The 120205-nt window shown below is 51.9% G+C and overlaps 9 protein-coding genes and 1 long non-coding RNA gene across 17 annotated transcripts; 2 read left to right on the forward strand and 8 right to left on the reverse strand.

The window, feature by feature from the left end:
* Positions 1-258: 258 nt before the first annotated feature.
* On the reverse strand, positions 259-6953 carry wdr3 (WD repeat domain 3). The gene is given in 28 exon segments (XM_057038911.1): positions 259-522; positions 592-685; positions 758-886; positions 973-1016; positions 1094-1144; positions 1246-1338; positions 1466-1531; positions 1602-1652; positions 1721-1855; positions 2125-2236; positions 2304-2404; positions 2840-2896; positions 2983-3121; positions 3267-3349; positions 3428-3529; positions 3601-3694; positions 3767-3997; positions 4069-4173; positions 4337-4437; positions 4550-4651; positions 4889-4993; positions 5083-5141; positions 5144-5177; positions 5255-5333; positions 5416-5534; positions 5624-5833; positions 5910-6105; positions 6795-6953. Coding segments are annotated over 27 exon segments (2826 nt in total). The 5' UTR covers positions 6084-6105; positions 6795-6953; the 3' UTR covers positions 259-366.
* A 719-nt stretch (positions 6954-7672) lies between these two features.
* gdap2 (ganglioside induced differentiation associated protein 2) lies at positions 7673-15231 on the forward strand. 3 transcript variants are annotated; one of them, XM_057038923.1, is made up of 14 exons: positions 7673-7891; positions 8423-8616; positions 9474-9613; positions 9721-9874; positions 10111-10199; positions 10347-10423; positions 10514-10673; positions 11244-11394; positions 11499-11575; positions 11800-11876; positions 11959-12098; positions 13727-13781; positions 13892-14035; positions 14282-15231. In XM_057038923.1, the coding sequence occupies exons 2-14, from the start codon at positions 8447-8449 to the stop codon at positions 14321-14323; spliced, it is 1476 nt and encodes a 491-aa protein (XP_056894903.1). In that variant the 5' UTR covers positions 7673-7891; positions 8423-8446; the 3' UTR covers positions 14324-15231. The 3 variants fall into 3 exon arrangements, with proteins under 3 accessions (XP_056894903.1, XP_056894912.1, XP_056894921.1); XM_057038932.1 differs by having other exon boundaries at positions 7676-7891; positions 8395-8616; XM_057038941.1 differs by having other exon boundaries at positions 7676-7891; positions 8436-8616.
* A 2631-nt stretch (positions 15232-17862) lies between these two features.
* On the reverse strand, positions 17863-23056 carry tent5c (terminal nucleotidyltransferase 5C). Its single transcript, XM_057047998.1, has 2 exons — positions 22894-23056; positions 17863-21810 (listed from the first exon to the last, which is right to left on the reverse strand). Exons 1-2 carry the CDS (start codon positions 22918-22920, stop codon positions 20641-20643), a joined length of 1197 nt encoding a protein of 398 aa, XP_056903978.1. The 5' UTR covers positions 22921-23056; the 3' UTR covers positions 17863-20640.
* Positions 23057-25777: 2721 nt separating this feature from the next.
* Positions 25778-56395, reverse strand: man1a2 (mannosidase, alpha, class 1A, member 2). Of its 2 annotated transcripts, none has more exons than XM_057047968.1 (14): positions 56119-56395; positions 54346-54885; positions 49506-49767; positions 45580-45676; positions 41466-41704; positions 38489-38569; positions 35254-35348; positions 34482-34605; positions 34287-34380; positions 31438-31553; positions 30903-31122; positions 30387-30559; positions 28273-28388; positions 25778-27682 (listed from the first exon to the last, which is right to left on the reverse strand). In XM_057047968.1, exons 2-14 carry the CDS (start codon positions 54657-54659, stop codon positions 27547-27549), a joined length of 2067 nt encoding a protein of 688 aa, XP_056903948.1. In that variant the 5' UTR covers positions 54660-54885; positions 56119-56395; the 3' UTR covers positions 25778-27546. The 2 variants fall into 2 exon arrangements, with proteins under 2 accessions (XP_056903948.1, XP_056903957.1); XM_057047977.1 differs by having other exon boundaries at positions 41586-41704; positions 56119-56386.
* Positions 56396-59413: 3018 nt separating this feature from the next.
* Positions 59414-63884, reverse strand: trim45 (tripartite motif containing 45). Its single transcript, XM_057047989.1, is given in 9 exon segments — positions 59414-60082; positions 60150-60276; positions 60352-60466; positions 60546-60675; positions 62263-62579; positions 62652-62797; positions 62855-63042; positions 63045-63142; positions 63300-63884. Coding segments are annotated over 9 exon segments (1698 nt in total). The 5' UTR covers positions 63722-63884; the 3' UTR covers positions 59414-59927.
* Positions 63885-64393: 509 nt separating this feature from the next.
* Positions 64394-66768, reverse strand: vtcn1 (V-set domain containing T cell activation inhibitor 1). Of its 3 annotated transcripts, none has more exons than XM_057048010.1 (5): positions 66515-66768; positions 66325-66389; positions 65276-65632; positions 64800-65051; positions 64394-64729 (listed from the first exon to the last, which is right to left on the reverse strand). In XM_057048010.1, the coding sequence occupies exons 1-5, from the start codon at positions 66544-66546 to the stop codon at positions 64617-64619; spliced, it is 819 nt and encodes a 272-aa protein (XP_056903990.1). In that variant the 5' UTR covers positions 66547-66768; the 3' UTR covers positions 64394-64616. The 3 variants fall into 3 exon arrangements, with proteins under 3 accessions (XP_056903990.1, XP_056904007.1, XP_056903999.1); XM_057048027.1 differs by lacking the exon at positions 66515-66768 and adding an exon at positions 65743-65894 and having other exon boundaries at positions 66325-66373; XM_057048019.1 differs by lacking the exons at positions 66325-66389; positions 66515-66768 and adding an exon at positions 65743-66179.
* Positions 66769-67237: 469 nt separating this feature from the next.
* On the reverse strand, positions 67238-75114 carry LOC130534126 (CD209 antigen-like protein E). Its single transcript, XM_057048039.1, has 6 exons — positions 74897-75114; positions 74727-74828; positions 69393-69602; positions 68439-68581; positions 68241-68344; positions 67238-68117 (listed from the first exon to the last, which is right to left on the reverse strand). The coding sequence occupies exons 1-6, from the start codon at positions 74964-74966 to the stop codon at positions 67955-67957; spliced, it is 792 nt and encodes a 263-aa protein (XP_056904019.1). The 5' UTR covers positions 74967-75114; the 3' UTR covers positions 67238-67954.
* On the forward strand, positions 68577-69822 carry LOC130534144 (uncharacterized). 2 transcript variants are annotated; one of them, XR_008952816.1, is made up of 3 exons: positions 68577-68819; positions 69277-69501; positions 69532-69822. It is a non-coding gene; the product is annotated as an uncharacterized LOC130534144 (long non-coding RNA). The 2 variants fall into 2 exon arrangements; XR_008952815.1 differs by having other exon boundaries at positions 68577-69501.
* Positions 75115-75151: 37 nt separating the features above from the next.
* On the reverse strand, positions 75152-95787 carry LOC130534074 (protein mono-ADP-ribosyltransferase PARP4-like). Of its 2 annotated transcripts, XR_008952792.1 has the most exons (34): positions 95722-95787; positions 95173-95300; positions 94885-95062; positions 94543-94654; positions 94341-94419; positions 94172-94276; positions 93888-94046; positions 93667-93804; positions 93435-93599; positions 93189-93340; positions 92979-93110; positions 92813-92911; positions 92556-92739; positions 92343-92484; positions 92092-92228; positions 91859-91990; positions 91705-91791; positions 91462-91626; positions 91277-91323; positions 91126-91207; positions 90910-91047; positions 90145-90334; positions 89905-89975; positions 89403-89590; positions 89209-89308; positions 88956-89126; positions 88719-88799; positions 88563-88643; positions 88389-88484; positions 87119-88320; positions 76433-76493; positions 76237-76337; positions 76009-76141; positions 75152-75926 (listed from the first exon to the last, which is right to left on the reverse strand). XR_008952792.1 is itself a non-coding variant. In XM_057047952.1 (33 exons), exons 2-33 carry the CDS (start codon positions 95296-95298, stop codon positions 86330-86332), a joined length of 5259 nt encoding a protein of 1752 aa, XP_056903932.1. In that variant the 5' UTR covers positions 95299-95300; positions 95722-95787; the 3' UTR covers positions 85389-86329. The 2 variants fall into 2 exon arrangements, 1 of the variants encoding a protein (XP_056903932.1); XM_057047952.1 differs by lacking the exons at positions 75152-75926; positions 76009-76141; positions 76237-76337; positions 76433-76493 and adding exons at positions 85389-86537; positions 86617-86749; positions 86845-86947 and having other exon boundaries at positions 87043-88320.
* Positions 81593-82228, reverse strand: LOC130534141 (protein mono-ADP-ribosyltransferase PARP4-like). The gene is made up of 3 exons (XM_057048072.1): positions 82096-82228; positions 81881-82017; positions 81593-81728 (listed from the first exon to the last, which is right to left on the reverse strand). The coding sequence occupies exons 1-3, from the start codon at positions 82147-82149 to the stop codon at positions 81647-81649; spliced, it is 273 nt and encodes a 90-aa protein (XP_056904052.1). The 5' UTR covers positions 82150-82228; the 3' UTR covers positions 81593-81646.
* Positions 95788-120205: the final 24418 nt, after the last annotated feature.

A 120205-nucleotide genomic window follows, 5' to 3' on the forward strand; every position in this document is an offset into this window, starting at 1 on the left:
GCAGCTCAGGTGATTGAGAGGATACCTGAACCCCCCCCCCCCCCCCCCCCCCCCACGTAAAACATACCGACCACACGTACGAGCAGAACTGGACGATAAATTCAGCCGGGTAACGAGACCAGAGGAGCTGCGCGTTCGCGGGTCCACCCAGGTGGTCTGGAGCTCCGGTAACAACCACCTGTGCCCCCCACCCCCCCGGCCCTGACCCCCTAAATCATTAACGGGTCTCGGTGTGTTGGGACGATGGAGGAGCTCAGGCTGTTTCTCTCCAGGTTTATTTCAGCAGACGGGACTGCTGCGTACACAGATCGGACTCAGAACCTACAAAAACGAGTGAACTCGGGGCCCAAAAACGTCCGCAGCCACTCAAGCGATGGTCAGCACGACCCGCTCCCTCTTCGTCCTCCTCCTCTTCCTCTCCTTCAGTTTCCCCGTGGCCTCCGCGAAGAACGTGACCTCCTCTCTGCTCTCGATCTCCCGCTGGAGGAACTGCAGCGCCGCGCTGTTGAAGCCCATCACGTCCTAGCGGGAAGCGGAGGAGGCGATGAGGAGGAGCCACGAAGAGGAGGAAGTGATGTCACCGATACTCACTCTGATCTGGCGCACTTGGGCCACGGTGTTGGTGCGCAGCTGGTCCATGACCGTCAGCAGCATCTGGTTACTGGAGATCTGACCAAAATGGATCCTGGAAGGAGCCCAAGTCCCCGTTAAAGGGTGAACCGCCTTGACGGAGCTTGGCGGGCACGGCGCCACCTACCTGAGGAGGAAGAACAGGCAGCGGCAGACCAGCTCCACCTCCAGGCCCTGCTGGATGTAGCCGTTGAAGAGCTTCAGCAGCTCGGGGACGTAGGAGAACGGGAGGACCAGCAGGGAGACCTCCAGCTCGCTGACGGAGACACACAGATGTTAACACACACACACACACACACACACACACCAGGATGAGCGTCTGAGCGCAGGTGAAGGTCTTACCTGGATCTGACCTTCCTGATGACGTCCAGAACGTAGCGCGACGGCTGCAACAAAAACAGGTTACAACTGTCAGAGGTGCTGATTGAGACGGAGGTTTTTTGAGGTGAGCTTCTCGTCTTACGCTGATGTTTCCAAAGGCTACGAGGATCGGGTTGGGATTGGGCGGCGGAAGCTGCGGAAACAGAATGTCTTTTAGAACTGGGAAGAGGATTCTGCTCATTTGGCCCCACAGTCAGACACCAAAGCATCAGGACTTGGCTTCTGGGTCGCTACCTGTTTGCCTGCAGCCTCGCAGACGTACTTGTGTTCTTCCATCTTCCTGTTTTCGTCCTTGAACAGCTCCAGAGCCTCCATGATTCTCTCCGCCTGCACAGAAAAAGCGCATGGTCAGCAAAAAGGGACCTGAACTCTAAAGGTTCACCCCCCCTAACGAAGCTAATTTGGCTTCCTGTGCATCCAAACGCCATCAGGCGATCCAGCACTCTGGACTCACAGCTTTGACCGTCTCGATGGTCTTCTTGCCGGCTGGGGCAGCTTCTCCTGGAGCCTCTCCGGGTACCTACGGACAGAAACCGATGTGTCAGAGATCAGCCTGACGTACGCGAGCGGTCGGACCTCTGAGTGCTCACCACTGGGATGTCGCCTTTGGACATGCTCTCCTCAAACTCCGCCTCTCGCTCCTGACAGGAAGGAAGAACAGTCAGTAGGAGCAGGAAGCTGCGAGCTGCCCCGGACCCGCCCTCCTCACCATCTCTCGCTCCTCCTCCAGGATGACGGGCTCCCTGGTTCTCTCCCACAGGCGCAGCGACTTGTCGTGAGACGCCGACACCAGGTGGTCGCCGCTGGGGCTGACGGCCAGACACCAAACCTCCCGATGATGACCCTGAGAGGACGATTTAGCCTCGTTAGCGAGGGGCGAGGGGGAAAAAACTAGTTTCTCCCTGGATTTTCATTTATTTATTTTTTAAATCTCCTGTTTCATCGTGTGGATCTTTCAACTCTAATCTAAGTTTCAACTCTAACTTTGTCTTGATGTCGCCAAACTTCCTGCTTTGGCAGAAAATGCTTCTAATTAAGGCCGCAGCATAAATGTGCCGAGTATTTCACTAAGCTCCTTGACCCCAAATATGAGCGAGCGAGGCAGGACGTCACCTCCAGCGTCTGGATGTGCTCAAACTTGTCGGCGTCCCACTGTTTGATCTTCTTGTCCTTCCCGGCCGTGAAGAACAGATGAGTCTTGGGGAGGAACTGGAGGAACATGACACTGCAGGGAGAGAGCGGTGAGGTCAGAGCTGGAGGCTCGGAGGCTGCGCTTCCGTGTTGGGAGTCACCTGTCGTCGTGAGCGAACATGGAGCGGTGACAGTCGCCGAAGTCCAAACCCCAGATCTTCACGTTTCTGTCAGCAGAGCCGGTGGCGATTAGCGTGCTGTCCTGGTCGACACAAGAGGAGGCCAGACGCAGCGACGTTGGTCATTTCTTTACATTTTCATTGAAAAGGCCACAGCAGCTGGGATCACATCAATTACTGAAAGTCTCTGATCAAAACTGAGAGATGATGAAAACTGATGGTCCAGAAGCTCTAAAATATGACCCTCATCAGTTCCAGCTGCTTCTATTTTAGTTTGTGTTCTGATTATGGACCCTAAAGAGTCATTTTCTGGGCCAAGAGAATATTCTAGAGGCTAGAATTCTTTTACATTATCAATCAAATTAAATATGGTTGTGAAGCAGCTGCATCCTAAAGCTCCTTCACGTCACTTCCGACGCCTTCCGGTCGTTGTGACTCTGGCCACCAGGTGGCAGCAGAGCAGGACGTTTGTAAAGCCATAAATCGTTTCTGAATTATTTGTGTCTCTGATTACTTACATGACAGATGTCCAGACAAAGGACGGGCAGCTTGTGTCCATACAGAGACAAGAAGAACTGGAGCAGAGAGGAGAATTTGGTTCAGACGTAAATGTGAGAGCGTGCGGCTGGATCAGGTTATGGATCAGGTTATGGATCGTTACCTTCAGCGTGTCTGTGTAGAAGAGTTTGACGGTGCAGTCCAACAGAGAGACAGCCAAAAGTCTGTGGTCGGGGGAGAATTTCACACACAGGACGTCTTCTTCCAGCTGAAGAGTGCGCTTGTGTTTCACCGTCAGACGCCTGTGTGACAAAGCATCAAGTGCTGCTTCAGCTGAATTCAGTCTGACAGGATACAATTTCACGAACGGGCCAGATCTGGCTTCTACAGACAAGTGATTGGGTTTAATGTATACGGATGTTCACTTTAAGAGGCAATCAGACTTACTTATGGCTCATCTCTCCATCCTTTATCAGCTCAAACTCCCAGAACTTCACCGTCTTGTCCGCACTTCCTGTTACAAGCCCCCTCTACGGAAAATTATTTTGAAATCCCGTCAGAGTAGATGTAGCGTAGACTCTCTGAACGCTGCAGGAGGTCAGAAGTACCTGGTCAGGGGCGAGGCACAGCGACCACAGGGCGCCGTCGTGAGCGTCCACGGTCTCCAAGAGGCTTCCTGAGGCCAGCTCGAAGATCTGCAGCTTCCCGCTCTGAGGAGAGAAACGCTCAGCGTGCAGCCTGACGGAGAACTCGCGGGACGAAGCGGCGCGGGTTCGCTAACCTTTGTTCCGAGGATGATCTGTCTGTCTCCAGGCACGAAGAGCGAGCAGAGTGCGTATTCGCACGCCATGGTACGGATCACCTGCAGCGTCGCCCTGTAACCGGAGGAGATCCGCCCGTCAGACCACCGCCGCCGTGAGGGCAACGCTCCCGCCGAGGAGCCTCACCTGTTCCAGACTTTGATGGTGTCTCCGGAGGCGGACAGGACGGCCAGGTTGTCCGAGCTGAAGGCCAGCGTCCGCACATCCGTCCGATGGCCGCCGAGCGTCAAGCGGGCCGTCTTGTTGCTGGTGGGCGTCGTGCTGGCGGCCTTCAGGCTGTAGGTCTCGATGGTGTTGTTCTGCAGCAGCAGCGCCACCTTCAGCTCGCCGCCAGGACACGACAGGCACTCCGCCCATCTGAGAGGGGGGAGCAGAGGGACTTTTGACTCAGTCCCAGAAATAGACGCCTGGTTCGGCGTCAGACTGACCTGATCTTCGCGGAGGCCTTGATGTGGGTCAATCTGGTGATCTCGTCCTTCAGCGTCCTCTTCACCGTCAACTCTCCTGCGTCCTCGCCCGTTTCTTCCTGAGCTCTACAGCAGGGGGCAGCAGAACCTTCAGCACACTGTCCCCCCCCCCACTGTGGACTGGCTACAGCTTTGAGTACTAAACAACACTAAACCTTCTAGATTGATCAACTTGTCTTTGGTTCATAAATCTTCACCATCATCATCATTTTTACACCCCTGAACCTACCGGGCCGCCTTCTTTCGGGCTCTCTTCTCCTTCTTTTTCATTTTCTGCTGCACTTCTGCTTCTGGCAGCACTCTGAAGACCTCCAGGATGGAATCGTTCCCCTGATGACACGAAAACCTGATGATTTTTCTCAGGCGTGACTCGGGTGCGTGTCACCGTTTCTGATGGCCGAGTTGCGTTTCCTGAACTGGAAAATACGTCGGCGTCACTCACGTGACAGGCGATGACGCCGGTCCTGGCGTCCGCGGCGAGCGAGACGACTCGGTCTCTGGCCTCTCTCAGGATGGAGCCGACCTTCTTACAACTCAGGATGCGCTGAAAGAAGGAAAAAGACAGAAGACAAGAAAAGATTGATGTTGGTGGAAACACCCCCCCTCAACTGAGCGTGGTCCTGCTGGAGGTTTCTTCCTGTTAAAGGGCAGTTTTCCTTTCCACTGTCTGGCCTTGTTGAGTGGAACCTTTGTGTAAAAACATTCCCAGCAGCCCAGATTGATCTTCCTTGAAGTCCCCTTGTGCTTCATACACCATTAACCAAATATTGGTCGCCTGTACCTCTTCGGGACCTTCATCAGCTTCACCTTCCTGGTCGCCTTCGTCTTCATCTTCCACCAGCTCAATTTTCCCCCTTTTCTCCTCCGGCTCCCCCTCGGCTTTCACCTGAGCAGGAGGCAACGAGACGGGAAGAAAGAGCGACAAACGGAATGTTTAAAACACCATAAATCGCGGTTCATGTTGTTCACGCTCACCTCCTGCAGGTAGGTGATGTCCCAGGCTCGGAGTTCGCTGTCTGCCGAGCCGGTCAACAGCGGCTCTCCCGGTCCAGCAGCACCATCCCCCACACCTGCCACACACAGAGGACACCCCCGTCTCACAGACACCCACACAGGAAGGTGCCACTAAATGTCTCCAGAACTGCACCTCGCTACGATGTCCCACTATGGTCTTGAAGCAGTGCTGTGTGTCCAGGTCCCACCACTTCACAAAACTGTCCTTGGAGCTGTGGACAAGACAGAACCCCGCTGCTACAACCCAGCTGACAGCTTCTGAACAAGGGAGGTATGAGTTTGAAGACCAGTTACCTCGTGACCAGGAGGTTCTTGTCTTTGAGGAACAGGGCCTGTGTGATGAGGCCTTTGTGGCCTCTCAGCCTGTACAGTCCACATTCGTTGATGATGTCCCACACGATAACGTCGGTGTCCTAAAACGTAGACGTAGATTTTCATATGAATGCGATCAAATCTGTCACAAAAAAAACCAAGTGAAAACCCGGAAATCTTCCCGACTCACCTTGGAGCCTGTGACCAGCCGAGCGCCAAGCTCATCGTAGCATATGATGCTGACGGCAGACTTGTGGCCATTGAAGGAAACGTTGCTCTCGCCGTTCAAGAGGCTGAATATCCGCACCGCGCCGTCCTCGTAACCTACCGCAATACTGACGCCATCGGGTGAGGGTCGGAGAAAGGTCACCTCGTGTTTCTGACCCTCCAGGATCATCACCTACACATGGGTGAGGAAGGTTAGTTAACATCTGAAAAGGTGACTGATGATGTGACCACAAAGCTTGTAATCTAACCTTCTCTCCCTTTCGCACGTCCCAGATAAACACGTGTTCACACGCCGCCGCAGCAATGTAGCGACCCTTCTCTCCCCCCCGCAGGGTCACGTAGGCAATGTTGGCCTTTTGGCTACCGATGACTCCAAACACCGCGCTGGCAACATAGCGCAGGTACTGCTTGGTCAACCCCATGACCAGCAGGTTGTGATGAATTCTGTTTCAAAAGAACAAATTGGAGACAGTAAAGCTTATTTTAACAGGAATGACACCACTGTTAATGTTGGACCCAAACTGCGTGTAGTAATTACAGAGCAAATAACCAGTTGGTGGTATTTTTCCATAAGTATACTGTTAACACTAACGTGGTGTTATTAACTTTATTTCATGTTATTCTGAGTCATACATTTCAACTGTTGATGATTTTTAGCTTCAGTTTTGCTGTAGCATGTACAGATTCACAACACACAAGCTGGCTCTACTTCCGTTTCACCTCTAAGATTAACTTTACTACAAGAGAATTAACAGTGTCAATGAATTCTAATTACAACATGTAATGAGCCGTAATGCACTTTTACTTGCATTTTTTAGCACGGTGTAGCACATTTTGTGATGTGGGGAAATGGTACGTTTGTTTTGTTTACAGGCATTGCCCAAATAGTCAGCTATAGTTACAGGCCTCTCAATACTCCGTAAGCTCCGTCCGGCCAGTAGCGACTGCACAACGAAACAAACATACCCGGTCAAGACGTTTCAATCTATGAACCCACGTGGGGACGTTTGTGAAAGAACGCAGCTTTTAACAACATTTCTGATGGAGATTCGTATCTGTGCATGTTGTACAGCAAATCTACAACGATTCTGCTAGCTGGACATTTGATGAATTAGCTCTAGTCGTCTCCTTACCTCTGAAATGCGGCTCTTAGCTAACGCTTGTGTTGTGCTAGGTACTACACTTATCAGACTATATCAATCGATCACTCGTCGATACATACAGGAAAATAAATAAAACATGTACTCGAACATTCATAGTTCCTACAATAATATTCGTCATGTTGTGATGTGTAAGTATCCAAAAATGGCGTTCAAATAGCGTTTTGTTGCGAAATCAATTACGTCTCATCGAACGCTTTTGTAATCGTTTGCTTTTGCCTGTCGGCGGAAGGTTGTTGTGCAACTACGTTCCTTTATTTAATTCTGTCAGATTTTAGATTTGTTGTCGGTGTTAGCTCTAAATATCGAGTGCTATGTGTAACTGCTACTTTATCAGCGGTCAGAGTTTGTTCTGAACCACTGATGTGGCAGTTTTGGAAAGTGCAGTGACTTAATGAACCATAGCGGAAGTAGATCCTTAGTCAGCTGATGAGGAATTCAAGTTTGGGAACATAACCGGATATGCCCGATGTTACATATACAAAATAAGATACCATTATAAATATGCTGTCATGTCGACGTCATTCCAATTTTAAGCGCCTAGACAACCGCTGATATCAAACGTAATGATTGGTCAAATGAGGCTTTATTGTAGACACTATTGTAGAAGTACATAAAATATCAGTAACCATCGTTACATGTATGTTCATTCGTTTGGGCTTCACAAGTCGAACAATAAATTTAAATGTATTATTTTTCTAATGCGAGTGGGTCAATAATGATTCAAATTATTATAGATGATAAACAATTTTTTTTTAAAAAAAAGGGAAAAAAAAGAAAACCGGGATTTGACAGTGTGGGTTTTTTTGTCACGTAATTGGAATTATACTTTGAAATTCTTAGGCGGAAGTTGCTGCTCCCGTTTGTCAGCCTTGACACTTCAGGCACCTAGCATACTGGCTAAAACCTGTGTAACTTCATTTCATTATCCGCTCTTTGCTTTATTTTGAGGACACAAAAGAACGACATTTATCTCCCAATGTTTGGGCCTGTCCTGCCAGGGTTAATTAATCGTCGTTAGTCTTCTTTGCTGAAGATTACCTCTGGCTGGAGGAAACTGAAGCTGCTTGGTGAGGAAATGCTGATTTCTGCTTAGCAGCTGCAGACTGGCCAAAGTGCATTTTCTTTTGATTTATAAGGTTTCTCCTGGGAAACATTTCTATACATTTCTTTAGGAAGGTATGAGCCGAATCATGACGAGCGGGTGTTTTGGTCATATTTACAACTACAACGGACTCATTACTCTAATTGGTTATAATTAATGTTATAAACTGCAGCTGTTTGTGGCGATTTAACAAGATCACTGTATAAACCACAGTTATTTTGGTTTTCATGCTTTTTTCCGTGAACATTTTTCTATAAAATCCCCAAATATCTGTTAACAACGGTCGAAAAAGGAAACTATATGAAAGGAAATAATAATCATAATAATAATCTGCAGACCAGTGTTCTAGTTTATGTTTGGAACTATCACTTGTGAATTAAAATATCCATTTTTTACTGCTCCATACAAATACTTTCTTACTGTGAGTTTATCAACGAGGATTTGTGGCATTAAGTTTTAAATCTATAGATTTCTCTCCCTGTGCCTGTGCGTCCAGGGTCGCTCTGCAGTGTCGGGGGGGATGGATCCTCTGGGTGCTCGCTCCCAGTTCGTGGACATCCAGACTCTCCCCACGTGGCCTCAGCAGCTGGAGGAGGATGGCGAGGCCACCTCCCTGGAGCAGGGCGACGGCCTGGACGTCCCCTCTCCCTTCCCCTTCAGGCCAGACATCAACTCAAAGATCATCCTCTTGTGAGTCCCACACTTGGCTCTTCACACCACAGCTGCTGCTGGCTGATGTTTGTGGATGTTCTGGGTCTTTATTTATTAAATCCCAAGGGTTTTGGGGGTTGTTTTGTTCAGGAAATCCTGACTTCTCTCCCGTTCATATTTAATTTATGGGTGAAATTTTAGATTTGTGGGTTTAAACTGGATCGTTTGACGCCACAGCTTCGTCCTCTGTATGGGTGTGAATGTGGTTGGGGTTGGTTCACTTTCAGAGGGTTGGCATTTTTAAACTGTTGGAGGTTTTAGCAGCTGTGCGTGTGTGTGTGTGTGTGTGTGCGTGTATGCGTGTGTGCGTGTGTCATGAAGGCTTCCTAGAACATTTCGGAGTCCAAAGCGGATCTTAAATCCTCTTTGTGGAGAAACACATGACCATTTACATCTCTTTATAAAAGCAGCCTTGTTGTAATTACGCTGCCATCATTTTGCCTTCAGGGCACACGTGCACGTGCACACGCACGCATTCCTGATGCACCAACATGGCCAAAGTCCTAGGAGAAAATGGCCTTCACACGTGGGAAACGTTTAACTGTATGTGTGTGTGTTAAATCTGTGTATGTGTGTTTCCACTCCTCCTCGCTCCTGGAGGCTAATCTTGTCATGTGACCAGCTTCTCAAACATTGTTCCTGGTTTCTTTAAAGCCTCCGTAAGAGACAGAGAATCTGTTTATGTTTGGGTGAGTGGTGTTTGCCAGGACGCTGCGGTTAAAAGGTGACCTGATCCTGTGTAAAGACGTGGTAGTTCTGTCTGCGGTGGACTTGCAGCGCGTTCGCTTCCTCTCCACTCTAATAAATGAGCGCTCGCCTCTTTTTTTTCACGACAGCAAAGGCGACGTCGCCCTGCTGAACTGCACCTCCATCGTGAACACCAGCAGTGAGTCGCTCAACGACAAGAACCCGGTTTCTGACAGCATCCACCAGCTGGCGGGTCCAGAACTGAGAGACGAGCTGCTCAAACTCAAAGGTAGAAAAAGACCCAGGAAACACACGCGGCAGTGTCATACCAGGAGTGGCCACTGGGGGCAGCATTACCGCAGAACACCAGTGATCACCTGGGGTGTGTGCGTGCAGGATGCCGGACAGGAGAGGCCAAGCTGACCAAAGGTTTTGGGCTGGCAGCGAGGTTCATCATCCACACCGTGGGGCCAAAATTCAAGACCAAGTACAGAACGGCGGCGGAGAGCTCGCTGTACAGCTGCTACAGGAACATCATGCAGCTGGTTGTGTAAGTGCCGGGTCAGCTGGACTTAAACCAGGCGGAACTTTAGAAACGGGAAATGACGTTTCCCCCCTCGCACCCTTCCTCCTCCCTCTGCTGGCTGATTTCACAGCCTGTTCCAACCCGACGGCGTCCGTATTTGTCGTATCTGGGCCGTTTCTGACCTCAGAGGTGTTTAGTGAGGAGTGTGTAGAGCACGTGAGGCTGACATGAGTTCATATTGGTGGGTTGTCCCTCCCCAGGGAGCAGTCCATGGCGTCTGTCGGCCTGTGCGTAGTGACCACCAGCAAAAGAGGGTACCCGCTGGAGGACTCCACACACATGGCCCTCAGTGAGTCCCACACACTTCGGTTCGGGTCAACTTCCACCCAATAATCCCTCGCTTCTGCTTTTGTCTGGGGTTTTTCTGATGTCACTTCCTGAACTAGCCCGATGGCCCCTTTGTTCCTGTTAACCTGTATGTGTGTGTGGTTTTCAGGGACGGTGCGCAGGTTCTTGGAGAAACATGGGAACAGCATCGAGGCCGTGGTGTTCGCCGCGTCAGACACAGAAGAGGTTCATATCAGCGCCCCCCCCCCCCCCCCCCATGCTGCCCATGTCCCAGCGATTCCATTTAACCCAGGTGTGCACGTGCTTCCCCTCCAGCCCGTCTATAAGAAGCTGCTGCCTCTGTACTTCCCTCGCTCCGAGGAAGAGGAGCGGGCCTGCAGACCTCTGATCCCAGCTGACATCGGCAACTCGGAGGGCGAACCCATCGTCCCAGAGAGGCAGATCCGCATCTCGGAGAAACCGGGCGTCCTGGAAGGTGAGAAGCCACATCTGGGTCCGTGCGAGCGCCGCCGCCATCGGAGGCGGCAGCTGCTCCGCGTTCTAACGATCTGCTTCATCACGTGGGACATAAAAACACTGATAGAAATAAATGGAAGACAAACTGGAGGCTTCCCAGTCAAAGTAGCACGTGGCCCTGAACGCATCACATGTTTGTGTTAATGCTCTGATTTCCCAGAATCCTTTGAGAGCGTAGCGGCGTCGTGGTCGTTCTCTGCCTGAAAACATTTCCAGGAACTGAGAGTCTATTTTCAGCAGCACTGAAGCTTCTCTGGAGATTCGGAGCTCCAGAGAAACGGCGTCGAACAAATTTCCCGTATTTTACGGGTCGAACGTGGCCAAGAAGCACAGAAGGGCTCATTTATTTGGATTTCACGTGTTCTGGAACGTGGAGCCCGCTTCAAAAGGGGGCTGGGATGTGGCTCCAGGGTGCAGCCCAAGATCAACAGCACCAGCACGTCTGGATGCACATGAGATGCGCGGCCGATGGTTCTGTTCTGGTTCCGTCTGCCAAGGTGATCACGCTTCGCTCTGTGTTGTGATGCAGACGCCTCCGAGGAGGAGAACCTGGAGTCCGACCTGGGCCAGGTGGGGACCCACGCCTTCGCCCGCATGGAGGGCGACGTGGACAAGCAGAGGAAGCAGATCCTGCAGGGCCAGATGTCCGAGGCAACCGTGCAGAAGCAGCATCAGAGAAAGTACCCCTCATCTTCATCATCTTCATCATCATCATCATCATCGCAGCATTTCCAACATGGAGGCTTCTGCAACGTTCTCTCTTCTTCTCTGATCTGTCCCACAGCTACAGTCGCTGGCTGTGTCGAGCGCGAGCAGAGGATCTGTCGGACATCGCCGCGCTCAAAGCTTTGTATCAAACTGGTACGTGCGCGCGCTCTCGCGGGGTGCGTCATCTGACGGCATTTCTTCCGTTCGCCGCTAGGTGGCAGCGTCGCCCCGCTGGATCCATGCTCTAGTTTTGTGTGTTTGAACTCGGTTTGGATGATATACGTCAGGTTTAAGCCAAGAATCGGTGTTTATCCGTCGGTGTCGGGGATTTAACAGGTAAAACCGGCGTGTTTTAAGTTTGCGTTACGTGTCTGCAGGCGTGGACATGTGTGGGAGGACGGTGATGGTGGTGGTCGGGCGAAACATCCCAGTCACTCTCCTGGACCTTGAAAAGGTAACCTGCGAACGGCCCATTTGAGAAGCTGCGGGTTTTATTGGCCTGTTGTAACGGGGCGGTGTGACGTTGGCCCACGCAGGCGCTGCTCTACTTCATCCACGTGATGGACCACATCACGGCGAAGGAGTACGTGATGGTTTACTTCCACACCCTGACCGCCGAGCACAACCACCTGGACTCCGAGTTCCTGAAAAACCTGCACGACATCGTCGATTACAAGTCAGTCCGACTTCTCGCGGCGACACTAACTCTTCGTGCTATGCTAACATCTGGGGTGCTTTGATCCAGAAGGAAATTCCTTTGAAGTGACGCTAAACGGATTAGACGATAGCTCAGTCTGACTGTTCCTGATGATGGATCAACCACCAACTTTAGCGGTTTTTCACCTTGCTCTGACCTCCTGCTGGCGCTGCGGCGCCGTTCTGACGTCTGCAGCGGCGTTCTTCACGCTCCGGCGCCGCTGGCCCGGGTGGCCTGCGTTGAGTTTTGGAAGAGCGTAAGAGCCGTTCAGCGTTCTTGTTTCACTGTTGGTTTTGGAGCGGCGAGTTGCCGTATTAGGAACAGAACGCTAAACTTGGAGTGTGTTCTGGTGCTGACGGACTCGATTGAAAGGTTTGGCAGCAGCGTCCTGGTCAGAACCGGCCGAGAACATTGTCTTGGCTTCATTAATTGTTGCCTATTCCATCTAATTGTCCACTAACGAAGCTGTGAAGTACAGCGGCATCCCATTTAATCAGGGTCGGACGTAGAACCAGAACCTGCTCACGTCGGCCTTTCTGACCCATCCGGTGGAGCCACACAGAGGACGTTGGGTCCAAACCTCCCGACCCACCAACCGACCTCTGAGCTTTGATCAGACAGAATGTCCTCACTTTGATAGTTCATCCTTTCGATCTTCATGGCTGTGGCTCAGAGGGACCTTCAGCCCTCTTCCTCCTCGTCTTCCTCTCTTCAACACTCATAGAAGCTGGCGATCCTCCTGGAGACCATCTGGGTTTGCTCACCGACCCAGAACCTTCAGTCCTCTTTGGGTCCGCGAGCTTTAGTCCCCACGGTTTTGACTTTGATCCGTCCGTCTTCGCGCTGCCAGATCTTCAGCCAGATCTCAGATGTTTTCCCTGGTCCCACATCAATTTGACGGAACCGCCGGCCCTGCTCCAGGCTCGGTTCGTTTCCTGGAAGCCAGACGCCCCCTCTGAGGTTTCCAAAAGCATCTGGCAAAGGAGGAAGACGTTGACTAGTTTGTCCAGAAGCCCGACGGTCCCGAGACGTTCCCCATTAGCTCGGTAGCCTCAGGCTCCAGCGCTGGCCCGGATCAGCACCATCATCCTCCCGCGTCCTCAGACTGGATCAGGCCGCAACAGAAACGGGAAACGTCTGCAGGCTTCCGCCACCACTCAGAGGTCGGAAGGTCTTTGACATCAGGAGGACCGAGATCTCGTCGGCGTCTGAGGATTCCGACAGTTTAGGTGGAGCCTGAACGCCCCGATTAAAGTTAAATGCCTCCAATGAGGTCTGTGGCTTTTGAAGGCTGTTTCTGAGGTTCCGACGTAGCAGGTGAATTATGAGCGCTTATCTGCCGCCGCACCTCCCAGCGCAAACGTCCTCCCTCCCATTAAACGCTGCCCTAAAGAGCCTCATCAGATCACAGCCGCGTCCTTTGATCTCTGCCTTGATCTCGGTGTCGTGTTGTAATCTGTTGTCTTCTTTAAAGTCTTCCCCAACCCAAAGCGATAATTGCATGGTATTTATGCTAAAGATGCAGCATTTGGCTAATGGCGCACGGCGGTTATGCATCCTTGGGTTTGTTGTTGATTTAGCTAACGAGCCGTTATCGCTGTGTTCAGGTTTAAGAAGAATCTAAAGGCCTTTTACTTTGTGCATCCGAACTTTCGCTCCAAGGTGAGACTAAAGCGCCGCCGCTAAGCACCGACACTTTAGCTAATTGGGTCCGCCACGCAGGATAAGGTGTTCCGTCCTCAGATGTGTCTCGGTTGTCGTCCTCGTTGAAGGTGTCCACGTGGTTCTTCACCACCTTCAGCGTGTCGGGGATGAAGGAGAAGGTCCACTACCTGGACAGCCTGCAGCAGCTCTTCACCTGCATCAGGCCGGAGCAGATCGACATCCCTCCGTTTGTGCTGGAGTACGACGCCCGAGTAAGTGGTTAAACCTGGGGGGGGGATGTGGGTGGGTGGGGGGGGGGGGGGCGTGCGTCACAGCCTCCAGCTGTTGTGTTTTAATGGAAACCTGATCGGAGCTGTCGCGTGTAGGTTCTAAAGCGTTCTCACCTGCCTGTGAGGGTCAGGAAAGGACCAGTTAGCCTGTAGAACGTTTGATACAGCAGCAGTACCGCCCCCCCCCCCCGCCCCATTCTGACCTCTACGACTCTGACTCTCCTCCAGGTGAACGGGCCGTACCGACCCCCCGACTCCTCCAGTCTGTGAGGGGACGACGCCGGGACCTCTGACCCTCCCCGTCAGAACAAGAACCAACGCTGGAGCCCCCCCTCCCTCGGGAGCTAACCCGCGTTTGGCTGCGCGCGGCCTGGGCGGCGCCGTTATCACCGGCCCCAGACTGATCCTGGATCTGGGTTTGTCGGACACCACCCTGGACGTGAAGCCTCGTCCTCACCTCCCCCCTTCCTCACTGTGGACTTGTTCGAGAGACTTTGGGAGACTTTCAAAATAAAAGTCAGCGCTGGAACTTGTCACATGGTCTGGTCCACCCTCTGGACCCCCCCCCCCCCACATGTCACTTTAGAACCATGCACATCAAAGACAAATGAACTATAGATTTAAACAGCAGAAATGCCACCTGCACAGGTTCTCCCAGTACAAATTCATCCAGGCAGAACCCAGCTAGAGATGGACCAACACCAGAACCAGAACCAGAACCGGACCAGAGTCCGGACACGGAAACGCAAACTCCAACATTCCACCCTGACCCACGCCGGCGTGCGTGTGGAGAACGTGGCTGCTCGTCCAGAGTTCCAGTGGCTCCGTGACCTTTGACCTGGGGGTTGAAACCCCTTTGATTGGGGGAATCAACCTTTTTCTGTCTGCAGTTGCTTCAATCTGCCGACCGCGATTTCTTTCGCAAAACATGATGGGAGTCTGGGACCTGGGAGGATTCCACGAGGTTTAAAGCCGAGAATAAACGTGGGAGCGGATCTTCCGACTGTCGGGATGTTTTCGGGGGGGGGGGGTTTATAAACTGAAATAAACTCTTGGCTGTCAAAGCTGTGATTATGTAGAAATCAGCCACATTCTGAGTCTTTCCTTACGCTGGTCAACACTTGACAGACTTTGATAGTTTTGTTTTTCCAAGCGATTAAAATGATTTTCCTCTCAAATTCTTCTTTTTTCGGACGGAAACGGAAAAAGTGACCTGTGAATGTTAGAAACCTGCGCTAACTTTACGCTCCAGGGCGCCCAAATATTCACACTTTATTGAAAGTTCCTGTTTCTCGAAGCAGGGTTGGATGGAGCGCCACACCTGTGAATGGTGGACGTTGTAGAGTCCCCGAGGCTAATTGGCCCTTTGGAGACCAATAACGCAGAGAAAAGCATTAGCGTAGCATTAGCATAGCCGGATATTTACATGGAAACACGTGGAAGCTGGGAAGTGCTGAAGTGGTTGATGAAGGACCTTCGTCCTCCTCGCAACACCTGCCCACATCCTGCATAAAGCCTCTCACCTAATCTCCTGGTTGGTTCTGGGGGGGGGGGGTTCTGTCTGCTGAGTAGGTGAAAGGAGCGGAGCAGCAAATCCATCTTCCACAGACCTCCCTGTGTGAAAGGTGGAGATTAGCGACTGCAAACACCCACCAGGACGACAGCTGGTCGCCGTGGTGACCGTGAGAAACTTCCAGGTCTTTTACACAGTTCAGGAGATCATTTACAGTTTTGCGTATTTAATTATAAAACCATTGGCAAACCTTTGGATTTGAAGGTGAATTAAGGGGAGAAAATGTGATATTTGGAGGACATTGACCAGGTCATCGGATTAAACTGCAACTGGAGCCGTGCGTGCGTGCGTGCGTGTGTGAGAGAGAGAACTGGATAGACTCCAGTAACAACCCTGGTTAGCAACTAATTAAGGTGCTCATTAACGTAAACGAACCGTTTCAGAGAGACTCTTTAACGGGCAGAAACCCCGAGCAGGACCACGCTGTACGCTACTGTACGTTAATGTACGTTAATTACTCGGTAAAGCGTGACCACGCCGTGCGCGAGCGTGTTGGATCGCCTGAGTCCGAGCTCGGCACGAGCGGGACAGGTGAAGGGGCGTGGCCACGCAGCGACACAGGAGTCCGATCAACTTGCTGTCAAGCACGTGGTTTTTTTGGTTACCGGAAGAAACCAAATTCAGGGTCCTCGGACGCGCTTCCTGCGTGCGTACGTGCGCGTGAGTGTGTTTGCACATGTTTCTGGGAACCAACCCACCGGTGCATGAACGGGTACACGAGAATATACCGGTTCTCTGTTTCAGCCACACATCTCCCTCCCAGGACACGCACGCGCATCACCTGTTTCTCGGGACCAGTGTCTAAACGGTCCACAGCAGGGGCCCGGGGGTGGTGGTGGTGGGGGGGGGGGGGGGGGCGGTTTGCTCAGCTTGTTCACCCTCTGAGTCGCGCGGCCTTTTCTCACGAGCTGCTCAAACTCACACGTTTTTTCACGCCTGTATTTAATAATTAAACACACGCGACGCTTCCCGCCAAAAGCGGAACTTTTCCTGAAAAACCTGCGATCGAACCGACAACCTCAGCGGCCCGGTACCAGGTCCCCGCGGATCCAGAGCCATACTGGATCACGTTAGCGCTGCTCAAAGGTTCATGGACTCAAACGATCCAGTGAGTCATCGCACCCACACCCACGCACAAACACGTGGGCGAGCCGCGCGTTTCTCAGATCACACCTCTACGGCCGGAAGGTTCCGATAACAAGTGGGCTCGACCATAAGACCACAAAAGAACTTAGATGTGAATCTTCAGTAGTCAATTCTCTGGTTGCTATTAGCAACCAGCGACCACGCCCCCGTGCGTGCGACGTTCACGGACTATTGTCTCCGTTTCCAGAAAACACGAGAATCAGTATTTTTCCCAGAAATCCACCGTTCTGCGTTCAGGCCCATCTCTGCTGGCCGTGTGTGTGCGCGCGCGCGCGTGCGTGCGTGTGTAAATAAATCTGACAACTTTCCGGGTAATCAACCATCATATGGGGACACAGAAAAGTCTAATGATTGATTATGAGGTTAAAATAGGTCACGGCTGTAGTGGGTTAGTTCGCAGGAAGCGTGAGCGTGCGCGCGCGCGCGTCAGTCACCTGCGGTGGCGCGGGGTGAGGATGTGCTGGTCGGGGGCTGAGAACCTAGTCAGCTTCTGTGAAAGCGTGGTGCGTTCAAGGACATAACCTGCCAACGTCAGTCAGGATGTCGGGAGTGACAGAAACCGGAAGTTGTAGGTTTTAACCATGAGGCGCGATGGAGAAAGAGCTCGACTTTCCTTCTCCGAGCTCCGATTCTGCAGAAACGTTGCCTCACTTCCTGCCGTGAAGCAAATCTTGGTTTCACAGAGAACCTCAGGGCCAGCAGGGGGGCCCAGGTGCTGCTTTGCAACTCTTAAAACGACCCAAAGGACTTTCGGGTGAGGCGCCGCTCAGACTCCATCGGGAGGTGGCCGCCCCGGATCTGAAGCCTTTAGATGATGAGTGTTGCTCACAGACCCGCTCAGCCCCGAGGATACAGGTTAGTTCCCCTCCAGGAGCCGTTTTCATGGGTTTATGTCCCGTTAAACTGGAGATGCCGTAATCCAGCCGGGTTTTCTGACCTACCCGGTAGAACCAAACCCTTGTCTGCCGGCTGGATCGTGACCCTCGAGGGCTGGATCCAGAAGAACTTGTAGATGCTAATAAAGATTAGCCTCAAACATGCTAGAATTTAGTTTAAAAGCGTACAAAAGCTCCACACACATGGCAAAAGATGCATTTAATAATCTTTATTTCATATTTCCTCGTCAAACATTCTCCCGATGTACGTGTACACGTTTCCATTCAAAGGAAAAACTCAAGTAAGGTAAAAGTGCCGAAAATAAATGAAATAGCATCGCGGTCGTAACCAAACTCATCGTCACAAAGCCGACAAAAGCGCTCTTCCTCTATTCCACAAAAACATATAGTGCCACAAAGTTCATGGGTTTTTTTTCCCCTCACTTATTCGCGGCGACCTCGCACGCACACGTGCGCGCGCACGCCTCCACGTAAACACAAATCTGCTGCGCAACATTCGCAGCTCTTCACATAGAAACCGGACGAGCGCCTCCACGGGGGTCCGAGGCAAGCGGCCCCTCGACGGCTCTGCACCCCCTCCAGGCGACGCTGCGCCGGTACACAAGATACACGAGCTCCAGGACCCAGGAGCTGAGGCTAAGGGGGGGGGGGGGGGCATAACCGTTAACAGGAAGACAGAGGGGGAAGCGGGGGCTACATTCAAGGGTGGGTCCATCATCGAGTTGAGTCAGAGAGAAGCCGCCAGAGGAGACCCGTCCTCTCACGGCTTTACCGGGTTCAGACCTGCGGACTCAGATCAGCTGACTGTCAGGAGGGGAGGGGGGGGGGAGGGGGGGCTCAGACGGCAGGAAGTCACTGCTTGAAATTGAAAACAAAGCCCACCAAAAAAAAAAAAGAAAGGGGGGGGGGGGGGGGGAAACGACATCACAGGAAGTGCTCCTGGGCTGCAACCACACACTTCCCAAATAAGATGTCCCTGAGAACCAGCTCCAGTCCCTCCAGCACCCGGCCACCCCGGCTCACCCCCCCCCCACCCCACAGACCCTCTCTGGGGGCTGGAGGTCCCAGCAGGGCCACCTCCAGCTACTGGGCCTCGGACTGGGAAAGCTGGGCCAGAGCTGTCTGCTCAAGCCACGCTAGGCAGGTTGTTAGCGTTAGCATTCCAAATCAGGCAGAAAAAGTCCTCGACAGAGAGGGAAGCAACGTTAAATTAGACGAGAATAAACTGAAACTTAAATAAAAAGAAAGAAAGCCAAGTTAAAGATAAACAAAATACCCAAAAATTCAAACCAAAACGTCTTTGCTCTTCAACCCAAAAAACGAATATATTCTCCCAAAGGTGTGCTTGGATCACAGACGACAGCTGCTGTGTGACAGGACTGAAGGGGGGGGGAGGGGGGGGGGGGTGAAAGCGGCAAACTCTCCTCCAGGTCGGCGTTAAAAACCCTTAAAAAGCTAAATCACTCTCCAAAAAGGCACACGGAGGCTCCAGTTGCTGGTGCTCAAGTTCTTTGGTCCAGAGCGAAAACAGAGTGTTTTTTTTTTAATTTAAAAAGTGACTTTGGGGGTTCCTGTCGCCAAGCTCGGCAGCTGAGCCAGCAGGAGGTGCCCTGACCTCCAGGGTGTGACCTGCGGGGGTGGGGGGGGGGGGGGGGGGCGACCTTCCTCTAGATAAGAAGCTTCCTGGTTATCTGCTGCAAACAGGAGCTGGTGTGAGGAGAGGAGGAAGGGTTTCCAGAGGGGGCAGCTGCCATTTCAGAGGTTTACAAGTCCCCCCCTCAGACTGGGCGAGGTGGGGGGGTGGGGGGGTCGCGTAGCCAGAGCTCAGTACGAGGAGCCCAGTATAGCCCTGACTGGAAATAGACCGGACCGTCCCGGTTACAACTGGTGCGGAGGTCAGGGAGAGTGGAAACCTGCTGGCTCTGTCCTCCCATGACCACAAAAGGGGCTGGAACAGCCGGAGGACCGAAGCGGGACAGGAAGTGACTCAGCCCCCCCACACATGGAGGGCTGCAGGGGGACACACCCAGCTCTGGGGTCTGGTTCTGAAGGAGGGACCAAGACGAGGGAGGATAATTATAGACGACCTGCAGCTTCAGAGCCTGGATCCATTTCAGGAGCGGCGGCTGAAGGGGAGCGCCCCGGCGTCCCACAACGTGCTGCTCCTTTTAAGGGAGGGGGGGAACCGGCTGGCCCGCCGCCCCGGGACACGCCCCTGCACGGCCCGCAGGAGCAGGTCCGTCCGGAGCCGCTTCACTGGGAAGCGCACGGCTGAGTAAACTGGGAGGGCGGGGAGGGGGGGAGAGCTCGTCTGACATTGAGATTCACAGTGGAAAATAAGACAAATACACAGGTGTTCGGCAATATTTACAGGTCAAAATCCAAACTAATCCAGCCCACTCTTGAGTGACCACCCGCCTTCCCTCCCCAGTGAATTAAACTTAACGGTGCTCAGCTTCTTTTTTTTGGGGGGGGTAGGTCTTCATCTTTTCTCCCCACCTTTATCATATTTTAGTCTTTTTTTCCTGCCTTTGCACTCTTTTTTTCCTCTTTTTAATCATAAAACAAAATCAGGGCTGTAACATTTTCCTCTTCCCCTTCTTCAAACACCCCCCTCCCCTCATTATTTTAACCCTGGATATTAAGGCACTGTACACAACTCCATTCAGAATAAAGTTGAGGAAGAGGAACAACAACAACAGAAAATAATTAATCTACACTTAAAAAGTCGCTTTGTATGAAATGACCCAGACGATTCTGCAGATTAGGAATGAGAGGATTCCAAAAACAAAGCTAAATACTCGTCCACTTAAATACAACTGTGCCTCCGGAGGGTCGAGGCGCTCGTCGCCTCAGTACTTTTTTTTTTTTTTTTTTTAAATTTTGTTTGTTTTGGGAGATTTTTTTTTTTTTTTTCCTTAACTCCGTCTCGTCAGGAGCAGCCCCGCTTCCGCCTCCAGCGCCGCCGTTTGTCAGTTACACGGCAGCCACGTTGGAATGTTCTGGTTGGCCACGTAGTAGTTGCTGAAGTTGTGGTCTCGGACGTACGGCGCCGGCTGGTAGTAGCAGGTGACGCAGGAGGCGTCGGGAATGGCGTTCTGCTCCGCCAGCACCCGGAAGGCCATGAGGGAGATGAGGTGGAGGGTCTGGCGCCGCTCGTGGCCCATGAGGCACACCGTGCTCTCGTTGACCACTCGGCGGAGGATCATGAGGTAGTCGTACTTGCTCTTCTCTTCGCCGATGAAGTGGCTCTGCAGGTAGGCTTCCACCTTGCGCTGCTGCTCGCCGATGTCGGGGAAGTCGATGAAGAAGCGCGAGCACATGTACCGCTCCAGGGCCTTGAACTCCTCCTCGTCGGCGGGTCGAAAGTCTCGCACCAGCAGGTTGCAGTACTTCAGCAGGCCCCCCCCTCGGATCTCTTCGGGTCTCTTGGTGGCGATCAGCTTGTCCCGCAGGTGGCCCAGCGCCATGTCGAAGTCCCCGTACACGCTCTCGCCGCAGACGGCCGGGTGGGAAGCCTGCGTCATGGGCGCCTGCGGCGGCTCGTAGTGGGCCAGCATGGAGTCCAGCACGATCTGAAACGAGTCCACGCTGAACTCGAACTGCCGGCGGATGGAGTCCACGAACTTCAGCTCCACGTTGCGGCCGTTGTTGTTGGAGAGGGAGATGAGACTCCAGCGGTCCTGCTCCGTGTTGACCTTCACCAGCTTCTGCACGTAAACCTCCTTCAGTGTCATGGGCGTGATTTTCTCTTTGTTCACACCTTCGGGCAGAAAGTCCAGCAGAGTGCCCAGCACCACGTCCTTGCTGACCCGGAAAACTTCCTCACACGGCAGGTCCACCCTGAAGATGACGTCCAGGTCCTTGTAGCTCCAGCCAATGTCCTGCACCAGGACGTGGCTGGCTGTGGACCCGTTGAGTCTCACGTCCTTCACTTTGATGCCGCTCAGCTCCAGGCGTGAGCGCACGCGTGCCACAATGTCTTTCAGACGCACCTCCAAGGTGGGGAAGTTCCCCCTTCCGTGGACAGGAACAACCTCGGTCAGGACCTCGTCCAGACGGCTGACCTGCTCCCAGGACAGGGCGCTGACGGAACCGCTCATCGATTCTTCCAAATGATCCATCTTCGGCTGTCTGATTAACTGCGATATCGGGTTGTAAAAAAACAAACAAAAAAAAAGATACGTTGGCAATACGTTCAAAACAACGTAGAAATACAACACACACATTGATTGTAACGCGTTAGGTTAGGTTAGGTTCACCTTTAAAAATACGCAAATGAGGCAAAAACGCACACATTCCGGGTTTCGAAATATGAAAACAAAATTATTCCCGTCTGTTAGCGCCGACATTTCATCTTGAAAGTCTCAATTACGCCACGGTTTTTAGCATAAATGTTGACGGTTCTCGGCTAGCTCTAAGCTGTATTTATGTTTGCGCAAGGTCAACAGCTTCAAACACTGGCAGAAAAGGAGCCCTTACTGGTCTTTGGAGAACATCAACCTGGCTCTGGATCACCTCCAAAACTGGCAAAAACGCACAAATTAGTCGATCCCAGCAGGAATTTAAATCAGAGTAACAATTAAAAATTTACAATTTTGTAAATGTCGAACTGGTCCTGAACCGATTTCAAACTTTACAATCGGAGTTCGGTTTCAGGCGGACTGTCCCTTTAAATGGTCGAGCACCCACTCAGCACGAGCGGGGCAGAAAGCGAGCACGAGACGAGCCGCAGCTCCACGCAGCGCGTGAGGCTTCTAGAACGATTCGCGAGCCTGTTTTATTCCAGAAGGGCTGAGAGACAAACAGCGAGCCGAGTCGCCAGGGACCAGCGTCGAACAAAACGTCCGACATTTAAAGTCACCGTCACGCAAAGTTCACCCGCGATTAACTGCGGTGGTGGAGTTCAGTGGAAGCCAACAAACTCCCGTAAAACTACCAGGAGGCGACTCTCTAAAGGTTAAAGTTGTTAACGTGGTCAGCGCCGCTGCACATTAATGCTAGCACAGGTGAATCACAACGACGACTCCTGTAAAACTAATAACCTGTTAGTTAGTTAGTTAGTTAGTTCGCAGCCTGGTGGGCTGCGATAAACCCCGTTAAACGGGCTGACAGCGCATTTTCAATCATCTAACCAGCTGCAAAGCTTTCGTGGTCTTCACAATCAGCAACTTTTCCCGTGGCGGACACGAACGAAAGGTTGGAAAATATACATTTATACATACATTCACAAATCCGTGCGTTGGAAGCATTCGAGTCAGATGTTAGTTTGAACTTCGTACAGACAGCTCAACATAATCCTCCCGACAGAGACACTCACGCAGCAGCTCCGCAGATATTTCCAACATTCCCCGCACGGAGGACACGCCTGCTTTATAAAGCCGAACTACCACCTCCGGAACCTGATAACCCGCCGTACTAAAATACAGTCCCTCTACGGAGCACTACTTTTTCCAATCTTTTAAATACGATTTCACGGATGCTGAATCCATCATTTACTCACACCAGCGATTTCCTTAATAATTCAGCACCAAGCTACTACTTTTATGATCAGTAGTAGATCGCTTAGTCCGGTGAGTTGGATTGTATCAATGCGCCGAGCTCGGGCTGTGATTGGCCCAGAGGTTTTTGTGTTGCTCGGTAACCGAGCTCGCGGATCCACTGCGTGCTGTGATTCGATTTTATTCATAATTCGGTTTCCCCGATACTGTAAATAAACCGATTTAGGTAGCGGTTTAAAGATATTTTTGTGTAAAGTAATTTAAAAACCCATGTTTGTCTAGAGTCTTGCTCATTTGTCCCACGTCATTCGTCGTAAAAACTCACGTACAGTTAATGTGATCACACTTTTTTGTGGCTGTACAATTTCTTCTGAAAGTCATGGGGAATTTATAGTTATAATAATTCCAAGCTAGTGTTTAATGACAGAACAGAAAACGCCTCAGGTGTCAGAGCAGGGGGCAAAAAAGTCACACTTCCTGTGTAATTCACTCCTTTTCCACCCATCACAGGGATTGTTTCTTGCGTTTCTATTTTGGTGACGTCACACACTGATAAAACCAAAGGTGAATAATGGACAATGATGTCAAGAAACTACATGACACATCTGTCATGTTTTCCCTTTTACAGTACCTATGACTGTTGTTCTTCATTAAAGTGCTTTTTTAAAATTATTTCGAAAAAGGAAGTCCGACAACTATCAAAGAACAGAAGCTAATTAATCATTTTAATTTGGAGGTAAAATTAAAATCATGGGGAAATAGTAGCTGTACTTTATAAAACAGAATGTAACGTTAATAGTAGCTGTACTTTATAAAACAGAATGTAACGTTAATATTAAAAGTGACTTTAATATTAAAGTAGTATTGTTCTGACTTTCAGCTGGAGGTTGTGGTTGCATGTGCGTTGCTGGGCAAACCCCAACAGCGTTTAGGTCACCTAACTCGGAAAACCATTTAGAATCAGGTAGACCAAAGGGGGTTTCCCCGTCTTTCTTCTTCTTTGGTGTCATTCTGACATCAAAGAAAGCAGCTGGTTCCCGAAGATCCGGCTTTATTACAGAAAACACACAGGTCGATATTCCAAAAATGGAAAAAAAAAAATGCTTCCAGTGCGACTTAAGACAGCCAGAACCGAACCCTGTCTGTCTAAAACCCAATTAAGAACCAATAAAGTCGGAACTGTTGCACGTAAAAGAGAAGGGGACTCTGAACCCTCAGTAAATTCACAGGAACCATTAAAAAAAAATCCCAAAACACCTTCAAACTTTAATTAAAACCTGGGTGTTTCTTTGCTCCCAGCGCCTCATTTCCCCTGCTTTTATTTGGTGAGAGGAATTTATAAGGATGACCAACACCCAGCAGGTCTAGAAGCCCTGCGTGTAATCAAGGCTCTGAAGTTTGACAGAGGGAAGAAGGTCTCAGCGGTTTGCTGAGCTCTAGCGCAGCACAGTGAGCAGACGTGACAATTTCAGCCAAATTAGAGACGCGTCCTGCTTTTCCTCTGCTATAATGTCGCCACGCAGGTAAAATGTTGACAGGAAAACACCTACAGAGATTACAGTGTGGACAGGACGGCTGCGAGGAAAATGGGCGCCTCTCGAGTTATTATGGACTGTATGGAGGTGATGCTTCCTCTACCAAAGGTCCTGTGGCTCTTTAGCCCAAACAATGTGCAACTTTGAGCATAATTCTACAGCCAGGCAAGTTTAACGGATAACCAGACGTGTGAGCTCAAGTCCCCTGAGCTAACTATGCTAATCGTTAGCTTCCAAAACTAAGACTGTCAGTCAGCAGCACACAGCTGGTTGGTGGTCTGTCCTAGTTCTTATCTCGCCACCGACGTCTCTCCGTCTCCAAATAGCCACATTGTCCTCCACACCCTGGGGGGTGGGGCTGTCCCCGTGACAGGGTAAGTTTTGGGGCAACATTTGCACACTAATAAGTGAAACTGTGATGTAAGAAGAGAGGCCAATGCACAGATAACAGCTGAGGAAAAACCACTCCTGAAACTGAGACTCGGCCTTGTAGTTGCCTTTGAGGCCTCGGAGAGCCACTGTGGCGGCGCCGTTCAAAGGCAACGGCGCCAGCGCCGCCTTCCGCTGTGAAAAATGTCTGATGGAAATCAAACCGATCGGGGAGATTAACATTTAAGTGACGCCAGGGGGGAAATCAAAGACGGGGACCGAGGGTGTTCTTATTTCTGCGTGTACGACAACAGATTAATGTGGTTCAGGACATTGCTCAACCGTGTGTGTGTGTGTGTGTGTGTGTGTGTGTGTGTGTGTGTGCCACCTGCTTCTCTTAGTGCCATCTGAGGAGTGAGTCAGTGTGTCCAGGACATGGATGGGTAAACAGCCATGCCATTAACACATTAAACACACACACACACACACACACACACACACACACAGAGGAGGACATCATTAAAAGGTTCCACTACGTTTGCTGATGAAAATGCATAAATCGTTTCAGAATGACTGGGTGGAACAGGAAGGGGGCGGGGCTAACTCTGGAGGTCACCACAATAGATGTGCGAGCAGATAAATGTGTTTAATGACAAACATCCTCGACCTCGCGTCCGTCATCTTTAAGGAAACTCGTCCAGTGGTCTCTTTCAGTAACATCTTTATTGAATTTGTGTCCATTTTAAACATATTTACATATAATTTGTCTCTTTTTTTTTTTGTTAAGTTCAGAAAAAATACAAATACAGAACACTCCATTTGCAAAGTGAACGTCGCCCCCAGCGACTGGATGGTCGCCATTGGTTTCCAATCAGAAACAGGCAGCGATGATGTCGGCTTCATATCGGAGACGGGGAACAGAAACTCAGAACCGGGTCGGATGATTAAAGAGAGGAGGAGGAGGAGGCATTTGGATGGAGGGAGGAAATAAATATGTTGATGGGAGGTGGAGAAAACAAATATTCAAACGTTGGTGACACGGCTGAGTCATGTGACTAAACATCAATTGAGGTTAAATAAACTTGAGCGGAACCATTAACTAAAGCAATCGTCCCTCGGTGTTTGTTTAGTCAAAACCTGGGTGGCACCGATGAATAAAAACTTCGGCCTCGAAAAGGCGACGAGAGAATTTCCCGGCAGAGCCTCGAAACGCGCCGAGCTCAACCTTTAACAAAGAGCTCTGGGAGGTCAAAGGTCGCTTGGGGCGAGGGGCACAGCATGTGAGATGTGGCGACACCTAGTGGAGAGAGCTCAACCTCCTCTAAGTGCTGCTGATTCTACGGTTCCCCTCTGAGCTCCTTTGATCTGTTCATACCGGATGTCCTCAGACATCAAAGCCGGGGCGTCACGGTGAGAAACGAGAGGACGCCGGTGTCCATGGCGAGCGTGGGGAGACGTGGACGCGCCTCCACGTCCACACAAGTGGCGGAGTGGGATTAGAAATGGACAGATTGCAAACGTCATAGAAAACAGCCACAAACTCTTCATATATCAATTTAATTTCTGATCAGGTTCTTTACAGATATTTTATGATTCCAAAGGAACTTAAATATTTCATCAACTCAGAAAAACAAACCAAAAACCTTCTGACCAAAATTACATCTCTGAGGCAACAAAAACCTGTTTTCAGACTTTATACAGTGGACATGAGACGTGAAAGAAGGGGGAACACACGTGCGTGCGTGCGTGTGCACGTACACACACACACACAGAGAGTTTCAGTTCAGGCCAGAAACGTTTGATTCGTGAACAAAAAAGAAAGTGGAGACGTGAAAAGAGGTGAATATAAAAGTAGCAGGATGGTTAAAAAACCGCTCGTTGAGACGGAGACGTCGGGTCGCCGCCCTCACGATGAAAAAGGCGGAGTCGAGGGGACCCCCGGCGCCCCCGGCAACCATCCCGCCGCCCGCCGCCAAGTTCAACTGATGAAGACTGAAGTGGGTGAGGATGAGGAGGGCTGATTCAACCATGTCTCTGTTTAGAAAATAACCCCCCCCCCCCCCCCCCCCAAAAAAAAAGAAAAGCCCGTCTGACTTCCTACGGAGTCGACGCGACGGATCCTTCACAAATCGGCGCCAACGCTCCGAGCGCTCCGCGCGAGTCTGTCCGGGAGCAAAGTTTGGTCACATATCAAAGAAACACAGGAAGGTATCAACAAAAATCACCCCCGCGACGTTCGGAGCTCGGCCCGTCGGGGAAAAAGCGTCAGTCTGAGCCGCTCGTGAGGGCGAGCGGGGGGAGCTCGCCGCCACCGACGCAAGCAGAGGTGTTCAGTCAAGTGTCTCGCCCCCCCCCCTCTGTCTTATCTGGTTTGGCATCCGCAGTCCTGAAGCCGTCCAACCCGTGAAGCTTAATCCACATTTGTCCGGTGTGGGCGGGCAGGTGGCGCCCCCTGGTGGCCCCGCCCCCCCGTCTACCGCCGCGCCGGCTCGCTGCCGGGGAGGGTGATGTTGCCCAGGTGGAGGACGGGAAGCGGGTGAGCTTCCGTGTTGAAGACCCAGCTCTCAAATGGCATCAGGTCGTCGCTGGAGAACAGCAGGTAGAGATACCTGTGGTGGGGGAGGGGCGGCGGCGGCGGGGTGGGGGTGGGGGTGGGGGGGTAAAGAAGCAGGTTTGAGTAGATGTGATAAGGAACGCGCCGCTCAGAGGTGCACAGACAACGGCTCAGTTACGACCCCGAACGTGCAGGTTTGAGACCACATTCCGGATCCACGGTGCAGAACATCAGGACCCGGAACGCTGCAGGTCCGACACGGAGCCACATGTGGGTAATAAAGCTTTGTGGCCCGGAGACGCTCAAATGTCAGAGTCTCAGGAAGTTAGAGGCGCGGGGTGGCGAGTGACCTTTAACGGGGGCTCTCGGCCGGGCTCAGACATTAAGGATTCAAGCTTGGGATGAATATAGATGAAGGGAGGCGGCTGGATGCTAACAAAGCAGCTAAAACCCTCTTTTACCTGTTCTGTTTACAATAAATGAATCAGAGTGCGGAGACACGGGCCACCGGCAGGGGGAGCCAGAGAGCCGCATGCGCCTCAGTCATCAGCGCCGATGAACCGATGTTCCTGACATTAATCTGGGGCTTTTCCATCATCCATCTGCATCTAAACCGACACCTACAGCAGCAAACGGTGGACTTACTTAAGCGTCTCGGCCAGGAAGAAGCTCTGCTGCACGTCGTCGTAGGTGGGGTTGGAGGAGTAGACGTCCTTCACCCCCGAGAAGCCTCCACTCACCCGGCAGTACTTGTCAATGGCCTGGAGGGGGCGGAAGAGAGGGGGGAGGAGAGGAAGGGGGCGGATTAAGACCAAAAATAAGAGGAATAACAGGAGAAAGGGTGATGAATGGGAAGGACAAAGAGTGGGAGACATTTTAATAGGCTTTTAACAGCGTGGTGTAATTAATTTCTTCGCCTGTGACAGATTAGACCTTAAGAGTCCTGCAGAGACACAAACAGCAAAGAGCAGCTGTGGAGAATCGGAGGAAAAGACGATTAGCACAAACACGTCGCCCCGCTCCCCCCACATTTACATCGGAGGCTCCGACGCTCTCGTCAGGCAGCAACGGCTCCCTAACGAGGGAGGAAAGCGCCGCTTTGTTTTGTTGCTCCTGGGGGGGGTAAACATGTTTATCCTGCTGCATTCAGGTGCCGCCTGCTTCTCCAAATTCGCTCCCAAACAGAAGGAACCCCGACACGTGAAGTTACGGGCGGCTTCATCCGGTGTCAGGCTACGCTGTCACCTCTGTTGCTATGACGACAGACACTGCAGTACAGAGACGCAACGGGGCGACGAAGCCCATCCGACGGCTCCGTTGGCAGAGCGGTTTAGCACAGCTGGCTGCAGGTTCGACCCCCCGGACTCCCAGTGACGACCCACGGTCCCGTTCAAGCCGCCGCCAGAATTCCGGCCGCGTTCCGGCTTTATGCTCGGAACCTTGTCGATGTTGGGAGTTGATGCGTGGAATTGAGAGCATGATCTCCGTCCTCGTGTCCCCGTCCATCCTGTCCCGCAGTGACCAATTATCTGCCCTCGGCAGTTTGGGCCACAACTCCTCTGTGTTTTACAACACACCGATACCTCCGGTTCACCTGTGATGCCCCCCCCCCCCCCCCAATGGGTTCAAATAGGTTAAAGTCCCCCCCCAGGAGGCCCGTTATCGTTAATCAAAGACGGGCGCGATTTAACTCACAGTAGAGATCAGGTGCACGTTAATAATACAGAGGCGCAACACTCAGACGAGGCCGCTGGTGCCGCTCTGCAGCTCAGGAGCCAAAAGGTGACAGAAAGGGAGGCACGAAAAGAGAGGGGGGGAGGGAGAGAGGGGGGGAGGGAGGGAGAGAGGGAGAGAGAGAGAGGGAGGGATGGAGAGAGAGAGAGGGGGGGGGGGGAGAGAGAGGGAGGGAGAGAGGGGGGAGAGGGGGGGGGGCTGAGGTGTAACAGAGGAGCATCTTAATCCTCCATCAGAGGAGCAGCAGAATAAAACAGGACAGAGGCTTTTCTCTTTAACTCCCGGATTGTTTCTTTGTCATTTCAAAACACAGAAGGAATAAATAGATAACAACATCTGAAAGGCTTGTTTTTGTGCACACACACACGCACACGCACACACGCACACACACACACACAGAATCACCATTTCCAACACCCAGGAGGCCACAGAAACATGACATCATGCAAAAATCTCCATTTCCTGTTCATCGTGCGGTCGAGACGCGGGGAAACGCTGGCGGCGCTCTGAGTCACAGACACAATAACGTGAAGGAGGCGTCAGAGGGCGACGAACGGAGACGATGGCTCAATCGTTCTGCTCATCAATGGGATGTTCTCATTTCTGTAAGTGCGGCCGAGCTCAGAGCCAAAGACTGTGGGAGCGTCCAAGAGTTCATCTATTTACCAAACATCTGCTGCGCCCTGAACATCAGGCAACACACACACACACACACGCACACACACAAACACGCACACACACACACACACACACACACACGATGTGTGGCTCCAGTTTAAAACATAAATCATTCAACTACGTCATGGAAAGGCGTAAATTGGAACGCTCAGAGGAGCAGGAACCCTTTCCATCAGGCTTCCTCCTGCTGTCACGTCGTGTCTATAAAAATACCGGCAGATCTGAGAGCGTTTGCTCCCGTTAATGAGGAGAAATGTGCTTGTTTGGCGCTGCGGCGCACCTCCAGATCACACCGCGGCGTTCACAACCACCTCCAGTCACACCTGCCCCGCCCACAGAGCGTTTACCTGCGCCGCCTCCCAGCCCCACCGACGGTACTTGGGGTCGTGCGTGAACCTCCACATGTACCAGTAGGTCTCGATGACCTCGGGCCGCAGGATGTAGTACTTCTCGTTCTGCCGCACGGCCACGGCCTCCAGGCCGCTGTCGAACTTGAAGGCCTCGGGGCCGAGCTTCAGCACTGGAGGGGGGGGGGGGAGAAGCCATTTTTAGAGGAAAACAAGCAATGAAACAAACAAACAAACATCAACAGTGGAACAACTGTCTGAAGGGAGTCACACACACACACACACACACACACACACACACACACACACACATACACGCTCAGCAAGCTAACGTCAGACAGCTCAATGGTTGCCAACACCAAAGCTACGACCAGCTAACCCTTCCCTTCTGCCCATGGCCATACGTTGCCAAGGCAACCACTCTTTGCCAGCATCATCCTGCTGCCTGCAAACACGCACAGTCGCTCATGTTTGGACGCAACACCGGGGTTTTATGCCCCGCCCCCGGGTCCTCACCTGTCCTGTCGTAGGACTCGTGGCAGGTGTGAGCGATCTCGGCCCCCAGCTGGAGGTAGTGTCCGGCCTTGTCGTCGGGGGAACCGTCGGCGCCCAGGGCGAACATGCCGCCGGCGAAACACGCTAGGTGGCCCATCTTCCTCTCCAGGTGCCCGTTCTTCCACTCGCCGATGAACGTTAGACCGCCGTTGGATTTGCGGATCAGGTGGCGCTCGATAGCCTGGGGAAGAGGGGGGAGGGCACAGCGACTTAGCTGTCGTGTTCGCTGGGTTTGAGACGCAGCAGTTGCTGGGTCACATCTGTTCACTGACAAGAACAGATCGTCAGCAGCTGCTTCCTGCTCCAGCCCCACTCCCAGAGAGACTCCATCCACCCAGCCCCCGTTTTTATCGTCGCCCTTAAATCATTTAACATAAAAGCAGCAACAACCTCCGGGTCTGAAAGGTGGCGCTACCACACGTGCGTGGGCTTTATCAGAGGCCTGTTCAGCTGCTGCCTGACGCCATGCGCGGCGAGGCTGATCGAGGGGCCGTACCTCGATGGCGTCGTCGTACGTCTTGCGCGCCTCTGCGTCCGTCTTGTCTGACATGAGCCACGCCTTCAGCAGGTACTCGTAGAAGCTGTCCCCGAGTCCTCCGACCGAGGTGTGATCTGCAGAGACGGGAGGACAAGAGGTGGTGAGACGGACGGGCGACCTCCGCGGGTGGCGGCACCAGAGGTCCTGAGTGGGCGGGTCATTGTCCCCCAGCAACCGCGGCGGCGTGCTCTTCCCTCTCGGTCCCCCGTCTGTTTACTAGACGTGTCCCCAGTCGGGGATGTTTGCACAGCTTTCATGGCTGTGCTAATCTGCAGGCCACCGCAGAGAGGATGGGGGGGGGGGCAGATCCTCTCTGAGAGGAACTTTCCAGCCAACTGATCCGGAGTCCACTGATGCTTTCAGGGACCATCAAATATTATTGGGTATTTACGTTGGAGATGTTGGAGGAAAGTTTTTTCCTTAACGGCCTCGTTAGGGAACTTGGGTGAGAATCAAGCGTGAAAGGTCAGAGTGGCCCGAGATGAAGATGGTCCTCATCATCATCGGGACTCTTTTTACGGCTTTATTCCCTTTGTGAAGAGAAAACTCAGCCTTCCCAGCTCTGACTACAGTTCTACACATAAACACGATACGGCACTCTCAGCAGGTCGCGTCCCACCCTTCATTCTCTGAACCTTTTTCCCTATTTTCCCTCTCTGGCTGATCCATTTCCTTCCTGTCAATCAGGAGCAGCATCCAGGAGACGCGCTGAGGCAGGACATGGGTCGCTCTTACGTGCAGAACCCCCCCTGCATGATAAGGAGCAGACGAGTGCGCTCACACTGCAGTGTTCTTCCTGCCAGGGACTAAAACAGAGATCTGACATGATCGCTTCCTCGCTCGCTACATTATGCTGTGTTTATGTAGCGCAGCGTTCACCCCGCCTGACAATAAATCGTTATTTACAAGTCGAGCGGGGCGGCGCACGCGTCAGCTCAGCATCCATTTCCCTCTATGATCAACAGCCGATTCAAATTCGCCGGAGCACAGAGAAGATCTTAAACCATCTGGACGAGGGAAGAGCAGGAAAAGCAAACACACACAGAGAAGATCCGCTAAGCTCAAAAGCCCGAGCCGTCACGGAACCAGTGCCTGCAAGTTTGGGCTTTTTAAGTGTGTGTGTGTGTGTGTGTGTGTGTGTGTTAATAAGGCTGTCAGTCACAGCAGGGTCTCATTAAGAGCGAGGGTGGTGCAGCCTCACCCCTCATCACTGTGGCCTAACACTGTCTGCACACCTACACCGGGAACATCAGGAAACATCTGCACAGCCTCCTGCCACAACACAAACACCCCCAGCGTCACGCGCCGTTGCCCCCTCCAGTGGTGGGGGATCATTATTGGGGGTGAAACGTCTCCAACGCGTGGTGAGAGATCCATATTTTAGATTAATTAGACAGCTTAAGAGGACAACACATGTTCATTGGTGGCTGCTGACCTGGACATGACATGGACCTGGACATGACATGGACCTGGACATGACATGGACCTGGACATGACATGGACCTGGACATGACATGGACCTGGACATGTCATGGACCTGGACATGACATGGACCTGGACATGACATGGACCTGGACATGACATGGACCTGGACATGACATGGACCTGGACATGTCAGCTGTGAGTCTGGCCGGGGGCCCCCGCGCTCGTGCACACGTACCAGCGCACGTCAATCTAACGGGAGGCAGTCGAGTCCAGGGAGCGTCTCAGTGGTCCTGCAATCAATCTGAATTGATGCTACCTGTTCATCTTTGACTCCACGGCAGTGCATCCATCACACGCTGACACCCCCCCCACATATGCAAAACAGGCTATTGTCATAACCTGAGAAGCCTCCACAAAACTGTGCTGGACGAGGGGGGAGGTCTCTGCCCACGCCACACCACCCAGTAAAAGCAGCAATAAAGCCTGGAAACAGACAGGAAGGAGTTGGGCTTCCAACACACATTGGGGGGGGTGATGTCCCCCCCTCCTCATAGTTCTGCCTCGAGATTCGACAGCTTCTATATATGCAGCTTATTCCTGACTTATCTGGCAGCTGACACATAAAAACAACACTTTCTCAAGAGATTCCCTCTCTTCATTTCCTTTTTTGGTTGCAATAACAACAAAAAAAAGTTAGCCTAGCGCGTACGCGAGCGCGGGATTTATTTTAGCACCTGCAATATTCCAAAATCCTACTGGGAAGCTGCCGCGGCTCCTCCATAAACCCGTCATGCAGCATTTTAATTTCTCCTCTGCAGTCACGTGACCGCCTGCTGAAGTGATGAAGAAAATCCGGATGTTTTGTCCCTCCTATATTTTCTAAACCCGGACAGACGGGAGACGTGAGGGTAATTAACATTCCTCAAACAATCCCTCTGTAAACAGGTTTCCAGAGCAAACACAGCATTTGTGTGTGTTTGCTCAGCTTGGCCTCATTCAGAGGTGGATTTATTTTAGGAATAAACCACTAAAATTCTCCTTCCGCCCGTTTCCGATGTCATCCCGGCAGCTTTTAACGATATATTTGTTGAGACTGAACCAAGGAGAAACGATGTTCCCGAGCCGGAAGTGTGTGTGACTTCACATCCAGCTGCAGTGAGGGAGCTGTTAATTTCCCCGGGCACACACTCAAACACTAATCAATGTCCCGGGAATACGGCGTTCCCCGACTTCCGTCTTCCTCCTCTCGCTTCAATTTGTACTCATTAGAGATGATCCATTCTCCTTCACTTAGCTCGGATTGCTTCTGTTTCTCCTTTTCACACCTCTGGTACAAACATCTCCTCAAGCCCACTGGAGGGTTCTGACAAGGAAGTACTTACGCTGGCCCCAGCGGCCCGTGCGCGGGTTCAGGTAGTTCGGGTACAGCCCGTTGGGTCTGTCCATCTTAGCTAGCAGCTTCCGGATGTGCATCACCTGCGATTATCAGGAGACACGGAAAAGGGGTTTGCTATTCCCAACAGGCTGCATAACCAGACACCAATGACTCGCTAGCTGTTAGCTGTTAGCATATCTACCTTCTGGTAGTAAGCAGGGTTTCCAGTCAGGTAGGTCAGGTGAACAAACTCCATGTGCAGAGTCCCGAACTCAGCCAGGATGCTGCTTCCAGCCGAGGCCCAACCCCAGTTACGACCGACACCACTGGAGGGGGAGGGGGGGGGGGGTGAGGGGATGGAGACACAGAAGAAGAAGAGAGGTGAGGTGTCAAAACAAAACTGGAGAAAAAGGTGATTTTAAACCAACATCAGACTGCTGCCTGTGGTGTGTTTTTGTGTTTCTGACCCCGTACAAGGCTTCAGTGACCCCCCCCCAACTAGAAGCCGGTGGGCGTGAATGACATTTCCGTTTAACACGCAGGTGCCCTTTACACAGAATTTACCTGATGACATTTGCACGCCATCGCCAGGTCTCACCTTGGGATGACGAAACGTTTGAAACGACGTTGAGGGCAACGCAAAGTGGCTGGATTCCGTTACCGTGGGGACCGTGAAAGTCATGCACAGAACCCCGTGTGGGAGGACTGTGCGTGTGTGGGAGATCCAGGGTTACATCAGATCACCGCAGCTTCGAGAACAACAAAAGACGCAGCTGAAATTTGACATTTCGCTGCATCAAAAGCCCAAACTGGGCGAGTTGGAGGGGTCCTAGTTAACGCGGCGGATGTCTCTGTTGCACGTGCACGCTGAATGCGAACGCCAGACTCAGAGAGATCCAGTAGCAGTGACCGATCTGAAGGTCTCGCTTTAATTCCCTCCCGGATTAAACCAGATTAAAGGCGGCTTCCCTGACCTCTTCAGGTTGACGATGGCCCAGGGGATCCCTGTGGGGGTGTTGAAGGCGGGGAGCAGCTTCTCAGCCAGCTGGACGGCCTTCATCTTGAATACCTGGAGGAAGAAGAGGAGCAAATCAGATTCTACTTTTATGCCATCTTTAAATAATCTGGAAACCAACGATTCCCCGATCAGGCCTAATCTCTGAATGTTTGAGGGGCCGGGAGCGCCGCCGCTGAGGCCGTTCGTCAGTGCTGCGTCTGTAAAAGGCTCCAATCTCACCGTGAAGTGATTCAGAGGAGGTCGAAGGTCGGAGCGAGCAGAGAACCTGATGCTTATCCTGCCTAAAATCCAGCCAGGCCCAAACGAGCGTGTGTTTGGGAGATTACACAGGTTCTCCCTCCCTGTCTGGCAGATTAAAAAAGGCTTTGTTTTTAATCTCAAGGTGCCAACCTGAGCGATAAAAGCAGGTTATTGTGCGGCTGAACTGTCAGAGCGCAGCCTGAAGGATGGAAATGTGAAGGGAGCGGAGCTCCTGGGGGAGAGAACAGCCGGAAATCAGCAGAGCAACAAAGTTAAAGAGGCTGAAAGTGCTGCAGACAAGCGTGATTAGCATCAGCGCCAGCAGAAAGGCTCGATTCTTTACCTTTGAGCTTTTCCTCCGCTCTGAAATACGACTTATTAAAAAAAGAACACGTTGAATCGCGCGTTCGTGCTGATCGGGATCGCACGGAAAAATCTTGATCCGAACTGAAAGGAGGCAAACAGTTGGCGCCGTTTCATCAGGAAGCGCCGTTCACCAACAGGAAGCTGCGCGTCACCGGGCGGCAGGAGCGGCTCCGCCGAGACGACGCCGGAATCCAAAGCAGATGCTGATTCATGACAGAAGCTGGCAGAGCTCCTGTCACGGACCGGAGCCATAAAAATCCTGCCGTCTCTGGCAGGTGGAGGGAGGACGAGGTGGCGCCGGGGTTGGTGGACAGATAGGGAGGAAGAGCCGCGGCTGAGGGTCATTTAAGGAGGCGGAGCTGGACTCCTCGGTACGGACCGCGCTATGACATCATCCTGGGCAGCAGTAGCGGGTGAACCTGGCCAATGTGCACTGGTCTCTAAATAAGCGGTTAACGGGTCACGTGCACTAAAGGCCGGGGGTGTTGCCGGGTCTGAACCGTGTTAAAGAGAGTGGCGTTGCTCCGTCACAGGTTCTAGAGGAGACGGGCGGAGCTGTGATCCACAAACCCACAGATCGGCCACAGATTGTGTTATTACACGTGGGGATTTGTGACGTGTGACAGACTCAAGCCGCTAAATTCACCCAACACTAGAAAAGGGAGGATTTAACTCCACTCTGAGAGGCGTCGGCAACGGAAAACGCTCAATGCCGCCTTCCTCCGAGGAAATAGAGCATAAAGTATCGTTAGGCGTCCTCGGGAAATTTCCCTCTGCTAAATGAACAATTTCTTACAAAATACTCTAAAATAAACACTATTAAATAAAGCAAGACTAATCTTAAGTGCTCATTACTCAGTAAACTCAGCATTTTACACTATAATGGAAAATATTGTGAATGTGAGATTCTGCCCCCCCCCCCACACACACACACACACACACTGTTGACATGTAATGGAGGCTGCTAAAGGGATTAAGGAGCAGACTGTGAAATGTGCTGAATGAGTCTGCTCGGTAAGAATGGCCCTGAAGGCGAGGAGAGAAACGGGATTAAGTCACCCGTAATGTGTTCCCGTTACTGGGTGTCGTTTCTGTGCTTCCACGCGCCACAAAGGCGAGCTGCCACAGCGAGAGTCATCAAATTAGCATTACGTCTGCTGCATGCGTTGTGCTCTGAAAGGAGCCCGCCGCCGTGCGCGTCTGGCTGCTACGGGCCCACCTGATGGGCCCTCAATGCTACATTCAGCATTAATCTTCACCACTATCGTTGCTTATTTGTTATAATTATCCCCCGGACGACAGATGAAAATAGAACAGCTGCCTGAAAGCCTTATAAAAATGTGGAACACGCACAAAAAGGAGAGGAGAACATCTGCACTGGTTCTCAGTCCTGTTGGCACGGCAGCAGCTCGTTACCGGGCGCATCTTCAGGAGGAGGCAACAGGAAGATAAATGACCTGCTGATCTCTTACTGGCAACGGCGTCGGCGTGAGCTGGTGGCCCCGCTCAGTTCAGCCAGAAAACCGTCTCTGAGCCATCGATTCATCTTTTCGTGTTCTCCAGGCGTCCTGACACGAGATGCTCAGGCAGCAGAGCCCACAAACAGAACCAGGGGATAACGGAACCAGAGCCGACGCTACAGGCGATCGGGTTACGCCAGGCGGAGAGAGGCGACCAGAAGAGGGAAGAGCAGAGCGACAGGGAAACGCAGCTGAAGGAGGAGGGAAAACTAACGCTCAGGCAACACGATCCATCACTGCTGGACTATCTAAAGGCTCCTGGTCCTCTTGAAAACGGATCAGAAACATCCCATGCGACGCCAAAGCGCCGTTTCTGCCGTCATTCTCAGCAGCTGCCACAATCGTCCTCAGGATAAAATCACAGAGCTGCTAATAAGCAGTGAAAGCATGACCCATCACCTCCAGATCAGCCCAGCTCCTGTCATTATATTCACACCATTACAGCCAGGCTCCCCGGGGGAGGGGACCAGTAGCAACCATTTAGGCAGGCAAATGAGGGGTCGTGCCTTGCTCAAGGGCACGTCCAACAAGAGTGAGGAATGAGTCCGATTTGCTCTTCTCCCCCTCGGCCATTCATCACGCTCGCTCTCCACTCCTATCTCTTCATCTGTGACCATCACCTTCACACGCTGTCCTCCCCCGTCACAGGTACCCTCCCCCCGTCAACCCATCCACATCACCCCCCCCCCCAGCTAGATCTACCAACAGATCTACCCGACTCCTGCTTCTCTAGGATAATCCACAGTTTGCTGCAGAAGGACATCAAATATTAAACGTCTTTATTCTCCAGCTCTACAGTAACAGCCGAGCGAACGTGGCGCTGCGATGCGTTCGCTCCCGGTGGGAAAAACCGCTCGGCTCGGAATGAAGACCAGAGTCAAACAGAACGGACAGAGAAAAAGTGTAAAGGCCAAGCAAAGGCGTATTACCGGACTCTCTAAAAGACAACAACCAAAACCTGCCTCCTGGTGTGAAGCCAGAAGAACAGATAAACATGGATGAGGAGCCTTCTTTCCGTTCAGCGCTCCCTTTTCCCACGTGCGACTGCCATTCCGGAGCACTTACTTCCTGTCCGGAGAGGTAGTAGGCGGCCAGCAGTCCTCCGATAAAACGGATGTTGACCTCGAACACGGACACCTCAGCGTTCTGGAGAAAACAGACAAAAGCAGCATTATTTATGTTTGTCAAGGACACCCGGGCTCTCTTCTTCATCATCATTCTTCATCAATATCCAGCAGATGAGAACAGGAAGAGCGACGTCGGAATAAGACAAAGTAGAAATGAGGTTCTGTGACAAGACGCTGATCAGATCTATTGAGGCTAAAATGAAACAAACGATGCGACGTTTATGTAAAATATGTGCTGGGACCATAAACAAGCTGGCAGGTGTGTTCAAAAAAAATACCCCAACTGGTCATGATTTATTCATGGAGCAGTGGCTTTACCCCTCCACACACACCTGCAACACACAACGCGACCCTGCTCGGGAGTTGTTCATGAAGGGAATTAACCACTGCGTGGCAACGCTGGCAGGACGCCGTCAGAGTTTTAGAAAACTCCTCCCTCTCCCCCTCCAGCTGCTGCAGCAGCACAACACCGAGCGAGTGTCTCTGAGAAGTGAGAAGAGCAGGAGTTTCTCATCGGATCTTCAGATCTCCGGTCACCACTCAGGGTCGGGGGCCCCCACAGCAGCGGTTCTGTGGCTCCCACACACCCAGTCAGGTCTCTTCACCTCTTCCTGTGTGCATCACACTCCTCTCTGCACCATTCAGCCTCTGCCACTGGCTCCTGCACTAATAAATGATTAAATAGCTGCCAAGTCGGTGGGGGGGGGGGGGTGAGCGGCAGTGAGTCACCGCTGGAGGAGCCCCGCGCTCACCCCCCCGATGATGGATGTGCCAGCCCGAGGCGGCGGGAGCCAACGCTTTAATGGACTTAGTTAAACGACGCGCCGATGTCTCCGATTAATTGAAACTCTGATCAGAGGTATTGATGGAAAAGTGGAATGTTAATGGCTAATACTGTTAATGCCGGGCTGGATTTAATCATTAATGACAGTCAAATATTTCACTCTACCTGACAGCCACTATTGTAAAGCTGCAAAGGCCCGTTCAGGCCCGCGTTAGGCCCCCGTTAGATGGTTCCACACTTTGGTGTTTGGATAAGGAAGTGTGGCCTTTCAGCGTGATGATTAATGTGCTGCCTTGACCAGCAGAGACAGTTCTCCTTGACCTCCGCTCACTCCACTGTTTTCAGAAACTCCATTAAGTTGCTTTACAGCACAGGCGAAGCTCCTCTGCACCCCCAACTTTCTCTCCCTCCTTGTCTGATTTGAGGGACCGGCTCTTTCCATCCTGCTGTCCAGCACGTTCCCGTCATTTGTTCCTCGCCCAGCTGTGACTCGACGATGCAGGAACATTCACACTAATTAAGGGAACGACTCCAGAGCTCACGGAGAGGGTGAAAGATGTGCACATTAGGTGGAGTCGGTACTGCGAGGTGGAAAATACTGGACGGAAGCGTGAAACTGGGCTCTTTGCAACACTCTCCCCCCCACCATCTTAAAGGACCGAGGATTTAGCCGTGTCTGCAAAGGCCAAAGCTGAAACTCGGACTCTCCCGGGACCGTTGGGGAACTCTGCAGCAGCCGGCAGCTATTTCCTCTCATTTGCCTAATGCATGCAGGTGTGAGAGCAGCAAGCAGGTTGTTCAGGAAAACACGGCCGACAGCGTCTCACCGCTGGGGCCCCGAGCTCCAGGCTTCTTCCCTTATCGTCATCCAGCTTTTGGGGTATTTTTACACCAGTAAATGCTGCAAATCCATATTCTGGATATCACTGCGATTACAAAAAAAAACATCTCCTTTGACGAGGCTTTATCTTTAATTTACTTTTCTTTTAATACTACACTCAGCTGTCGTTCATCGGACCGATTCCAAAGAAACACGAGTCCAGCCCCTATAATTAAACCCAGGTGGATATTTTTAAAGTTTCGACGCCCGTATCCAGATATATGAAAGATATGCTGGTAGAAAAACAGCATCGCGGGTCAACCATCAGCACAACTCTTCAGGTGCAAGTCTAATTTTATCCTGAAGAGGATGCGTAGATGCAGTAGGAAACACGGCATACGTATAATAACGTTCCATACGTTTGTTTTCCTCTTCTGGTTCTCCATCCTTCATTAAACCAAGCCCCCCTCCTGTTCTCCACCATTCCCGCCTTTATAACCCCTCCGATGTTTGGCCAGTGATTCAGAGGTTAATTAGCCCTCCGAGTGTCAGACTGTTAAGGTTCCCTCTGACCTCCTGCTAGTTGCCCTCTGATTGTCTCAGTGTGTGGGGACTAACAAGCTCGCGTCGGGCATTTCAACACGCGGAAAAGTGAGGGAAAAAGGTGCAGCCGGAATAATGATTCAGAGGGAGAAGAGCAGAAGGGTCGACGGATCTGAGGAGAGAAAAGGTGGTGACAGCTGAGACGTTATGGAAAAAGGGAGATAAGAGAGATCAAAAGATAGAGGTATGCAAGTATCCTTTAGCAGGTGAGATGTGGGGGTGGATTGATGAAAGAAAAGGTATAAATAAAGGACAAACCATTGAGAGAGACAGAAGAAAAGATAATTAAAGAGCAGCGAGAGGGCAGGGAACAGAATGGAAAATGATTCAGGCTTAAATGAGGGGAAAAAGACTGAAGGCAAGACTGTGATGTGAAAGGAGAGGCCTGCCACTTCTGAGTTATATCAAACAAAAACTGATGTGGACGGAGTCATAGGGAAAATGGAAATAAAAACTACACTACAGGCAACTGTCAAATGCAGTAATGAAGGGTACGAGAGCCCGATTCCAGAGAATAAGAGACAATAGAACACAGAAAACATCGTATCAGCTGAAAAAGAGGTGGCTAACAGGGAAACTGGAGGAGAGGAGGCCGTTAATGGCAACGATAAATGAAAAGCTGCACTTCTGATGGAAAATGGAGGAAGTGAGCGCGCAGGTGATAGTGGCTAAAGAACGGTTTTGTATTCTGAGATGATCAAATCATGCTTGAGCTGAAAGCAGGCGGTGGAGGATGATACCGAGCCTGGAGACAGCGGCTCCGCCACTTAGATTAAACAATGAATTCTCTGGGTTGGGTTTTTCTGAGCACAGAAGGTTAGAACGCACCACACCAAAGTCCAGGTTCTGTTCAATCCACTCCTGGCCGTCCCTGAACTCCTCGTGCAGACCCATGATGTAGAGGGTGTCCAGTGCATCCACGATGGTGGCCCCTAGTTGGGAATTACCTGCAAAACAAAGACCAAGGATTCTGAATGAACAAGTGATAATGGACCACCTGTGAGCTACACGCGAGGACGCAAAAGCTCTTCTTCTTCTGTGGTTTTTGCTCTCCTTCTGTCCACGCTGGTGCGTTCACATGCATCGGTAATTCACAGAAGCCGACTTCTCTGTGTTCTGCTCACGGCTGCCGCTGCTGTCTGAGCCCCGACAGAACCCTGATGTCCTTCCGAGTCACTCACCCAGGCTGCACGTGCACGGATCGCTGCGACCTGCTGCACATTTATGGGGTCCGGCTTGATGTGCAGCCTGTTGTGACGCTGTTGTCAGACTGTCCTCCCCCTTTGAGGGGGGGGTTACCACGACATTCACGCCCCACGGCTGCTGATGAACTGCAGGTGCTCAACACGCAGCCACAACCTCGTCAGAGCTCCTCATTACGCAACCTTCCCCACAACTCTTGAGTTTGCTCCACCTTTATTGGGGTACAAATGTGGAACATGTTTGCCTTGCTCTCCCCCTCTCTTAAAGAATGAGCTGTTCATCTCGTAACGTAGCTCAGCAGTGAGGAGGAACGAAGAGGTAAAACTGATCCTAATGACCCCGATTAGTGACACAGGTGACGTTCTGCACCAGCGCCTCTGCAGGATGTCCCGACAGCGAGAGCAGCCTCATTTAAACGACTGGTTCATGCATCGGCCACGGCGGCGGACGCGGCCCTTTAAATCCTCTCATCTCGTATCGACTACGCTGCACGCCCCTGGAATTCTTGAGCCTCCTCCTTATCTCCGAGTCCGTTCAAAAAGAAGAGGGCATCTGGCATCACGCAGGAGCTGCAGCGTTATTATCACTCTAAACAGGAAGTGCTAAATCACTCGAAAAATACACTCCAGTCAGGCAGGCACGGCTGATAGCGAGGCGCTCCGGCTGCGTGCCGGATCTTGACAGATTGGCCCCTATTGTTGGTAGAGCAGAGCCCCTCTGCTGCGCTACGCCCTCCCTGACCCCCTCCCTTCACCTACAGGTATGCCAGTCATGGCAATGCCACACCGGGGAGGCCAAGATGAAGGCTGCTAAAGTTCTCCTTCGGTGCCGTTATGGCTAACAGAGCAGGAGGCAGCCTCCCTGCATAATCACAATACTCAACATTTAAGCCCCTTATACATGTGTCGTTGGAGACAGGCCAGTTAGTTGGGAGGTGTAAACACGGATTTAAGTTGTTCCAGCACAATCAGGGTGGCAACATCCTTAAATCAATAGCCTCTCCGTCAGGATAATCCAGCATTAGCAACACGCTGAGAAATCTGCCCCTGCTGATAATCTGCCCACCTTTGATTGTTTTACTGCCATTATTATGGCCACAACAATACTCCACCTTCCTCCATTCATCCAAAAGCTTCTCTTTCAGTGCCAACTTCATCCTCCGAGGCCACCGAAAGGCGGATGCTGCCAGGCGGCGCTTATCTGAGACAACCTGGTTCAACCTGTTCTGGTTCCTCACCACCACCTCAGTCAGATTAAAGATGCGTGTCCAACTTTATGTTCTGAGTTCACCGACAACACGCTCCCCTCAGTCACTGGCACAGATTCACAGGGACAGAAACGCATCGTCGTCTTTCATTTTCCATCCCATTCGCCCTCTTGGCTTCTTCCGAGTGGCCTCTCCACCACAAATAAATTCGAATGGCTTTAAATTTGCTGTTGTCTTATTCACATTTTCAACAAATATCTTTTTAGTGTTCCACCGTTCGAATGAAAACAGGCGACGTGTGATGTTCTGGGATTTATTTTTTTGTGAATCTTCCCCCGAAAGAATCCTCGTTTCTGCACATTTCTGAGAAATCTTTCCTATTCGTGCAGACAAATTTAGCACCGGCAGCTGTACTAAAAGTTTAATCTGAAAGAGGGGAGCAAGGGAGGATGGAGACAAGTTCTGAAGGAACTCTGACATCTTGTTGGGAGAATTCAATTCTCCCCTCGATTGTACTTCGAGCTGCGAATGTGCCCGGCGAACGGCTTGGCCGGGGAGCTGGAAACAGCGCATAGCTGGAGATATTACCACTAAAGGGGCACAATAACCTGGTGGAGGCAAATACAGGCATCAGAACTGGATTTTCAGAAAGAGAAACCATCATTAGCGGAGCAAATGGAAGCTTTTAGCTAAACACACATCCTGAGGTCCATATTAATCAGCTCCCCAGCTACCTGAGCCTTGCTAAATGTTGCCTGGGGATTCAGTCAGGTAAATATTACGCTGGTTGCTGCCTGATGATTTATCCAGTTATCTCTGTATCCGCAGTGTTGCAAAAAAAAAGAGCGAGTGGCTGATATCTAAGTCCATATTTAGCATCGCCTCCAAATTTGATAAACACGATTATGAACCGCGCCGTCTGCAGCAACAACAAGGCAGCAGCAGTCGCACGGTTGAGCGAACCAAGCAGACCTCGCACATCCCAGGCGAGATTAAATCCACACCGTGTCTTCAATAAGGTCACACAGCCACCAACACGACCCAATCAGGGGAAACAGCCAGCGACCCGACAACAAAACAGCCTGGAAACACCTCACAGGGCTGAAATCATCACACCGCTGACGCCCAAGATGTTAAACGCCGTTAAAACAGAAGCAAAATGAACCTTTGTGTCCAAGGCTGGAAGATTTGGCTCCAGCTGTCCACGAAGCTCAGCCTCATCTGCTGACAGCGTAAATAACAACAGCATGAACAACCTGTTTTCCTCCGACCTTGAACCTCTCATTTCAAGTTAGAGTTTTCTGATTTTAATGACTTGTTTGGTTACAGAAGACGGTGTCAAAAGGTTTAAAGCTTTTCTAGTAATTAAAAGAACTTTATTGTGCTTTAAAAGTTCTGCACAGGAAGCCTGTGTAAAGAGATAGAAAATTATTGAACTGTAGGTATTTACTAGTTTGCTTTGCAGTCTAATATAATTACATTTCACAGTTATTTAAATTAACACATGACTGAAGTGTTTGCAGTGCTGATAAAAGCATGTTTGTACAAGCAAACATGAAGAATGGAGCGATGCCTGAAGGGAGGATTGTGGCATTGTGTTGATTCTGGGGAACAAAGCTCTAATTTACTCCATTTTTTGTGCTGCCGTTACAGCAAACGCAGCATAAATGCTGATGATGTGGAGCGAGCGTTCACCTCTCCAGCCTTCTGAGATGACACCCTGCCAAATTCTGTTGAAATGACGGAATAAAAACGGAATCGTCTGGATGAAAAACACTCCCAGCGCGATTAGATGAAGCACTTGAGTTTGTTGTTCGGGATAAAAATTCTCCCACAACAACATTTGCATTTCAAGCCGTGGCGGCATTATCATACACGGCAGCCGTGCACGGGAAAACGGGCAAAACGCAAATCACACATGAGAGGTTGGATTGAAATGACCTCTTTGCGGGGGAAAGAAAATAATCACTGCCAAGGACACGGCTGGTTAAAGCGGGAATTATGCACGGAGGCTGGGAAATATCCCGAGTACAGCTGTCAAACACGCCGCCCAGCCTTCACGTTCAGAGTGACGAGCCCGAGCGCTGCGGCGCGCACGTGACCGGCGTCGCAAACACGAGGAATCGGTGTGTGTTTGCTGCGACGATTTAATTAAGAGCACCTCACAGCGCCTGCAAAAAAAAAAAAAAGGGTCGACTCGGCTGCGCAGCGCCGAGAAATTCACAGCGTTTGAGCTTGGATCTCATTTCATCTTCCATTTCAGGGCCGCCGTTGTCAGTAACATAATGCCACTGTTTGAAAACACTCAGAATCAGATAACCTCGCCCTCCACGCAGGAATCTGAGTGTGTGTGTGTGTGTGTGTGTGTGTGATTAGCTGTGCCAGTGGCGGTGAGCGACTTGTTTGGCCTACCGAAGATATTTGTGGAATGTCCTTTCTTGGCGAGGGGCTTCAGCTCGTTGTGACCCCAGCCGTACTGTCTGTAGCTGTCCCAGGCGTGCTTCATCATCTGAAAGAGAAGATGGCAACATGGCGCGTCAGCGTGCGCGCGCGTGCGTGTGAACTCTCGCTACCAAAGATGAAAGCACAGGTGTGGAATACGAATGCACACATGCAACAAAATGGAGACACGGCAAAACCGGCCGCTCATTTCCACCAAGCTGGAATCAATATCTGCAGACACAGAACAATTAGGCAATCAATTAATCACTCAACCTTCTGCCTCACATTTCACACGCGTTATTATATAGGACGAAACATCGATTAACCTCCGAATTGAAACCGCTAAACACAGACTGGCGGGATTTCAGCGCCGTCGCCGCCGTTTTTCCTCTCTGAAAAACAGCGTTTTCACGCGTGACCTTCGGAGTGAGGCTGAAAGGGAACAAAGCAGATGAAGACAAAGATCAGGAGGTGGCGAGATGGGTCCAGACATGGAGTCTGAGGCTGAGCAGAGCTGCAGCCGTGCGCAGACTGATGACACAGCTGAAAGGGAGAAAAATGCCAACTCTCCCTTTCGGCGTGGAACCGGTGTCATCCTGCACGGCTGGTTCTCGAGAGGCATCATCCACTTCAGAAGAAGACATGTCCTGACTGTGTGGCTGCCGTCACTGACACCGTCTGACACCCTGTGATCGCTGAATAGTCCCGCTACGCCTGGCAGCTTTCTTATCCGTCCATCTGCCAGGCTGCGTCGCACGTCTTGTGTTTTTGTCACGTGCACGATGACCGAATTGATAACAAAACTATGCCACGCTAGACAAAATCACTCTAAAATGCACCGTTATTCAGATTAAATCACCACTTTCACTGCTCTTGTGCCCTGCTTGACCTGAAAATAGATCCCTGACATTATCCGTCTGTCAGACTGACGTTATTTATGTCATTTAATAATAACGACGCGCTGTGCTGACAAGAGAAACACACGAGAAACCATCCTCGCGCTAACCCACATTAGCTGCTGGAGGAAGTAGATGATGTCACCAACAACAACGGTCCCTGTTGTCGACCGTGGTGATGTCCCCGACTGGTGATGTCCCAGTTTTGGGAGTTTAGTTATGACAGCACGGACAAGATGAGCGCAGTCTGAAGACTAAATCATAGTCTGCGCTTTTCCTGTCCTGCCTCCTCAGAAAGAGCCGACAGCTAAGCTAAAAGGGGACCAGGAGTTCCTCCCTGTTCTCTCCGTGATCCATCCCAAGACCAGACTGAGGGAATATTTATTAAATTAATGCAGGCTGTCGCACGGAGGCACCAATGCTATGCTGGCTGTGACCTGGGGGGAGGGTTGATTCGCCATCAGCTCGACCTACACGCCAAGGACGGGCACAACGGAGCGAGAGGATCGACGGCATTGTCAAGCTGCTTTTTTAAAGGACCTCGGAATACAGACTGGAAATGAATGTGCAGGAGTCTGTGATTGAGAGCTTTCCCTCTGCATCACAGCATCTCCGGAGCAATATGGGACGAGCCTGGCGCCTCGAGAACCCTCTAACAAGAGGGAAATGGCCGCAGAGGTGGCGCAGAAGTCCAAATCACTGATGGAATCTAGGATACAAACAGGAGCCACAACTTGTGAAGTTGGGAAAGCCGATATCTGCCGACATCTGGGATCTGGGACGAGCCGAAATCTGTTCTGCAGGCTGAAGTCAATCCATTCCAATTAAGGCTGCAACAGCAAAATGCCCAATTTCATGCTTTCAAATCTGGGCCCAAGTACTCTTCTCGCTCTGGGCTCCGTTTTAAGTTACCGAGCTGAAAAGGAGATTTTATCTAATAATAATAATAATAATAATAAAAAAATGACCTCAATCCATTTCCTATTTGACTAAAAAGCTTGTGACAAAGCTACCACCCCTGGTTTATCTAAAACTAGACTGAAAGGAGGCCAAAACAGTGATATCGACGTTATTACCTTTACCCGAGAAGAGCGTCACTAGAGACGCAACTTCTCGTTACCATGGTGACCCTGCCTCCCTCTGCAGTATTTCTTGACTGTAAATTTATTAAGAATGCCACATTTGATGCTCGGGCTTGCTCTGAATGAACTGGCAGCACGGAGGCGGCAGCGTGTTATTAAAGTCGGTCCCCGGGAGATTAAAAATTGCTCTTGCCTCCCCTCTTTTCCTCCATCAGCGGATGAAGTGGAAGCCGAGCGGAAAGTAAAGGTGCCGCGTTTGAAGAGAAAGGCTGCAGCCCTGCAGCGTTTGATGAATTTACGGCCGGACAGAGCGAGGGAATACATTTACTGCCCGTTTGCACCCAGGATGGATGCTTCATGTCAAACATGGTACAGACGGCCCGACCAGATCCTTTAGTCTAATCATTACTGCTGCTCAGAGTTTATTAGGTTACTTTTTAAAACATCCACATGAATTTAATCGGTGCATCAGGAGCGGTGACCTTGAACGGGGAGTGAAGGGCAGCTGCACGGGCCGGCGTTCTAGCACGCGCTCTCCAGACGTGCTCCCATCTCTCCCGCTGCCTCCCTCTCAAGGCAGTGAAAGATTAATGCGAGTCAGCGGATGAGGCGAAGGCCATCGCTTCGCCCGAGAGACGGAAAACAAAAACCAGCTTGACTCCAGCGAGAGGGGAAAAGAAACAAGCTTTTGGACATCTGGGGAGCTGGATGGTGGAGCTCCTCGCTGCTGTGAGTGACCTCCAGAGTCACTTTGACTGATTTAAAACACTGCCTGCCCTCATCTTTCTCATCTCCATCCAATCCGCCCCGTGGAGCCTCCCTATCTGGCTTATCGGAGTCTTTCAGACGGCGAGGGCTGTGGAGCGAGCGCTACTTTGGCTGTAAATACATTCGTGGTGCTTATGTGCGGGGAGGCAATAACTCCTCGCTCAAATCAAGGCAGAGCTTTTCCAAATCAAATGGGCCTCAGTGAAAGTTTCACCTGCAGTGACGCCTTGAAGACGGAAACTCACAGTTGGCAGAAACCCCCTGTTGGATCTGAGTGAAGGATACAGTTGCAGATGTGTAAAATGGACGCTGCCAAAAGTGTCTCATCGTGTGTGATTGTGATTTCTCTCCGGAGTCACAAGGAGGTGCAGCCGTTTCCTGCTGCAGCGCACATCACTCCTACTGTAGCCCTCTCATTTAGGAGTGTATGGCATTCCCTCTGAATGGCAATTATGAGGAGAACAAAAGAGGCATTTAGGGGAAAAGGCGATTCTGGAGAGAATGGGACAGCTCCCCGGCACAGACAGCGTTCTAAGTCCAAGTGCTGTTTCAGGAGAAACGATATGAGGTAATTATGCAGGAGAAGAGGAGCGGAGACGGAGTTTACGGAGAGTGGGAGCAGATAACGCCATCTGCATTCTGCACAGACGCTCTCTGTCTGGCTCAATAAAAGCTGGCCCTGCAAAAACATCAGAGGAAAAAAAGAAAGGGAGAGGTAGAATCAGGAAACTCTTTCCCCCCGAAACAAACGGCAGGATTTTCACTTCAGCAACCTCCAATCTTAGGGTTGAAGCCCAAAGCGAGATAATTCCTGAAACGGGAGCCTGGCTTTCATCCCCGTCAGGGGCCTCATGTGCCAACGGCTGCTGAACTGTTCCAGACGCAGCATTTGACTTTTAGCGCGCGGTCGTAGGAGATTGGAGACCGGGTGAAAAGGTGCGAAGACCTTTCTGGAGCGTTTCCACGGCAACAGATGACTGTACGCGACAGCCCCCGACCTGACCGGGCCGGTGAAAATGAGGTGAACAAGACACCTCCGGGTCGCACCAAACACACAAGCAGCGCCAGTCGGCTCAGGTTTCCAGGTGGACCCGATAGAAACGTGCACCATTTCGAGGCGGAGGAGAACCATCCCTCACCACCGACTTACCTCTCTTATTTTGTCACGCTTCTCTTTGACGTCAGGCTCTAGAGGCTCGCCATCGCTGACACCCACCACTTTGGGCATGGGGACAGGCGGTAAGGGTTTGGGCCCCGAGTCCTTCTTTTTCAGGTCCTCCACGACCTTGTTCTTCTCCGTCTGAATCTCGGCCTGCAGCTCCTCTCGTGACTTTCTCAGCTTCTCCTTCGCCTCCTGCAGCGCTCGCTCGTGGTCCGCTCGGATCTTGTCCCGCAAGCTCTCCTCCTCCTCCCTGCCAGGGGGTAAGAAACCGAAATCAGCCAAGTTTGTGATCTAATTAAGTCCTCACGTGGCCCTCCATTAATTTCTAAAAGAAAAAAGTGCTAGTTTTCCTTGGGTTATTTAACAAAGTGTGACCCGAAGAATTACGGAAATGTTTGGCTGCGTAAAGAGCACAGATGGGTTTCTTTTTAAACTAATTAAAGTTCAACTCTGCCAACACGCACCAAAGCTCTGGGGAGCGCGTGTACACGAGGGGACTCTGCAACCTAAATAGCACATCTCCTCAATTTTGCCTTGAGGTCGCCAGGTTTTATTTAATGGAGGAATATAACACGTTGGGAAACCTTCAGAATACAAGCAGGGTTTGATTCCATCAACCCACTGGGGGTAAATTAGGGTGGACCAAACAGCCCCACGCTGATCATGTGACGTCCTTCCCCAGGTTATCTACAGGGTCCAGGATGCTGTGGCCGCAGCTCCCACTGTTCCCGGATCAGATCAGGGAACACGACCGTGAGACACGGCTCGTCTGATCGGCGGCGACACGAGAACGACGAACGGGACAAACAGGAAACACGTGCTGCTGATTATCCTCCGCACAACCGTGAAACCGTTTAACCCCGCGGCGAGGAGCCCACGGAACACGTTCCGAGTTGTGCAACATCACCTGGGAATTGGATTCAGGACACAGCCTGAAGGAAACCGAAGGAAAACATGCAAATACGCGACTGCAATCACTGCCAACGTAAGAGCGAGCACCGTGAGAAGGTTAGAGGAACGCTCATTATACCAACCGCCAGTTTAATGTACGCCACGCCTCTCGGATCAAGCTCGACGCCGGCTGGTCCTCGCTCCTTCAGGGTGCCTTTAAAATCCCAAGTGACTGACCTCCACGGCTGAGAAGTCCTGACATCGCCAATCCACACCCATTTGAAATGAGCCACAAAGGTCGCACGTACCCTGAACATCTGAGCGCGGCGGAGAAACGCGATGTGCCGCTGCTAATTGATGCCATTAATATTCATAAATGAATTAAAATGCATCAAGAAGAGCGAGAACTCTTCAACTGTTCCGAAAAGCTAAAGTCCACTTTAGCATTTTGTTGACAAGGAGAAGCTAAATGAGCTCATTTGGTGACCTGCTGTCCCATCCGGACATCTGAGAGGAGCAGCAGTCGTCCAGCTACCTGATGGGATATCTGAGAGATGGAAGTAGCTGAAACCATGGAAACACGCGGCTCTGAAGAGAGCCGTATAGGCAAGGTGCCACGTAACCAGGGGAACACACACTCTCACACACACCCAGTCACTTATGCAGGGAAAGAGGAGCACTGGTAGTTCAGTCACAGAGCAAAGATGCCACTTGCAAGAATCTGAGCATATAAAAAACCCCCAAAACTTGTGGAGTTCCCCAAGGGTCCGTCCTTGGCCTCTTTAATTTAAAATCTCTGGCTCAGCTTATTCCTCCCATCATAATCAGGGGCCGGGGACACGCAGCGCTGTACATCAGACCTGAGCTTTAACAACCACATGAGCACAATAACAAGATCAGCTTCCTACCGGGAACAAGACTCAGGAGAACTTTGTTCATTTGCGTGTTTTGCGGGATTATCGTAACGTACAGGCCGCTGCTGCTCACCCCCACAGAGGTCGGGACACATCACAACTGCGCTCAAGTCTCTGCACTGGCTGACTATCAAAGAACCAACATCAAAGACTCACTGCTTGCCGAGACAGCACCGACTGGTCTTGGGTCTAACTACATTTCAGATTTAGCGCTACGATACGAAGCATCCAGAGCCCTCAGGCCCTCGGGAGGTTGTTTACTCAGGAGCAACAAACAAACAAGGTGAAGCAGCTTTTATTTACCCCTCACCCGTGGGACCGACCGAACACACGAGGACCGTCGTCGCGCTCAATCATTTTCGTATCCGACCGAAAAACACCATCGCTCTCTAGGAGGCGTTCCTCTTGTTTTCTGCCGTCCAAGGTGGATAAACCGTAACCGGGGGACGGGGAGCCATGCTGGAGGTTGGTAGGTCAGCAGTGATGTTGGTTATGGGCAGACGCGGCTCCCAGGGTCCCCATCAACGTGATCCACGAGACAGCCTCCGTGCCCCGCTTTCTCTCCGTGACCTATTTGCCGTCTGCGTGCGTCTCCCGGGCGGGCCGCCGCTCCCTCCTCGATTATTCTTTTCTTCTCCGCCGTAACATCTTCTCCGCGGGGCTTTTAACCTTATTGTGTCAGACGCACACGCTCCTGTTAAATATATTCACCTGCATCGCCCGTGAGCTCGTCTTCCGCTCCCATCGCTCTCACGCAGATATTCCGGGGGCGGGTGTGATGAACACCTGAGCCTGGAGTCCCGGCCCTTCTGACCTACATCAGGCCTGGCTGGCTGACCTCTTGGCCCCCCTCCAGGGGCAGCCACAAACAGCCCTGGAGCCTGAGTGGCTGAGGGAGGGATCCAACAATGGAGGTTCGGTTTAACAACGTCCTGAACTAAACCTTCAGATCATTACAGGTGTCCAAACGTGTGCATGTGCGTGTGCATGTGCGTGAGGCCACTGGCTCTGGGGGGGCCCAGGTGGTCTCGCTGGTGGATCCCATTGCATTAGGAGTGACGTCGTCATGGAGTTCTGGTAGAGCAGCTCAGGCGACAGTGAATGTTGCTCTCTCATGTTCTCAGAGACACTCGGGTCAGCAGAGTCTGCAGCTGAGTCCACACGGAGGACAGCGGGTCCCCACGGAGGACGGCGGGTCCCCACGGAGGACGGCGGGTCCCCACGGAGGACAGCGGGTCCACACGGAGGACAGCGGGTCCCCACGGAGGACGGCGGGTCCCCACGGAGGACAGAGGGTCCCCACGTCTGCTGACAGAACACTCCGCCGAGGACGCTCGTACTGTACTGCACCCTTTCAATGACAGCCTCACTGATCTCATCCATCCGGCCATGCATCCATCCAGCCATGTATGCATCCATCCATGCATCCATCCATCCAGCCATGTATGCATCCATCCATCCACCCATCCATCCAGCCATGTATGCATCCATCCATCAATGCATCCATCCACCCATCCATCCGGCCATGCATGCATGCATCCATCCATCCATCCATTTTTCCAGCATCGGTGCGTCTGGTGGAACTTTCACTCATCAGAAAATGCAATACTGGATTCCAGTCAATAAAAACTAAGATGTGAGAAAAGTGGAAGAAAATACCAATAAAAAGGGGACTGGTCTGGACATTGGTTACCATGGCAACAGCCAAACTGCACAACTGTAAAAGCTGCATAGCTGATTTTAAAGGAGTGAAATTATAAAGGGGGTGTGTCCTAGTTTCTATAGAAAATCAGTGTTTACACACACGCACTCACACACTCAGTGGAGCTGATGCTGAATCATGACCATGGTCATAAACCAGGTTAGCTGCCCTCACACTGGTGGAGCTGATTATGGGATGGATCAGCGCTGGGTGGGTCGAGCTGATATGATCAGGATCAGAGGTGTGGTTGCTCTAGAACACACACACGGCTCGTTCTGGGGAACATTTAAAGACGGTGCAGCCACGGACGCTGTTTTCATAACCTACAATTAATGAACCAACCCAAACATCCTGCATGAAGATGCTTATCTGGCATTAATTACACAAGAGCCTTTTAGAGCCGCACAAAACTAATTTCCCAGGGATCTCAGAGGGATTATTCCCATCCCTACAACATTTAAGCATCGTCGCAGCAACAGCTTCAATTCCTCTCAAATTAACGCGTCCCTGCGGACTCCATCTCACACACACACAATCACACGCACACACACACACGCACGCACACACACACACTCACACACTTTATTCTGGAGCAAATCACAAAAACACACATGCGGTCTCAACACGCTGAAGAGAGGCGGCGATCCGAGCGAGGACGCCATGCTTCAAATCTGTGACACACGATCCATGTTGCAGTCAGACCTGCTTCTCAATCATTCTCTCTCACACACACACACACACACACACACACAACACACACACACACACACACACACACACACACACACACACACACACACACACACAGAGAAAATAAACTGCCTAAAGCAAACGCACCTCATCGTGACGGGTCATTACACGGCGGAAAGCGAGGGCATGAAAACACATACGAGCCGACTAATGCGGTGAGAACATTCCCAGGATCTGCAAACAACACAGCAAATGTGGCACTGACGGGCTGCGACCACAGACGGGCTGCGACCACAGACGGGCTGTGACCACAGATAATTGATGTAGATAACATGAACCCGGAGGCAGCAGGGACGCCACGTCAGTCGGTGTCATGTTCCCCCACCTGAGAGGACCGTGACTGTGTGTGTGTGTGTGTGTGTGTGTGTGTGTGTGTGTGTGTGTGTGTGTGTGTGTGTGTGTGTGTGTGTGTGTGTGCAGCCGCGACCATACAGAGATTTATGGATCAGCCAAATCAGTTACGTCTCTAAAGTCTTTGGCCGATATCACGCGAGTAGAAATGCTGGACCCGGTTGACGTCCGCAGCAGATATGGGTCAGAACCTCTCAGCAGAACCGGGTTGGGTCCTTACCTGTGCCTGTGCTCGTCGTGCCCGCCCTGTCCATGTATGACCACCTGTCCGGAGGAGTGCTTCCCTTCTTTGGGCGGGTCGATGTGGGGGATGAGCACGTCCTCCAGGCCCAGGTCGAAGCGCTTGTGCTTGGAGTTGTCCGGGAGGAAGAAAAAGGCCCCGAAGCACAAGGTGACGAAGGCACTGAGGATGAGGAGGAGGATGAACTTCTCCGAGAGCCTCAGCGTGGCTCTGTGGTGAGGAAAAGAGGAGGCGCCCGGGGACAGCGTGGGGATCCTTCGGCCCGACAGGGGCAGCAGCGCCGGTGTCGTCATGGTCGGAAACGGTTGGGGTCGAACTTGTCTTTGGGGAGGTCCTAGAGGGCGGGGGGCGGGGTGGGTGGGCGGGGGTGGGGTTCACAAACGCCACATGTGTCGTAGCAGCGCAGAGTCCAAGCGGGTTTATTATCTCATCCCTGCGTCCGAGCGTCCCGGAACCAAAGAGCGGCGAAGATCCTCAGCGGAGGAGCGACGGGTCGGCAGCAGAACGCTCGTCATCCTTCTGGAAAAGGGACAGAACAAGAGCCGTTCAGTCAGTCGCCGTTCCCCCCCCAGCAGCCGCGTTACGACCTCCCATTTACCCCCCCCCCAAAGTCCCTGTTGGGTTTGTACTGCTCACACCTGCCACCAAAACAGCCCCCCCCCAGGCAGCCCATTTCCCCGCCTGCTGGGTCTTAAACCCAAAAGAACCTGGTGCGTGTTCTCGTAGAGGGAGCAGGTGATCCAGTGTCCGCTCTTCCTTTATGGGAGTTTTTGGACTTAAAAGTGGCATCGTAGGTTGGTTTAAGACCCGAGCCCCTTGGGTTTGACCTTTGGTCTTTTGAAGGTCAAAGGTCAAGGTCCCCGTGGACACGCTCGAGGTTAATCAGCTCTTCCTTGGCCCATTGGCAAGGTTCCATGAACAAGATATCAAGATTCCATGATAACTTTTCCAGTTGTTCGGCCAGCAGACAGACAGTCAGGCAGGCAGACAGACAGGCAGGCAGGCAGACAGACAGACAGACAGACAGACAGGCAACTGTCTCACCCTCGTCCCTCGGCGGACATCAGGGGACTCCACGCACGTCCAGCCCGACCGTCCGTCACACGAATGCCAATTGAGCCGTGAATTGAGCGGCAGGTGGTGCAGTTGGGACGTCGTGTTGCATCGAATCCGAACTTTAATCGGTCGTTTAAGGACGTGACTGCGTTTCCGAACGTTTCCACCCCCCCACCCGCCCCGGTGCGTGTCCAACCCGCGGAAAACACCGCGATCCCCGTTAGCTACCGCTCCAACAACTCATTTCCATTAACCGCTCGCATTGATAACGGATGGATCCGGCTCGCAAATGTCGGCCCGAATGAGAAATCGAGCTTTTTCTTTTAATATTCACCCCGTCGGTCCACCCGGTCCGCACATAGATACGACGCGTCCTCCCGGAATACTAAGTTCTTTCTCTGACAGTACCAGCCTGTGTGATTAGCGGTGCAGATGCTAGCTAGCTACAGCGGCTAACTCGCGCCGCTAACCGGGGGTAGCATCAAAAAAAAGGAGGCCGAAAAGGCCGCATCGGAGGGGAAAAACATGGGTGAGGGAATTAAAATATTCCGAAACACGCCAAAGGACCGGTTGGTGCTTTAGCTATGGTGGCCGGAGTGTGGGCTGTGGGAGCCGGAGCCTGCTCGGGGGTTAGCTCCGAGGCTCGGCTGCTCACGCTAGCTAATGACAGCCAGGCTGCTGCGCTGCACCACCAACCTTCCTCAGTTCCTCCATGAAGATCGATGCCAGTCGGGATCGGCGGTGCGACTCTGGGGAGAAGCCGCCGGGGCAGGTGTCCTCATGTCCACGGGTGCCGCGGTGCTCTCGCCGTCGGCTCGCAGCCACCTCTCGCTGACGGCTCCGCGGAGGGTGTCGACGCCTGGCCGCTCTCTCGGGCTGCAGCGACGGACTGACTCACTGACGGAGCCGCCGCGGCTCGGAGAGCCAACATCAGGTCCGCCTGCCAACTTAGAGACCGTCTGACAATTCCAGCGCACGCAGCCGGTCTGGAACGTTGGGAAAACTGTTCCCTACGTTTGCTCATCTTTTATCGCCCCATTTATTATGTAAAACCCCCGTTGCATCTGCTGGAATTACAGTTTTATTTCCACATTGATCCCCCCCCTCCCTGCCCTAAAAATGTTTTTTTTTTGTTAGTGGCTCAATAGTTGGCTGGTATCCTGCACCATTGGTTGCTTTTCCTGATTTATCGGCATATTCACCGTTCTGCCCTTCCGGTGCAGCTGGAACTTACCTGCTCTGTCGTCATCGGACTTTAACTTTAGAACCCACAGCACGTATCCGTGGGCCTTATCCATATTTCAAGTCAGCACTAATTGATTAGTCTACAATACATACCCCTCCAAAAAAGCTAGATTTAATTAATTATCGATTATTCCCTTGGAAGTCATGCAAAGTTCAAAGGTGGATGATGCACGATGCAAGAAAATCAACGCTAAACTACAGATGATCGTGTTTTCTGTGTCAATAACCCTTTAACAGGAATCAGCTTAAGTTTATGGCTCTTTTGCTGAAGGCAAAGGTTGCGGGGTTTCTGCAGCGGGGGTCCCAGAAGTTGCGGGGTCCACGCGTCACCTAGCGGCGTGTTTGGGTACTACACGACCTCGTTGAAAACCACGCATGTTTTCGATGGTTTTAGAGAAGATGATTTACATTTTCCCGCAGCAGCCTCACAGATAATTGCAATTTGTCCTGTGCAGAGAAAACACACGAACCACTGCATCATTAGCCCACAAGCATATCTCTGCAAATGCGCACATCAGAAAGACGGATGTGTTTACCAGACGGTGGGGTTCTAATGAAAAGATGCCAGCTAGAATTATGGGCTGTACACGATCCACCGTGTTACAATAGTTAGAGAAACTAAATTTAGGCCAGAGAGGGAGCGCTGTGCAGCGATCTACTACCTCACGGAGGCAGAAGGAATAAGAGGGCGCTAATTAAAGGAGGACGACTGTCAAAAGCTTATTGAGGTGACACATTTCCTAAAGCTGCAGGTGACAAACAAGTGATGTGCACAACTGAATCATCCTGCTAACACCCCCCCCGACAATCAGATCCAGGCCAGGAAGGGCGCAGTCCATCACGTCACATTCAATTTGCGTCGACGTCTCAGGACCTCCAGAAATCCCCCGAAAACCTGGAGGCGGCAGATAAAACAAAGCAAACTCTGGAGTGAGGGAAGCCGCTAAGGTGCTGGGATAAGCAACGGGAGGATTTATGAGAAAAGTCGCATAAATACGGGATCAAGGGGGGAACCGACCGGCGTCCCAGCTGGGAATGTCGGGCTGTTCCACCTAAAGGAGCCCATCTGTTGTGGCAGGTTCTGGAGGACCCCAGCGTGCAGGAGCATCTGTACGCTCTGTCGGTTGCTGTGCCGGTTTTGATGCTACACATTAATGCTAATTTATTTTTGGGCGGGGTTCACACCAAACCTGGAATCACACCTCCCCACAGTGAGTCGTTCACCTGTATAATAAATGAGGTTTGTGAGGCCGCGAGTTCACCTTGAACGTTGTGGCGTCGTGACTTTTATATATTTTTCTTGCCAATGTTGCACTTGTTTCTATAAAATAACTATTTTCCTGCACGAGGTGATCCTTTGATCTCGTCCACAGGAAGTTAATAAAAGTCTGGAGCTTCGGATCAGCCCCGCTCGGCTGCTGAGTTGGGCCTTTCGGAAGGTTTGACTATGAGTTCTGTTTCATTTTCAGGTTTCTCTTCCTTCGCCAGACCTGCGGACGTCCAGCGCGAGCTCGGCGTTCCTCCGACCGCTCCATCGGCCCCCTGCATCCGAAATCGAGTCCAAACAAAGTGGCTTTTAACGACTGGTCTTCCCTCGCGTGGGAGACGGTTACGCTCCATTTAGAGTCCAGTAACTCCATTACTGTCAGGACCACAGCCTGACCCGCGGCTCTGTAATCAGATCACGCGGCGTCCAGCCTGATCCTCTCTGCCCTGATCTGTTTCTCAGACGGGAAATGATTCCCACAGCAGGATTTCATTACCTACACAATAACCAACCATCAAACAACAGCCCGGCAGCCTGACAAGTGTCTTTGATTGTCCGAATAGCCTTTAAAATTTACAAATTTTGCTTTATTTAGTTGACACTGTGAGGCAAAATGGCCACTGTAAAAAGAAAAAGCTGCTAGGCACCATTGTTTCTATAAATATTGGAGCGGGTCCCCCTCCACAGGTGCTAGCATGTAGCGCTGATTTATCCAGTAGTCCAGAACAACAAACTTAATAAAGAACTTATTGGATTTGCCTACAGTCAACAAACCTCTGGACTGGACGTGCATGTGGACGCGGTGACGGACGGGTCCATTTTGCTCCACTGAATCAATTTTAAACACACACCTGGAATAAACGGCGTCACCCTGATGATGCATTCAGGTGCTTCCCGTGAATCTGTGCATGAGGGGAAAAAAGGAAAATAAAGAGGCACATCTAAAAGATTAAACGTCGGGAAAGAGGTCGTGCGGCTGTGAGACAATATTGTGTCATGATCGCTATTGTGTCGATTACACGCTACATTAGCCGAGAGCCCAGTGGCGGGTGAAGGAGGTTTATGAGCTCTGGGCTTCAGCGCCCCGGTGAGCATCCTGCCATTTGGACTGGCTGTCATTGCTCAATCGTGTGTGTGTGTGTGTGTGTGTGCAGTCTCCCCGCTGCCCCGACTCCACTGAAAGGACAGAGGAAATGATGGGAGTGAGAAATCAATAGCGGACGCAGGATTCTGAAGCGCTCCATCATCTTTAACCTGCACCTGCTCTCCTATAATGGGAGTGTTTAAGCGTGCATCTTTCCCACAATGCACCGCTGGTTCCCTGGTGCAACCCTTCCTTCCGGCCCATCACTTAATCCCTCATTTCCCATTTGCTGCCGTCAGCAGCCTCTGTAGGTTGTGTAGAAGAAGCGCTCTGGTGGTTCTCTACCGCCCCCTGGCGGTATGGAGAGGTCAGACATGACGCAATCACAGTGGTAAGAGTTGGTGGGGAATGAAAGTGTTTATTGGGATTGTGCAGGTTTCAATGTGTCCGTTAAAAAAGTGTGGCCAGATTATGATGTAAATACATTTGTTTCTCTGGGTTATTTGCAAAGAATCATCCTCCAACAGGATTTTAAGGACAGGCACGACACGGGCACCTCGGTGGACGCATCATCTTGTCGTGTAATCAGTAACATTAAAATTTCACTGGCTCATTTAAAAATAAATTCATTTCAGCAGATTCTTTGCCTGACCCGAGATTATGGTTAACAGCACTTTTTAACTCCGCACGCGTCAACAGTCACATGATTTAATGAGATTTAGCTGAATAAACAGGTGCCATTATGAACCCGATTCACAGGAAAACCGCCAACTTCCTACTTTAACGCAGTTTTGCTGATCAGTCTGAAACAGCAGTGGGTCAACAGCAGATTTCCTCACAGGAAAATCCCTTCAAACTACAAAAACCAGACCTGTGCCGGCTCCTCTGGACGGTCCCTAAAACGTCCCCTCACAGCTCCACGGTTCGCAGGTGGCCACGGGCGGAGACGGCGTCCAGCACGCTCTGCGGCAAACAGTCGGAGTTCTTCACCGTGCAGCCGCAGCAGGACCAGTGCAGCTTCCCGGGGTGTCCTTTATGCCCGTGGCCGCAACCTTGGAAGCCCCCTAGAGACGGACCCAGAGAGATCAGCGGATGTCTGATTAGCACGGACCGTCCCGCCGACCGGGGTACCTGGCATGGTTCCTGGGCAGCCGCAGCGGGCCTCTTTGGACCCTCCGCTGGAGCAGAAGCAGCAGCAGTGAAAGGTTCCGCTGTGGTGCCTCCACTTCCTGGACACAGTCAGCGCCAACGGAGACCCCTGAGGGACGCGAGACGCAGCGGGGGGGGGTGAGAGCACCATCCAGAGGATGCTGAAAGTCTTCAGACGACGTACCTGGACGTGCTGGGCTCTGACGCACACCCACACCGAGTACGCTCCCGCTTCCTGGGGCGTGTACGAAACGGCGTAGGTTCCGTCGCCGTTGTCCACCACCGCCGACTCCGCCTTGCTGAGGGAGCGAAGCAAACGGCCCGTTAGCGGCACCAGTCAGCGGGAGGAGCGTCCGGGGGCAGCGTGACAACACTCACCAGTCCTTCTTCCCCTTGTGCACGATGCTCACCATGACGTGTTCGCCGCCTCGAGTCATCCGCTCCCCGGCCGAGTCCCGACACACCACGAGGAAGTGAGCCCGCTCACCCTCTCTGGATGTGTGCAGGTCTGAAAGGAGACGCGGTGAGGTTGGAGGCGGGAATAAACCCCGGACAGGCCCCCCTCCATCAGAGCTCTGATTGGAAGCAAACCTGCTAAAGCCTTAAGTTTAATAGATAGATGGTCAATTACAAGCTTATTAACACAGTTTATGGGGAGCAGCCTTTTCACTAACCAGCTATTAGTGGCAATTTCATGTAAATATGTAAAAAGACTCCGTCAGATAAAGAGCTGGAACGTGTCCCCACACGATGGAGACATTTACACGGTTTGTCTGCATAAAGCAGCACAATAACAGGAGACCCCCCCCCCCTCCCCCGCTGCTGCTGACTGGACCTTTCCAGAACCTCCCGTCATTATTCAACATTCCATTAACTTGTTCTGCTGATACTGGTCAGATATTCATCCATCACCGGGACATCGTTGGCGCCCGCACCCGTGATTAATGCTGCCTAGCATTCCTTTGTCAGGCTCCATTAGCTGGATGATAACTAACGATCCAACGCCGCCTTCATCTGTTGCGGCCGGCTGCTGCGGACGTTGATGCTCCGAATGAGACTGGTGGTGTTGCAAACACACCAGGAAGCTGAGGACACGATTAGCTTCCATTAGCTTTAGCTCTGTTAACTTTACGGTGGTCCTAAATTCTCTCAGACGTCCTCAAAGGGCCGTGCGTGGTTGTTCACACACGGACGCTGGCTGGGTGGTAAAGAGCGTGTTTGCTAACACAGGGCAAACAGTGCAGCTCCGCAAACAGTCAGGTAGTTGTCAAAACGAGAGCTGCTGTGAGTCCCAAAAGGCCTGCAGCCTCGCCACCAGAGGGCGACACCATTACTCAACACAGATGCGGCCCCCCCCCCCCCCCCTACGATCGCGCTCATACAGCCCCTCGGTTCAGCTCAACGGACGTGGCGTCCCAGTCCAAAGCTAACGGCGCCGACTGGAGCTAATTTGGGAAGCGTGTTGGCCGTGTTTGCACAAGCCGATCCGCACGCCACTGAGCAAATACGACGGAGAGCTGCGGCTCAGTCGGTATTTTACGCTCTTCACCTCCTGTTCGCAGCGAGTGCCGCGCGCTAATTTGTCTCTCCTAATTAGCTTCTGCGCGTATTTAAATCCAGTGTTTGTGCAGAAGCTTTTGAATTTGACCCAGCAGGACAGTTGCTCTCTCTCTCTCTAACACACGGCGTGCACAGCCACGTGCACACAATTCAGACCAACCGCAGAACGACAGCTTGTACATTTAAGCTGACACTTGGAAAGAGTCAGCAAACATGTCCTCGCTTGTGGTTTTCCCACAGAGGTAAACACGAGTGCGTCCAGGCAGGCGGGTCTGAGCACCTGGGTCTGACACGTCTGAGCCGCCCTGAGGAGCTTCTGAGGGGGGACAAGCAAAGCAGCTCCTGTCGGATCCTCCCAGGCTGTCACGGAACTCTCCTGCCTCCTTTCTCTATTATTTAACAGGCATGTAAACAGCCCTTCTGCCCCCCCTCGGGGCCCAACTCTAGATCTTGAAGTCCTCCCACAAATGTAAACAGAACTGAACAAACCCTTCAGAGGTGTGGATGTGGTGAAGGAAGCCGCCCGTTTCCCTACCTTCTCCTTCGATGGTGCACTTGCTGACCTCCACCGTCTTTGAAACAATCGCCCCCACCACCGGGAAGCCCCCCACCTGCCCCGCCGGCTCACTGGCCGCAAAGCTGATGCCGCTGCCGTCGTCGGGGGCGACGGCCGCCGGGCGGCCGCTGCGGCTGCCCTCTGCCAGGCTGCCCAGACGTTTCAGGGTCACGGCCTTGGCGCTGAGGATCTCCGCGTCCGAGCCGCAGGTCAGCAGCCTCTCCGCGAAGTCCACGCCGCCCTGGACGTCCACCAGTTCCTGCTGCAGCTGCGCCCTCTGCAGGTGGAGCTGGTTCCTGCAGCGGAGCAAACGCGCACCGCCGCCCCTCAGCTACCGTTTCATTCTCCTCTACGAAGGGTCTTCCTACCTGCGCTGGACGTGAAGTTCCTCCAGGCGGTGCAGCAGAGACAGGCAGTGGGCCTCCACGGCACTGGCGTAGCCTCGCGCAAACCCTCTCACCTCACTGGCTGTTGCATCCACCCGCGCCTGCAAAGCATCCTGGGATTTTTCCACCTGCACAAGGAGACGCGTCAGACGTGTCCTCCGGTGCTGTGGAGCCAAGGCTCTCACCTTCTGCAGCGAGGCCTTCAGGTGCCCCAGGTGGGGCCTCAGGTGCCCGCTGACCAGCTCCCGGATGCGGTCTCCATGGCGATGGACGACGTCGCGCGTGGGACTGCAGTGGTGGTCGCGGTGTAGCGTGGCGGCGCACTCCAGGCAGACGGGCCGGTCACAGGGTTGGCAGAAGAGCCGGAGCTCCTGGCCGGGTGGAGGGAGCAGAGGACGGGCCGGCTGAGGCGACCGGCGGACTTCAGCTCCTTGAGGCAGCGAACGGAGTGAGACGCCGTCCGCTTCTGCCTCCTGGAGCGAGAGAAAAGGCATTAGAACAGACTCAGGACCCGATGGCCACCAGACCTGAGATCAGGCCCCGACGTTCCCGCACCCACATCCACCTTCCCCGCATTCTGCTCCCTGCGTGCGCGTTCTTAATAAAGCGGGGTTCTCTTGGCGCCTGTACCTGTGCGCCTGGCAGCAGAACCCGCACAGGTTCACGCAGCACACCTCGCAGCGGCTCTCCGCGCCTCCCTCCCCGCACAGGTCGCACCCCAGAGGGCCGTCCGCCACCAGGGTCTCCAGGAAAACCTCGTCCAGGGCCAGGTGGTCCGTGCTGAGCGCGCCGGGTCCGGACGGGGGGATGTCCACCTCGGAGTCGCAGGTGGGACAGAGCACCGTGACGACGGGCCGCTCCCCCCGCGGCGGCCCCCCCATCGAGAACGGCTCCAACTGGCCGATGCATTCGGAGCAGAAGGTATGCAGGCAGGGGAGGATTCTGGGGTCCCGGTAGAGGCGTTTACACGCGTTACACACCGCCCGGGGGTTCGCGGGGGGGCCGTTCCGCTCCAGTTCCGCCTCGTTTTCTATCCGGTCCGGCTGCGACATTTGGCTCTTTTTAGTGATTTCCCCGAACAAAGCCGTCAATAACACAACCCCCCCAGTGAAGCGGTCACAGGTGACACCCCCGCTGCGCTCTCCTGCGCGCCGACACCCGAAACTCAAGCGCCCGAGTCCCAAACTTTCTCGCTGAACTATGCGGCGTTCACGAGTCGGTGGGAAATTTGACACCTCACTCTCCAATGGGAGGTCTCTGGAGCTTTATGGGTGGACCAAATACCAGTGTGGGGCTCCAGTGGCTCCCAGGCTGCTGCAAAGACCTCGCAGCACACAAATAGTCGCTTCAGAGCTTAAAACTCTTTAAACGCAGGAATCACCGGTTGTACCTGAACATAACCTTTGAGAATTTCTATTATCGTGATTTAGTGGTTGGCTTTTACATTTTAGTGCAAAATATTTAAACAGTTTGGGTTTTTTAAAAAGTAAATATGCTCGGTGCGCCCCTACAGGACGGAGGCCGCTACTGCATGACAACTGTGGGACGTTCGGTCCACCAGAACTCTGGAGGAAAAACAAACTCCTGGTTAAACAGACGGTGCTCACTCGGGAGGTGTTAATTATTGGCTGTAGCACAACACGAAGACACCCGCCAGCCCCACCCAGGGGCCCCTCCATGCCCAGAAACCACCAGGTTAATAAAAAAGAGTCCTAAACAGTCTGTGGACTTTATTTCACGGTGATCTCATCTGTTCTTTTGACAAAAAAGGCCGTTTATTAACATTTAATGGCACCACAGAACAGAGAAAATACACAAAAAGATTAAAATGCTGTTACAGCAACAACGGAACGTCCAGAAATATAAATATTCATGACATGAACTTCAGCGGTGATGACGGAGACGGTCACAGCCAGGGGACGAGTGTGTGTGAGTGTGTGTGTGTGATTAAATCAGAAGGTAGACGCAGGCCACGGCCGCCACGATGCTGGGCACCACGGACGCCAGCGTGGGCGGCGCCCTGCTGAAGCTGAAATATGAAGACGTGGAGACGTTCAGGTCTGGAAAAGAGGAATTTAAAGGGTGAGACGCTGTTGTGTCTCCTGACGTGGCGCTCGTCCCTCAGCGTACCTGTCAGTTGGACCCTGGAGATGGACGTCACCAGCTTGTTCTGTATCTCGAGGGTGTAGGTTTCGCGGTCAGTGACCTGCGGCAGGTTACTCACGACGCTGAATATACCGACGGAGTTCTCCTGGATGCTGGTGGTCGCCTGTAGAACCTTCCTGTTGTGGTCCATCCAGGTCACGTTGGGTCTGGGGAACCATCGGTCCGCCACTGCGGTCATGGTGCCTTTAGAGAAGGTGAAGGTGGGAGCCGTGTAGGCTGGAATTCACACAAATAAAATCAGGTTTTGAAATGCTAACCCTTTTAAAAATGCTAGTTAGCAAGACGGCTAAGCATTTCTAATGAATTTAATCAGATTTAAGCACGTTTAAGATCACAGTTAAAGCTAGCGTGAGTATCAGCGACAGCTAGCACGTTTTGAGGACGATCAAGACGATTGAGCTTGATGATAACCGTCTAAACTAGCCCCTCCCACTCCGTACCTGCTGTTCTGAGCCGAATGTTGACCTTTCCTCCCCCTGTGGGGGAGTCGATGGTGCAGGTGTACACCCCCTCGTCCTCGGCACTCACGCTCCTCAGCAGCAGCGAGGCGTTCCCCCTCAGCAAAGCGTCCGGGAAGACCTCGGTCCTCTCTTCAAATTGTGGGTTCTGGTCCTCCAGGTACGGCCCCCCGTACAAATATCGGTAAACAAACCCCTTCATGCCCGTCTTCTCCCACGTGACCGACACCCTGGTGTAGGTGGTTTCCTCTGTGTCCACGATCTGGCAGCTGAGCAGATGATCCTGCCCGAGGTTGGCGACCGGAAACGTGTTCTGGGTCACGACAGAGGGGGCGTTGTCTGCACAGGAGGAGACCGACTTTGATTATCCGGTTATACAGTATGTCTACTTATTCCACTTCATGATAATTCAGCTGTTCTTTGAGCTCTTTGTAAACAGGAAGTATTACCTTGAGTGTGTGTGGCTGTTTGCCTCTGTGGGCCTGCCCTGCGAGCCAAATTATTAGGAATACGAGACCAGTTCGTAAACCAGATTGTCATCCTTCATTTTCTTAGATTACATCACCTCTGGTCCAGACGTGGTCCTACTGAGGGTTTCTGCCTGTTGTAAGGATGTTTTTCCTCACCAGTACCACCTTAAACCAACACGAGCTACCAAAAAAGTTCTTTCAAATAAAGATTTCTACTTTTTTCCCCTCAAGCTATCAAAGCTAGCGCGTGTAGCGTGTTGTCTGCTAACATTTAAGGGCAACATTGCGACACGTTCTTAACCTGCTAACCTTAAGTAAAACCAGCTCTCCTCAAGACAATATGGCGCTAGCCCAAATCATGATTGGTGAAGGTTTGAGTCCCAGCAGAGCTACCTAGCTGTTGGGCGTGGCACTTTGGACCAATATTTAGGAGAACCGAGGAACCTCCTGCAACTCTAAAGTCTGAAAATTTAAAAGACTACAAAGTGACCGGTCACAAGTGTTGACCGCTCATTAGTCTATGCAGCATGGCGTTTAATGCTAATGCTAAAGAGGGCTTACGTGAGAACGTCAAGCTCAGAATGAGGATGATGATGGTCGAGAACAAGATGATGATGGTGATCATGCTGCGGGGAGAGAAGACAGACACACGGACACATGGGCTGGGCTACATTCGTCATATCTCCAGTAGCATCAAGTTGCAGACAGCTGATAAAAGAACCCCTCCAGATGTTAGCGAGAAGGTCCAAACCTGCAGAAGATTATTTGCCCCAGCGACGCCATGTCTGCAGACCAAACCCCTGGATGCGGCGGTCCTCCGGTCGAGGTCCAGAAGGTCCAGTCAGGCCTCTCCCGCCACCGTTGCACCAACCTGCTTTACAGGCATGCTGCTGCACAGACGTTCTCCCTCTCCTGTTTGGAGAACACCATGTGTAAATATTACCTTTGAGGCGTGTTCTTCGGAACTGTCGAGGCGGCGTCACCGGAGCAGCTTTGTCGCCTGCAAATTTTGATTTAGGACACAAAGTCTTGGCCAGACAGGACATAGAGCCTAAATAATCGGTCCACTATCACCTAAAGCAGCTCTGGGGCCACCTGGAACCACGAGAAGAAGTTCCTATTTTACATATTGTTTAAGAAGCAGCTGGTGCTTCCTGTTGTAGCAACAGCAGAAACGCTGCAGGTCACAGAACAACGACCGACAGTTTACTGAAGGAGTGGAGCTGCCTCAGACGCTTCACAGACGCAACAGACGGTTCCTTCTTTGGACCTCAGCAGGTTCTGCTGTTTCAGAGCTGTGATCAACTGCAGCAGGTCGCCTGCAGGGGGCAGAGGTCAAGCCTGCAACCCTGGTATCGAAAGGCCTGCTTTGATCTCCTGGCCACACCCTCCCCCTCACGACAGGAAGATCAAAGGATACTGGTGCTGCCATCTACTGGTGAGTCGAGGTACTGAGTGATAACAGACACTTGAATGTAGCTAAAAGCGCTTTATATGTCAACCCCCCACCCCCATGACACAGAAGAAACAGGAAGTATAAAAAACTAAAGAAATAAAACAATATTTGAGAAAAACTCCGGCAAAAATAAACATGAACAAGCATAAAAGAGCAGTTAGTTCAAAGCCGAGGTAAAAGTCTCGGGAAGTCTGACGGGAACATCGATTAAATGTGACGGGTTGGATAAATAATAAAATAAATAAAAAGTAGGTTAAGAACACGAGATAAAAAGACAAATTAAATAGGCGGGAGCTTGTTTTCGGAAATGTCAGCGTTCCCGGCGGTCCCTGAGCTCCTCTGGCAGGCTGTTCCCCATTTGGGGGCCATCAAAGGGAAGAGATGAAAGGCCGTGTGGGAGGATCAGAGGGTCCAGGGGGGGTCCGAAGGGTCCAGGAGGGCTCTCTGGGCCTCAGCACCGACGACCCAAACGGGCATCCAGGGGGCCCGTGTCACCGTCTCCACCGGACTCGACGTTTGACCTTGTATGACCCCGTCCTCCAGAGCTGGAGAAGGTGGAAGCGGAGACGTCATGCCTGAAGACGGCTGAACTTTATTGGAGGAAACAGCTGCGGAACCACCAACATTTGAAAATAACACTTGTTTCTTGAGAAACTTCCTCATATGGGTCATCACACCTCAGCTAAAGAGCAGCAGCACTTCCCTCTGCACCTTAAAATACTCCGCTTGGCTCTTCTAACCTAATTTCTTCTCACAAACCCACTGAAGAGGTTTGTTACATGAGATATCGTTCCAGTTTGCTTCCCAGGTTGTGTCAGCGATGTACAAGTGTGCACAGTCCTCTTCGCCCAATGTTGGGTCGTTGTTCCCATTGTCCGGCTGATTTTTATACCAGTACCTGTAGAGCAGGAGGAAAATGACGTTTCAAGGTTTCATCTCTCATTTTATAGGAAATACTGATGTGGGTCTCCCTCTGTGGGTGCTAGCATGTTTTCCACACCAGCCAGGAACTGACAGATACCCTTTGGTCAGCGGGTTGCCGTCGGTCCATTTCCAGGTTCCCTCCGTTTCCATGTCGTTCAGGCCGATCCACGTGTCTTTCTTGACGTTTTTGGAGAGGAATTTCTGTTTAAGGTAACAGAAAACCATCAGGATTCTCTGCACACTCGCTAAGAAACGCACCCTGACACGCCGGCGAGGGGGAACAAACGCCACCGACCTGCTCTTCAGAAGTGTCAACGACCACCAGATCCGCTCCGACCCGTCGGCAGTTCTGCCTCGAAGCCTCCCAGGACGTGAGCTCGCAGGAGAAGAAGTAGCAGAAGTTGTTGAACAACGTCCAGCCGATCCGGCAGCTTTTCTCTGCGAGACAGATGAAAGAAACCCAGATGTGACTCCAGATGTTCGTTAGCAGAAAACCCGCTTTTATTGAGATTTAATGCTACTGTGGTAAATTTCTTCTGATGGTCGTCGAGAGGTGCTGATGAGGAAGGAATCTTCGCAGACACCGAGCTGTGGCTGCAGTTTGCCCGAGGGAGGTTTCGTGGTCCAAATGGTGAAGACCTCCGAAGTGCTCACTTCGATAGCCCCTTCTTACATGGTTAAGTAAACACATTCTTCTCTGATGACCTCATAACACAGTATAGCAAAACAAATGGCCTAGAGTCCAGTTATTTACAAAGAGGAAAGTAGGAGTTTAGCCTCATGGAGCACGTTAGAAGAACAATCGGGAGCCGGAGCACATCCTCGTTAGATGTTGCTTATACAGGAAAAAACAGGACATCTATCACAAGCTGATGACAAGACAAAAGAGCAGGAAACATATGGAACAGGTGTGAGATGGCGCTAAGCTAGCTGAAGAATAAGTTGAGGTCTTACAGAAGTCCAGGCCTGCAGAGAATAGATACACAGGCTTCAGATACTACAGCACGTAAATAACAAAAGCTTCCTTCAGTGAAAGGAGGGGAAGGACTGAAGCTAAAGAGTGCTCAGATGACTAAAGCTGAAGGTTTTACTCGTAAATCAACACTTTTTTTCCCTCCTCTCTCCCTTCTCAGGAGCGGTCCTCCCCATCTCGAGGTTTCTCTGTATAAAACCCTCGTCATACAGGAGCTCGGGAAGCTTCTCCACAGGTTGTGGCGACTGTGCAGACGGACAGAGGACACACACTCACGCAGCCTGTCCAGCTCCTCCGTCCTGTTGGCCAGGCTGGCGTTCAGCAGGGCTCTCTCCTCGGACACCTGAAGAAGTTCGCCAGCACAGGTGAGGAGGCGCTCAGACAGGTTGGCTCTGGTGGCGGCGAGTTCAGACAGGTTGGTTCTGATGGCGGCGAGTTCAGACAGGTTGGTTCTGGTGGCGGCGAGTTCGGTAGTCGAGAGGTGAACTGAGAACAGAGAGCAGAGCGCACACACACACACACACACTTATGGAAGGTGCTGTAACAGGGCGGGAACGTTGTTAAACCACAGCTTCACAACAGCCAGGACACTACAAGAACAGCAAAACCACCATTTTACAGAAAAAGACGTTGGACTGAAACAGAATTCTAGCTGAAGTGACCTTTTGGTTTCATTAAAACGACTTTGACCTGTGTCATCCGTGAACTTTCCTTTCCTTTTTTTAAATAATTATCCGTTCAGCAGTAAAGAAGCACCTCGATGCCTCCTGCTGGCTGGTTGCAGCATGTGAGAAGAATTATTGTTGTTATTACTATTATCGTTTCAATGCTATAGTAAGTATAGTAAGTAGATTTAGAATGTTTAATCAAAAAGAATGTATGAGTGTTTGAATCAAGTATTGTAGCTGTTATGTACCCAGCACTGGGAGGTATCACGTTCAAGGACACGAGGAAGTCGTAGAGATAGGAGGAGAAGGAATCATGAGGTCAGATTGATACAAATTTTGTGTGCACCAAATAAAAGAGGAGAGCGAGCAGCAGACGGACGGAGTTGAGAGAGGAAGCTTGAACTGCTCGTCAGCTCTCCCTTGCAAGGCCTCCTGTTGTTTGTGTGGTTGATCTGAGTCTAGTGAACGAACAGCGCGGGTGACCAAACATCACCCTCACAAAAATTGGTCCTTCGAGCCGGATCCCAAGACCTGGAGAGGAGCGCCGTGGGACGACCGAACGCCGAAGTCTGTGCACAGCCGGAGTCAAAAGACGTCCGAAGTGAAAGACCTTTCATCACGAGTTGACGGAAGGCCGGTCTTCGTCCCTCCCAGGGCGACCATCTCCAGTGACGGGAAGAAGGCACTAAAACAACTCAGAGAGAAACCATAGCGACAACGGAGTGAGTATAAGACACAAAAAGCGCTACACAGAAAATACCGCGGTATTGCCTGCCTGGTCATCAGGAGAGAAGCAGAGGCAAGATACACCCGCCTCCTCGGAGGTAGAAGCCTGGTGTATACTCTCCTGATCGAGAACGATTGACTATGAGGCCACGGCAGAGGGACTGAACTAGATATCCTGTAGGGATTGAGGGTTGTTCAGTCGGGAGATCAGGCGTCTCCACTCAAATACATAAAAACTGATAAATAAAGTGCAAACATGGGCAACCAACATTCCACAAAAGGTGCTGAATTCGAAATCCCAGCATCATGTAAACACATGGAAGACAAATATCGAGGTTCATGCTCATATGTTCAGCTGTGGATGACTAAGTTCGATTGGGATGGTAACTTAGACAGGCCAGGCAATATTACAAAATTAAAAGAAGTTACTATACTAACGGTACTGAAACACAGCAAGTCCTCATGTGCGTTAATGGCAAGAAATGGGGCACTGTTAGAGGAGATTGGGTCCCAGTGGATCCAGCCACTCAACAACCATGGCAGCCTGGCAGCCAAGAACTAAATGACAGACTTGACAGACTGTACGAGCGCATGCGAACTGCTTTTACCAGACGAGCTGACTACAGCGCCATTACGGCCACGAGACAAAAGACTGACGAAAGTTTTGAAGACTATAGCATGAGAATGAAAGATGTGTTCCGAAAAAATAGTGGAATTCCGTATGCGGAAGAACCAGAAGGTCCCTACCAACAGCAGTTAAAGCAAGCTATACATGGGGGATCAAAATCAGAGATAAAAACCTGGGTAGAGAGACAATTAGTTGATTTCGGAACTTGTAACCTAAACCGCTATGAACAACATGCTATGCATGCTGAAAGACAATGCCAAAAAAGTAAGAACCAATCAACAGGCATGTTTTTCAATGCCAACCCTCTCCCAAGCCGAGGCCGCGGACATGGGCGAGGCCGAGGCGGAAGGGGAGGAGGAGGCAATTTGAGTGAAAAAGATCGGTGTCATTATTGTAAAAATTATGGACACTGGGAACGTGATTGCAAAAAGAAACAACGTGACCAGAGATATAATAGAGCAGCAAGGTTCTAATACACCTCAACAATGACTAGAACCGGAAAAAGATGTCACAAAAATTAAAACAAATCAGGGCACAAAATTTGACCAATTTGAAAAAGAAGACTTAGAAGATGTTTTAGACTTAGAAACCATCTTCCTGTTTGCTGAAGGCAAACCAGAAATACAACTGACCATGTTAGGTAATTCTTTAACATTCTTAGTAGACACGGGTGCAGGTAAATCAGTAATTAGAGATCCAATAGCCCTGACACCAACTTCTACACAGATTTTTGTGAGATCAGCAAATGGTCTCGTAACTAAAGAAAGAATGTCAGTTCCTGTAGATGTTTGTGACCCTGTAAGTGGAATCACACTTAAAGCTCCTTTCGTGATCTCCACCACATGTCCCGTAAACCTGTTAGGAAGAGATCTTATCTCTCAGCTTCAGTTGATGATTCGTACCACAGCCGAAGGGATGTGGTCTGTAGATAGAATGGTTAATCTGTGGGTAAGAGAAGGAGAGATGTGCAGTAAATATTGGTCACTCAACATCCTGAAAAGCAGCCCCCTCCATTTTCTGACCCAATCACTATGTTATATGGTAAAGCTCTGTCATACTTACAGCCCGAAGCCCAGCTCCACAATCAAACTGACCTGCATGTAACCATGCACGTGGAGCGCATTGGTGAGATCTGTAAATCAGACCCACACGGCACATCAAGCTATGCAGAGCAGTTTGCTAAACTCAAAGATCCACAAATGATTGTAATTATGCACCTATATGTGTGTGGTCAGACAGCTGTCTGCACGGCAGGAAGCCTTTCCACCGAAGCAGCAGCGCTATTCAAAGTGTCAGGTTCTGTACCACATGTTTCTATTGCTAAACCGCTTAAGAAAAGATGGCAAGACTTGGGATGTGACGTAAAACACTGGAGCAGCCTGCCCTATAGGCCTAAGGGTGAGGTTGATTTTAATGATCAGTTCCAGGTGTGGCGTATTCCCCTTAAAACATTGTTGCTGACACATCCAGCAACGCACCTCACAGACCAGAGTTCATGAGAAGAAAACATCTTCCTCACGCAGGAGGAAGAGGAGAAGCTGAAAGAGCTTCCCCCTCAATTATGGTCGGAAGGACCTGCAGATGTAGGTCTTATAAAAGGAGCAGAACCTGTAAAAATAATCCCTAAATCAGATTATAGACCATTTCAGAGGCAATATCCCCTTAAGACTGATGCACAGGAGGGTATTGTTCCGATATTTAACTCACTGCTTAAAGCAGGAGTCACCAGAGAGTGTCCTGAGTCTCCTGTAAATACACCCCTATTTCCAGTAAGGAAGGCACCACCATCTACCGGCTGGCGGATGGTGCAGAACCTGCAAGCTGTGAACGCTGCAGTGGTCCCTAGGTCTCCCTTAGTCGCAGATCCATACACTCTGCTGAATGACTTAAACCCTGAACATCAGTGGTACACGGTGATCGATGTATCCAATGCATTTTTCTCTGTACCAGTACATCCAGACAGCCAGTTTTGGTTTGCATTTACGTTTCAAGGACGGAGGTACACCTGGACAAGGTTACCTCAGGGCTACTGTGAGAGTCCCACAATCTTCTCTCAAGTAATGATGTCATCATTAGCTAAGTTTAAACCTCCGTGTGGAAGTCAAATCCTCGTCTACGTGGATGACATCCTCATGGCGTCAAAAACAGAGGCAGATTGTTGGTCAGACACGCTAGCATTGCTACACTGGCTAGCCGCTCAAGGCCATAGATTAAGCAAAAGCAAACTGCAACTGGTGAAGCAGGAAGTGGTTTATCTGGGCCATGTTTTGACACATAATGGAAGAGCTATTCTCGAGTCGAGGAAAACAGCAGGGCTTAAAGCCCCAAAACCAAAAACAAAGAAGCAGATGATGTCATTCTTAGGACTTGTGAATTTTTGCAGATCATGGATCTTAGATTATGCGAAAATAACTGCCCCTTTACAAGCATTGATGTATGATAATCCCTTAGCAATGACTGATGTGTTAACTTGGACCCCTGAAGCTGAAGAAGCATTTACACACACAAAGCAGGCCCTTGTAGGTGCTGGAGTGTTAAAGCTGCCAGACTATCAGAAGCCTTTTGAGCAGGTCGTAGATTGCAAAGGTGATTTTATGACTTCAGTTTTGTTGCAGAAGCACGGAGATAAGAGGCAGCCAGTGGCCTACTACTCCCACAAGCTAGATCCCGTAGTTTGTGCACTCCCACCATGCGTTAAAGCAGTGGTGGCAGCATCTGAGGCAGTAAAAGCCTCCGCAGGAGTGGTGCTATATCATGAGCTAACTTTGCTAGTTCCACATGCAGTGTCAATACTGCTGCTACAAAGTAAGATAGCATTCCTGTCGCCAGCACGTCATCTTTCCTGCATGGCAGTGTTGCTGTCTCAGCCGAATCTGACGATTCGTCGCTGCACGACCTTAAACCCAGCAACGCTGCTACCCACCGCAGAAGAGGGACACCAGCACAACTGCCTGGATGAGGTCTCCACCAAGGTCCTGCCGCGACCAGATCTCAGTGATGTCGCGTTGACTACAGGACAGACACTCTTTGTGGATGGATCATCGAGAAAGGATGACTGTGGACGCACTAGAACCGCCTATGCAGTAGTCACAGCAACTGAGGTGGTGGAGGCGAAATCACTTCCCTCCTCCTATTCTGCTCAAGCTGCAGAACTCGTCGCACTCACACGTGCCTGTGAACTAAGCAAAGGACAAGATGAGTGTTTGAATCAAGTGTTGATGCTGTTAGGTACCCAGCACTGAGAGGTATCACGTTCAAGGACACGAGGAAGTCGTAGAGATAGGAGGAGAAGGAATCATGAGGTCAGATTGATACAAATTTTGTGTGCACCAAATAAAAGAGGAGAGCGAGCAGCAGACGGACGGAGTTGAGAGAGGAAGCTTGAACTGCTCGTCAGCTCTCCCTTGCAAGGCCTCCTGTTGTTTGTGTGGTTGATCTGAGTCTAGTAAACGAACAGCGCGGGTGACCAAACATCACCCTCACAAGCGCCACACTGAGAACCTCCCCCAAGAACTGTTCTGCCAAAAAGTTTGCTGAATTTAGTTTTTAAGGTAAAAGCCTGTGAAAGCGGACGGGAACCAGACTCACGGAGGACGCCGACGACCACCAGTCCGGTCAGCAGAGCCAGACTCAGCAGGCCCAGACAGGGAAGAAGGTACCAGCTCAGGCTGCTCTCGGAGCTCCGGGAGCCTGAAGGCAGACAAGATCAGAGGAAAGACAACAGTGGTTCAGGCCTCCGTCAGGCTGCCCCGGCTCACCTTGGCGGGGCGCAGGAGGGTCCGGCTGCACCGATTTGAGATCGTCGATGTTGCCGTAAATCTCTTCCATGGCTGAGCGGCCGCTTCACCTCTGAACAGCTGCACGACAGCATCTGAGGAAGTCGTCAACTTGAAATACCACAGAAACACCGACCGTCGACCACCCACGTGAAGCTGTGAAGGAGGCGCTGCAGCCTCTCTCACAGTCTAAAAACTCAGTGGTCAAATGTTCAGGAAGAGACGTGAGAACCAGTGTTGGAGAACATGGCCGCTTTAATCAAGCCAGAATGAAGCTTCGCAGAGATGAACAATCCCAGAGGAGAAAACAACAACGCTCACAGAAATATTTTCAACTTATTCTTTAGGCGCAGCGACAAAAATGATGATAAATGAAGAGCTGGGTAATAAAACACGTGAGGAGGCTAAAAAAACATCCTTGGATACAAGCTGAGTCATTATTTTAAAAGATTTGCCAAAGCTGCTTATAAACCATGTGTAAAATAAGGTTAAAAAAGTAAAACAGGTGGGATAAAAGTGTTGATGCTTTACTGGGAACGACGCCATGGACCTCGGAACTCTGCAAACTTGTGGATTTAGATGGAAAGAATGCTTTTTAAATCTTATAATGCCAGGATTTAAAATTCACGCCGATATATTTAAAAACCAAACGGTGCCATGTTGCTCTGGACCACCAGGGGGCGGCAGAGATACTTTGGCTCCAGATATTTGGAGTAGTAGATGATTACCAAGAAATAACGCAAGCGAGGGTTTTATGTTTAAAGAGTCGATCAGAACCATGACTCTGGTGTACTGGTGTCCTCCTGCTGCCTCAGGAGGCCAGTAAAGGGACTGGGCTCAGACGCAGTTTCAGCTGGTTGAGAGGGGAGAAATGGTGGGTGACGCCAGCAGCTGACGGGTGGACGACTCGCAGCTCCGACCAAACTCCAGGCGGCTGCAGATGCAGAGATACTGCCGGTCAGCCCAGCAAACCCAGTCCACCGCTCTCTTCACCTGCTTCCAGCGCGCGCTCCTGCAACAACAAGTCACATGGTACAAAGGGGCGTTAGCTCCGAAGGCTCACGGCGCCGCTGTGTTCCAGTTTTCATTCTGACCTGTGCCGAGAGGACTCGACCAGGGAGAAGAGGGTCCGGAGCAGCGTGCCCTCTTCCAGCTTCTCCACCCTCATCATCTGCAGAACCAGGAGAGTCGCCACGAGCCTCAGGATGTCAGCACGGGCCCTCGACCCTGCAGGACACACAGCACACGGGGGCGGTTTCAACACCACTGGGCGGAACCAAAGTACCACCATCAAAGTACCAGCAGAGTCCAGCGGTTCTCACCCAGGGAATCGATGCCTTTGCTCTTCAGGAAAACGACCAAAAAGGTCAGTGTTGAAATTTAGGAGTGTTCCCAGTTCGGGGGTTAATTCCCAGTAGCCATCCTGCAGCCCAGAGAGCGTGGAGGCGTCAGGAACAACGAAGGAAAGAAACAGCCGGCTTTTGCTTTTAAAGTGGATACTACTTGGGTTTTTCATACCAAATGCTGCATCTGGAAGATCTTTACCCAGTCCACCACCCCCTCAGACACCCCCCCAGACCTGAAATGACGGCGTCTGTCAATGTCAGCTTTTCTTACACTTATAAACACGAGCGGCTGTTTGGGAACTCACCGAATGGCTCCATCACATGGGAACGGCTGAGCTCTCAACCTTTTCTTGGCAGCGTAGAGCGCGTGTCGGGTAGCAGAGGAACCTTCAAGTCTGTGATCTCGTAAAGGCTCACCAGGGCATTTATGCTTGAGCAGAGGTGCTGCAGAAGAATCCTCAGAGGTCATACGTTCATAAGAATAGAACATGGCCTGTTGTTGTTCCATCCTTATTAGTGATTCTCTTTTCCTCCTCCCAAATGGTTGACCTCCAGATCTCAGCAGAGGAGGAGGAGGAGGAGAGGAAACTGCACATGCTCTCAAACTGCCTAGTATGACATCAACATCAGCAACAGGAGGAAGGAGGAGCACCACGGAATGGAGCAGCAGCAGCAGGAGGGGGAGGTGGAGGGATGCAAAATTAAAAGAGCACCGGGAACAGGAGGAAGAGGAGCATCAACAGGAGGAAGAGCACCAGCATGAGGAGGAAGAGGAGGAGCACGGAATGGAGGAGAAGCAGGAGGGGGAGGAGGAGCACCACGGAATGAGGAGGAGCAGCAGGAGGAGGGGGAGGAGGAGCAACAGGAGGAAGAGCACCAGTAAGTAACCCAGTAAACATCGTCACGCACAGCGGTTTTTACCGCGGTGGCGCGACGAGGTCTGAAAGGACCCGTGCAGACCTGAGACCGCAGGCGAAGAGGCGGCGGTGCTGCACGCCGTCCCTGAGCAGCTGCAGGGTCAGAAAGGACAGTTGCTTAGAGTGTTCAGATTTAAAATCGCCAGGAAGGCACTGGTGGCGATGGCTCCATGCAAAATCCTCCATTGGAGGTCACCAGTCCTCTTCTTGAGAGGAGGCTTGTAGAGAGTCCTCCACTGAGGACTCTGTCCCCCCAGCCTGTCCTTCCATACTGTCACCTCTCTGTTTTTCAGTTTGTCTTTGTTGAGTGCCTTCACAATGTTGGCGTATGAAATCCTCCTGTCCATGCTGTGAAGGGATCCTGAGCCACAGCCATCCAGGAGAGGACTCCCGAGGTCCAGGAGGTCCGGGTGCAGGTGGAGTTCAGGAGGGAAATCGTCCATGGGGTCAGTCTCAGCCTCTCCTCTCCCGTGAAGGAGGAGGAGACCCTTCTCCTTTGTCGACAGTCTGTGTTTCCAGAGGCCCAAGCTCCTCTGGATCAGTCGGACCGACCGGACCCCCAGCGCCGAGCTCACAGCCTGGGCATCGGTTAGCTCTGGTCCCGCTGCCGCCACCAGCTGCTCCAGTGTCACCATCCTCATTCGGATCAGGGCCTCCTTCAGCCCAGGGGTGGCACTGCTGCAGACGTCCAGTCTGCCACCACAGACTAACGGCTCCTTTAAAAGCCAGTGCAGAGAGTCACCCCCACCCCAGTTGCCGACAGCAAGGGCTTCGCTCTTTCCCCAGTTTACCCTCGCCGCCGACACCATGGAAAACCTGTCCGTTATGCGATTTAAAATGTTGATGTCCTGCTGATCTCTAGTAAAAACAATGACATCGTCAGCATAAGCAGATAAAACCAAGTTTCCAGTAAAACCCGATAAAACCAAACCCTGAACATTTGCACGTATTTTGATCAGGAGGGGTTCCAGGGAGAGCGCATAGAGCATCCCCGACAGGGCGCAGCCCTGACGGACACCTCTATTCACCCTAAAAGGAGCACACAAGCCACCGTTGAACTTCAGGACACTCTCAATGTCACGATACAAGACCTTGATCATGGCTATCAGAACAGCGCTGAACCCAAACCTCTCCATGGTTCTCCACAGAAAGCTGTGTTCAACACGGTCGAAGGCCTTTTCTTGGTCTAAGGAAAGGAGACCAACCTGCGTTCCCAATGAACTGGAGACTTCCAAAATGTCCCGAATGAGGTGGATGCTATCCACCATTGACCTGCCGGGCACACAGTACGTCTGGTCCCGGTGGATGACGTGTTCCATGGCCTCCCTCAGCCGGGTGGCCAAGGCTTGGAGAGGATTTTGTAGTCCGAGCAGAGCAGGGAAACAGCGCCAGTTCTCGATGTCCTGCAGGTTCCCCTTCTTTGGTAGGAGGGCAATTACTGCCGTCCTGCAGGACAGCGGCAGGGAGCCAGAGTGAAGACTTTCATTGAGGACGTCCAGGAGGTCTTGCCCCACGATGCTCCAGAATGCCTTGTAGAAGTCCACCCCCAGTCCGTCGATGCCCGGAGCCTTCAGGCTCTGCATGCTCTGAAGAGCAGCATACACCTCCGGGACAGACAGGGGGCGTTCCAGCTGACCATTGGCCTCTTCTGGCACCTGGGGCAGTCCAGAGCAGTATTCCTCGAACAGTTCATTGTTCTCCTTATACTCACTCCTGAACAATGAGGAGTAAAAGTCCACCGCCCTCCTCCGGATCTGCTCCGGCTCCATCAGCTCCAGTCCTTCCTCCGATAGTAGGGAGTGGATGACCCTGCTCTGCCCACGCTTCCTCTCCAGGCCAAAGAAGAATGTCGAGGGGGTATCCATCTCTGCGATGTCTTGGATCCGGGACCGCACTAGCGCACCTTGTACCTTAGTGTCTAGCAGGTTGGCCAAGGCCATCTTTTTGGTCTTGAGGGCCTCCAAACACCCTCGATCTCCTCTGGACTCACAAAACTGCTCCAGTTCCACAATCTCGGTCTCCAGAGCTTTGACGATTGATCTGGTGATGTAGCGGGTGACACTGAGAGTGTGCTGCTGACACAACAACCTGATCTGAACTTTGCCATGGTCCCACCACTGTCTTAGACTGGTAAAATCCTTCTTCCTCTGCCTAAAACCAGCCCAAAAGTAACTAAAAGCCTCCTTAAAACCTCTGTCGGCAGTCAGAGTTGAATTAAAATGCCAGTAGGCGCTTTTAGGGCGAATGTCCCTAACTAGCACGCAGCCTAAAAGCAAAGAGTGATCTGTAAAACCCACTGGTAAAATATCACACTTTTTAAAAGTACTAAAATGGTGTTTACAACAGTAAAAGCGGTCGAGGCGAGCCAAAGAGATGGTGTCGTCTCTGATGTGGGACCATGTGAACTGTCTGTGGCTCGCATGCATCCTTCTCCACACGTCCACCAGACCATGGGAGCGGACCAGCTGCCTCAGAACCTGCTGGGAAACTGGATGCGGTTCTATGTGATTTCGATCTAAAACGTGATCTTCTGTACAATTAAAATCCCCCCCTAAAATCAACAAATCAGACGAGCTAAGATAGTTTAAAACGTTGTTGATTTTCTCTAAAAAGAGCTTCCTCTCTGCACCATTGTTGGGAGCATAAATATTAATAAAAACAACCGTGAGGTGACTAAAAGCAGCTTTAACTAAAAGGCAGCGTCCCTGAACGACGTGCTCCACTGTGACAGCAACTGGGTTAAAAGACCTGGAGAAGAGGATGCCCACCCCTGCACTGACCGTAGTGCTGTGGCTTAAACCCCCCCCCCCCACTCTCTCCTCCAGTCGGTCTCATTGCTGTCACTGCTGTGGGTCTCTTGTAAAAATAAAACATCTATTCTTTTGCTCTTAGCCGTTTCATATGCTTTGGCCCTCTTTCTTGTTTCTCTAGCCCCATTAATATTTAAACTTCCCACCTTAAAATTATTCATTAAAAAGTGAGGGGTCTAAAACTACGGTCTAGGATGGCTATTAAAACACTAAAAAAGGCGCCACACTGAACAAAACCTCAATTACACAACTCTCTTTTAACTTTTAAAATCAATTTTCTTAATCTAAAAACTTCCTGGTCAGTAAAATCTGACTCCAGTTTATTTCTAAGATGATGTCTGACAGATGTGTAAAATAACTGTTTCTTGGGGAAGTACTGTTCATCTTTAACCCCTTTTAAGTTTTTTGTTTCCGCGTGGAAACTCTTAATCATTTTTGCTGTGTATGGGCTTCATCGAAGGTTCCGGATTTCTGTGTGTGTGAGAGCTCGCTCTCATCAGACACACATTCTTCCCCATCACTGCTCTCAGCGAGCTCAGGTTTCCAGAATACTCTTTTCCCGGGCAACCAACTGGCCTTCGCGCCCACCTCCGCCAGTTCATCTTTCCTTTTTGGGCGTTTTTGTGGAACAAGAGTCCACGCAGCCTCCTGTTCCATCAACTCAACACCGTCATGCACCTGTCCCTCACCACCTTCACCTACCTGTCCCTCGCCACCTTCACCTACCTGTCCCTCGCCACCTTCACCAACCTGTCTCTCACCACCTTCACCAACCTGTCTCTCACCACCTTCACTTACCTGAGCCACCACACCCACCAGTGCACCATCAGGCTCACTCACCTGACCCTCACTCACCACCTTCTCACCTGCCTTCTCCTGTCCACATCTCCCGATACTCTCCTCTGGTCCTGCCGCAGTGGCCCCCCCGGGTCCGCCCGGACTCCCGCCCTTCGGAACCGACCGGCACCGAGCCGGCCCGGCCCGGACAGGCTCTAATTAAATGACCCTCCTCACCACAGCCGAAGCACTTCATGATGGAGGAGGACGCGTATAACATGTAATCAAATTCTTCCACCTTAATGTGGAAGCGCACGTTCAGCTCCTCCGCCCGATTATTTAATATCATATAAAGTTGTCTCCTATGAGACACGACGTGCTTTAGCAATGGGGACTTGCACTCCGACAGAACCTTCCTTATAGGCGAGGCAATCTTCCCGAACCTGGCGAGTTCCCTGGCCAGGAACTCATCGCTGATGAAGGGGGGTACGTTGGACAGGGTGATCCGGGTGGAGGGCTGCGTCAGCGGCAGCACCGCCTCGAATCTCCCGCCAACGCTGATCCCCGTCTCCACCAGCCGGTTCGCCTGCTCCACCTTGTCCACAAACAACAACACCGCCCCGTTCATTCGGGCGGCCGACTTCATGGACCCATGTCCGATTTTCTCCCCCACAGCGAGGGCTACCTCCTCCACGGTATACAGAGACGCGGTCCCCACCTTAACGCCATGTCTCCGCGTTAACCGGGAGAGATCCCCGCTCCCGGCGTCAGACGCCAACCAGCCAGACAAACCTGGCTGATTCCACCTGACACAAACCTCAAACCCCCAACAAAACACACAAAAAACACCACCAACAACTAACCAACCTAATAAACCAACAATTAACCGAACAACATAGGCCGAAACCTCGCAAAAGTTTGAAAAATTCTCAGAACGAGAACGCTCTCAGCTCCACGCGCTCCACTGAGAGAGAGACAGACAGACAGAGAGAGACAGAGACAGATAGAGACAGAGACAGAGAGAAGGAGAGAGAGACAGAGACAGACATGGAGAAAGAGAGTAGGTGCTTTAACAAAACAAGAACCACGGTGGAGGTGAAAGGTGCCCACACTGACCTGGCTCTCCTTCTCTGGGTGTTTTGCCCCCACATCCTGGGCAGGTGGACCTCTGCCAGATGGATGGACAGCTGGAACCGTTCTGGACCCAGGACTTGTCCAGGCAGGACGCTCACCACTGCTTTACAGTCGGTCCTCTGAAGGATCAGAGCAACAATGTGGTCTCAGTGGAACCTCCGTCTGCAACAGGCTCGTCCATGAAGGGATCCAGTTACCTTGATCTTCACGCGGTGAGTGATGCAGCCCAGGCTGCTGATCTGGTTGGGCATCTGCACCGACGCGTCCAGGCTGAACTCTCTAAAAACCACCAGCTTGTTTCATGCGGGGAGCGTGTCGCGCCGGACTCCCGAGTCCCAGCAGTCCAGGGGGACTGCGTCTGGTGTGGGGACTCGCCGATGGACCTGGGACGGGCGGACGCTGCCTCCCGATCCCCCTGCGGTCCAGGAGGACTGTTCCTGTTGTCAATGCTCCTGTTCCAGTGTTCCTGTTGTCCTGGAGGGCCGTTCCTGTTCCGTGTCTCCTGGAGGACCGCTCCTGCCCCCTTGCAGTCTAGGAGGACTGCCTCTGCCCTCAGTGTCTCGGGGTTAAGTAAACACATTCTTCTCTGATGACCTCATAACACAGTATAGCAAAACAAATGGCCTAGAGTCCAGTTATTTTCAAAGAGGAAAGTAGGAGTTTAGCCTCATGGAGCACGTTAGAAGATCAATCGGGAGCCGGAGCACATCCTCGTTAGACGTTGCTTATACAGGAAAAAAACAGGACATCTATCACAAGCTGATGACAAAAGAGCAGGAAACATATGGAACAGGTGTGAGATGGCGCTAAGCTAGCTGAAGAATAAATTGAGATTTGTTACACGAGATATCGTTCCAGTTTGCTTCCCAGGTTGTGTCAGCGATGCGCAAGTGTGCACAGTCCTCTTCGCCCCATGTTGGGTCGTTGTTCCCATTGTCCGGCTGATTTTCATGCCAGTACCTGTAGAGCAGGAGGAAAGTGACGTTTCAAGGTTTCATCTCATTTGATAGGAAATACTGATGTGGGTCTCCCTCTGTGGGTGCTAGCATGTTTTCCACATCAGCCAGGAACTGACAGATACAGATACAGCACGTAAATAACAAAACCTTCCTTCAGTGAAAGGAGGGGAAGGACTGAAGCTAAAGAGTGCTCAGATGACTAAAGCTGAAGGTTTTACTCGTAAATCAACACTTTTTTCCCTCCTCTCTCCCTTCTCAGGAGCGGTCCTCCCCATCTCGAGGTTTCTCCGTATAAAACCCTCGTCATACAGGAGCTCGGGAAGCTTCCCCACAGGTTGTGGCGACGGTGCAGACGGACAGAGGACACACACTCACGCAGCCTGTCCAGCTCCTCTGTCCTGTTGGCCAGGCTGGCGTTCAGCAGGGCTCTCTCCTTGGACACCTGAAGAAACTCGCCAGCACAGGTGAGGAGGCGCTCAGACAGGTAGGTTCTGGTGGCGGCGAGTTCAGACAGGTTGGTTCTGATGGCGGCGAGTTCAGACAGGTTGGTTCTGGTGGCGGCGAGTTCAGACAGGTTGGTTCTGATGGCGGCGAGTTCGGTAGTCGAGAGGTGAACTGAGAGCAGAGAGCAGAGCGCACACACACACACACCCGCACTTATGGAAGGTGCTGTAACAGGGCGGGGACGTTGTTAAACCACAGCTTCACAACAGCCAGGACACTACAAGAACAGCAAAACCACCATTTTACAGAAAAAGACGTTGGACTGAAACAGAATTCTAGCTGAAGTGACCTTTTGCTCATCCATTCAGCAGTAAAGAAGCACCTCGATGCCTCCTGCTGGCTGGTTGCAGCGCCACACTGAGAACCTCCCCCGAGAACTGTTCTGCTTACGTCCAAAAAGTTTGCTGAATTTATTTTTTAAGGTAAAAGCCTGTGAAAGCGGACGGGAACCAGACTCACGGAGGACGCCGACGACCACCAGTCCGGTCAGCAGAGCCAGACTCAGCAGGCCCAGACAGGGAAGAAGGTACCAGCTCAGGCTGCTCTCGGAGCTCCGGGAGCCTGAAGGCAGACAAGATCAGAGGAAAGACAACAGTGGTTCAGGCCTCCGTCAGGCTGCCCCGGCTCACCTTGGCGGGGCGCAGGAGGGTCCGGCTGCACCGATTTGAGATTGTTGATGTTGCTGTAAATCTCTTCCATGGCTGAGCGGCCGCTTCACCTCTGAACAGCTGCACGACAGCATCTGAGGAAGTCGTCGACTTGAAATACCACAGAAACACCCACCGTCGACCACCCACGTGAAGCTGTGAAGGAGGCGCTGCAGCCTCTCTCACAGTCTAAAAACTCAGTGGTCAAATGTTCAGGAAGAGACGTGAGAACCAGTGTTGGAGAACATGGCCGCTTTAATCAAGTCAGAATGAAGCTTCGCAGAGATGAACAATCCCAGAGGAGAAAACAACAACGCTCACAGAAATATTTTCAACTTATTCTTTAGGCGCAGCGACAAAAATGATGATAAATGAAGAGCTGGGTAGTAAAACACGTGAGGAGGCTAAAAAACATCCTTGGATACAAGTCATTATTTTAAAAGATTTGCCAAAGCTGCTTATAAACCATGTGTAAAATAAGGTTAAAAAAGTAAAACAGGTGGGATAAAAGTGTTGATGCTTTACTGGGAACGACGCCATGGACCTCGGAACTCTGCAAACTTGTGGATTTAGATGGAAAGAATGCTTTTTAAATCCTATAATGCCAGGATTTAAAATTCACGCCGATATATTTAAAAACCAAACGGTGCCATGTTGCTCTAGACCACCAGGGGGCGGCAGAGATACTTTGGCTCCAGATATTTGGAGTACAGTGATCCCTCGTTTATCGCGGGAGTTGCGTTCCAAAAATAACACGCGAAAAGTGAAATCCGTGAAGTAGTCAGCTTTATTTTTTTTAATTATTTTACAATGCAATACTGTACTATAGAATGAAACCAAAAATCAAAACCTGTTTTAAAGCCCAAAATTTGTTTAAAACAATAATTTTAATATAGTAATACAAGGTTGGAAACATTGGGCCAGATTCACCAATATGTTCTTAAGAATCTTCTAAGATTCTCTCTTAAGTTGTTATTAAGAAGTTTTTTAAGAAAACCCCACGTCGGATTCATCAACGCGTTCGTAAGCCCCAGAATTGTTCGCAGCTGTGTTCTTAGATTGATGAATGCCATCTGTTCGTAAGTTGAAAGCGCGTGCCAGGTGAGTCTAATTAACATACGATTAGCATAAGTCACCGCCCACTAATGCCCATAAAAGGAACTGCAGCAGGACCCTGTAGACAGAGCAAAAAGCAGCCAAATGCCCAAAGCCAAATGCCCAAAGCTTGCCTCTCCACGCCTGATTTCTGACGCTGTGTTGAACAATCAAGAAAGGATGGCTAACACGCTTGATAAAATTGCCTCAACCCTGATGACTATAGCCAACACGCTTAAAGAAATCAACGAGAATGTAAAAAAAATAAACGTGTAAAAGCTGTGCTCGGATTGTGACAATAATGCATTTTATTCACAAACGGGCAATTAATCGCGCTCGAACGTGAACCGCGTGCCTGCAGTCTGGCCCCATCATTGCGTCAGGACGCACATCCTCACGGGGTTGTGGCTCTGTGTCCAAACACATCCAGCGCCCCTTTAACATGCCGATGGTGCGTTCAATGGTGGAGCGACTGCGCGCATGCATCTGATTGAATAAAACTCCTGTGGAGTCTGAGGGTTGGTCAGTGGTGTCAACAACCAGGGAGCCAGGGCATATCCTCGATCCCCTAATAAAATAAATCAAGATAAAATCAAATAAAAAGACAGTTTTGGCATGGTTTCCAATTTGGTTGATTAATGTTAAGTCATTGGCACATTTACGTAATTTTAAAATTCTCCGTAAATCACCAAAAATAGGAAATAAACAAATAAATAAATATGACAGAATTATCATTGTAATATTGAATTTTATTGAACTGCACAAGAGAAGAAAACACAACCATGCCAACATGTCGGCACTGAAATGTGCGCAAGAGTACTCCTGAGTGTTCGTAGGATTTGTTCTTACCTACGAATAAATCCAGGATAAGAAGAAATTGGTGAATGCCACAATCTTCGTCAACTGTTCGTAAGTGGGACTTAAGAACAAATTTGTTCGTAAGAACGCTTCGTGAATCTGGCCCATTGTTATGGGTAGTTGTTGGCGCTCTTTCTGAGCAAGAAGATTTTTATAAACGGATATGCCAACTTTCGATTATATTTGAGAACTGCAATGAACGACTCGCAAAAAAAATCCGTGAAGCAGCGAAGCCGCGAAAGATGAAACGCGATATAGCGAGGGATCACTGTAGTAGATGATTACCAAGAAATGGCACAAGCAAGGGTTTTATGTTTAAAGAGTCGATCAGAACCATGACTCTGGTGTACTGGTGTCCTCCTGCTGCCTCAGGAGGCCAGTAAAGGGACTGGGCTCAGACGCAGTTCCAGCTGGTTGAGAGGGGAGGAATGGTGGGTGACGTCGAAGCCCAGCAGCTGACGGGTGGACGACTCCCAGCTCCGACCAAACTCCAGGCGGCTGCAGATGCAGGGATACTGCCGGTCAGCCCAGCAAACCCAGTCCACCGCTCTCTTCACCTGCTTCCAGCGCGCGCTCCTGCAACAAGTCACATGGTACAAAGGGGCGTTAGCTCCGAAGGCTCACGGCGCCGCTGTGTTCCAGTTTTCATTCTGACCTGTGCCGAGAGGACTCGACCAGGGAGAAGAGGGTCCGGAGCAGCGTGCCCTCTTCCAGCTTCTCCACCCTCATCATCTGCAGAACCAGGAGAGTCGCCACGAGCCTCAGGATGTCAGCACGGGCCCTCGACCCTGCAGGACACACAGCACACGGGGGCGGTTTCAACACCACTGGGCGGAACCAAAGTACCACCATCAAAGTACCAGCAGAGTCCAGCGGTTCTCACCCAGGGAATCGATGCCTTTGCTCTTCAGGAAAACGTTGGCAAAAAGGTCAGCGTTGAAATTTAGGAGTGTTCCCAGTTCGGGGGTTAATTCCCAGTAGCCATCCTGCAGCCCAGAGAGCGTGGAGGCGTCAGGAACAACGAAGGAAAGAAACAGCCGGCTTTTGCTTTTAAAGTGGATGATACTCGGGTTTTTCATACCAAATGCTGCATCTGGAAGATCTTTACCCAGTCCACCACCCCCTCAGACACCCCCCCAGACCTGAAATGATGGCACCGAATGGCTCGATCACGTGGGAACGGCTGAGCTCTCAACCTTTTCTTGGCAGCGTGGAGCGTGTATCGGGTAGCAGAGGAACCTTCAAGTCTGCGATCTCGTAAAGGCTCACCAGGGCATTTATGCTTGAGCAGAGGTGCTGCAGAAGAATCCTCAGAGGTCATAGATTCATAAGAATAGAACATGGCCTGTTGTTGTTCCATCCTTATTGGTGATCCGCTTTTCCTCCTCCCAAATGGTTGACCTCCAGATCTCAGCAGAGGAGGAGGAGAAGGAGGAGGAGAGGAAACTGCTCTTGCTCTCAAACTGCCTAGTATGACATCAACATCAGCAACAGGAGGAAGAGGAGCACCACGGAATGGAGCAGCAGCAGCAGGAGGGGGAGGTGGAGGGGGTGCAAAATTAAAAAGAGCACCAGGAACAGGAGGAAGAGGAGCATCAACAGGAAGAAGAGGAGCACCACGGAATGGAGGAGCAGCAGGAGGAAGAGCACCAGCAAGAGAAGGAAGAGGAGCACCACGGAATGGAGGAGCAGCAGCAGGATGGGGAGGTGGAGGGGGTGCAAAATCAAAAAGAGCACCTTGAACAGGAGGAAGAGGAGCATCAACAGGAGGAAGAGCACCAGCATGAGGAGGAAGAGGAGGAGCACGGATTGGAGCAGCAGCAGGAGGGGGAGGAGGAGGAGTGGAAACTGTCTTTGCTATAAAACTGTCTAGCATGGTATCAGAAAAAAGAGGAAGAGAAGCACCAACAGGATGCTCAGTTTCCAAACACAGACTAAAATCTCGACGCCGACGAGCACGGATAAGGGGAGAAGCCAAAGAAGCACATTCAAATTGTAACCTGCGAGAAATAGGAGGGTGGGGAGCACCAGGAGGAGGTGGTGGAGGAGCAGAAGATGCAGTTGGAGAATGTTGGATGGCTCCAAAACCAGCAAAACCAGTTTCACTTTCAAAGTCAAAATCATCCATCAGGAAATTGGCGTCAAAATCAAAGCCACCACCACACTGAATGGAACAATCAATTGTCAGGCCCATGAGGAGCTCTGATGAGTCCACTTCATATACAGCTCCCTCCACCTCCTCTTCTTCCTGGCCTGCAGCAGTCTGAGGAGAGCTCCAGCTGATATATGGCAGAAAATCCACATCTTCCTCTGCAATCAGCTTTGGAATATCCGTGAAGCCTTCTTCCTGGGCTGAGCCCTAACAAAAGAAGACAGAACATTGGGTGCGAGAAACCCCAGCGGGTCTACTGAGCGCAGATTACAGACCCTTTCCTCGATGGCCACGAAGCTGGTGAACTGACTCAGGATGGAAAACTCTTTGCTCAAGCCGACGATAAACTCCCTCAGCTCCGCTTTCTTTCCCTGGGGGGAAAGAGGGAAGTTAAACTCCTCGGGATCTCAGGCGGGCTTTCTGAACCGGGACGTCTGGCCTTTGCCCACCTCGTGTTGGGCTTCGTCCGCGTCCAGGTTTCCATCTTCGTAGTCCTGGATGACGGCTCTGGCCGTCAGCTTGTGCAGGAACTGGACACACAAACAGATGAAGAGGGTGTTTTTCCGTTAGTGACCAAAGGGGGGCGCTGAAGGGCGGCGGCTCACCGTGCCCCTGGTCTTCTGCAGCTCGCTGGTGGACACCATGGTCTGGAGCTCTTTACCACTCAGGTTTCCACAGAGGGTGGCCTGCAGAATATAGCAGATGATGAATGGAAGTGAAAGGGGCACCTTCTCCTGAGGAATTCAGGACTTCCGGGCTAATATTAACGGCTAAATGTTGGAATTCTGCCTGGGAGCCACCTGAGGGCGTCGCGGTGTCCTCATTAAAACAAACCTACACACCTGAGTGCAGTGTGGCACGAAGCCGTAGACCAGGGTGTGGCAGTCGCTGAACAGAGCGTGCAGCTGCTGGGGGGCTTGGACAGGAGGGGGCGCCGTGGGGCTGAACTGCTGCCACTTTACCGACACCGAGCTGCAGCCGGGAGCTGCCATTCGCTTCACCTGCCGCGCCGCCTGTCGCCAAAGGAGAGGCGTGTGAACGCGATGGCGGGGGATGAGGATGTGCGAGGGCGGCACCTAAAGGGGGCCGGCTCACCTTTTCGGTCCAGGTGTGTTTAGTTTTTGTGTCGAAGAATTCGAAGGCTCCGCCCCCGGCCTGGGCCAGCGCCCTCAGCATGTGGCGATTGGCTGTCGGACTGAGAGAACAAACACAAGAGCCCGGTAAACATCGTCACGCACAGCGGTTTTTACCGCGGTGGCGCGACGAGGTCCGAAAGGACCCGTGCAGACCTGAGACCGCAGGCGAAGAGGCGGCTGTGCTGCACGCCGTCCCGGAGCAGCTGCAGGGTCAGCTCGGGGTTCTGGATGTGACCGTCAGACAGCAGCAGCAGGTTTCTGATGCCCCGGGAAGGAGGCAGCAGGCCGAGGGCCCGCAGGGGCCGCCACAGCTCGGTGCTGCCCCCTACTGGAGTGAAGCGCTGGTGAGAGGAAGAGAGGCGTCACGGTGCTGCCTTCAAGGACGTCAAAATACCTCAGCAGAACTTTCACACAGTAAAGAGCGGCACAAAACAGCTCAGCCTTGTCACACTGAGGTTCTGCATGAATGTCAGAAGGAAAATGTGAGGAACTGTTCAACATTTGGGTGGAAAAATGTTTGTTTTTGGGAGATTTCCTGCGTTCCTTTTATCGTCTGTGCAGTTTTTTAGCTGACGTGGGGCTTGTGATTGGGGTGAAAAGCTTTAAGTCTGCAGCTCAGAGTAAGATTGGCTGTGAAAAATAAAGCATAACTTACTTTGATGAAGCTCTTGGCTTCTTCATAAACGTCACCGAGCGGCTGCGCTGTCAGAAAAGCTTCAGAATGATCTGATGGATAAAATCAAGGGAAAGGAAGAAAAATACGACCTCGATCAAGCAAGATTTATTCCATTTTAATAAGAGGCGACACTATAAAACTACCAGACAGTCCGACGTCCTGACTTGAACTTCCTGTTGTCCTCAGAACATTAGAACAAACAGAACAGATCAAACTGACCTGTGCCAAATAAAATAATGTTGACTTTGAGGTCGCGGTGGAGGGCCTTGAGGACCCGCAGGGCGATTTCCTGGACCGCTTGGAGGACGTCTCCCATGGACTCAGATGTGTCCAGCAGGAGGACCACTTCGTTGGACGACGGTGACCCGGAGCTGATGTCAAAGTCTGGGTAGAAAACCAACATGCAGGCCTGGAGGGGAGACAGAGAGACAGAGACAGAGACAGAGAGAAGGAGAGAGACAGAGAGAAGGAGACAGAGAGAAGGAGAGAGAGACAGAGACAGAGAGAAGGAGACAGAGACAGACATGGAGAGAGACAGACAGACATGGAGAGAGACAGAGACAGACATGGAGAGAGACATGGAGAGAGACATGGAGAGAGGAGACAGAGACAGATAGAGACAGACATGGAGAGAGAGACAGAGAGAGACAGATAGAAGGAGAGAGACAGAGAGAAGGAGACAGAGACAGAGAGAGACAGACATGGAGAGAGAGACAGAGAGAGACAGAGACAGACATGGAGAGAAAGACAGAGACAGACATGGAGAGAGAGACAGAGAGAAGGAGAGAGAGACAGAAAGCGACAGACAGAGAGAAGGAGAGAGAGACAGAGACAGATAGAGACAGACATGGAGAGAGAGACAGAGACAGATAGAGACAGACATGGAGAGAGAGACAGAGAGAGACAGAGACAGACATGGAGAAAGAGAGTAGGTGCTTTAACAAAACAAGAACCACGGTGGAGGTGAGAGGTGCCCACACTGACCTGGCTCTCCTTCTCTGGGTGTTTCTCCACCCACATCCTGGGCAGGTGGACCTCAGCCAGACGGACGGACAGCTGGAACCCTTCTGGACCCAGGACCTGTCCAGGCAGGACGCTCACCACTGCTTTACAGTCGGTCCTCTGAAGGATCAGAGCAACAACGTGGTCTCAGTGGAACCTCCGTCTGCAACAGGCTCGTCCATGAAGGGATCCAGTTACCTTGATCTTCACGCGGTGAGTGATGCAGCCCAGGCTGCTGATCTGGTTGGGCATCTGCACCGACGCGTCCAGGCTGAACTCTCTAAAAACCACCAGCTTGTTTAACTGGGCAACAAAACTGGCGCTGAAACATCCGACGGGCCGAGCTCACCTTGAACCTGCCGCGTCGTCGGCCACGCACACCTTCTCCATCGTCACCTGGCGGCGGATGGAGAACACGTAAAACCTTCTGCTAACATTCAAAAAATGGATCCAAAACCAGGGAAAAGAGATGCGATGGGTCACCCAACGGGACTTCCTGTCCAGACTGAGGACATTCCACCGGCCGTCTCTCACCTGTGTGGTCTGGTTGAGCGCCGCGCTCTCCTGCCAGGGCGCCACGCTCCCCGGCAGAGAGAAGAGGACGCTCCCGTCCTTGACCATCAGCTCGGACACAAAGGTCACCTTGATGAGGACGCTCGCGGCGGGCGGCAGGTTGCCGACGCTGATGGTGAACACGTCCTGCGGAGAGACAAAATAGAGCCATGACCAGAAGAGGAAGCGGTTGGTGAGGCGCTGGCGTGTGGAGGGCGTTCGTACAGGAGCGTCCTGGTCCATCAGGTAGGCCCCGTGGCCTCTCTCCACGGCCTGCCTGTACTCTCTGCGAGCCGCCTCTTTCTCCTTCACCTGTGGTCCAAACACACGTCAGAGAGCTGCTCCTCGCTGCGGCCACGGCAGCGGGAACCGCCCGTACCTGCCCCACCACGTGCTTCCCGTTGATGAAAGCCTCAAATCCACAAACTGCCGCCGAGTCACTCAGCGGGAACACGTACTTGGCCTCGATGGGAACCGGCCTGTCATTGGTGTATTTTTGGAAAACGATGACCTGAAAGAAGAGTCAGACCAGACACGAGTCAGATCCGAGTCAGGTTTAAGTTTACCACCCCTCTTGGCGATTTAACTGCCCCTACTGGGCTCTCCAAGCACCTGACACAGCAGATCCATCAGTTTGCACTTGACGTGGACGGCCTGCAGAGGGATCTGCTGACCGGAGCTGTCCAACAGCCCGGACTTCACGTCCTCCAGAGGGTCTTTGACGACCTCCACGTCCTCCGAGCGCAGCTCTGGACAGACAGACACACGATTGCTGTTAGCAGAGCATCCCTTGCTAACCCCAGGTGTGATAAATAACCTGGTAGAAAAAGACCTGGGTTGTTCTACGGGGGTGCAGTTCTCACCTTGAACAGTAGAGGGCAGACAGGGCTCAGCAGTGGTGCTGATGGTGGGGCTGAACTCCTTCAGCCGGTCCCCCTCCATGCAGAACTGGACCACGTACTTCAGCCTCACCTGGTCTGGACTGTACACCACGTACTCATCATCCTGCAGCAGAAGGAACGTGTGACTACAACGCACGGCCGTAAACCTGCGCACGAGCGCGCCAACGCTCCCACCTCAAACTCAGAGGGAGCGGCGGGGGTGCCGCGAACGCCATGCACGCTGTGGAATCCCTGCGGGGCCTCGGTCAGGGTCGGGTCTCTCTGAGAGACGTCCTTGCACTGTCCCAGCGCCACATCACACACCAGGAGCAGCCGCGAGCCGTCGGTGGCGCTGGGCTGCGAGTACTTCAAACTGGTGCTGCGGGGGCACAGAGCCAGCCTTAATCAGGAGGGTAGTAGTAGTGGGGAAATACCCCAGACGGACTACTGACCTAAAGGCGTCGCTGAAGTAGATCCCACTGCCCAGGTTGCCCACGTCGGTCCTCTTTATCCCATGATGCTCCACACCCACGCGAGGCATCAGGAGACCACTGTAGCATCGGGACAGTAAGAAGCTGCTTTTCCTCGAGGGGTTCTGGGTGATTTCGGGGAACTCACCGGGACAGAAGTCCCACGAAGTTGCTGGGCTTGGATGAGTGGAGGAGGGGCTTGACGTTCCCCACGTCGGCCTTGAAGGTCTGAAGCTCCACGCCGCGGCAGACGCGCAGGACCTGCTGGATCTGGACCTGGCTGCGGGGCAGAGAAAAGCAAGAGCGCGCTCTGGTATCGGAGCCGAGCGGGTTCGACGTTCAGGGGACGCTAGGCTACCTGTGCCGCAGCTGAGCCGCCACGTCCAGGAACTCCGAGCTGTCCGCGGGAACGGCCTCGACGCTGCAGCGGAGGGCGCGGTACTTCCCCAGGCAGGAAGGAGCGGCGCTCCTCAGAGTCATCTCGCTCACGTTCAGGACGTCCCTGATTAACTGAACAACAGCCAGGGTCAAAGCTGCGCCCCCTGCTGGGCAGCCACAGCGCCCCCTGCTGGGCAGCCACAGCGCCCCCTGTGTTCAGGGCTACCTGACAGACGTCCAGCTTCTGAGACACCGACTGGAGACCCTCGGACCGATGCTCCCTGAAGGGCATCAGGGCTTGAGCCTCCTCCAGGAGGGACGCGGCCTCTTTGAGCGCCGTCTCCCGCAGCTTCCTGTGAGCCTGGAGCAGCAACCCTTCCGCCCTGCTCACCTGCGGGAAACAGGATTAGGAGGTCGTCGCGGCGACCGACGGGCTCTAACTGAGGAGCGGCGCTTACGTCGTTGAGGCTGAGCTTCTCCACCGGCACCGCGAGGATGTCGCCGAGGCGACCGGTGGCCTCCGCCCACAGCAGCTCGACGAAGGCCCCCACTTCCTGCGTCAAGGTCCCGGCGTTCAGCTTCTCCTCCAGCAGCAGCTGCCGGTCAAACGGAGCAGATACGCGCCCATCAGCAGCCGACCGGCACATTTGGACACAGCGGGGGCTAATGAGCAGCAAACCTGCCGGAGGGGGGCAGAGCCCAGGTCCTGAGCCTGGGCAGAGCCGCTCCGTCTCTGCTGCAGCCCGGTCTGGATCAGGGCCTCTCTCAGGTACGTGTAGACCTCCAGCGCCTCCTCTGAGGTGGCCAGAAAGACCAGCGTGTCTTTGGCTGCAGCCTCCTGTCGGCACAGAGACTCATTTGGGGCAAAAGGGGCTTTTCACGCCTCTGAAGATCCTTCTGAAGCTCAACTGGGAGCACATTGCCACGACAACATGAGGGGCGTTACTACAGAAAGGGCCAAACCTCGGCTCCCGCTTCGTCCTTCCAGTACCGGGCCACGCGGTACGTCCGCCCCCCCTCCTCCCTGAGGCTCTGCAGCTCCAGCACGCACCAGGAGCTGCTGTTGGGCTGCAGATTGGGATGTTTAAGAACCGGCAGCGTCAGCAGGAGTGAAAACACGTGGCGGCTTTACCTTCTCAAAGATGGAGTACTTGGCCACTTGGAAATGGTCTGGAAAGGGCGGAAGGTCAGAATCATCTCCGCTATAAACTCTGTCAAACAGAATAAATCATGAATTCAATCTCGGATTTCTCAGGAATCAGAGGCAGAAAAACCGGGAAGGTTGACGTTCCTGGTCCCCGCGGCCAGACCAAGACCAGGGCGAGGAGCCACACCTGAACTTTCCCAGAACATCTCCGCTCTGTTCCCACGTGGTTGGTGCCGGACTCCTCCCCACCACGGGCGTCACCGGGTCCCGGCGCGGTTCTGCGTCCGCTTTGACCGGCGCTGAAACACACAGAAGTGTTGAATGAGGTGGCGGCGACACTGTTAACACAGGGCCACTGCTCAGGAGGGTGAAACCTGACGGGGCAAACGCAGGTCGACACACCTGGAGCCCAAACAGAACCTTTTATCAGACAGAACCGAACCTGCCCAGGCTGAATTCCTCCGTCTACCCTGCGAATCCTACAGATAAACAGCCAAGAACGGGCCGAGATCTAAGGTTAAAAGGTTACTTTTGGTGACAGGGGGAGAGGAGGCGTCCAGCCTGTATCCGTCCACGGGGAGAAGAACGCCGCTCTGCAGGCAGCTGGAAACGTAATCCACCCCCACCACCGGCGTCTGGTACTTCTGGATGCTGCGCAGCCTGTTGGTGCTCAGGCTGGACACGTCGCTGGCCAGGATCAGAGAGCACTGTGGGAAAAGTGGGCAGAACTCACAAGCCGGGCTCCGATATCTGATATCTATCCGATCCGACCACATATTTGTCTGAGGAGGCGCGAAGACAAGCTGTGACCTCTGACCTGCTTATTGACCACAAAGCAAATGTTGCCTCCGTTGTCTGTAATGGCTGATTTCAAACTTCTCTTCTCCTTGATGGACAAAGTTTTCAGTTCCACCAGCACGGAGCAGTTTTTAAACACGCCCATGACTGTGAACACACACACACACACACACACACACACACACACACACACACACACACACACACACACACTTTTCCTGTCATTTATACCCGGCCATGGCGATGACGTCAGCAACATTAAAATCGTCCAAAAATAAAAAAAGTAAAATGAGACGAACATTAACTGTGTCTGCATCAATGTCGCGGGACAGAATATACATATATAACATAACATACATATCAAAGAGAAAAAAAACTAAAACCTGTCGTTCCTAGAACAACTCTTAAAACGCAATAAGTCAAATAAAAGCTTCTCGCTGTGTCATTTTAAGTGTAAACGCAGACAAAAGTGCATCACTGTCGCACTGGGTTTCAAAGATAAACACTCACAAGTTGAGACTTGTCTTATTTTACAAAATATCGCTGGAAGTTAATAAATTATGCTCACCTGAAACCTCCAAACACTGGGGAAGTCACAGGTAAAGCGCTTAAGGCTGTCACGAGGCTTTGTTATCATAAAAGACGGTTCCGGTCTTTTTCAAAATAAATGTCTATTTGAAAGACTCGACCCTTTCATTTCAACATGGAGCCAGTTTCTGTCTACAATTATTTTGAAAGAAATCCTCAACCGGAAGTATGCGGAAATGTTCGTTATTTTAGTTTGACGGAATCCGGAAGTGTTTAACTTCCTGGAATATAGGAAACCCCATGACCGATCCGGAGGAACAACAGTGACCTCTAGTGGGGAGAGTTTAGTACTGCAACACAAAGAATCGCGAAAAGTTGAAAGTTTGTCTTTTACGACTATAAATCCTCAAAAAACAGCAGTTAAGCAGCATTTTTTTTTTTTTTTTTACAAATTATTATTTGATGTTGATACTGGAAAGAATTAAATTCAATAAAGGGAAATAAATTATTTTTAAATCAAAGACATGTTTTGTGTCCGACCGCTGTGTGTCCCCCTGATGAGCAACACAGGAGCTCCCCAGGGAATTGTGCTCTCCCCCCCTTCCTGTTCACCACCTACACAGCTGACTTCCAGTACCACTCTGAGACATCTCACCTCCAGAAGCACTCGGATGACCCAGTCATAGTCGGGTGTGTGGAGAATGGACAGGAGGATGAATACAGGGACCTTGTGGAGCGTTTTGTCAGGTGGAGCAGGGAGAACCTTCTGCAGCTCAATGTGACCAAGATGAAGGAGATGGTGGTGGATTTCAGAAAAAGCAAGTCCCCACCCTCCCCAGTCTGCATTAGTGGGAAAGATGTGGAAATAGTCTCATCTTACAGGTTCCTGGGTGTCCAGCTGGACAATAAACTGGAGTGGTCCATAAACACCGATGCTGTTTACAAGAAGGCCATGAGCAGACTCTATTTCCTCAGGAGACTCAGGTCCTTCAGTGTTTGCAGCAGGATGCTCCACATGTTCTACCAGTCTGTCATGGCTAGCACCATCTTCTTTGCTGCAGTGTGCTGGGGTGCAGGCATTAAAGCTAAGGATGCTAACAGACTCAACAAACTCATTAAAAGGCAGGGTCTGTTGTTGGCTGTAATCTTGCAAACTTGGACGAGGTGGTGAGGGACAGGATGGTGTTGAAACTGCGGACAATCATGGACAATATCCCCCCCCCCCCCCCCCCCCATAACACAGTGGACAAACTGAGGAGCAGCTTCAGCAGCAGACTCCTGCAGCCTCGCTGCTCTAAGGAACGCTACAGGAAGTCATTCCTGCCGTCCGCCATCAGACTGTATAACTCATCCTAATCCAGCCAATAACAATAACTGTGTCATGTTTATTTCTATTTTATTCTATATTTATGTATATATGCTTATAATGGTTATAATATTTATATATATATATGCTTATAATGGTTATAATATTTATATATATATGCTTATAACGTTCTAATCTTATTTGTATTTATTCATTCTGTTTCTATACTTTGTAAATACAAAACCGAGTCTACAGTTATATTAATCCACGTTAGGCTGCTACTACAATTCAGTTTCCCTACGGGGATGAATAAAGTAAATCTTGAATCTTGAATCTTGAATGTTTTAAGAGTCCAGGATTTTCCAATCACAACGCTAACTTGGCTGTCCAGACGTTTACTCCAGATATTTCTAATCAAAGCAAATGTTGTTTCATTGAATCAGACGAATGCTTTATTACCTATGGAGGTGATTTGGTGGACAGATGGTGGTTTTGGCTCGACATCTGCTGCTGCAGAACAACCGAGTCAGCATTAGAGCTCTCAACAAATCGGCACCGAGCAGATTTAAAACAAGAAAATCAAGAATAAGAAAAACAAACTCATCGACATCAGCCCTTAATGTGTCCAGAATTGGGAAATTCCATTTTTTGGAGGAGGTAAAGCTCCAGCTGGGACAGAAATAAAGTTCATGAAAGGAGGCTGGAGGTCTGTGGTGGTCTGAGGCGATGCGTCGTCAGGACGACGGCAGAGTGGAGCCTAATTGGCCGTTTCTAACATAATCGCTGCGGCCCCAAACACATTTGTCTGCTGAAATCAGCTAAAAACTGCATGGACAAACCAGCCAAGTGCAACAGCAGCATGGATGCACAGATGCTAATCAGTGCTAACGTGCTGCGGGCCTCACGTGCGCGGGCGTGTGTGTGTGGAGGAAACTGCGTCCGTGCACGGTCTATGAGAGCAGATGCTGCCAGGATATAAGAGATTTCTACCACACAGAGTTACGTGGGCGACGACACCTCCCATGAACACGCATTTACTGCAGCTTCTGCAGGCGCTAGCAGACGATTACGGGCTAACGGATCATGAGAAGCACTCATGAAATATACATAATGGCCTTTGATGTATGGCCATTAAACATTATGTATGTTCATATGAATTAGTGGTATAAAACATATCAAACGCAGCTCGGACTGGCAGCAGCGGGGCCTCGACCATCAACCTCCCGCCTTCCCAGAGAAGCTAACTGGTGAAGCGAGTTAAAGTTTCCCTTCTGCAGCTTAATCCTGGATAAACCTCTGAAAATGTTACGGCTGCTCTTGTCCCCCCCCCAGATTCCTGCAGATTAACGCGACCATAATCATCCGCCAGCATTGAGCCAGATGTTGGACATAAACGCAGCTGTTGGAGCCTCGATGGCGCCGAAGCGGCCGGATCCTCAACCAGTAAGTGGAAGCTCGACTTGGATCTGATTGAGAGCATCAGTGTTGACTAATGCCTGATGTTTCCTCAGCTGGGGGCTGTTTTCCACCACCCCAGCACCCGTTCTTTCATCCCCTCCATGTCACCCGTGTTCGGTGGCTCAGAGCTGGAGGAGCTTTCCCGGTAGAAGTGTCCCGGTGTCGTCGGGAGCTGCTCTGAGACCTGCGTGAGGCACCTGTCACATCTGAATATCAAAGCTGAGCAGAGCAGCTTCCACCTCTGGAAATAAAGCCCCAGTTTCTGAGTTTCTCTGCACTTGTGGGGACTTTCAGTGAGGAACCATCCTGGGTCCTGATGCTGGTTCCTCAGGCTGGGTACAGAAATGGGATTTCACAGGTAAAGGCTTCCTGGAAACACAGAAAAGGTGAGAACAGCCCTCAGGGGGGGTTTCTGCAGGACAAATGTTCACATTTATTTCTTGGCCTTTCGGCGTTTGTGCTCGGGTCCATTAAAACACATCAGATGGTGAACAATCGGTGTTCCTGATGTTTGTTCCCATTAATGTCCCACAAACCTGCCGCTCACGATTAAAGAACAAATAACCACAAACAGGCGACATTTAAATGCTTTGACAGAATCCTGATGAGGTTTTGACCGCTCAGGTTCTAATTTTCTCTGTTTAGTCTTTTTAATGCAATAATACAGAAACATTGCAAACATCTCCACACAAAAGATTAAACCGACCATAAATTATGTTCGATAACATTTGGATCCCATCAACATGCAATATATAAGGCAGATATTGTTCCTATCAGGTAGAAATAGGAACAATAAAGCGACCAAAAAGCTGAATTAGGTCCTTTGTTATTTTCGGAGTGCTGCAGTGATCCGGGTGGCCAGCAGGGGGCGCTCCAGTCATGCCCAGAGCTGGGTGGGGGCTGATCTTCCTCCCTCTGCTGGAGTCACTATTTACTCCGATGCTCGTCATCACCTCACAGCTGCCCTCCCGACTGAGTCCATCCATATAAGTAAAAGAAGGACAACACATTAATGCCCTCACCCTCTCACCTTTCACCCTCTCACCTTCACCCTCTCACCTTTCACCCTCTCACCCTCTCACCTTTCACCCTCTCACCCACTCATTCCTTTCTCATATCCTCCACCTCCTTCATTTTTTTTACAAAAACTGCAATTGCCTGATCTCTTCATCCCCTCATCTAATTATCTTTGTTCTATTAATAATCTGGATGATGGATGGATGGATGGATGGATGGATGATGGAGGAACGGATGATGGATGTATGGGTGGATGTATGATGGATGGATGGATGATGGATGATGGAGGATGGATGATGGATGTATGTATGATGGATGGATGGATGGATGGATGATGGATGGATGGATGAACGGATGTATGGATGGATGATGATGGATGGATGGATGGATGGATGGATGGATGGAGGATGGATGGATGGATGGATGATGGAGGATGGATGATGGATGGATGGATGATGGATGGATGATGGATGTATGGATGATGGATGGAGGATGGATGATGGATGGATGATGGATGGATGATGGATGGATGATGGATGGATGATGGATGGATAGATGATGGATGGATGATGGATGTATGGATGATGGATGGATGATGGATGTATGGATGATGGATGGATGTATGGATGATGGATGGATGATGGATGTATGGATGATGATGGATGATGGATGATGGATGATGGATGGATGGATGATGGATGATGGATGTGTCCTTGTTGTCCCTCATCATGCCTTAGTTGAACTTGATTGGGAGAATCAGAGGTGCTAGAATGTGTGTGTATGTGTGTGTGTATGTGTGTGTATGTGTGTGTGTGTGTGCGTGTATGTGTGTGTGTGTATGTGTGGTGTATGTGTGTGTGTGTATGTGGTGTGTGTGTGTGTGGGGGGTTCTTTAGTGACAGTCTGAGGTTAATGTCACACGACTGGAAATCTATGGTGCTGGTGGGGGCCTGTAGGGTGGTGGATGACAGCGGCTGCCCCAATATTAATGCAACACACACACACACACACACGCACACACACACACACACACACACACACACACTTACTTCTATCCCTGTGAGGACTAGACGTATTACACTTCCCAGCTCCTTTCCCTAACAGTCCAAATAACCCCCTGACCCCCTGACCCCCTGACCCCTGACCTAAACGCAAACCTTAAAAACATGTGTCCTCACTTTGTTAGTATAATAAATATTTTGGTATTCAATGTGTAATATCTACAAGAGCAAACACACAAACACACACAAACGCACACACACACACCACACACACACACACGCAGGTGGGCACAGTGTGAGCGTGCAGAAGCCCCTAAAGGAGGCAGCAACTACTAAAAACATGGTGCACAGCAGCTTCAGGTGATCCGAACGAATAAACAAACATCTGTTTACATGTTTTAATCAGCTTTAACCAGAATTACGTTACAAATGTCATAATTCCCTCGCAATTAAATAACAGCGCGACGTGTGAACAGGTCCGACGCTGGAGGCAGCGTTTCTGATGTGTGTGTGTGTGTGTGTGTGTGTGTGTGTGTGTGTATGTGTGTGTGTGTGGGGGGGGGCTGCTCATCATCTGGACCTCCTGCAGCACCAAAGAGGAAGAACACAGTAAATACGTAATAAATACGTGCAAAGGTCGGAGAGCGATTTAAACAAATGGTAATGGGAGTAATGGGAGTAATGGGAGTAATGGGAGTAATGTGCACGCTGGCTGGCCTGTTAATTGGAGCATTATTATGGTCTTGTTTTTCACTGCTGCCTGTCGGCTGTGCGATTTGTTATCCCTGTTCTGGTGGCTGCAGAGGCCCATTAAACTTTGGCGCTGACCTGGTCGGATGCAAACATGCGCCCGGTCGTTGCAGCTTCGGTACCAAACGCCGCCGTCGCTCCTCCGCCGCCGTTTCGTTGTTGCTTTGGAAAATATAGAGGATCCATTTGGTCCCAGAGGTGCCCCGAGAAAGATTTCTGTTCATTCCAAACCCATTTTCAACAGTCCCCCAGTCGGCTGGGGGAAGGGAAGCAATCCATCAGCGCCACACGGCGTCCTCGCCGGCCCGAGCAGGAAGATGCATCCTAAATAGTGCTAACGCCTCCACCTGGGGGGTCTTTTACAGACCCGTGCTTCCGGAATAGTTCCTTGATTTCCAACAGCAGTTGCCAAACTTCCCCCGATTCCTGCGCGTCTCCCCACACCGTCGATGCTAATGTGCCAGGAGGAGGTGCGGCTCGCCTCGGCAGCACAGAGAGGGTGAAGGTTTGGATCTGGAGTCGGGCCCAGGCCTCCTGCGCTGAGCTGGGGCCCCCAAGAACTTTGCGGAGTGGCGTTGAGCGTACGCTGAGATCGGATGACGCAAGTGATGCAATCGGTTGCGTTATAATCATACAACCGCCGACTGTTATTCCTGCCCGGTGGGAATGTTTGATCGCCGGGTCTCGGGAATACGATAAGGCTGCTGTCTGACTGTGGTGGTGGTGGTGGAGGGGGGGGCGCTGGGGGCGGTTCCTGGGTTGCTGTGGGGCCTTCCTTGGATATGTATCCCGAAGCAATCAAAGACTCGTCAGGACCAAAAAACAACCGCGAAAATATTCTTTCCGCTTCTCACGGCAGCCTCGGTCGGGAATGATTCTAACACTATGGATGAGGGGGGTGGGGGTGTCCCAGGGGGTCCAGGGTCCAGGGTCCAGGGAGTCCAGGGCTCCAGGGGTCCAGGGAGTCCAGTGGGTCCAGGAGTTGGGAGGAACAGTTGAGGAACAGCTTGATGGTTCCCATCTGAACTGGCTTGAATCGACTGATTTCTGCCTCTTCTCTTCTCTCGACTTCAGTAGAATCTTATCCTGCAGAGAACTCGGGAGTTTTTCATTGAAGTCCAAACTTTGCAGAAGTTCTGACCTCTTTTCATAATTTTTTCATAAATTCAACCGGGAATTAAAATGGAAGCAGCCTCGACGTTCGAGCATTGACTCATGAATAAGCAACAGAATTAGTTTAATTATGTAGCTGCTTTAGCTTCAGCCGCTACGCTCTGGTGGCGGCGTCTAGGGGCGAGAACGGGAACTGCAAGTACTGAAAAAGTCCGCCTTATCTGAAAGACGTCTGCCTCCCCACACCAAATCCACATCCCATTTCCAAAAATCCTGTTTAGCACCACCAAACTCATGGGCACCAACTTTCAGCTGTGAACCAAATCAAGACAGTTTTGGCGGGAAAACAACGGCCACGTTAACGTCCTTTTTCAAAGCCAGAAAATGATTCCCGTTCTGCATCGGGGGCACTAATGGAAGCAGAGCAGATAAGAATCCTTGTGCAGGTGTGAGAATGAGACCCCCTGACATCAGAGATTCACCAGCCAGACAACCGTCGGCGGGCAGCAGAACCCGACACCTCCTGCCAAACGGAATTAAATCAGCTTGTTTTGTCTCGGCGCCGACTCGCCCGCCAGGTTTCTGATAACATGTTCAATATGAATCCGGCAGCAAATGAATGTCTGCCGGCATCATAAACACGACTCGGCGCCGCTTGCTTAACCTTCGGGTGGCAAAGCTTTTCACTTCATAAGCGCCAGCAACAGGCCTCCAATTAATTTACAGGCTGCGGTCAAGTCGGAACAACGGGGTGCTGGAAGATAACATCGACCGCAGCCGGATCATTCAAACCCAGGAAGAAAAACATCCCTTTCGTCACACAACCGAGGTCTAATGAAAAGATGCCGTGTTCGACACGAGCCAATATTTATTTAGAAGGGAACCAACAGATAAACACTCGGGATATCTAGGGATCACCAGGAATCCTCCACAGCAGCAGGAGTCCTTGAGGAGTTCGGATCTCATGACCGGCTTCCTCTCCCTCCCATGGTAGTGGGGGTAAAACCACGAATCCCGCCATTTTGGACCTCATCGGTTTTGTAGGCGTCTGCTTCCTGCTTGGAAGCTGTCGGCCCTCGAAGCCCGAAGAGCCGTGCTGTCAGGTAAGCTCTCTCCGTGTTTCCCCGTGACTGAAGTCACTCACTTTCACCGGTGCCGCCTCCCAGAAATCTAATTTCATGCTGCTCTCACCGTGCACCATTCGGCGGTTACGCCGCTGATCTAATATCTCGGCTGCCGGATTGATTTACGTAGCTACACCTCCTATTTGAAACGCCTCTTTGTTAATTTGACACCCCTGTACAGGCTAAGTGAACCCAGCTCTAAAATGCATCAAAGGCGCGGAGTGGATTGGCCGAGACGGCATCAACAGACGCTTGGGAGATGTTAATTCCAACCACTCTTTGAAGGTAGGAGGAGGGAAAATATTCCGCGACATCAATGGCTCAGTTTCCCTCCCGATTGTTGCGCTTGTTTCCAGAGAGCTGCTGTGTTACCGACCGCTGCTTCGCCTCCTTTGAGGAACCGCTGCGGAGAACCGGGCGGAACTGCCGATACAAACTCAAAGGAACGGTTGGATTCCACATAGATTTGAAGGGTGGAGTGTTTTAACTGGGAAAGGGAGACGCAGTTGTCGTACTCCCACTCACAGCAGTCGGCTCATCTCTGTTAACAACACCTGCGAGGTGTTGACGCAACTACACCCCCCACCCCCCGCGGTAGTACAAACAGGTCCCGCTCCACTATCTGGCGTAAATAATATCCAATAATAGCCATTATCATGACTTCCTGCCTGCTGCTATGGAAATCTGCTATGGTGCCAAACAACATTCCACCAGATCTTGTAAGAATTCCAGCCATCTATTTTCTGTCTCAGCAGTCATAGGAACAAACATGCTAACGGCTACCTTACATAACACATGTCTTGGCCAACCGGGTATCCGGACTCATGTGTCCAATAAAAGCAGATTCATTGAGATTTATTTTTATGAGGTGAATTCACTATTGTCTGTCAAAATCCGATCCAGCCAAACGGACCAATAAGCCTTGGAAGGATGTTCTCCTGTGTTTCCTGTTTGTTAATAGAGTTCAGGGAGGTCAGGGGCAACATAAAGCAGCATCCTACAGCAAAGGATCCGATTTTACCCCCTTTCCTTCTCCATTAACGACACATTACTGTTCAGTTTTTCAGCGCAGCGCCCAGAAATAAAAGCATTTGGTGGGTTTGATCAATACCCATCGATTGCTACTAGATATTTTGTTCATGTGGCCGCCTCGCTGAGGCTGGCATAAAAACAGGACGGTGCTGCTGCTTTTTGTGCTTCCCAGCTTGGGCCGTGTAAACCCAACCTGAAAAAGCCGTGGGAGGTTTCTCCTCCTGGTGTTTCGGTTCAGCCTGATCGATTTGGGCCAGATTTCTCCGTAAAACGCATCTTTGATTTTTCTCTCTGCTGACAGGTCCGTCCTTGGATCAGAAGAGGGAATTCTCCGTCAGGGTAAACACAGAAGACCTGTTTAATTCAGCTGTAGGTTGCAGCACAATGGCGTGAATTTAAAGTGCCCTCTGTAAAACCACTGAGACAGAGACGTTTACGAGGCAATAACGGCCTTTTTCTTCTGCCTGGTACCCCAACAAGAACCGTTCAGCTGACAGACCGGTCCGACAGAATCATCGGTCTCGCATCTGTCAGCTGACCCGCGCAAACGGCTTATCGAGGACTCGCACAGAGGAGCGGGTAGATCGTATCGCTCCGCCGGGCCGTTGTCACCGCGGGTGGCTCCACGAGGTGCCGCAACAATGGAGCAGACGAGGATGAGAGGAACTCGAGGATTCAAACGAGTCCCCTTCCCTAACACCGACCTTCGTGTTTAACCTGTTGCTGCTGAAGGTGAGAAGGTCGACCTGAGGTCAGGAGTCAGCTTAGTCTACCGTGATTCCCAAAGATTCCCTTTTTTTTTGAAGACTCCTGCCGTTATCTGGTCGGCCTGAAGGAGGAGTTTGATCCTCTCTGGTCGCCATTCAAACACCTGTGCTAAGAAAAAAGGCAGCAGAGCTAAATAAGACCGCCAAACAGCGTCGCTCTGGGGTTTCAGTTACTGTTCGTTCGCTCGGGTCTGACACCTGTCGGAGGCGCCGAGCATGCCGAGGTCCAGGCTGGGCTTGAAGGTTGGAATAAATCAGAAGGTAACAGGGCACAGCCGGGCGTGAGAACCACCTAAAGCCCCAGCAAATGAGCTGGAAGCTGAGCTTTCTTTTGCGCTCCCCTGTGTGTTTTACACCTAATGGCTGAGCCTGGTGAGCACCGAGCGCTATTCATCATCAGACCGGGGCCCCTTCGGCTCATTATAGGCGCCGCTGATGTGGCGCTAATATCGCACATACCAAGGTCAGCAAAGGCCGAGCCGGAGTGGAGTCGACCCTCATCAGGTCGGTGTTTTTAAACCTGCGGTGAACGGATGAAGGTACAGATGAAGAACCCTGAAAAAGCTGTTATTTCCTGCAACCCTCCAGAGAATCCAGCCTTTAATGCCGCCGCGTGGTCGTCTGCACGGCTCCGCCTCGCGTTACCTGCTTCTCTGACCCGTTATTGGATGACTCAAGGATGGCCTGTAATAACAACAGCAGCTACGCTAAAGCTGCTAAACGCGCTAACCTGAACGCGCTACCCATGCTAACCCTGACAGGCAACTGCTGCTGGGGGGGGGCAGAGACGCCAAATAAACCAAGCTTTTCATCGCGGCCTGAATTCTGCTGACTCGGCAGCACCCTCCGTTAGCTCAGGCAAACAATCGTCTCCGAATTCTCTGTTGTCTCTACAAACTGAAGCATTTGAGGCTCGATCCTCTGACTGCACCACCGGTTCATCTCCTCACGCGATCAAAGTGTTGCAAACTGATTTGGGAGCAGCTGATCCCGAGGGCCTCCCAGCGCAGACGCTATTATGTCTCAAACTTTTGATTTGCCTTTTGCAAATCCCAGGTAAGCCTCTCCGCGAAGGGATCGCGCGGGTTGATTCGTTTTAATTCTTTCGCAAAGGTTGGGGGGAAATTTAATAATAAACGAGGAAGACCTCCAGATTCCGGCGGGATTCCCTCCCCAGAGCTTCAGCGTAAACAGTTAAAAAGGATAAAAACTCTGCTTTTCTTCTTCTGGGATCATGTGTGAGAAAAACAAAATTCCCCCAATCGGAAACCAGAGTCATTTACTCCACGGCTAAAAATATAAACCTGTAGGGGGCCTAACGCAGTGCCGGGGGGGATGCCTCACTTAGTTATTTGATTGCATATGTGTGTAATTAGCTATTTTAGGGCTGAATGAAGCGGAACAAATGATTCCAGTGGTGCTGCTGATGTTCTGGAGGTCGCAGGTTCAATACTGACAACAACCTCCTCTCAAGAGTTCCGACACGTGATAACATCAAGAGTTTATCGGTGCGATCCCGCCGCCGTGCAGGACCTAATTTCTGCTTTTCATTAGCAGCAGTGAAAGTGTGTCAGCTCAGCAGGGCCCGAGCGGTGGGGAATTGCAAATGGAATCTTAGATGCTACGGTCGGACAGCGCGTCCGCAGATTTACGATAAGACCATTAGCGAAGCGTGCAGCCATTCTTTATTTCCAAATTAAACTGGGAGGGATATGGAAATGTGCGCTGCCCCATCAGCAACGCTCGTGCTCATCAAAAGAGATGCTGAATAAATGGGGAAAAACCCGTGCTAAGCCCACTGAGGGGGAATTAGGACTCAAACACGGAAGAAATCGGGACCAACATGGCTTCACTGTAGATGAAAGCGTGAGAATTACCAAGTCAGAACAATAATTAACTGGATTACTCGTGGGTGCGTTTGTCCGCCTTTGAGCCTCCCTGTAAAGTCTGTGAACCCGAGCGAGGACGACCTGAGTGAGGATCATTAGAAGTTCTGAAAGACGTTGGCAGGAACAGCGGAGCCGGCCGGCGCAATGGATGACGTGACAAAGATGCGGCGGAACGTGCTGGGTGACTAATGAGGGTCGGGAACGGGGATCAGGTCGCCGGGGATGACGGGGAGGGACGTCAGCGGAGAGGTGGGGAACGCTAATCTCGGCGCTGACGGGAGAGGTTAGCCGCTAGCAACCGGGACAGACGTGTAAAAACAGAAAAGCCTGATTACATCCAGCACAAATCAGGTCCGGGTTTGAAGATCGATCATCTAGAGCCCTTCAAAAAGCCCTTGGCGTTCTGTTAGGCGACAGCTATGGCAACACTACCAGCTGCTAGCTAATTCATCAATAGCATCTGCTGTAGTTCACGCCTTTAGCAATCAAGTCAGAATTAATGAGAAATTGGAATGAGGCACCAAAGCGGTGCGGCGGAGGGGGTGTGTGATTTAGCACAATAATGTGGAGGATCTAGCCGGTCAGCTAGCTTTATCTAGCATTTAGCATAGCGATTAGATTCGATTATCTGAACCCAGAGCAGCAAACAACAGATTCAGTCCTCGCTAATCAAAGGTAGAAAGTTGAGGGAACATCTGGTCGGAGGTGCGCTGCCAAACAGCGAAATTAAGGAGGAAGCGGTTGATTGTTAGCATCAGTCTGTCTAATGGAATATCGACTCCGTTCTCCTGCTGCCAACGCCGGGCCCAGAACGCTCACAACGCTCCTCTCTCCAGCAGCTGATTGATGAAATTGTGAAATTCCCGTTGTGTTGCAGGTGCTCGCATTGCTGTAAAAACCCGTTTTTAAACGGCCGCGCGACTCGCAGACGCCGATTCGGCATCGGCAGAAGCTTTCTTTGCTGGCGAGGCGGGTTTGATGGGCGGAACCAGCACGCCTGACTGGTTCTGAAGTATTCCGCCTGGAAGTTCAGCCGGATCTCAGACCGTCCTCCTTCTCTCCACCTAAGCAGCGAGGCCGTAGCGCAGTTAGCATGCTAGGTGGATAAAAGGCCTCTCCATGCTACGTCCAGGAACGGTTGTGACTCAAGCAAACTGTGTGTTTGAAGCGACGCCTGTGATTAAATATTTAAGTGGCGGAAAACTCAGCTCTGTCAATTTTCCCAGTTTTTAAAAAACTCGTGGACGTCTGTGAGCAGCGAGGCCCTCTGATAAAGTGCCAAAGGTTCGGGAATATTTGATCAAAAACCTGCAAATCAAGACGTCGCGTTCATGTTTGCCTTCGACAAAATTCAGAGAGCGCTTTTCATTTAATTAACTTCCTTTTACTAAAAACAATAAAGTGGAGGAAGATTTTGAGAAAATCAACTGTCCACTATCGGTCCAAAAGGTTAGCGAAGGTTTCTGCGGAGGTTCGGACCTCTCGGAACTCCAGTAGATTCAACTTTATCTGCTTCCACACGTCTGGTCCAGCTTCTAAAGCAGACAATAGTGCTGTTAGCATGCTGCTAGTTGCTAACAGTAGCTGTCTCTTGTGTCAGGAGGTGTTACTGTTCCGACTAGCTAACTAAACGCTAACTAATACGCTAACTAAACGCTAACTGCCAAGTGCGTCCCAGGTTTCCCGGTAGTGCGTCGGGGACGGTGGAGTTCAGTGAGAGAGGGCGTGGCCTCCAAAGAACAAAGCAACAAAGGAAACATCCAATCAACCAATGACCTCACACACACACACACACACACACACGCAGAAAAAAGGTTAAAATCATCGTTAAACCTGTGGTGGCGGCGATACTGAGTCAGCAGAATTTAACCTTGAGATGTTTAACGATGCGGCCGGAACGCCGGAACATCAAACACTCTGGCTGTGACCCGGAGTGAACCAGGTAAAATCTGAATCTCCGGAGAGGAGATCCACCACGTGACCACACGGGATCTGGCCGCAGGCGGGTAGCTGTAGAATATTGATGCGCGGCGGAGGATTTAGAATCCCACTGTGAAAGCGGGAGCAGCAGATAATTACAGCCGGAATGACGGAGCCCGGAATGACGGAGCACCTGACCTGTCTGTCCGTGGTTTTTATTCCAAAAAACATCCCTTTAAATCCAGGTCCCAGTAGCAAAAATCGTTAATCTTAGCGTTAGCGTTAGCAAGAGGACGCGCGGTGAACAGGTGCGCCGCTCCCGCCGCCGTCTCCTCGCTCTAATTAACTGGACGCGCTCACAGCCGGGTCCCGGCTGCCGTGAATAACCAGCTATTGATTCACGGGGAGCGCCGGCGCCGCCTTATTTCATCCAGAAGGAGGCCGGCGTTGCAGGTGGGAGGACAAATTAGGAATTTTCTCATTCCGGGGCTGCGTTTTATAGGAGGGAATTAGTCATCCCAGGTGGGGGAATTACCGCCTTCATTTCTGCTGTGAGCGCGCACGCCGCGAGCGTCCCGCTCGTGCACCACTCGCTTTATTCCCGACAGCTCCGCGGCGTTATGGGCGGCGGCTCCTGGGCGTAACGAGCTGCTAATCTCCCATAGCCACCGCGTCCGACCTCTGGCCTTTTCATCAACGGCGGTCGCGACCGTGACGCGCGACGGGTGCGTTTGAGGGTTCGGAGGAAACGGAATCGAGAGCTCGTTTAACCTTTGACCTTTGAACCTTCCTAATTCGGAGGGCGCGACGGGCAAATGACTGTAAATTAGCCTGATTGAGCACAAACGTCTTGGCTAATTCAGTCGCTGCTGGTATAAACGACGGTGCCGCTCCTCTCGTATCCCACGAAAGGTCAGTGACGGAGGGGGCGGGGCAGCGCGGCTAACCAGGAGCTAACATCTGGGCGATAAAGTCCCTCATGCGAAGTCTTCAGGAAACATGAAGACAAATTACGGCACAACGGACATAAAAGTGGTGCGGAGCGCCTCCTCCCAGCAGGCGCAGGTGACTTTAGAGGCGTAATAATGCAGAAGAATGATGGCCGCCGCCCCTTTAATATCCCAGGAATTCCCGTAAAACGGATAAAGCAGCAAACGGAGCAGTAAATGAATTCATTTGCGGCGAAACGCGGAGGAAAAACAGCTGGAGTGCTGTCTGCTCGCCGCCGCCGAGGAGCCCCGCGAAGTTTATTGTCTCGCGGCGGTGGCGCGCCGGCGTGGACGGCGAACGGGAAAAGCGAGTGGACCAGGAATCCTGCCGGCACACACTCCGACCGCCACGTCCGGACTGTGACGGAGGCCTCTGAGGCCGCCGTGATGGAATGGGGGCAGGCGGCGGGGAGGCGGCCGCCCGCTCCGCGCCCGTGATTGTGTTTTAAAAAGGTCATGCAGCCTGGAAATGAAGGGCGCCCGTTCACCGGGCCGCCCCGGAGAGCCTCGGAGCTGCTGACTCCGGCTGGCCTTTTCCCTCAAGGCTGCTCCTATAAACTGTGAAGGTGATCTTTATGAAGAGAGCTACATTAGCCCATCACAGGCGCGACCTCATTCGCTAACCTCGTTGAAAATGAGAAGTGTCCTTGGGATCTTTTGATTGTGCCACCGCCCGTGGCGTGTAATTAGCCTCAAAGCCGCCGCGCGCGCTAGCAAGGCTCAGAGCGGCTTTGAACGCCGCCGCCACCAGGGAGGATTTCCGGAAAAGAGGAGGCGCTCGCGCGACCTTCTCCCCGTGCTAGCCTCGGCTCGGACGCTGACGTCAGCTTCGTTTTCGAACGGTCCAATTTTTGTAGCAATTTTCCTCGCCGGGCGCTTCCACGAGAACACTACAGCACAAGTGCGCTAGCGCGAGCCGCGTTAGCGCGGGTGCTTGTTACGATGACCCATCAGCGCGTGATTGCAAGGTCAGTCGAATAACCAAAGCGAGGAGCGGCGCCCGCCGCCGCGTCTTTTAGCTGCTAAGTTTTAAAACTTAACTTTAGCGGCTAATGAGCGTGGAGCAGCTGCACGGGTGCAGGGTTGGTTGAGCTCAGCCGCTCCTCAAATTATGCATCTGGAGCGGCGGCGCCCCCCCCACAACCCCGCCGCTCCACTATCGAGAGCGCACACCTGCTATTTAGCCGCTCAGGTTGGCTAACGATTTTACGCAGGGAACCTCCGGAATGAGAGGAAATCCGGTGGCCTCTGCTGTTACGAGGGGAGACGGGAGTGAGGAATGGGCCCCTCAGACAGAGTTTAGATCACTGACCAGCGCAGGAAGCGATAAAATCTCCCCCCCCCCGGTGAAAGCAGAGCGCCGCTACAACGTCTCTGTGGAGTGTCGGAGTCCGATGTCCCGGCCCGGAGTAACTTCTGATTTATTATCACATCACAGCTGCGGCAGGAGGCGCGCACGTGCAGCCGGGGGGGGGGCGCGTGCGGGACGCAGTCGGCCATTTTTTATTCCATCAGAACAAAGCGAGTCACCGAGAGTCCCGTCGCGTTCAAGATGGCAGTTAGGACCGCTAAACAGGCGGGAAATAAGAGCCCGGCAACCAATCAGACGCCCCCCCCAAGGACGAAGATCCACTGTAAATGTTCACGGAGCGGCGGGAAAAATGGTTTTCTCCTTGGTAACGGCGTGTGACATCATTAAAGCGTCGGCCACATCCATCCTGGACGCGACGCGCGGGGATAATCACCGGGCGCTTTATTTACACGCGGGAAGACAAAGTTCCGCCCCGCTGTGGCTTCGGATGGAAACCGGTCCGTAATTACGGAGGAGGGATGGAGGCCGGGAGCGGCGCCGCCGGCGGCGTGTTCCGGATGACGTTATGAATCATTCACCGTTCCCGTTGTGTGGCACAATTATCTGCGTGCAGGAACCTCTCGGCGCCATGTTAGCTGTTAACTGCTATTAGCTGCTGACTCAGAACACGGAGCAACGTTGGGAACCAGCGAGGAGGAGCGGGGGTCAAAGGTCACAGAGAGGCTAAGCAAAGGAAGGAAAGGGACAAATTCCCGTCTCCGGCTGGTTTCTCCACCTCGGACAGTCACCACTGGGATTCTTCTGGATCCTCCGGGGAAGGGTGTGGAGCCAGGAGCACCGGCTCATCCTCTCTGGAGGAACAAGGACACTCTCTTGACTTTAGCCAAACATGCTAAAGCTAGCAAAGCTGCTCGTCGTCAGCCGGGAAATTTTAGGGACAAACATCGAGCCGGCGTGTGTGTTTTCCTAAAGTTGGGTGGAGGTGGGGGGGGGGGCAGACGAGAGCTTAATGAACCGCGTCACTCCCCCCCCACCCAAACACACACACACACACACACACAATTAACATAAGCCCAACTTTTATCCGGAAAACAGAAGTAGATGAAAATAATAATCTACACATCAGAAAACGTTCAGCTCCGCTGGGAGCCGGAGCAGCCGTGGTGTTGACGGTGACGCACACACACACACACACCACACACACACACACACACACACACACACACACACACACACACACACACACACACTCTCAGGCTCCACCGGTTGCTCATCTTTGTTCCCCACGTCTATTTTTACACGTTCCAGTAGAGAACATGAGAGCGCCTTGACGTTCGCCTGAAAAGCTCCTTTTTCTCTGTTTCTGAGAGCAGCCGGCTGTAACGACCCAAACGAGGAGGCGCTCCTTCCGTTATTAAAGGACACGAGAGCGCCTTTGATATTTGTCTTTGTGATGTAAAAATACTCGCAGCGTCGTCACACGTTCGCTAACAGGAGAAGCTGCGGCTGCGTCGACGTTCCTGCCGCCCAGATCTGATCTCAGATCTGATCTCGGATCCAGACGCGTGGGCGGGTCCGTCGGGAATAAAAGGAAAAGGCGCCTCTACTGGGCCGACCCGGCTCCGGCAGCTGGCGGCGTCCTGCTAATTTTTAACCGCGGCACTTTGCTAACGGTGCTGGCGAAAGTGAGGCAGCTATTGGTTATTTATGGCTCCACCCAGGGAATTCATGAGCTTGAAGGCAGTTCATCATAGCGGCGACAGCCGGGGAGGCTAACCATCGCTAACCGACGCTAACCGACGCTAACCGACGCGGCGTTCGCTATTTCAGGGGACGTGGACGCAGCAGATGCTAGCGTGCGGCTGTGGCGCCGGCTCCGCTCCGAAGTTTGAGAGCGAGGGCGACCTCGGGGGACCTCTGGGGCCGTTCCGAGAGGTCTCCAGGCAAAGGACATCCTGGCCGCCCTCCTCTGCTCCCGTGTTTCCGTCAGCTCGCATCGTGTCGCTGCCCATCAGCGCCGCGGCCGAATGTCAGGCACCTCTGCTTGTCCTGGGAACGAAACAGCGCGGGCTGTCAGAACCGGGCCGGCGGGGTGAAGGAGGCCGCCGAGGGCGGCTGGGATGTTAGCGTTTGACTGGCGGCTTTCAAAGTTGGGGGGGGGGGATGAAAAGAGGGAAGGGGGGGTAGAGTGAAGAGGAGGAGACAGTCTGAGTCCTCGCTGAGACGGTTCCGTCCTGAATCCTGACCGGGTTTCAGCCGATAACCAGAGGAGCCGATGAGCTCCGCTCCAGTCTGGCACGCAGGAGCCGTTATCCTGCCCCCCCCCACTTTAACGAGCTGCTCATAACAGCTTCTCCTGTGCCTCCGTCAGATTACGGCCTCTTCAAACACGGCCCGGGTCTCTGCGGTGGCATATGGCGCCCCCCCCCCCCCCATTAATACTCGGACTTATTGTCTGGGTGCTGCAGGTGTTTAATAAACCCGGGACGGACCAGCAGCCATCTGCTGCCAGTAAAGGCGACGGGGGGGGGGGGGGGGGGGGACGCCGACTCAGCACTCTGACAGATAAAAGCACGGCGCCAATTCTCGCCGTTCTCGGGGTTCTGGAGGAGAAGCAGCTGAAGGTCGGGTTGTTTGGGGCCGGAACAAACCCCCGGCCAACGATCGGGGTCAGCCCAACGTCCTGCGTGACCCCGTCCCCCACTGGAAAGGGCTCAGAACTGGAACACGACCCGAGACGCCCACCCCCCCGGATGTGGAAACCTGGATACACCCAACTGGGTCACAGCTAACGAGCTACTAGCCTGGCTAGTTGAAGCGCGTTGGTCCAGGCAGGTGGCTAAAAGTCTGTAGCCGCTAGTGGGCGTTGCTAATGCTAGCTGCTGTCTAATAAGGGAGGCGAGGTGGGAAGGCCGACCCGTCAGCTCAGCGTGGGGGGGGGAACGTCAGAGGAAAGAATGCTTCTAATCCTGGAGCTTTTAAACTGCCACCGCCACCGGGAGGTGACGGGGCCGCGGCGCCGATGAGTGACGCGCGGTCTTATGTTGTCGGCGCGACCGCGGGATTCCAGCTTTGATTAAAAGCCTGATGTGACCTCCTGCTGTCGTTCCGGAACTCAAGCGGTGCTTCAACAGCTGGGACGGACCTGCGAGGAGTTTCTGAAGGTCTGACTATGTTCCTTCAGGCCCGGCAACACCGACCGGCTCTGAAAGGGTTCAACTGAGGAGGAGGACGGCGCCAACGCCGGACCGCAGCCGGTGTTCAGTGAGGCTGCAGCTTGTGCATTGGGAAGTTGGACCTCGGGGAGGTTCGGGGGGGACACGGCTGCTGAGAGGGTTGAGTTCAGGACTGACTGAACTCTGTGTTCTGTCCTGCAGGTTCCCCCCAGAACCAGGCGGAGCAGAACTGTTACGAGAGGCTGCGAGGTCACAGCTCAGGTTAGCGGCTCAGGTTAGCCGCTCAGGTTAGCTGCTCAGGTTAGCCGCTCCGCATTAGCCGAGCAGGTTAGCCGCTCAGATTAGCCGAGCAGGTTAGCCGCTCAGGTTAGCCGCTCCGCATTAGCCCAAAACCGAGCATCCGCTAAACATTTGTACTCTGCAGCCACACTGTCGGAGATGTGTCGAGGAAGCGGGAGCTGGATAAATATTGACGGAGTAAATGGACTTTGGTCCCGTGTTTGGAGGGATGTTTAGAGTATTCTGGGATGTATTGATGCGCTGGGAAGGCTTCAGGTTCTGGGGATGCTGAACGGGGACGTGAGCAGAGAGGAGGAGAGAGGAGAGGAGGGGAGGAGAGAGGAGGAGAGGAGAGGAGGAGAGGAGAGGAGAGGAGAGGAGAGGAGAGGAGGAGAGGAGAGGAGAGGAGAGGAGAGGAGAGAGGAGAGAGGAGGAGAGAGGAGAGGAGAGAGGAGAGAGGAGGAGTCCTCTGATCAACAGACGCCAGAAACGGCTTCACAAGGTGATTTTATCAGTTGGAACACAAGAAAATGAAACAAATGAACCCCCCCCCCCCCCAGGGTCTCTGCTCGGTTTATTTTGATATTTTTGATCAGAAGATCTAAAGTAGATTTTCTGTGGCAGCTAAAATGGTTCCGTGTGAAACGCAGATTTTTGGAGACGCAGCAGTTGGAATGTTTAGTCGGACGTCCTGTTTTCCCGTCTCAGCGCAGGAAACCAAGACGAGACGTTTGTGGCGTGAAGGCGCCGCCTTTTTTCACCGTCAGAGGGAGGATTGAGGACGAGGACGCACGTTTGTCCCTCAGGAGTACGATAATACCGGGTCGGGCTCCCCCCGCACAGACACCACAATGGTACGCTCCGCCGTTAGCATTAGCTCCGCCATCAATTACAGCTGCTGTAATAAAGACACGGAATAAAAACGGAATCGTCCTTATAACCAAACACGAGCCGCCAGCGGCGTTCCTGAGGACACAGCCCGGAACAAGAGCAGGACGTCCTCGCTAACGGGAGCTGACGGGACGCTCTGTTGCTAAAATCTATGGTGGAAGGCTCCAAAGAACCTGAGAGGGTACCTTGTGCCGCCCCCTGCTGTGAATGTGAAGCCCAATTAGCCAGCTAATTGAAACAGGGATTGATGGGATGATTGATTTGCTAACGACGGCTACTTACTTTAGATTAGCCGCGTTAGCGCAGCAGCATAAAAGACACTTAATGCTCTTAATAAAACACGCTTAGGCTTCCCAGATTCCCGCCTGTCTGCGGGGAATTTTTAATCAGGTTCGGCAAACGAAAGAATTTGTTCTTTTAAGCCAGTTTGTGTTTCCCAGCCTGCCGAGGAAACCGGGAGTTCGGGCTTCCGACCCTTCAAACCGCTGCCAAACGGTCCCATATTTCCACCTATATTGATCTGGATGTCGCGGACAGGGATCGGACATCGGCGGGTCCGACCTGGCGCTCCTGTGGGGTTCAGACCCGGAGCCAAGGCCACGCTGGGGTTGAGGGAGTAAAAGTGGAGCGTTCCAGGTAGGAGCGTCGCTGGGAGAACTGATGTCGCCGCTAACGGGACTAATTTCAGACACCTCTGGTGAAATATGGACGATAATTTACACAGGAAATTACCCTGAATGGACCGGCCCGCCTGACCGGGTCGCCTGGAGTCCCCGGCAGGCCTGTCTCATGCTAACCTGAATGTGCAGCAGGTCCTGGGGGGTGAATGGAAATGTTCCGGGCGTGGCTCCAGACGGGCCGTGGGGCCGACATTGAGACGGGACGCTGGACTAGTAGGAGGGGCAGTTTGGTTGTGTGATTATACAGCAGGATTTATATGGAAAATAACCCGTAAAGTGGGATAAATGAGCGTTCCGTACATATATAACAGCAGATCCGGCCGGGCTGTCATTACCTCTGGATTTGAGCGTTGCCGTGGCAGGTTCTTATTAGGATGAATGGAACACACGCTGTTCTTTATGGCTGCAGGAGAACAGGCAGCAGGAGGCCCCACACAAGCTTGGGGGACCAGGAAATGGGACCTGGGGGGGCTGAAAACAGTGCCGGAACGCCTCAACGGAGCACTTTGGAAACCTGAAAGGTGGAACAGAGTCGTTGGCGTTCTGTTATCAGCTTCTCCGACTTCTGTCGCACTTCCATCTTTTAATTCTCACTTCTTTGACGTATTCCAGGCTCTGCAGATGAAAGGACGTCGGCGGGAAAAGCACGACCAGCGTCTCCTCCCCGGATCAAAATAGTCCCTCGCTGTTTAAAACCATGATCAAACTCCTCCTCGCATACGTTAAACGGGGAGACAGGCGCTGTGATTAGGAGGGTTAAAACGGAGGTTACGCGGGTTTGAAATGAAAGCCGGGCGTGTGTGTGTGTGTTGTGTGTGTGGGGGGGGCGCCGAAGCTCCGAGATGATCGTTGGAGGCGTGAAATGAAACCGTGGGCAACAGCTGACCAGCGTTTGATTAGCCAGGACAACACGCCGCCAAAGAGCGCTGATCCATTTAGCCTGATCGACTCATCTGCCCTCGTTACCTCACTTTCACTCATTTCACACTAATCACCTTCCAACGTGACTTTAGGTCTCCGGGATTCAGACCCACCCTTCCCAAAAGTGGGCTCGTCAGCCGGCGCCGGGTGGGGCCGCCGCCTCATCAGACAACCGGTAAAGTTTTTCCTTCTTCTCAAACTTCCTCGGAACACTCCCCCCCCCCACCCCCCCCCGTCTTTACAGCCACTAGGTGAGACAAAGATAATAAAGCCTTAATAAAGGCCACACGCTAATTATGGAGGCGCAAAGATCAGGGAGAATTAAGGAAGTGAGGAAACCTGAGCGGCGCCCAATTAAAACTCCGCCTGTTGATTCTCGGCGCCGGCGTTCCTCGTTAAAGCTGCTCCCGTTTGGAAATAAGGACACAAAAGGCCGGAATCTGGTGGAGAAATGAATGTATTACATGTTTATATTCATGTAACTCTTCACTGTACAACCGGGAGGGAGGGGGGTCATTGTTCCGAGGAATGGCTCCGGGAGGGAGGAGATGATCATCAGCCGATGACCCCCCCGGCCGACCTCATCTGTTCCTGAGCCGCCGCAGGAGCCCCCGAGCCAGCCGCCGTTCCATGCATCACCGGCAGGAACCCGCTCACGGAGGGGCCGCACATCACGCCGCAAAGGATTGTGGGAGGCCGGCGGCTGTGTCACGGACACCTGTAACAGTCGGGCGGCGGAAGAAAGTCCAGGGTGGCAGATGGGGGGGAGCCGGAATGGTATTAAAGCCCCGACACCATGAATACCAACGCAGGGCGCTGATTCCAGACACAGATTACAGCTGATGCTTTGCTCCCTGCGTGTGTGTGTGTGTGTGTGTGTGTGTGTGTGTGTGTGTGTGTGTGTGTGTGTGTGTGACACAGGTTCTCATTTCTCAGAGAAAATCGCCAGTCAGCAAAGGAAAAACGATACTCTGCAGATAATATTTTCATAAGAAAGCGGCTGATATTTCCCACGGTGAGGGCCGTTATTAAAGGACGGGCGGGTCGGCTGTCGGGCTTCCCTCCACCATCGCCTCCCGTTCCCCGGCAGTGTGTGTGTGTGTGTGTGGGGGGGGGGGGGGGGTCGGTCAGCGGGACGAGGAAGAGGAGGCGGAGGAGAAGTCATTAAGAGGGAATTGATCAGATGTGTTCCTGATGCCAATATTCTCCCAAGGCTGACGTCTCTTCTAGCAGCAGGAGCAGAAACCAGAGCGCCGGCCTAATGACTTTGTTTACATACACACAAGACAGATAATTATCCTGCAAACGTCAATAGAGCGAGCAGGAGGGTGTCTCCGCCCACCCAGGGGGGGGGGGGGGGGGCAGGGGGCGTCCCGCCTCTCATCCCTTCCCCCCAACACGGTTCAGGCGATCCGCAGGTGAAGAGCAGAACTTCCGGGCTGGGCCGGGCCAGGCTGGGCTGGGCCGGGCCGGGCTGGGCCGCTCCCGGAGTCGTTCCCCCGCCGCCGGTCGTGGTTTCACGGCTGACGGCTGAATGATGGAGAGGGAGCCATAAATCGGCTCGCCTGAGGGGCACCGTGGGGATATTTTACATTTGAAAACGTGCCTGCAGGAAAATGTGGGATGAGGGGGGGGGGGTGTCTGAGTGTGTGTGTGTGTGTGTGTGTGTGTGTGTGTGGGGGGGGGGGGAGTAAGAGGGACGCTCCCTCAGAATCAGTCAGCTTTAAAAAGAACAGCGATGGAGGTGATGGAGGATGACAGCGGATCGCCGGATGAGACGTTTATCCTGTCACTGATTGGAGGTATTATTTATTAAACCTGTGTCGGAGAACCCCCCCGATTACCCCCCCACTCCCACCACCACCACCCCCCTCCACCCCCTCCACCGTTGAACACAGACTCCCCCTGTCGGCGGCAACGGCTCCAGAAAGCCGTTGCAGGATTAAAAACAATTGGAACGTCCAATTATTGTGCCGGAGAAGCTCTAAAGACGGAAACGACCAGTTATTTCCTCGCCGCTGTCGGTGGCGGACGTCTGTGGAATCCTCACGTTTCTGGGATCGAAGCGCCGACGCGCGGAAGCGTCTGATCCACGCTGCTGCTGAGGATCCGAGCCGGGCGGAGCCGCAGGTGACAGTTGGGAAGTTTATTAAGAATTTGCTGACGCGTCGGATCGAGTCAGAGAAGAACATCTGCAGCCTGTGTCGCTCTTCTGTCAGCTGCTCCAACATTCCGGGTCCGTCTGCGCGACACTCGGGGGGGGGGGGGGATTTGCTCTTCTGAGCCGCACAGGTATCGGAAGAAACGAGCGAAATCCCTCTGAGAACCTCGGCGGGGGAAAGAGTGGAGGAGGAAGGTGGGAACAGAAGAAAGGAGGAAGTTTGTAGCGCCGCTCTTCTAAGCCGCTAATGTAGCTGTCAAATGCTGCAGACAGATCACAGCTAGCTAGCTAACTCAGGTGGAAGATGGATGGGGGGGGGGGGCAAAGGGGCAAACGCTGGCGTCCAATCAGGACGGCAGAGATGAATAACAGAGTTTATAAAGAAAAATCATTCCGAAACGTGGAAAATATAAGCATTTCTACGCAGGAGGAGGGTGACGCTCGGCGGTCCTGGTGGGGGACGCCATGAAGACGAGGAAGCTTTTAAACGAGAGAAGAACTGAGCCCCCCCCACTTCCTCTTCTTCTTCTTCATCCCTACAATTGCGTCTTGAGGAGCATAAATAATTCCAGTTCATCCAACTCGCCGCCGTCTGAGTAATTGTGGGCTTCAGAGGATGCCGCCGCGCCGCTTCTTTTCGGAATTTTTAAATGCTAAATTATTCCGGCGACCCCGATATGACGTCGATTCAGATTTGATTTCATTAGGCTGCGACGAGCGCGTCCGCGCGTCAACAAA

The sequence above is a fragment of the Takifugu flavidus genome, chromosome 1, assembly GCF_003711565.1.
Source record: "Takifugu flavidus isolate HTHZ2018 chromosome 1, ASM371156v2, whole genome shotgun sequence".
In the NCBI taxonomy this organism is placed as follows: domain Eukaryota; kingdom Metazoa; phylum Chordata; class Actinopteri; order Tetraodontiformes; family Tetraodontidae; genus Takifugu; species Takifugu flavidus.

Coding starts and splice junctions, on each gene's coding strand:
- LOC130534126 (XM_057048039.1), bottom strand. CDS start 74,966: ATGGAAGAGATTTACGGCAACATCGACGATCTCAAATCGGTGCAGCCG. Junction 74,829..74,896: donor CCCTCCTGCGCCCCGCCAAG/GTGAGCCGGGGC, acceptor GTCTGCCTTCAG/GCTCCCGGAGCTCCGAGAGC. Junction 69,603..74,726: donor GGTGGTCGTCGGCGTCCTCC/GTGAGTCTGGTT, acceptor CTCTGTTCTCAG/TTCACCTCTCGACTACCGAA.
- vtcn1 (XM_057048010.1), bottom strand. CDS start 66,546: ATGGCGTCGCTGGGGCAAATAATCTTCTGCAG. Junction 66,390..66,514: donor GGGCAAATAATCTTCTGCAG/GTTTGGACCTTC, acceptor CTCTCCCCGCAG/CATGATCACCATCATCATCT. Junction 65,052..65,275: donor CATTCGGCTCAGAACAGCAG/GTACGGAGTGGG, acceptor TGTGAATTCCAG/CCTACACGGCTCCCACCTTC.
- man1a2 (XM_057047968.1), bottom strand. CDS start 54,659: ATGACGACACCGGCGCTGCTGCCCCTGTCGGGCCGAAGGATCCCCACG. Junction 34,381..34,481: donor ACCCTGCTTACTACCAGAAG/GTAGATATGCTA, acceptor TGATAATCGCAG/GTGATGCACATCCGGAAGCT. Junction 31,554..34,286: donor CACGGGCCGCTGGGGCCAGC/GTAAGTACTTCC, acceptor CCGTCTCTGCAG/ATCACACCTCGGTCGGAGGA.
- tent5c (XM_057047998.1), bottom strand. CDS start 22,920: ATGCTTCCAACGCACGGATTTGTGAAT. Junction 21,811..22,893: donor CAACGCACGGATTTGTGAAT/GTATGTATAAAT, acceptor CCGATATCGCAG/TTAATCAGACAGCCGAAGAT.
- LOC130534074 (XM_057047952.1), bottom strand. CDS start 95,298: ATGGGCGTGTTTAAAAACTGCTCCGTGCTGGTGGAACTGAAAACTTTG. Junction 89,591..89,904: donor AAGCCAAGAGCTTCATCAAA/GTAAGTTATGCT, acceptor TCCTCTCACCAG/CGCTTCACTCCAGTAGGGGG. Junction 88,644..88,718: donor TGCAGAAGACCAGGGGCACG/GTGAGCCGCCGC, acceptor TTGTGTGTCCAG/TTCCTGCACAAGCTGACGGC.
- LOC130534141 (XM_057048072.1), bottom strand. CDS start 82,149: ATGCCCAACCAGATCAGCAGCCTGGGCTGCATCACTCACCGCGTGAAG. Junction 82,018..82,095: donor CTCACCGCGTGAAGATCAAG/GTAACTGGATCC, acceptor CTGATCCTTCAG/AGGACCGACTGTAAAGCAGT. Junction 81,729..81,880: donor ACCCAGAGAAGGAGAGCCAG/GTCAGTGTGGGC, acceptor TCTCTCTCTCAG/TGGAGCGCGTGGAGCTGAGA.
- gdap2 (XM_057038923.1), top strand. CDS start 8,447: ATGGATCCTCTGGGTGCTCGCTCCCAGTTCGTGGACATCCAGACTCTC. Junction 10,200..10,346: donor CTCCACACACATGGCCCTCA/GTGAGTCCCACA, acceptor TGTGGTTTTCAG/GGACGGTGCGCAGGTTCTTG. Junction 14,036..14,281: donor TGCTGGAGTACGACGCCCGA/GTAAGTGGTTAA, acceptor ACTCTCCTCCAG/GTGAACGGGCCGTACCGACC.